A 144,179-nucleotide genomic window follows, 5' to 3' on the forward strand; every position below is an offset into this window, starting at 1 on the left:
TCAATCAATCATTATGCCCCTAGTCAAAATGTCCCAGAAATTGTCTTTTGTTAACCCTAAAAGAAAGAGCTTATGTAACCATGAATGATTATGGAAAACAAATTTTTAACTACTGCCTCACCACTGTTAGCCTAGACACATCCCAATACAACTTTGTTTGGTAACTAGCTAAGTTTTTTCTGAAACTATACAAAATGCACTGCTTATGTAATCAAACCCTATATAAACTGCTACCTGACGTCGGTGTCCCTATCAAGAGGCCAAGATAGTTGGCTCCAGTATACTGGATTACAACTCCTACTGCCTTCGCATTATCAAGTTCATGTCTCTTTCTATCTTGCTGCTTGGAAACCGATAGTTTCGGGCTTAATAGTTAAAATATTCCAGAATGCTCACAACCAAGAACTTACAATGAACATATCAACTGAGGGCAGGAGAAAGCACACCAGGCTGGGGTGGATTGTCAGCCAGCTGAAAGCCCAGGAGGGTCTTTCCTGGTACCCAATGTCCACCAGTACTATGAACAGAGAGCAGGCTGCAGCCCTCTTGGCACTGTCAGATGTGGCCCCAAATCCCACCTCATCTGCTCCCCTTGTAGTGAGATAGACCCGGAAATAGGAGCTCAAATGGTGTATCATGTGGTTTAAGGTGGGGTACATGGAATCTCAAGGACATCTGGACAGAGGGGCAGAGTCCCTGACCATCGTCAAGTTTGAAGCAAAAAGGGAGCTGGAGTGATAGCACAGCAGGTAGTGTTTGCCTTACAAGTGGCCAATCCGGGTTCAATTCCCAGTATCCCATATGGTCACCGAGCACCAACAGGACTAATTTGTGAATACAGAGTCAAGAGTAACCCCTGTGCATCGCTGGGTCTAATCAAAAAATCAAAAAGAAGCAAAAAAAAAAAAAAAGAGAACAGACAGGAGTGATATTCACAAAGCCCAAAAAGATGTTCAAAGAATGCTCCATTGTCATGACAAATTCTGGAGTGAGACTTATTTCTGCGGGGGCCTTTGCGCCACACCTGGCTGTGTTCATTGGACCCTATGAAATGATGGGGATTGAAATCAGACAAACTACGTGCAAGGCAAGCGCCCTACTAGGTGTACCCGCACCTTGTCTGGGAGAGATGGTCAATGGGTAGGGCTCTGCTAAGAAACTTGGCAGATAAAAAAATATTTTTTTCTGTAGAAAAATTAAATAGGGTAAGCAGAGACAGTACATAGGATGCTTTTCTTTCTAGCTGCTAAAACACATTCAGTTCTCCAAAGCAGTTAGGGTACCCAAGCAGTGCCAGCAACAATGTTGAGCTCAGATGCTAAACTTAGCACAGAGCACTGAGTGTTGTGAGTCAAAATTGACAATTCAAAAAGACAATAATAAATCAAATTTTTTCTGTGCAATGGGGCTGGAGACATAGTACAGCGGGAGAAGTGCTTGTCTTGCAAGCAGAAAAAACAGATTTGACTACTGGCATCCCATATCCCTGAGCACCATCATGTGTAACCAAGTATAGCAAGGTGTATCCCCCACTAAAAAAATAAATAAAACAACTAAAACGGAATTAACTGAAATAAATCGATCAAGTTGAGGGAGCCAATGGTTCAGTCTAAGGAATGAAAGGTGGCCAGCAACAAGCTATTCTGGAGATAATCCCCCAAAAATCCCCTGCCTCCACCTCTAAGCAGCCAAAATGGGAAAATCCTGCACTGTGTGCACTGTGACTGAAAACAGGGGTCGGGGGTGGGGGGGCATCTTATACTATGTCTATAAATAGTAACCAGGTCTTTGAGAAGCTAAGTTGGAACATTCTAGCTAAAATTTTCTTATGCCCATTGAAGTCATTGACATTAATAGCCCAGTATTTTCATCATTAAAAGAATGATTTACAGTGCGTATTCACTAACTCTCATTTAACACACGGTCGAGAATTCAAATTTGAGCCCACTATTTCCTTAATTCCTTCTTGCTAAGAAATAACAATGATTTTAAAAGAAATTACTTTCTCGTTTGTTCCATTGTTTCAGGAACTTTCCCAGCACACCTTTCCTCTTCAAGCTCATTTTCTTCCCTAACTCCATGCTTTTCTGACCACTCGGGGTTTCCTTTTCAGGTTCTGCGGTGATCACATCTGGCCGTGCTCCCGGTATCCTATGTGGTCATGACGTTCGAACCAAGGTTGGCTACATGCAAGTCCACTGTCCTCCTTACACAAAAAAAAAGCTAACTTCAGAAAAATCTCCTCTGATCAATAGCACAGCGGGTAGGACATTTGACTTGTATGCAGCCAACCCAGGTTCGATTCCTACACCATGCTTAGTGAACCCAGTAAGCTACTAAGAGTATCTCACCTGAAAATCAAAGCCCGGCAAGTTACCAGTGACATATTTCATATGCCAAACACAGTAACAAGTGTCACAATGGAGATGTTACTGGGCCCGCTCAAGCAAATCAATAACAATGGGAGGACAGTGACAGTGACAGTTTCCTAAAAATCAATTTATAAGTAAGATACAGCTTTCGTCAGGAGCACTCGGTGTGTCCCGGGTGAGGGGCCGCCATTCCTGTACATTATCATCGAGTGACCCCACCACTCACAATGCAGAGACCACAGCGGTTTAGGGCAGTCAGAGCGACCACAGGGTGGCTGGTGAAACAAAAGGGACGTTTCCCATGCATGCAACAGACTCAGCATACTTCTTTCTCTGCTGTCAGATATTTCGTGTGTGTGTGTTTGTGTGTGTGTGTGTCTGAGCCAAAACCAACAGTGTCAGGAGAACTCCTAGCTCTGCATTCAGGGATCTGTCCTGGAATATTTAAGGTTTACTGGGATGCTGCTGGTCAAATCTCTGTTAGCTGAATGCAAGGCAATCACCCTACTTGCTGTATGATACCTCTGGCCCTTTCAACGTAAATTTCTTCCCAGCAAGCCAGGAGTGACCCCTGAGCAAAGCTCCTCCCCCCCCCCCGCCGTCACAATAAGAACATATTCCTTCAAAAAAAAAAAAAAGAAAAATTAAACCCTTGACCTGCTGTACTCACCCCAAGAGCCAGTATCCAGAAATCGCCCAGTCAGGGAGAGATGAAGCATAGAGGAATTTACGTAACTGAACATGAGTCTAAATTCCTCATCTGGAAAAAACATCAATGTTGGGATAAGACCGACAGTAAAGCAGATAAGATGCTTACCCTCCTCACCCAAATCAAGCCTAAGCATCCCAGATCCCAGAGCACCACCAGGAATGATTCCTGAGCACTGAGCCAGGCGTGAACATCGTAGGGTGGGTCCTCTCTAACATTCCCCCCAAAAACATAAAAAACTAAAACAAACCCCCAAATTAAAATTCCATTGGCCGAAACTGCCCACCTGCGTGAACCACACTTCCAAAAAGGCCCCGCCCCATCACAACCGCCAATGAATAGGACGGTCTGCAACAGAGTCTCTTGCCTTTAGGGGGCTGCAGCCCCGACCCTGAACATGAATCTGCAGATTCTATAGCATCTACGTCAAGGCTAAAGGCTTCAGGATTTGTACCGGCAAGTCCCATGTTGGGAGTGTTGGCCACTCAAGCCCCTAGCCCTTGGTGGGTTCCGCAACCCCAAGGCCTGTAGCCCCAGTGCTCAGCCCCATGCCAAAATGCCACAAGGACACACTCATTCCCACAAGCCCTGCACTGTGTACAGACCCCACTGCACCGCCCTAAGCTCCGCATCACTCTGAAGCCTCTACTGCACCCCAGGAACTGCCTGGATGTCAGGAACCCAGTGAGAGAGCAAGCACGAAAGCGCTTCCCAGGTCCGAATGGTCCCGCTACGAACAACGTGGAGACTGAGAGTTCTGGGATGCTAACGGGAGGATGCTTGTGTCCTGCCACAAAATTGGTCCTCAGAGTACCCCTTCTACGAGGGGCAGCCACTTTTTACTTTATCAACGAGACTAAAGGAGGCCTGAGCCACTGACCTTGTCCCTCGTAAATAATGCACTACAAAAGCCCCATATGTTCAGTGTTTTTTTTTTAACTCAAACAGACACATGTGGAAATAACTCCCTTTGCAGAAGGCGGTAGAGAGAGAGAGAGCACAGCGGTAGGGCGTTTGCCTTGCACGCAGCCAACATGGCCGACCTGAGTTCGATTCTTCCGCCCCTCTCGGAGAGCCCGGCAAGATCCCGAGAGTATCTCGCCCGCACGGCAAAGTCTGGCAAGCTCCCCATGATGTATTCGACATGCCACACACAATAACAACCAAGTCTCCAATGGGGGACCTTACTGGGCCCGCTCGAGCAAATCGATGAACCATGGGAGGACAGCGACAGTGACAGCAGAAAGCTGACACACCATACCAAGAAAAAATAAAATAGATTCCAGTCAGGGTTCAGTTCAAACTCAGCATGGAGCTCAGTGTTGAGCGCCTGATGCACGGAGTGAAGGCAACCCTGCATCCCTGGAGACACGACGAGCCACAGGGGCCATTGAAAACATCTCACCAAAATGGATGGCTCTCAGGATCAATCCGTTTTTTGGTCCTTTTATTTTGAAGTTTGTCTTCTTTAGAGACACACCAAGCAATCCTCAGGGATCACTCCTGGAGGGTCTGTAGGGGAGCAAATGGATGCAAACCTTTCTCCTTCTCACTGCGCTGACACTAGTGCCCTCAAACTGGTTTTCTTTTTCAGTTTTGGCTTTTTGGGTCACACCTGGTGAAGCACAGGGGTTACTGCTGTCTCTGCACTGAGGAATTACTCATGGTGGTCCCCAGGGGACCAAAACGGACGCCAGGAATAAAACCCGGGCCGGTCGCGTAAAAACCAAGTCTACACCAACTGATCTATGGCTCCCCCCCCAAACCCCAAACTAGTTGTTTTGAAGCAATTACCAGTTTCGATCAAATGGAAGAAATAGAAATAAACATTTTGTTCAAAGGAAAAAATAGAAATTTCTTTCGGTTTTGAGCAGTGATTTCACCACCCAGGGAAGCGAAGCAAGGGCCTCTACGCCAAGCATTAGGCTCTAGATTTCCTCTCTGCAGTGCCCTGTCATCCACCATCAAAATCACATCCTTGATCCCCTCCAGCATAATATCTGTCCCCAATGTGTAAATTTTACCAGCTGACTCACATCCAGTGACTCCACTCTCAAATCAAATTGCTGCAATGCCAAAACCTGAATCTGCAGTTTCAGTTATGCAATGAAACGCAACAGAAGACTAAGAATTTGTGGAAAGAAATGAAGGAGGCAGTGTGTTCTCAGGGCAGGACAACATCGCGATGGTTCTCACAATCCAAACAGGCCCAGAGCAAACAGAAGATCTGATTGGACCATGGGTGTGAGTACCATGGCAATGCACACAAGATGGTCAGGTTTTGCTTTCTGACCAGACTCGGTGACGTTTGGGACACGTGACTGAACCAGGTCGGCCGAGTGCACATTAAGAAAGTCCCCACCATACTAGTAGTCAGGCCCCAACTAGCTTTGTTGTAGGTTCACTCATTCACTACTTACTGAAAAAGGCAAAAGCAATTTTGCAGGCACCGCCATACCACAGGCAGTGCAGCCAGGCTGGTAACACAGGCGTCAGGGCCAAGGGTATTCCTGGGGGCCTGAGTGAACAGGCAGGAGGAGTAACCCATGAACTCTGCCAGCTGTACCTCCAAACTGCAGAATTCAATAAAATAAATAAAGGTGCGGTGGCCGATGGGGATCCTAGAATGCAGTATGAGGCCTTGGGACACAGCCTCCAAGTACCTCGGCTACTTCCTGCTAAGGCTGCACTTTTGTTTGAAGGACCCTCTCTGGCCCAGGCCTGATGCTCCCCCACCCCGCCTCCTGCCAGCCCTCAGCCCTGACTCCTCTGCAAACTCTACACACTGGGGTAGGAGAAATGGCACCAGAAGCATCCGACATGCGGGCACACAACCTGGATTTATTGCCCAGCATCTCATAAGATGGGTCTCATTCTCCTAACCCTGAAAGATCCTTTAATCAATTTTTAAAAACATCTCAGGGCTAGGACGAAGGGGCCTGCTCGAGGCAATCGACGAACCACAGGATGGTCGTGATCGTGATCCTGATCTCATAGGGTCCCCTGGACAGCACCCAGAGTGGTCAGAGTGCAGAGCCAGAAATAACCCCATGAGCATCACAGGGCGTGGACCTAAAAGCAAACAAAATACAAAGGGGAAAAAAGAAATGAAAAGAAAAAGCCCTTCGAGCCTCATGACTGAACCAGCAACAAGTGACAAGCAAACGCTGGGCCCAATGTTCTTGAGCCCCAAGCCCAGGAGAAATGCACCCAGCGCCTTCGTCCCCCCACCAGGCAGCGGGGTGCTGCTGCTGCGCCTTCACGCTGCTCACCAGGGTACGGGGTACACCGAACACTGCCAGGGCCGATTCCTGAGGGAAGGTTCAGGAGACCCCCCTGAACACGCCAGGTGAGGCCCCAGCCCTCTCCCACAAAAGGCCAAAGAATGAGCCCCCGGGTCCCCTTGCCGAGGGAAACCCCTTATCTCTGACTCCTTTTCAACCCACCTAGACACGAAAGTCGGCCTGGAAGGTGGGGGATGTGGGTAGGCAGCCGGGGGCCATTCTCGAGAAGTCCCCACGCCCCACCCCTGGTGAAGCCCCCAGGCTTTGAGGGTCCCTGTCGCAGAGCCAAAGCTGTGGTGGTCCCGCAAGGGCCATGAGACTTGCGGGCAAGCTGGGGCTCCCTGGGGCTCTGGCACGTTCCTCTCCGGTTGGGGGCCGGAGCGATGGGTTGGGGGGGAGGGCGAGGGTCTCGTGCCCCCGACCCCATGGGGCCGCCCAGGCCAGGGCGACCAGGACGCACAATGAAAAACAAACCTGAGAAGGAAACTCTTGCTCTTCTGGTCGTCCTGATTTCCGTTGTTCCTGACACTTTCCGAATGACTTTCGCTCTCGAACCTTCCACCTTACTTGGCAGCCCACCTGCCCGGGACCGACGCCCCCTCCTCCCTCCCCTCGATGCGATGCGCTAAAATAGAAATGAGTAGACAGACAAACCTTTCGAAAGGGCGGGCGCTGGGGGCGTCCAGCGGTGGGGAGATGGTGGAGGCTCCGGGCTGCTCCCAGATCGACCACTCTCTCTCAGTCTGAGGCCAGGGAGGAAAGTGGCCCTATCCGACGCCCCTGCGCCCTGGCCGCCCCCTTCCCGCCCCACCCCCGCTCCTCACCAGGCAACAAACAGGGTGGAGATTGCTCCGCCCACAAAGACCCCAGGGAAAGGCGGGGCTCTGTGACCTCACCTACACTTCAGGTCAGAGTGTTAAAGGGCCAGACACCACATAGGGTCAGGAAAGTTCATTGTTTCCCCATTTCTGATAATGTTGCCAGGAATCCCTCACAGGGAGCCAGATCTGCTACAACAGCATTATTTTAGAAAGTTCCTGCAGGTTCTGGTCGGGTTCGAGACAGGTTCTGGACTTGCATGCAGCCATTCCAGGGATAAATCCAATGAGCACGGCACAGGGTAACACCTGAGCAGGAACCCATCAGGACCACAAAAAGCAACACTGGGTTGGAACAAAACACCAGACGCCCCCTCTCCCCCAATGCCATATCCCACATTCCCTGTTCCATGTTCTACGGATGAGATGGAGACAAACAATGTCAGCGAGTGACTGACTCAGAGCTATGTGAGGGCATAAAGTGCCTGTAGTTCCTGTATTGAAGCCGCGCCAAATTATCTCTGGGCAGGAAAAGTGACCCCAATGACACTGACGGCCCCAGGCATCCTTGAGCAGTGAGCTGGGGGTACTCATGGAGCACCCTCTGGGCATGGCGCCAAAGACAGAACAGAACAAACAGACACAAACGTGGCCTCAAACAGGAGAGTGTTGGGCACCCCTGTCAGCAGCCACATTGAGGGCTCCCTTCTGAAAATGTGCTCCTGGCACTACAGTATGTCATCGTGTCATTCTCCCACACCTGCAGACGGTGCGTCACCATGTCTCCAGCATCTGTTAGCAGGAGGCTCAGGACAAAGACCTGGGGGAAAGGTCAAAGCCGTCAGCACCAAAGTGGGTCCCAGCCCCCAGGATTCTGACTGCAAATCCCTGCACTGGAGCTGGATACACACCTACCAGACCCCACCTGGGGAAAACACTGCCCGATGCTCCTTCCTCTCCTACTTAGGAAAAGCAGCTCGGGATCCGGGATGCCTGTGGAGAGAGGAGCCCTGGGCTCAGTGTCTGACTCAGCCCTGGGACTCCTCGCTAGGCCCCATAGGAAGGTCGCCACAGCCTCATCCAGGAGCTGACTCTGAGCCCAGTTGCACAAAGCATCAGCACCCCCTGTAGGCCGACATCAAGCTGACCAAACGCCTGAAAGTGGCTTTGCCATGGGAGTAGCCACAGGCTCTCAGCATGGACAAAACTTCATTCTCTCCCCCGCATAGCAGGACAGGGACATGCGACTGGGTGCTCTCTCCTGAGGACCAGGGTCATTCCTGGACCCTACCCAGCTAAATTCAAGGCTCCAGCACATCCCGCAGGACCCTTGTTTGTCTGGTGCTGAAATCCAGCTACCCTGAATCAGCACACTGGCATGAACCTCATCCAGCTCCTGCTGTGCAGCAATATACTTGAAAACCACACACACAGCATGTTTTACAGCAAAATCATCTTACTATGCAGGCCGTTGACTAAAGACCGTGATGTGTGTCTACCTTTGAACTATAATAAATATCCTACCTTGGAGGACTGGGTGATGACACAGCAGGTATGGATGATCAGCTTGCAATGGGCTGACCAATTCCTCTACTCAGGCACCCGACTGTCGAGGGACCCCAACAGCTGTGATCCCTGAGGTCAGAGCAGAAGAAAGGCCTGAGTGCTGTAGGGTGTGCCCCCAAAGTACAGCAACGACAAACAGTAAACTCTATCCAAACAGAGGGAAAAAATCCACGTATGATGACAAATTGTAGCACAAAATATTTCAAGAGTCAAACAGTGGGTCCTTAAAACCTTGGTTCCCAGCTTTGTGTGCTGCAGGAGCACACTTCTTTCTCTGCTTTCAGATATTTCCTGTGTGTGTGTGTGTGTGTGTGTGTGTCTGTGTGTGTGTGCCTGTCTGAGCCAGAACCAACAGTGTCAGGAGTACTCCTAGCTCTGCATCCAGTGATCTGTCCTGGAATGTTTGTGGTTTATTGGGATGCTGCTGATCAAATCTGTGTTAGCTGCATGCAAGGCAAGCACCCTACTTGCTGTACCATACCTCTGGCCCTCTCGAAGTAAATTTCTTCCCAGCAAGCCAGGAGTGACCCCTGAGCAAAGCTCCCTCTCCTCACCATAAGAGCGTCTTCCTTCAAGAAAGAGAAAAATTAAACACTTGACCTGCTGTACTCACCCCAAGAGCCAGTATCCAGGGATCGCCCAGTCAGGGAGAGATGAAGCATAGAGGATTTTTCGTAACTGAAGATGAATCTAAATTCCACATCTGGAAAAAAACATCAATGTTGGGATCAGACAGACAGTAAAGCAGGTAAGATGCTTGCCCTCCTCACCCCAATCAAGCCTCAGCATCCCAGATCCCAGAGCACCACCAGGAATGATTCCTGAGCACAGAGCCAGGAGTGAGCATCTTAGGGTGTGTCCTCTCTCACATTCCCCCCCAAAACATAAAAACAACTAAAACAAACCCCAAAATTAAAATTTCATGGGCCTAAACCGCCCACCTGCGTGAACCATGCTTCCAAAAAGGCCCCGTCCCATCACAACCGCCAATGAATAGGATGGTCTGGAACAGAGTCTCTTGCCCTTAGGGTGCTGCAGCCCTGAGCCTGATCATGAATCTGCAGATTCTACAGCATCTGTGTCAAGGCTAAAGGCTTCAGGATTTGTACCAGCAAGTCCCCAGGGAAAGGCAGGGCTCTGTGACCTCACCTACACTTCAGGTCAGAGTTTTAAAGGGCAAGACACCACATAGTTCTCACCAGGTACTTTCAGGTCGGGAAAGTTAATTGTTTCCCCATTTCTGCTAATGATCCCAGGAATCCCTCCCAGGGAGCCAGATCTGCTACAACAACATTATTCTAGAAAGTTCCTGCAGGTTCTGGACAGGTTCGAGACAGGTTCTGGACTTGCATGTAGACATTCCAGGGATAAATCCAATGAGCAATGCAGAGGGTAACTCCTGAGCAGAAACCCGACAGGACCACACAAAGCAACACTGGGTTGGAACCAAACACTAGACGCCCCCTCTCCCACAAGGCCGTATCCCACATTCCCTGTTTCATGTTCCAGGGATGAGACGGAGACAAACAATGTCAGCGAGTGACTCCAAGCTATGTGAGGGCATAAGTGCCTGTAGTTCCAGTATTGAAGCCTCCCCAAATTACCTCTGGGCAGGAAAAGTGACCCCAATGGCACTGACGGCCCCAGGCATCCTTTTCTCCCACGGACAGACACATGCTCTGAACCACACACACTGCAGTAACTGAACATGAAACTGTGTTACTGAGCAGGCAACACTCTTCAGAGCGGGAAGGACAAAACAGGAGAAACACATGTCCTGGGGACAGAGTCACAGAGACATATGCCAGGGCCCATACAGAGTCTACATACCCTGGGTCCTGATGACCGTCAGGGGTGAATCTAGAGAACAGAGCCAAGAGGAAGCCATGAGCATCTACACTGTGGCAGAGAAACAAAAATGAAAAATAACAAAGTAGCAGGATGGAGTAACAGTACCGTGGGTCCAGGAAACCGGGTAGGGCTGGCGATCCCTGCTGTCCATATGGTGCACCAAGAACTCTGAGGTGCAATGTTGGAGTGCAGAGCCAGGAATAATCCCAAGAATCATGGGGTGTGGCTACCTATCAGCTCCTAAAACAAAACAAAACAAAACAAAACCCAAGAGGTTATTCTTGAATCACCAGCATCGCATGCAATCTCCGAGATCCCCAAGTCGATCCCCAAGGTCAAACCGGTGTGACCCTGAGCACTGAGTTGGGAGTACTTCTTGAGCACCATCCAACGTAAATAGAACAAAAGAAACAGGGACGGAAGTGGCCTGAAACAGGATTCAGTTACCCCTGCCAGGAACCCTATCGCAGGACTCCCTCCTAACATAGCTGGGAACAGATGGACCTGGAAGCCTGTCTGTTCCTGTCACTGCATCATGCCATCCTGTCACTCTCCTCTGACATGGGGACAGTGAGTCAGACAGCGTGTCACTATCTTCCCCTGTCTCTAATTCCTGAGCATCTGAAATAAGCTCCATGCAAAACCTAAAGAAGTCAGAGCCGTGACCACCAGTGAGGAGCACAATCTCCCAACCTTGACCAGAAGTTTCAACACTGGAGCAGAAAATGCTCTGATCGGTGGAAATTATCCAGCACCAGAACCCTGACCCATCTGGGAAAGACACTGCCAGAAGATCCTTCCTCTCCTGCAGATGCAAAATGAGTTGGGATCTGGGCTGTCTGACCAGACTGGAGTAATGGGCTCGGGCTACAGGAGAGGAAACTGAGCCCTGGAACACTTCCCAACAGGAAGTTTCCTACAAGGCTGGCCAGGGACTGACCCTGAGCCCATGCGTGTAGGAGTATTAGTGCCCCCTGCAGGCCTCAACCAGGGCTGCCCCCACCACACCCAGTGAACAAACCCCTGTAAGTGGCTATGCCATGGGGGCAGAAAAAGGAACTCATCATGGACAAACCTTCAGCCACCCTCTCGCAGGGTGGATAGGGACACGAGCATGAGAGATATCTCCTGGAGACCAGGGTCACTTCTGGGTCAAGGGAAGCACAAGGCAGAGCCTCAGGTCTGTCGACCTAGCCCCCGACTCTTCTGCGTGCTCTTTTACTCAAATCCCCAGTCAGCACATCTGTATGAGCTTCATCCAGCACTCGATCTTGTCTTGCGTGTTGTATAGTATAATAATCCTATACCCACGCTGTTTACAGGACCACGATATGAACTGTTTCTATTTTTCAACTATAAATATTCTATTTGGGGGGACAGAGTGATAGTACAGCATGTTATCAGCTTACCCAAGGCATATCTTAATGTCCTCTGACCTTGGCAGCAGTGATTCCTGAATTCAGAGTCTGGAGTAAGGCCAGAGCACTGTAGGTTGTAGCCCAGGCAATCACAGGAAGTCCTGAAGAAACGTTTGCCTGATTTTGGATTTAAAATGATTCTCGGCAACTTTATGGTTTGTCTCTGCCATAATCCCCTTCAAAACAGGACCACTGGGCCAGGACAGAATCAGAGCAATGACTGTAACAATGGCGAAACTTGGCTGTCCAGAGGAATGGGTGGTTTTGTATGTATGCATTTAATTTAACAAAGAGAAAAATCCCCAACTGCTAATAAAATTCTAGGATTAAAATTGATGAGACGACAAACTTGCAATATCAATAGATGTAGATAATTTGAGTGATCATTGTTATATTTGATTGCAGGATTTTTAAAACTCTAAGAAATTTTGAAGCTTTTTGTTGCTTCAAGAACTTTTAACCTATTTATGTTTATTTATTTATTTATTTTTTTAAGTCACCTTCCTCCTGACTTCCATCACCAAGACCCATTATTTACAAGTTAACGTACAGGTGAAGTTCAAATGCTGAGACACTGCTAAAGCCTAAGCCCAGGTTATAAACAGGAAGTAATTTCCCTTATAGTACTGATGTCACTGGAAGCTTGTCCCATGCTACGTGGATTGCTTCCTTCTTGTCTGCACTTCTGCGGCCCCCAAAACTACTGGTGCAAAAAAAAAAAACACCTTGTTTTCCCGAGGGGCACTCCTCTGAACGTGGGGATACTTTGTAGGGATCAACTCATCTAGTGTGCATTTTAGGATGTCTAAAAGGCTTGAGAGGTATGCAAAGGCCTTGCCACATTTACAAACATAAGATTCTCTCAAGTATGCATTTTCATATGGCTAATAAGGGTTATGGATTGAGTGAATGTCTTGCACACTATTTACATATATAAGATTTTTCTCCACTTTGACTTTTCAAATGCATAATAAGGCTACAGGGTAGAGTGAAGACCTTCCCGCATGTCAGACATCTACGTGGTATCTTTAGGGTATGATTTTTTTCTGTGGTTTGTAAAACACCAAGCTTGAGTGAAGGCCTTCCTACAGATCTTATATATGTAGTCTGTCTCTAAGATCAATGTTCCTGGGATTCTAAGGCTTGAGGCCATAATGTAGGGCTTCCTTCATTGCACACATATATGTTTTCCTTCCATTATGAATATTACTATGTGTAATAAGGAGGAGTAAGTGAACGCGTCCCCGCAGTCCTTACATGTATAAGGGACAGCCCAAATTCATCTCAAGGATGGTAAAAGTGATTCGATCCTAAGGTTCTCTTCTCCAACTCCCTGGAACAGGCTCATGCCCACAACTGGTCACACATCTTGTGAACATGTGACTATGTGACTGAGAAGGTGAGGCTCTCAGAGTGGGAAGGACAAAAAAAAGAAACACAGGTCCTGGGGCCTGAGATATTTGTAGCCATCAGGGTACATACATAACCAGCACACCTGGGTTCCCCTGAAGTCTATCAGGGGTGAATCTGGAGCACAGAGCCAAGAGGAAGCCCAAGGCAACTCTGCTGTGGCACAAAAATAAACGTGAAAGAAAACAAAGCAGCAGGGTGGAGTAAGAGGACAGCGGGTCCGTACACAGCAGGTAGGTCTGGTGATCCCGCCGTCCATTATGGTTCCCCAAGCACCGCCAGATGCGTCCAGAGCCAGAAATAACCTGAGAATCACTGGGTATGTGCCCTCCCCTTCCACACCTTCAAAAAAATTCTAATCAGCATTGGACCCCTGGCATCCCATATGGTCCCCCAGTCCCGAGAGCAGTGATACTTCAATACCACTAATATGGCCCATTCAAATCAACAAACAAAACAGTGGCCTCAAACATAGAGTCATTTAATCAGCCCAGGAGTCACATCCCCTTCTCCTTCCTGAAACAATCAGAAACTATCTGCCTGGGAAGCTTGTGCTTCCTGTCACTGCACTTGAGTCATTTTTCACTCTCCTGCCTGAGGATGGTGTGTGGCAGAGGTCATGTCACTATCTCCTGCTTTTGTTTTTCTTGAAGATCTGCAGGCGGCTCCATGCAAAGGCCTGAGCCATGAGCACTGGAGAGGAGTACAACCAGCCCTAACCCCACCTCGCCAGAAGTCCCTGTATTAGAGGGACTTCTAATACAATCCCAGCTGTGACCCACTGGACCTGGACACATCCTGGTCATGATTTACTGTAACCCAAAATCAGCACAAGAGTCTCATCCAGTACAGTACACTACAGTACAGTACAGTACAGTACAGTCAGAACAGTAGTTCCTGACTGCAAAGCCACGAGTAACTCCTGTGCATTGTGAGGTGTGACCCGAAAAGCCAAAAAACAAGAACAACAACACATGTAAACAATGTTGTATCACAAAATTATCCAAATATCCAGGGTGTTTACTATGAACCATATAATGTGTGTCTGACATCTGGAATTTCTAGAGTGAGTCTCCTTTTAAACCATGGATAATGAATAATATTGAGTTGGTAGGTCCCATGGTACATTGCGTTTGGTGCTCTGTCTCTCCAGAGAAACAAAGACATAGCGAACACAACAATTAATGGCCAATGGACAGTGAACTGTGGACCTTTAATTCAGAACTGATTAGCAAAATTATAGAACATCTGAGGGGGTTCGAGGTCCAGGGCTGAATGTATTCTGATTTATCATTTACAGAGGTCAAGCATTTCAACAGAGGCATTTCTTTTGGGGGAATTATCTCAAGGAGACGTACTGCCTGAGACTATACTGAGAAATTCTCTCAGGGCGAATTCGCACAAGCATCCATGTGGTTTGCTCTTTCCCTGCTTGCACATATAAACAAGAAAATTTACTTTTTATTAATATTTGCAGTTATTTCGACATACACAGTAAGAAATAATCATTCCAAAACTTAGTTCTCTGGGGTTCAGGAGCTAAGGTTAAAAGCTGGCTGGGATTTTATCAAAAATTCCACATGGAGTGCTCAGGCCAGTTTCGCTTCCCACACCCCACAGCGTCAGGTCATTTCGGTCCTGGTGGCTTGGAAAAAAGATGGTGCTTTATGACTTCTAGGCCGTCCCATCTTGAAACCAGGGTAGCTTTGCTTCTTGCCCCAGGTCCATCCAGAGATTCTCAATAGGATCCAGCTTTCTGGAGTTAGAAACTATGGCAACTGAAGCCTGAGTCAAATAATTATGATGAATGCCCAGCAGTAAATATATCTCAGAGTCAAATAACTCACAAAAATTAAGAGTTTACCATTAACTTTTTTGTTGTTTTGAACCAAATAACATTGCTCTATAATGATAGATTATAGATTATATAGGTTATAGGGGAAATAGAAATGCAAATAAATGACTACATAAAGTCCTGAATCACCAGAAGACTTGACTTTTTGAGTTAAATATAAACTCAGGGGATCGGAAGTGCTCATAAAACCACTTCTTGGGGCGGGGGTAGGGAGAGGAAAATTCGCAATTCATTGATCAAGCCTAAAACACTTAAGGTAAATATCCAACACTCATGTAAAGACATATTCTAGAGCGAAATATTTAACGAGGATCCTTAAGTCCCCTTTTCCTGTTTTTTTTCTTGTTTGTATGCAGCAGAAATCCGTGTTTTCTCCTGAATACAATGACTCTTTCATTGCCCTCACATCCTCTATGTGTGTTTATGTCCATGTGTGTGTGTCTGTGTGCATGTGTTTCAATTTTGGACCACAACTGTCAGTGCTCAGTGAATATTGCAGCTCTGGTATCAGGGTTCAGTCCTAGGGGGGCTCAGAGACAATATGGAATAGCAGACGTAGATCGAACCTGGGTTGTCCGCTTGCAAGGCAAGCACCCGACTTGCTCTAGTATTGATCTGACCCTTTCTAAGTCAATTATTTCCTCCACATCAGCAAAGCTTCCCCAACACCATCACCCATCCCGGAAACCAAGTATTCTCTTCAAAATAAAAACCCCAAAACTTTAGCCCCAGTACTCACCACAACAGCTGACGTTCGGCAAGTGAGGGTGGGATTCCATGTGTGGGGTGCTTTGCAGCTAGTCCTTAGGAAGCAGAAATACTTGATCTGGGAAAAAAACACAAAATTTGGGGCTAGAGACAGCAAAACAGGTAGGGAACTTTCCTTGCATGCAGCCAACCTATATCAATCCCCGGCATCCCATTTGGCCCCCGAGTACCACCAGCAGGAATCCCTGAGTGCAGGGCCAAAAGTAAACCCTGAGCATCTCCATACATGGTACACAGCCCAACCAAAACAATAATAATGAAAAAGTTTCATTTGTAAACCCCACCTACCCGCAGGTCCCAAGCCAATGGTGGACCCGCTCCATCAAAGGACAGAGGACAACTTGGTCTCCTCTGTAGGGAGGCTGGGAACTACCCTTCAAAGTGAATCTGAAGGTCTACATAAGTGATGCCAGGGCCAAAGGCTCCCGGGTAGTGTGTAGTGACGTCTTTGCTGACAAGTTCTGGAGGGCTAAGCCCCACCCTCGACAGGTCCTGCAGTGCTTCAGAAACCAGCCTCTGACACTTTCCGCCTCTGACCCTTTCCAGAGTTGGACGCGATCTTGGCCAAGGTAACTCACTCACACCTGTGACCCCAGCACCACCGCACAGCCCCCACTGCACCGCCCAAAGTCTCTGGGTCCCCCGATGGTCTTTGCTGCACCTCAGAAACGGCCTGGGTATGGGGAATGAGGAAAAAACTAGTGTGAAACCGACCGGAAAGATGGTGTGCCCCACTGCTCACAATGTGAATATATGGAGGTGCGAGGAGCTCCAGGGACGCAGCGCTTGTCATGTCACAAAATCAGCCTTCACAGCCCCTCTGTCATGCCGTCATGGAGGGGCTCCAATTCCTCCTCTAGGCACAAGACCAATGGCAACGGGCAACCACAACTAGAATAGAAAGGGTTTCTGAAGGGCCCATCTATGACATAACTTGTGCTTATGCCCGGAGACTTAAAGGGCCACGGTCTAGATGCGGAGAGACGCTTTTTGCCCACCCACGTGAATCCATGCTGCAAGGGGGATGGACTGATCAAGGACTAGAGAGGCAGCTGCTTGAGTGGTTGCTCAACAGTGGGGGGCTGGGGATAAAGAGAAGACCCCTGATCCTATACTGGTCAGTCAAACATTGAACCGATGCCCTCACACAGTTCATCAGGCAAAGCACATGTGGGTAAATTCAAGGTAAATCAGGCAGGTTGGTTCAGAGCACCTGACCTTACGATTCCCAGCGAATTAATCAAGATGGGGCAAAAGCAGTGACTCCAAAGCCAGCCCTGGAAATGCAGAGTGGAAATGTCCTAGCAGAAGCTCAGAGAGCTGGACAGACACTGGAAAAGAGAAAAGTCTGGTTAGAACATCAGAGAGCACTGTCCAATAATACTGTCCAACCAGCCGACACACTACCTCTTGAAAACGCACGACCAGTGTAAACTTGCCTACTAGGAAAACCACAGAAGGCAGTTTCAGAAACACAATTCCAAAGCCAGAGTATGGAACAAGAGCAGGTGGATGCTTGCCTTGCATATGGTATATCTGGGTTCAATCCTCAGAATTCCAAATATACCCCTGAGCACCAAAGAAGTGAAAATCCATGAGTAAGCCCTCAGAAGTGCAGGTGTGCACCAACAACAAAGATATATAGAGTATTTGTGTGTTATACATAATATATAATATATCATATAAATTACACATATATAAAATTTACTTACATTTATGTACATTTACTTATATTTATTATCTTATTCTTACTTTGGACAAACTGGAAGGCTACCATATGTAACCTGCCCACACGGAAGAGTACGGCAAACTCCCCGTGGTGTACCCAATATGCCAAATACCAGTAACAATGATGGGTCTCATTCTCCTAACACTGAAAGAGCCTTGAATGTGGCACTTTTTAAAAAAATTATCTGGGCTAAGACGAAGGAGACGTTACTGGGGCTAGCTCGAGGCAATCGATGAACAACAGGATGGTTGTGATCATGATGTACACGGACATACATATAAAAATCTAGAGTATATTCCAACACTAAGCATGGAGATTAATGGGCAACAAAGCATTCCGGTCACCATGAAGCATTTTTTGGCCTTCAAAAGACCTGAATCCTATTCATCATTCTAGTGAAAACTAGATTAATTGGACTTGGCTAATTCCAATTATAATACTTATTTTTTCCTCTGATATTATTGAACTGATGGGTGGGATGCATGACTGTGACCAAACTTGCAAGTAATCACAGGTAAACGGAGCAGCCTGCTGGAATGTGGGGAGCTTGAGGAACTAACCTATATTCCCAACACTGTCAGACCTTTGATACAAGGGGTCCATTCCATCCTTTCAAATGTCTTTCTACGCACAATAAATTTCATTTAAACTGTTTCCAATAGGTGTCAAAGAGATAGGACAGCAGGTAGGATATTTGTTTTCCACAAGGTTTAACAGGGCCTCAGAGCACCACCAGGAGTAATCTCTTAGCATGTCTTAGTGTGACCCAAAATGATGAAAAAAAGTTTAAAAATTAAAATAACTCTTCATTTCACGCCAATAAAGAAACTTGCCAGTGCGATTTTGCTAAGATGAGTCAAAAAATTACTTATTCTTTATACTTCCACAACGCTAATCAGTACTGAAACAAGGGAGGCAGAGATGACACAGGAGGGAAGGAGCTGGTCACACACGACAGACCTGGATTCTATAAGGTACCCCATAAGGATCCTGAGGTATAGATATCTAAACTCCTTAGAGCTAGGAGTGGGCTCAGCAGGTTGTGGTTCCCCAGACAGAACATGATTCAGGGTGAATTAAAAAAGATGGTATGTCTGTTTCTGTGCCATAATCCCCCAAAGCCCAGGGCCTCTAAGCCAAGCCACAGGGGCTGGAGAGATAGTCCAGCAAGGACGGTTTTTGCCTTGTACGAGGTCTGGTCTGGGTTCAATCCCACCTTCTCCTATGGTCCCCAATGTAGGAGTAATTCCTGAGGAGGTGAGAGTAACACCTAAGCATGTCTGGGTGTGACCGAAAAGAAAAAAAAAATGCTTGTTGCATATGTATTAGGACACCCACACACTGCCCAGGTAGACAGGTAGGATCCTCAGTCAAGTCCGAGTCAGAGCAAACAATGGTACAGTGGAGAGCCTTGACAGCCTTGAGCGAGCAGCATCTCTTTTGCCTTTTTATTTATACACATTCTTCCTGGCTTTCACCAGAAGATCCAGAAACTACAAGTTAACATACGCGTAAAATCCAAATATCTGGACACTCACATAGACTTTCCCTTACTGACGGACATCACATGAACTTGTCACACACTACCAGGATCATTTCCTTCCTGACAGTACATCTGAAGCACACCTAACACTCTGGTACAAACAAAACAGGCTTTAAGGGGGGCCTGTTTTGACACTGTAAAGTCTTATTAGGGAATCGAGTTATGTAGTATGAAAGTTATGATGTTTCCAAGGTTTATGACTTGGGATATAACTAAGGCTGCAACAGTGGGCAGGGGGCAGGTTGGAGGAGGGATCAGGGAGGAATCTGAGTGAAGAACAGGGGAGAATACAGGAGGAAGAATCAAGAGGAGGAGGCTGGAAGAGTGGGCGAGGGGAAAGAACCAAGGATAATGTTAGAAGGAGAATACAAGGGGAGAATAAGAGAGAATGGAGAAGAGTATCATGGAAAGTAGGGAAGAAAGAATCCAGGAGGAATCCAGGAGAATCAGGAGAGGAGTAAAAAGGAGAAAAGAGAGAGAAGAGTGGAAAATCAAAAGTGAATGGAGAGAGATTGGGATAAACTGTAACTGATACCAACCAGCCAGGCCCTTGTTTTCTCCTTTGTGAACCCATGGCCAGTGGCCATTCAGGGTGGAAAAAGCAGTGTGTGACCAGTGAACACAGGTGGCGAGAGGTTCCGTGGTATTCGTATTTATTTTTTGAATACATAATAAAGGTCCTCTACCCCCAAGAATTGGATTCTGGATTTCTTACTGGCCATGGCTAGCCTGCACCTTAAAAATAACATGCTGTTCCACTGAACTTCTTCATTGGAACAATACTATTGATTTCAGGGGGCTGGAGAGATAGCACAGCGGATAGGGCATTTGCCTTGCACGCGGCCAACCCGGGTTCGTTTCCCAGCATCCCATATGGTCCCCTGAGCACCAACAGGAGTAACTCCTGAGTGCAAAGCCAGGAGAAAACTCTGTGCATTGCCAGGCGTAAACCAAAAAGGAAAAAAAAATAATAATATTGATATCAAATTTGCAAATCTTACCAGCTCACTCATACTCAGTAACTGTGTCCCTAAAACAAATTGTTGAAAGGTCAAACCTTGAAGCCCTGTTGTGAGTTCTGAAACCAAACACAATACGTCCAATTGAACATCCTTGAATGAGGCAGTGCAGGTGGAGGACAACTCTACAGTTGTCATACCCCAAAGCATCCCAGAACAAAAGGAAATCCCTTGGGGGGATCACTGTGAGAAGCTTGGAAATCCTACAAAAGCTTTTTGGGTTTTGTTTTTTGAACAATCTCAGTGATGCTCAGGGACCAAGGAGGGTGAATGTCATGGACTGGCAAATGCCGAAAAATGTCAAACCAAGAAAGTAAAACACAGGATCATTCCAAGATGGAGAGTCCAGAGGAGTGAAGGGCAATGTGAGAGTTGCACAGACACCTAGATCCAGGAGCCCGAGGCCCCCACAGTCACCAGCGTGTTTCATATGTATTAGGACACCCACACACTATCCAGGTAGACAGGTAGGGTCCTCAGACATTCACCTGCTTCCACACCTTTAATCACTGGCCTCAGGGCTCCTCCTTCAAGCCAGGAGATCACTGGAGGCTTCAACTCAGAATGCCTTGAACCCTACAGAGACGGAGCATGGATTGGTCAGAAGGAAAAGGTGCCAAGTAAGCCCCACGTGTCCCTACAAAAACAGAGTAAATTAGTGGGAAGGCATGAACAGAATCTGCACTTCTGAAATGCCACATATTTGTGGTTATCGAAGAGCTAAGATCTAGCTTTTAGTTTAAGAGTGTAATATGCGGCATCAGAAAATACCAGCGATAGTATAGTTCTGATCTTGCACACAGCCAAGAGGAGTTTGATCGTATCACAATTTGTACTTTTGTTTCTGTCTGGTTTGGGATCCTCACCTGGGGATGGTCAAGGCTTCCTCCTGAATTTGTACTCAGGATTCACCTCTGCTGGTGCTCAGGGACCACATAGAATGCCAAGAATAGAACCCATGTCCACTGTTTGCAAGACAATCACCGTACCCACTGAACTGGCACTCTAGTCCCAGCACCACCTGGTATGTTATCAGCACACTTGAAGTGATGCCTGAGTGCAGTAAACCCAAAAGCATCACAAATCCAAAAATGGACAAAGTTGGCCAATGTCTGCAATTTGTTTATAAAAGTAAACAGAAAAGGATCCAGGCAGACAGCACAGCATGTGGGGCACTGGCCTTGCTCACACCCAACAGAGGTTTGATTCCAACATTCCATCGGTCTCTCAGCAGTCAGCTGTGATCCCTCACTACACAGACCAGAGGAAAACCCTGAGACTTGATGAACCAAGAACCATTGATCCCGTGCACTCAAACAGAACGGTGTCTGATGAAGTGAGACCCTAAGAAATAAATGAACAGTGGTAGGAGAGACATCACAGCGTTAGGACACAGACGGTGCACACACATACAGGTTCGATCCCCAGCAGCACACATGGTCCCAGACTACAGCATGAGTAACTTAATACACAACCAGGAATAATCTGAGAACCGGCAGGTGAAGCCCCAAAGCGAAATCAATGCCAAAGAAAGAATTTGAACTTGACGGACAAATGCAACAGTAGGAGGGGTAAGGCGGCAACCTTTTAAGCTGGCAAATGGGTCCAATACTCAGCACACCATAGGCCCCAGGCAATCCCAGGAGTGATCCTTCAGCACAATTAGTGCATTGCCGTTGTGCCCCCAAATAAAACCAAAATCAAAACCAAAACAAATACACAAAAGTAATATGTACCATAATAATTAAACTGAGAAGCGAACTCAGGAATGACACAAACTAATTAGCGGGACCTGAACGACAGTACAGCACAAAGGGAGCTTGCCATGCCTGGGGCCATCCTGGGTAGATCCCTAACGCTCCAGAGACTCCTGCAATCCCACAGAGAGTGATTCCTATGCACAAAACTGAGAGTAATCCCCAAACATCAAAGGTGAGCACCAAAAACAAAACCAGGGAAGGAACTAGAGGAACAGCTACTGCACAACTGTCCGACATCCTGGCCCATCACAGTCCCCGCTACTCTTGGATACACAGCCATAGCCTGGGACAGGGAGCCCACGTGGTTCTCTCCAGACACGGTCGGCCCCACACTGCTCTCACCAACGGTTGACAGGTCCTCGTAGGTCTACAGAATCATGTGCCTGTAGTCCTTCCATTGAGAGGCACATCCACTCCTGTGGGGTGAAGCTCACGGTCACATCGGGGAAGGTCACCAAGTCCTGAGCCAACACACAGGGCGGCAAGAGTCAGGGTCTATTTCTACTCTGTTCCCTGGGCTGCAAGGCTAGAACACAGAGCCCTTGAGGGGCTCAGATTCTGTTCCCTTGGAACAGTCTCCATGTACACTCCTGGTTGACAGAACCCAACATCTCTCTAAGACAGCTGCATCTGATAAAATCTGAGTATGCTCTACTACAAGGTTTCTAAAGGTGGCGGTCTTGCTCCTGACCGAGGGCTCCTACAAGCACTGCAGATTAACAACTGCATGGAACCAGTGGGAACCAAATGAGTGACTCTGCTTTCAGCCCAATACACTAAACATACACCCCCTGCACCTCACAGCCCATGTTCGAAAGAGAAGGGGACACGCAATGTCTAGTCACCGACTATGCATGCAGATATGTGCCTGTAGGACTCTCGTCATGGTTCAGGGCCATCCCAATTGGCTTTCGAAGTGGAAAAAGTGTCTAGAGACCAAGAGCTCTGCTGCCTTAGGGCACCCACACCCTGCCCATGGCCTGAGACAGGTAGGGTCATTAGACACTCCCCTGCATGCATGTCTTTGCTCACGGGTCTCAGGGCTCCTCCTTTCAGCTAGGAGATCACAGTAGGCTTTAACTCAGAATGCCCTGAACCCTAGAGAGACGGAGCATGGATTGGTCAGAAGGAAAAGGTGACAAGAAAACCTCGTGTGTCTATATAAAAGGTAAAGGCCCTCCCGTTGTTCATCGATTTGCTCGAGCAGGCCCAGTAACGTCTCCATTGGAGACGTTGTTGTTACTGTGTCTGGCATACTGAATACGTCACGGGGAGCTTGCCAGGCTCTACCGTGCTGGTGAGATACTCTCGGTAGCTTGCCGGTCTTTCCGAGAGGGATGGAGAAATAGTGGCCATGTGGGCCACTTCTAAGGCAAATGCCCTACCGCACAGAGTAAATTAGAGGGAAGGCATAAACAGAATCTGTACTTCTGAAAAGCCACAGATCTGTGGTTATACAAGAGCTAAGATCTAGCTTTTGGTTTAAGAGTGTAATATGGGTCCCAAGAAAATACAAGAGACAGTATAGCCTCGATCATGCACACAGCCTAGAGGAGTTTGATGGCATCACATTTTGTACTTTTGTTTTTGTCTGTTTTGGGATCCTCATTTGGGATGCTCACAGGCTTACTCCTGACTCTCTACTCAGGAATCACCTCTGCTGGTGCTCAGGGACCACACAGGATGCCAGGAATAGAACCCATGTCCACTGCTTCCAAGACAATCACCCTACCCACTCTACTGGCACACTAGACCCAGCAGCACATGGTATATCATCAGCACACTTGAAGTGATACCTGACTGCAGTAAATGCAAAAATGAACAAAAATGGCCAAAGCCCACAATTGTTTTTAAAAGTAAACAAAAAAGGATCCAGACAGACAGCATAGCATGTGGGGCACTGGGCTTGCTCACAACCAATAAAGGTTTGACTCTGACATTCCATAGGGTCCCTCAAGCCGTCAGCTGTGATCCCTCACAGTCCACAGGCAATCTCTGAGACTTGATAAACCAAGAACCATTGAAAGTGATCCCGTGGACTAAAACAGAGCAGTGCCGGATGGGGTGAGACCCGAAGAAATAAATCAACTCTGGTGGGAGAGACATTACAGCAAAAGGACACTGACTCTGCACACACATCCGGGTTTGATCCCCAGTAGCACACATGGTCCCAGAATATAGCATGAATAACTGAATACACAGCCAGGGATAATCTGAGTATTTGCAAGGGTTATTTCCAAAGCCAAATCTATGTAAAACAAAGAATTTGAACTTGAGGCCAGATGCAGCAGTCGGAGGAATAAAGCATCCCAATCACTGCTCCTATGAGCACTGCAGAGTAACAACTGTGAACGGAGCCACTGGAACCCAAATGGGTGACCCTACTTTCAGCCTAAAACACTATACGTACACCCCCTGCACCCCATAGCCCACGTTCTAGGGAGAAAGGGTCAATCAATGTCCAGACATCTACATATGCACATATACGCCTGCAGGACTCTCATCACAGTTCAGGGCCATTCCAAGTGGCTCTCGAAGCGGCAAAAGTGTCTTGAGCCCAACAGCTGTGCCCGACCCAGAGATCCATTTCTCTGGCTCTCCTAGACCAGCACATGCCCAGAACTGCAAACAGAGCAGCGAGTAAAAGCAGAATGTGTTCCAGAGCAGCGACTCTCTCCTGAGCGTGAAGGACAAAATAAGGAGTAATAAGCATGTCCTTGGACTTGAGTCACTGTAGCTGCCAGGGAGCAAATGACTCCAGCAGACCCCAGGGGGCCCGTGATACACACCAGGTAGGAATCCAGAGAACAGAGTCAAGAGGAAGTCCTATGCATCTCCCCTGTGAGACAAAAGTAACTCTAAAAAGAAATAAAGCAGCAGGATTGTGTAACAGGACAGCAGGTTGCAGACAGCGAGTAGGGCTGGTGATCCTCGCCAACCCATAGGGTTCCCTAAGCACTGCCAGTTACAATGCCGGAGTGCAGAGCCGAGAGTATAATCCCCAGAATCACAGAAAACAAAATACCCAGATACAAACCCAGGACTCCCAGCAACCCACGTGGTCCCTGAGATCTGTCAGGAGTGATCCTTGAGCACTGAGGTACAAGTACTCTTTGAGCTGGGTGTGATCCAAAAGCCAAATACAACAAAACTGACACAAACATCACCTCCAACAGCAGCGACTGGCACTCCCACCAGGAGGCACATCACAGGATCCTTCCTGAAATAACTCAGACATATTTGTCCCAGGAAGCCTGAGCACTCCTGTCACTGCAGCACCTCATATTGTTACTCCCCTCCTACCTGGGGTTGGTGTGACAGATGGCATGTCACCATCTTCTGCCGCCTCTGTTTCTTCCGAGGACCAGAAACCTGGAGAAGTCAGAGCTGAGAACATTGGAGAGCAGCACAACTCCCCATCTCTGACCAGCCACACCCTTGGGCACTGGCTCATGGAACCACCTTGGGAACAATGCCAGATGCTTCTGTTTCCCCAGGAGAAGAAAATGAGTGCTGACGTTCCCAACAGAAGGTCTGGGCTTGGCTATGAGAGAGAAAACTCAGCGCTGCCTTGGCCTGGGGTCTCCCCCATGGGTCCCATAGAAGGTGCTCACAGGCCCAGCCAGGAGCTGACTCCAAGGCCAGCTCACACGCATCAGCGCCACCTGCAGGCCGGCAGGAGGACTGCCCCCCGCAACCATAGCGCAGAATGTGGCTCTATAACTGGGGCCGACCCTCTCCTCTATAAAGAAAACCAAACTTTGAACACACATACACACACACACATGCACAGAACCTTTTCTCAGTGTGCTTACCTTGATAGACAGGGGTCTAGACAGAGCTCTGCAACTTGATATGAAAGCAGAAATTGCTGTACGGACAGACTGTAAACTGCTACGATGCTTGTCTTGCTGACACCAATCACTTCTCTACATTCCGGTCGCCGCCACAGCACTCCAGGAATAATACCCAAATCTAGAGCCAGATTAAACACTCGGGGTATCTCCAGGGATTTAGAGCCCCCATTCTCCACACCAAAAACTATCCGCAAAAGAAAACTAACATGAACAAACTCCAGCAGGATGCAGTCCTCAAGCACTGGCAGGTGTGGCCCCAAATCCCATCTCACCTGCTCCCCTAGTAGTGAATAGACCCCGGGAGAGTAGCTCAAAGGGTTGAGCACGTGCTTTAAGGTGGGGGACATGGACTCTCAGAGACACATAGACAGAGGGGCAGAGTCCCTGACCATCTCCAAGTTTGTAGCAAAAAGAAGCCAGAAAATAAAAGACAGACTTCCTCCTGCTCTAGGACTGCACCAGCCTCCAGAGTGAGGCATGTACGACTTAGTGTACCTGGTCCCTGGAAACCCCCTTTCCGAATGAAGTTCATTCCAACAGCAGGGCACACACCTGGTCTGGGAGAGAGGGTCAGTGGGTAGAGCGAGGCTGAAAACTTGACAGGTGAACCAAAAAATCTTTTTCTGTGGAAAACAATTACATAGGATTAGCAGAGATAGTACAGTCGATAGGGTGTGTTTCTTTCCAGCAGCTAAGCCAGATTCAATTCTCCACAGCAGTTAGGGCCCCCCTGAGCACTGCCAATCACGATACTGAGCTCAGATCCTCGACTAAGTCCTGAGCTCTGAATGCTTTGAACCAAAATCTACAATTCAAAAATAACAAATCAAAATTTTTCTGTGCAAAGAGGCTGCAGACATCGTACAGCTGCAGAGGTGCTCGTCTTACTGGAGAAAAACGATATTTCTCTACTGCCATCCCATATGGTTCCTTGAGCACCACTTGGAGCAACCCGAGTATAGTCAGGTCTGCCCCCCAAAAACCTACTAAAAGTTAATTAAAACAAACCGATAAAGGCAAGGGAGCCATGGTGATCATTTATCCTTCGTGAGAGCGCTCAGGGCATGCACTGAAAGAGCAGAGGTGACTTCCTGCTAACACTGCACACTCCATTGCAGGACCCCTGTGGCCCCAAACAGCCCTTAGGCACCACCTCCTCTGTCACCAGGCTCTGCATTCTCTCAAAGCTTCCTATGGGACCCCCAGAACCGACTGGAGTTGGGGGGATGTGAAAGTCAAAAGCTCTACCGCATACTATTGGACCCAAGCGAGTGAGGAATCGCCCCCCACCCCCACCCCACCGGGCAGGAGGCAGGTACATGGAGGGGACACTTGCCTTGTATGCTGCTGACCAGGATCGAGCCAGCATCCCCGTGGGTCCCCCAGCACCGCCAGGAGAGATCCCTGAGGGCAGAGCCAGGAGTCAGCCCTGAACAAAAATTGTTTCGAAAACAAGAACGAAACAAACGCCTCCCACGGCTTACCTGGGGGAGGAGGCTGCGTGGGAGGCCAGGGACCCCTGCAAGACTAGCCCCCAGGCGTCTTCCTCAACCACTTTTCTTCAGCGCCTCCCGGACCGCCCCTTCACAGCTGCCCAGGGAGACGCCTCCAGCCGAGCCCCCTGTTCCATAAAATCCAGAATAAACGGGACAAACCTCTGGGCGGGGGCTGGGCGTCCAGGGGAGGGGCCACCGCCCGCTCGGCACAGAGCGACCCCCGCTCACAAGGCGGAGACCGCGGAGGCTCAGGGTGCCCAGAGCGAGCCTGCGGAGGAGGAGGCTCTGAGGAGCGGCTCTCAGGAGGCTGAGGAGGAACTGGGCGGGACCCCCTAGTCCGCCTGGTCGCCCCTTCCCGCCCCTCCCCGACTGCTCACGCTCCGACGACTCCGGTGCCTGGCGGGAGATCCTGCCGCCCCAAAGACCCCAGGGAAAGGCGGGGCTCCGTGACGTCACCGACACTTCCGGTCAGAGTCTTAAAGGGCCAGGCTCCAAATACTCCTGACTCGTCCTTTCTTTTTTTTTATGTTAAATGTTCAGTTTATATTGACCATTTGATGCATTAAAGGAAAAATCTGAATAGAAAAGCATGGAATAGTTAATATATTAATCATTAATTTAGCACTCTGAAAATTCTTTCACTATCAAACCTGTTACCAAGAAACCATTATATCTTCCGACAGATCATTTGAGCTTCTCTGTAAATGAGAGCATGGGTTTAAATTTCATAAATGCATTGTACAAAAGAGTTATATATCAACTTAATACTGTAAAATAAAGATAAAGGATATCAAGCTAACAATTTGTTTATTTTATTTTTTAATCACTGAGTTGCCTAAACATAGCTTTCATTGAAAAATATCATTACTGCTCTTCTCAGTTCGTAAAATTAAGAATTTATATAGTGTCTCATAACAAGTCTCAAAATGGAGACGTTACTGGGCCCACTGGAGCAAATTGATGAACAATGGCAGGACAGTGTTACAGTGTTACAATAGTATCTCATAGACACAGGCACACACATTAATGGCATTATGTCATTGTCCAAGATACAGAATAATTTAGCATGCTTCAAACCAAAGCAAGTTACCCACACTGCTGAAGTGTTTGCTATGTTTTATGGAAAAGCCTCTCCATTGACCAGAAAGAGTAGAATTCTTTTTGCTGTCATTGAATGGAATATGTCACTCGTAATAACCAGGAGACAGAAGGCAAAGGAAAGGAAAGGGAGAGGAAAAGAGGCTGGGGGTGGGGAGAGAGAGAGAGAGAGAGATAGAGAGAGAGAGAAAGAGAGACTGAAGGAGAAGTCAGAAAAAGGGAAAGGGAAAGAAAGATTGATTCCTAATGAATGTATAAGTGTGCTCTGTAATTTATTTTTTCCTCCAGAAATATTTTCCCTTTGAGAAACATACTTCCAGTTGAATGTTACTGATAGTACCTTTATAAACATGATTTTACTAATAAGACTTCTGTGTTTTATTTCGCCTATTTTCTTCATTTGATAAACTCCCTTTCATCCCCAAAGAATCATCTTTTTATTGACGCCTACCTTTTCTAGTCTTTTCGGTCACATGAGGGCTCCTTTTCTTTATTGTTGAGGCTCTTTGCATCTCTCTCATCTCTTTGCATCTCCCCCACTTAAATAAATGGTACTAAGACAATATCAACATCTATATCAATCTATGTATACGTATATATATATATATGTATATATACACATATAATCAGTTCCAGATAGAGGAAGAAATTAAAAATGAAACATATAAACATACAATTTTTTTAAAAAATGAGAAGCATTAACATTTTACATATACATAGTCATCACTTCATAAAATGAATTGGGAGTGGCTCTTTTTTTATATTCAATGAATAATTCATGTAAGATTGGAATCATCTGTTTTTGAACATTTGGTAAAACTCACCTGAAAATCCTCTAGAGCCTATTATTATTTTTTGTATGAAAAATGTATGGGCACTAATTCAACTTTATATAGGATCATTTGGATATCCTCTTTCTCTTTTAAAAAATTACAATAAATGCATTCTCTAAAAATTTTCATGTTTTACGTAAATTTTCAAAAATATTTACATTTGTGCATTATATCCCTTAGTAGATTTTAATCTCTGTTGACCATTGACCATTTCAATATGTCTCATTTATATTCTTGTTTTATTTGTACCTTTGGGGGAACCGGTGGAGCTTTCTTTTTTCAAATTTTTTTTTAGTAGTTGGAAGAAATAGCTAAGAGGACGAAGAACCTCCGGCTCCGGGCACATCTCTTTGATTCCACTGTTCTTCCTGCATTAACATATGCCTCAGAGACCTGGGCCCTACGCAAACAAGATGAGAACGCCATTCAGGTCTCCCAAAGAATAATAGAAAGAATAGAAAGAGCTATGCTTGGAATATCACGTTCCACTCAAATGAGAGAACGAATCCGGAGTTCTGACATCCGTCGACGATCAAGGATCAGGGACGCTGTCTCATTTGCCAAGGTGTCGAAAATCAGATGGGCTGGTCACGTAATGAGATTTAAAGACGACCGTTGGACTAGAGCTGTTACTGATTGGATTCCACGGGATGTCAAGAGACCGCGTGGCCGCCCACCTACCAGATGGTCAGACTTCTTCCTGAAGATCATGAACGATCGGTTTGAGGCCCTTCATGTTCCCAGAGCGAACAGATGCCATTGGGCTACACTAGCACGCAACAGGGACAAATGGAGACGTTACTGGCGCCCGCTCGAGCAAATCGACGACTAACGGGAAGTTAAGTGATTAAGTGATTTTTTAGTAGTCGGAAATGTATTACTCATGTCAAACAATTTTTTTATTTGGTTTATCCCAATTATTTATTTGTTTTCTATATCATTAATTTATGCTTTTGCATTTATTATCACCTTTTGAAAAATTTTACTTTAGTTTATTTTACTTCTTTTCCTGATTACTTTCTTTAATTACATAAATTACTTGCTGAATTTTCAGACATTAGAAAAACAAATGTATGTACTCAAAATTATAGATTTCCCTCAAGCAGCTTATAAACTTTATCTTACCAATGTTGAAATTCAGTATTTTAAAAACTAACTTTCAGAGTCAGAGAGGTGTTTTAGGAAGTTAGGCCTTGCATGTGTTTCTAGTTTTCCCCCGGCATCAGATAGGCCCAATAACCTTCTTCCCAAATCCTAGCACACTAGAAGTGATTTCTGAGCATAAAGCCAGGAATAAGATCTGAGCATAGCTGGGTGTGGCCCAAACCACAATTCCTGGTAAAAGTGAATAAATAGAAACTAAGTACTCTCAAATTTCCATTTTAGTTTCTTTTACTCATGAGTAAATAGAAATTTATTTTTTACTTTCAGGAATTTGTGTTATCTCTATAACAATTATGTTCTATGTTTAATAAGGCTATATGATACCAGCTTTTATTTTAATTTGTTGGTACTAATATTAGTTCTGGCCAGTCATTGTAAGTATTCTCTGTGAGCTTGAGAGAATGTGCATTCTACACTGTTGGCGGACAGTGTATTGTATGTACAACTGAACTTATTTTACGAATCAAGGATATGTCTCAGTGATAAAGCATGTGTAAGGACTCAGATTTGATTCCTGGCGCTTCTAAAAATAAAATAAATAAACGAACAAGTTTATTGCTTTTTAAAATATTTTGTATCACAACTCATTTCGTTTGGGGGGTGAGTGTGGGCTTTCCAGTAGCAACCAGAAAAACTGCTAGACAAATTCTAAAAGAGCTGTAACACTTTTAACTAATTTCTTGATTTACCTATTAGTGATGATAGAATTGCCCACAAAGACGATGGTGTTAAGTTCTTCACATAAAAAAAGTGTCTGTCTGTGGCAGAGGCAGACTTGGGGTGGGGTTGGAAAGAGGAAAATTGAGGACATTGGTGTTGAGAAGTGTACACGGGTCAAAGGACAGGTGTTTGAGCATTGTAATACTGAAACTCAATCATGGACAACTTTGTTTTTCTCACGGTGATTTAATAAAAGAATTTTAAATACTTGAAATATTTTGAAACTACTTTATTAGGTGCATTTAAGTTGGAATTGTTAAATCTTTCTGGTAAGTCTGAATTTTAAATAATATATAGCAATCATACTAATTTCATTTTGTATTTATTATCTTCACAGGGCAAAGCCTGGCAAGCCACCAGTGAGGTATTCAATATGCAAAAAACAGTAACAACAAGTCTCACAATGGAGCTGTTACTGGTGACTGCTCGAACTATTTGTTGAACAGCGGAGGACAGTGCTACAGAGCTATTTATTATCTTAAATTCTGTTTTGTGTTGTATTAATAAACTTTCATTGACGTTCTTGTGGGCTGGAGCGATACCACAGTGTGTAGGGCGTTTGCCTTGCACACAGCCAACATGGACCCGAGTTGGATTCCTCCGCCCCTCTCAGAGAGCCCGGCAAACTACCGAGAGTATCTCTCCCACATGGTAAAGCCTGGTAAGCTACCCGTGACGTATTCAATATGCCAAACACAGTGACAAGTCTCACAGTGTTACTGGGCCCTCTTGAGCAAATCGATGAACAACGGGAGGACAGTGACAGTGACAGTGACCGTTCTTGTGGATATTACTATATATCTTTAGATTTATTGCTAACATTTCCCCCTTATTGTTTTATGTGTTTTTGTACTTAAAAAACACATGCAGCTTAAATTTGTATGTTTTTATCTGCTCTGACAATTTCACATTAAATTCAAGACATATCTATCATGATTCCTCATATATTTGAATTTATTTTGCCACCCAATTTTGCTATTTGTTTTTTCTTACTCTAATTTCTTTGTTTGGTTTTGGGGCCACACCTAGCAATGTTCAGGGGTTACTCCTGGCTTTTCACTTAGGAAGTACTCCTGGTGATACTTGGGGGACCACACGGGATGCCTGGGATTGAACTCTGGTTGGCTGTGTGCAAGGCAAGCACCTTACCCACTGTACTATCTCTCAGGTCCTCTCTAATTTTAAAATAAATTCTGGCATCTTCCCCACTCCTATTCTTTTAGACAGAGATTTTCCTCCCTCATATACATTTTTTCTCCATTGATTTAGAGACTATAAGACATTTTTAAACTTTTAGTCATTACCTAAAAGTTTCCTAGAGCTTAAATACCTTACGAATTATAATTCGGATCAGTAGTTTGGTATTTGTCCCAAATAAATATAAAATTTAGGATTTTTTAATTTTCAGTCAATTCCATCCCCCATCAATACACTAATGTTGACTCAAATATTGTTTATCATTGATTTTTGCTTCTTTAATCTCTTAGAAATTATTATAGCTTTTTATATGTATTGTTAACCTATTAAATGTTCGCACAATCTCTTCTTTTTTAAAAATTTTATTAAAACACCATGAATTACAAGGTTGTTTTTTTCTTTTTGGGTCATGCCTGGCGATGCTCTCAGGTTACTCCTAGCTCTGCACTCAGGAATCACTCCTGGCCGTGTTCAGGGGACCATATGGGATACTAGGAATTGAACCTCAGTTGGAGAGTGCAAGGCAAATGCCCTACCCACTGTGCTATCGCTCCAGCCCCTACAAAGTTATTCTTAGTTGAGTCTTAGACATACAATTTTGCAGCATGCATCCAACCACCAGTGTCAATCTCTCTCCACATATCCTCTTTGCTATCCAGACTTTCTTTTTTTTTTTTTTTGGTAGAGAAAGTTCAATTTTTGTTTCCGTTTCTGGTCTTGGATTTCTAGCAGGACATCTGCTTGGTTGCTAGCAGGACATTGGGGGCTCACCACGTACCAGATAGATTGAGAGGGAGGGGCTGAACACATAGCCTATGGAGGCAAAATGTTTACATTTTCACTAAGGGAATAAAATTCACAAGGATTTCCATGTAAACACCCACCAGTACAGTACTCCAACCCTGACCCCCAACCAAGACCACCAAAAAATAACGCTCAGAAATTACTGCGCGTTAATATTCAGATATCATGTTTTGTGTTTATTTATTTTTGGGGGGACATATTCTGTAATGTTCTAGACTTTTGCCTGACTGCTCAGGGGAACAGGGCTCGGGGAACCCTCTGGGGTTCTAACCATGGATCCTGGGGCAGCTACTCCCAGTTCGACTAATTTTTTTTATTTTATATTTTTTATTTTTTATGTTAAGTATTTTTATTTTTTAAATTTATTTATTTATTTATTTTGAATACCCATCTCTCCACCAGTGACCGGTTCCCACCACCGTGGATCCCAGTATGCCTCCCACCCCCCACCCCCCACCCCAGACTGATATTTTTTAATTGCACAAAACTTCCAATTGCTGGAGTAGCTCCAACTGTTCATGTATTCTGTTACAACAGTTGAGCATGAAACTAAGTCAATCAAAAGCCCAGAATGGGCCTTGGGGTAACCCAGAATGATGCTCAGGAATTGAGGAATGGAAAGCATTCTATGTGTAGTCAATATTCCTGTCTATGTGTTTGTATATCTTCATATCCAGTGGTGTTCTCAAGCTACTCTTAGCTCTGTGCTCATCAACTCTTCAAACAGTGCTCAAGTCGACAATGCACTGAATTCAACTGGGATCTAAAATAGATCAGCCACATGAATTGAAAGTCCCTTCTTCGCTCTGTAGCTGAGTGGTCATTGATTAGTTTAGTAGTGGATGAATTATGCAGCAAAAATTAAATTCTTTCAAAATTTGAACCAGTGCTCAAGAAGAATTATAGAGTGGGTGTGCAGGAGAAAGTCACTTTTTCAGTTGTGTTGACCTATTGTTCAGCTATGAGTTTTAGTTTATTAGAGGAAAATATGAATAAAATGTATAGTAAAATGGAGGGCTGGAGCAATAGCACAGTGGGTAGGGCATTTGCCTTGCACGCAGCCCACCCGGGTGTGATTCCTCCATCCCTCTCAGAGAGACTAGCAAGCTACCAAGAGTATCCCACCCACATGGCAGAGCCTGGCAAGCTCCCTGGGGCGCATTCGATATGCCAAACACAGCAACAACAAGTCTCACAATGGAGACGTTACTGGTGCCTGCTGGAGCAAATCAATGAACAGTGGGACAATGGGACGACAGTGCTAAAGTAGTACAGTGTTTAATAGTAAAACACAAAACTTAGTTATTTTAGAAGTTTACTTTTTAGTTTGAAGAGTTGATATCTGTATTTATAGACTTAATTTCTTGCAATCCCTCACAAGGGCACCTGCCAATCATGGAGTGAAATAGGAACAATGGCTTAGGGTGCACAAGAATGGTGTGGTTTATGATCAATACTTGATTGCTTTGTATAATCAGTTTTATTATTTTCTATGTCAAGGCTTGCTTCACTTTATGTCGACGTAAATTTACTGGGTGTTGAAAGATAGCCCCATGACAAGTGGGCCCTAGCAAAGCAAGTCCCAGCCCATATCCCCCCTGCAGCTGCGGCAGGTTGACAACACCAGGTACCCCCATCTCCTCCTTGCCCCTGGAATTCGCCAGGTAAGGCCACAAGGCTGGAAAAGGCCTAATGAGGCATCTCCTTGCCATGGAATCCGCCTAATAAGGCCACAAGTTCAGAGAAGGCCTAATGAGGTATTTTCTTGCCCTGGAATTCACCTAATAGGGCCATAAAACCCGAAAAGGCGTAATTGACTGCCCGGTGGGATGGCCTGGTGACAGGTACAGAAGAGAGTGGCTGGTGCTGATGGCTTGTTGCAAAATGACTGGCTGCCTGCGTGCAGTATCTAATGTGATAATTCAAATGTATTGGGTGATTTGTGCGTGGGCATTTCTGAAATGCGCGGGAAGATGGCCTATAAAAAGCACCCTTTGAAGAGGCTCGGGGCTCTCTGTCACTGATGGTTTGCGGTCATGCTGTGAGCCCAAGCATGCTCAAATAAACCTCTTGCTTTTGCATGGACTTGGTCTCTCAGAGTTCTCCTTGACAGGTGAGGCTGTCATGATCTCGGACCCTAACAGGTGTCAGGATATGGGACATATGAGTTAACTAATTTTGTGGGTGCTTATGAAAATGACACGTGTGTAGGATGTGTTTTTTCCTCGCCTGTGCTTGTGGTGGGAGGCTGATGCTCTTGCCTAGCAGGACTGCCCTCCAGATGCTGTGAATACACTCCTCCAAAATTTATTTGTTGACGTCTCCTTGTCTCCTTGGTTCATGACCTCAAAAACTTTGAGGCTCATGTGATATTTGATGTGGACTGAAGCACAACAGTACCTGTGGACAGCTGCAGAGATTTTTTGGCAAGTAAAACAGATTATATTTGGAGGGGCTTTTGAAGGTGTTGAGGGGAAGTGAGTGAGGAAGAGAAGAAAATCAGAGAGAGGGAGTAACGCGTTCAAGAAAGAACACAGGCCTCTCCGCCCTTGGGGAGAACCCCTACACACATCCCAGTATTAGACATGGAAGTATGAAAGTACACATCTCAAGAGGGCGACACATGTGCTGGGGCACTCCACGTGCTTGTGCCCCTGGGCATAAGGAGCACATAAGACCGGGCAGCATATAAGTCGCTACAGAGATTTTTTTCAAAGAACCACTTTGTATATGCTTTGTTCAAACCTTTACTCAGTTGCCCAGGGTGTCTGAAGAACTGATGTCCCCAAATCTCTCAGATTTGGGTATTAGGAGTCCTTTGTTCCTCCCAGGAAGTCACTAACGATCTTCTCTCTGGGCCTTTAAATCACTGTTCGGGACTTTGTGGAAGAATGGACGCAGTGCTAGTGACCCGAGCAGGCCTGCACACGACATGCCGAGATGGACCACAAGGGTCATGTGAAAGATCTCAGAACAAGCACATCATTTTCAGGATCAGTGAGTTTTTTATTGTTTTTGTTTTCTTCTTTGTATCAATTTGGGAAGGGGCACACGAAGAAGTGCTCTGCGATGATTCGTAGTGGGGCGCCAGGAACCACATGGGTGATGGGGATGGAACCCAGATTTCCACTTCATACAAAGCAAGTGCCCTTCCACTGCACTATCACTAGGGCCCACAAACCAGTTCTCTGACACCATTAAGACTTGTGCTAACTTTCTAGAGAAGGCACACTCACAGTATTCCACTATTATGAAAAATACTAGAATTTTTTAAGTTTTCATTTGACTCATTTCAGTGTCTAGGGAGATTAAGTTCCTGCATTCCCAGCATCAGGCTCTGCACTTCCTCCTAAGTTGTCGAGAGACCATAGATGTGGTGGTTGGGATGGAGCCTGGACCTCCACCGTTGAAGTCATACGCTTGCTCCACTGAGCTATCCCAACAGCCTAAAAATATGTCTATTCTATTATGAATCTTGCCAGCTACCTCATATTGATGACCTCATTCTCAATGAAACTGCAGCAATGCCAAATCCTGAAGCTGTGGTTTGAGTTCTGAAATTGATCACAGCAAGCCAGATAATAATTAATCCTATAGACCCTGGATGAATAGGCCAGCAGGCGGATCTCTGTGGTTCTCTCAGTAAAAACAGGCCCACAGAAAAGAGAAGATCCTCTGGGAGGAACACCGTGAGGAGCCTGACAGCCCTCATAGTAATTTGTGGGCTTTTGTATTTGTCTAGAACCAGTGATATCTGGGGGAGCATGGAGTGCTGGGGATCAAACCATGATCAGTCATGGGTAAGAACAACACCATCCCCTCTGTACTGTTGCTCCACCAAAACCAGCTTTGTCAATGGCTCAATAATTCACGTTTAAGGATTAAGGCTGAAGAAAATCTCTTAGTGAGTCAGAGTGAGAACAGCAGGTAGGCACACAGGGTGACAGGGAGAGATCGCTGAGCACCACCCAAAGGAACCCCTGATGACCATCAGGAAAAAACCCTCTGCAACACCAGGCCCCACAACAAAATAAAAGTACTTTTTCCAGTTTGCTCAAAAACCAAGCTAATGATCCGAGGCAAAGACAAGTGTAGGGACAGAGATTGGGAGGGGGAGGTGGTTCTGCTGCTCCTGAAAAGGGCACCCCGACGTTGCGGGCTGTGCAGCCAGGTTGGTAAGTGACAGAGGGAGATGGGACATGGAGGGTTCCGAGTCTCATGGGCACATGACAGATGAAGAAGAATGGAGCAAAGTGAAGAAACAAAGCAAGTTTTCAAGATGCACAGTTTCGGAGAAGGAAGGTCAGCGTAAGCCCGACACACTCACCTGGATCCAGGAGCCCAAGGCAGCCGGGGTCGGCAGCACAATTCACACAAGTTCAGGGCACCACACACTGCGCAGTATCCATGCCAGGGAGGGACCGGAGACACTCACCTGTGTTGGGATCGGAGATCACCCCTGAGGATTCAGACAAAGAGTCCGGCGGGAATGCAAACCACACATCGAGATTTTATTATCCAGCTAGCTGGGGCTGAAGCATCCTAACACATAGGTCAGAGCTCAACCCTGAGTGCTTATAGTCAAGGGTTTATATAGCCATCCTGGGCTCTCAGGCCCCAGAAGCAAGCTCAAAGAAAAGAAAAAAAAACTTCCAAAAGTAGATATAACTTCAAGCATTCCAAATACAAACATGGGAGAAAAAAAAATCAATGTCATACTTCAAGAAAACATATTGTCAGTCAGATCCAGGATACATGAGACTTGTATATCAAGAAAATATTCCCATAATAAAAAAAATAAATCTTGGGGCTGGAGCGATGGCACAGTGGGTAGGGCGTTTACTTTGCACTCAGCCAACATGGCCGACACAGGTTCGATTCCCAGCATCCCATATGGTCTTCCAAGCACCGCCAGGAGCAATTACTGAGTGTATGAGCCAGGAGTAACCTCTGAGCATCGCCAGGTGTGACCCAAAATGTAAAAAGACTATCAATGTCATACTTCAAGAAAACATATTTTCAGTCAGATCCAGAATACATGAGACTTAAATATCAAGGAAATATTCTCATACATCAAGACAGCAAGAATTCCTATAGGTCAAGGCATGTTATCAGTCAGACATAGGACACAAGATATAGGTGTGTTGACTCCTAACTCTCCAGTCCTGTGTCTGTGTAAACATCAGGGGCTATTTCACGCCAATTTGCTCCGTTAAGTCATATCCTCAGGGCCAGAGTTGCTTCCCACCAAATTGTACTTTCATCCAATTAACTCGTTTATGTCATATACCCTTCATGGCCGATCGACCAGGGTGAGAAATGTTTGGCTAGGTGCTCTTTACAACCAGGGTGACAAATGAGAAATGGTGGGCAAGCTGCTTCTCACAATTCATTGTACCTACGAGGACTGTCCTCCCATTGTTCATTGATTTGCTCAAGCAGGCCGAGTAATGTCTCAATCGTGAGACTTGTTACTGTGTTTGGCATATCAAATACATCACGGGTAGCTTGCCAGGCATTGCCGTGTGGGCGAGATACACTCGGCAGCTTGTGGGGCTCTCTGAGAGGGGCTGAGGAATCAAACTTAGATCGGCCTTGTGGGTCTCATGCAAGCCAAATGGCCCCCTCTGTGTTATGGCTCCAGTCCCTCTTTGATACATTTTACGGGTTCAAGCCACATGCAAGGCACTGGACTAATACCCATTGGATTATCGTTTTTTACTTTTCTCTTTATTGTGAGGATTTTCCTTTACTGAATCACCATGAGCTATTTACAAAGCTTTCATGGCTAAGTTTCAGTCATTCAATGATTGAACATCCAGCCCTCCACCAGTGTATTTTTCCACCACCGAAGTCCCCAGTATCCCTCTCGCACCCCCACCCAACCCCACATGCTGCCTGTATGGAAGGCACTTTCTTTTTCATTCTTTCTCTACTTTGGGGCATTATGGTTTTCAATACAAATACGAAGAGGTTATCATGTTTGGTTCTTTGTCTACTTTCAGCACACATCTCCCAACTCTTGGGCAGTGCTCAGTGCTCAGTGCTCAGGGATACCATCCCTAGCAATCCCTCCAACCATCATTGATCTAGTCACTGGACTCTTTCTTAAGCTCCTTATTTCTCACTTTTCTAGAAATAAATAACAGTTTGAATTCAAACAAGTTAAAGGCTTTGTTTACCAAATCAGTTGGGGGTGTGCAAAGCAGGAAAAAGTCAGTTCATTTGTACTTGAGAATTGTAACATAAAGAATGACTAGGAGTGTTCATTATTAAGAGATTAAAGTGTTAGATCTGCAGTATTTACAATAGGGTTCCCCAACCACCACTTGGAATAATTCTTGAGTGAGTAGACCAGAATAACCCCTCAGCCTCAAAGGGGTGGGATCCAGAAATGGAAAAAAATGGCCAAAGGGCAAGCTGTGAGGATCTCAGAGATGATGGAGGCATTGTTCATCCCAAAGGCTGCCGGAGATTGAATGAATCATTCAAGGTAAATTGAAATTCCGATTTTAGGGACTGGAGGGCATTTGCCTTGCACAGGATGACTGGGATACGATCCCAGCTTCCCCTCCCAAGTCCACCCGGAGTGATCCTGCCTTCAGAGCCACTGGGCATTTCTGGCTGTACCCTTACCCTCAACTCCCCAAAAAACAAGTCTGTTTTGTGAATTGAACAGAAAGGTCGATGTCAGGGTGAGCAGGTTTATGAATGACAGATGTGTCAATTCAATCTCTGTGATCAAGGCTTTCTATGCCTGTAGATGATTTTCTGAGCTCACCTCCAGTATCACATGGTTCCTTGCTACCACCGGCAGTAATCAGCTACCTGGGCAGCACTGGGTGCTTAGTATTTCCATCTTTGGAGTGGGTGCCAAAGCCAGCAGTACTCAGGGCTTATTCCTGCCTTTGCACTCCGGAATCAATCCTGCTGGGGCCAGGCTCAGAGGGCATACACGGCAGTGCTTTGGGGACCATATGGGGTTCTGGGTCTCCAACCCATGTCAGCTGTGTCAAAGCAAATGCCTTACTTATGCTACCATCTCTCTGGCCCCCACCATTTTTTTAGCTTTTTGGGTCGCATCCAGCGATGCTCAGGAGTTATTTCTGCCTCTGCATTCAGGAATCACTCCTGGCGATGCGTGGGAGATCATGGGATGCTGAGGTTCGAACCCAGGATTGACTGGGTGCAAAGCAAGTGCTTATCTGCTGTACTATCTCTACTACCCTGATTTAAAAGACTTTTCTCAAAGTAATTGTGTCATCTTTTTCCAATGTCCAGAAAAAAATCCCATGCTTACTAAATACAATGTTATTTCTGTGGTTTTGGAGAGTGGCTGGGCCACATCCAGCGGTGCTCAGGAATTGCTACAGAAGGTGCTCAGAGCACTGTATGTAGTTATGGGGATATGAACCAGTGCCCACCATATGCCAGGCAATATCCATACTAGCTCTTCATTTAAAAATGTGATTGCAAAGAAGCTGTGTAACAGTACTCCCGGGGCTGAATTATCTGCCCTTCTCCCCTTCAACACTTCCTATGTTGAAGTCCTAACATCCAGGACCTCCTAATGGTTTGGAAGGAATTTATGTAGGCAGGCAGACAGATAGGGAAGGTTCTCTACCAAGGTAATGCCAGTAAATTTCCCGGGAATAGCTGTAAGTTTGTGAAGGCCAACCCTGCAGAAAACGGAAACTAAGGCCTGATCAGACCCTCACTTATGGCCAGAGAAGCTCCTGCAGAAATAAAAGGCCAGGGAAAAAATTTCAAAGAAGACCATCACCTCTCCCAACGTCCCTAGGCAACCTCCTTACCAACAACGGACTTTTACCTAGCTTAAAACCCCACATGAGTGCAGGCTGGAGAAACCCTATAAAGGCCACCTTGAACAAAGGAATGGCGCGCAAATGCTGCCTGAGCCCATGTGCTGCTTGTACCCACATGGGTGAGCACATGTGTCGCCCACATATCCCCTCTAGAGATGTGGACATTCATGCTTTCCTGTCTGATACTGGGGTGTCTGTAGTGCTCTCTCTGCCCTTGGAGAAGCCCAGGATGCCTCCTGATTGTGTTACTCTCCACTCTCCAACTTTCTCTCCCTCCTTCCCTTCAAAACCTCCAATTAAAATCTGTTCAACTTCACTGCTTGTCTTCATTAAACAATGAATACGACTCCTGAAATTCTTTTTTGAGAGTCGAGACAAGACCCCAGTAATCTGTAGGTGAAAACGGATGTTGGAGCTATAGGTAATAGGCTGGATATTTCTTTTATTTATTTATTTATTTAAAGATTTTATTATTGAAACCCTGTGAGATAGACCCTTACAAAGATGTCCACGTTAAGATTTTCAGTCATACAGTGTTCCAACGCCCATCCCTCCACCAGTGTACATTTCCTAGCACCAGTGTGCCAGGTTACCTCCCGTCATCCCCCACCCAGCCTGCCTCTACAGAAGACACTTTTCTTCCCTCTCCCTCCCTTCTTTCCTCCCCACAGTCAGCAGATTTCTTGAAGTTTTGAGGAGACACATCCACTGGTGCTCAGGGCATCAGAACCCTCGCCTGTGTGTCCTGCACACTGACCACACACCCAGTCCATCTTTTTACTTCTCTGTCCAACAGTGCTCACTGACCACATTGAGGCATTTCTGTTCTGAAATGTAAGTAGTTCACTTGGATTTTATGGGGGTTTTGATGTCCCTTCGGAACATCTGAGTACATGTCCCCATATCTGGCCTAACCACAAGGTCATAACAGGGTGCAGGTGGGAGTTACATTATCTATTCTGAGCCAGCTTTTGCAACTCTAGCTTTTACAGCTTTTAGTGTTTTCTGGTTAACTCTTTCCTACCACTTAACTCTTTCATGACTATTAGCCTGGGTGGCCCTTACAGATCCTCTCAGAATGGGAGAAGCATGCTGAAAATAGACTATAGACCAAATATGATTGCTACTCAATGCCTCTTTTGCAAACCACAACACCCAAAAGGAGAGAGAGAAAACAAAATGGAATGCCCTGCCACAGAGGCAGGGTGGGATGGGGGGGATAGGGGGTGGGAGGGATACTGGGACCCATAGTGGTGCAAAATGGGCACTGGTGGAGGGATGGGTACTTGATCATTGTATAACTGAAACCCAAGCACAAAAATTTTGTATGTCTACAACTGTACCTCATGGTGTTAAACTAATAAAAATTTTAAAAAAAGAAAATTCAGGATTAGCTGGTAACAGGTGTAAAGGTATAAAGTGGTGGGAGTTGAGGATGAAGAGGAGATGGGAGGATTAAAGTCACAGGAATTGGGCCGGAGTGATAGTGCAGTGAGTTGGCGATTGGCCTTGCGTGTGGCTGTCCTGGATTGGAATCCCAGCATCCCAGATGGTCTCCCAAGCATTTCTGAATGCAGAGGCTGGAGTTACCCCTGAGTATCTTTGCGCGCGGTCTAAAAGCAAATCAAAAATATTGAAAAAATAATAAAATCACAAGAATTCCTGAAACATGGACTGGGCTCAAATCAGCTTTGCCCAAAAGGTGAGAGAGAGAGAGAGAGAGACAGAGACAGAGAAACAGAAATCGACAGAAACAGAGAAGAAAAGTGCCTGCCATAGATGGGGGTGGGCAATGGGAAACTAGGGAACCGGTGGTCGAAAATGTACACTGGGGAAAGAAAGATGGCGGCTGCACGGGAGCCTTGTGGACAGCAGTTTTGAGCCGGGGGTGGGAGCGACAGGGACCTCATGGGAAGGGGGGCGTAATGGGCCGTCCTTCACGCCTGACCGAGGTCGCCAGCTGCCCCCCACGAGCGGCTCTCCGGCACGGCCACGACTCCAGAGCACAGAAACCAATCTCTTAACTATCTAACTTTTAATAGAAATTCTTCCAGGGTTAATAAGTAAAATAGCAGAAATCAATAGCAGCCGCGCGACATCATTTTATTCTTAAACCAAGTTGTAGAAAGCAAATCATTTCACAACGCTGATTCAGGATGTCTGATTGGGGGAGGGGTCGTAAACTCTATACAATAACTGTGCATCTTCTATCAAAGCAATGTATCTAGTCAAAGTAGATAGAGTATTAACTAGAACTCATCTGCCTCACAGGAATTGGGAGGGGTGGGAGGTGGGGTTCTATTGGGGTTCGCGGTTAAAAATAAGTATTGGTAAAGGGAAATGTGTTTGATATTTACATGACTGAGACCTAAACCCGAAAGCTCTGTAACTTTTCCCACAGTGATTCAATAAAGAAAGAAATTATAAAAAAAAAAGAAAATGTACACTGGTGAAGGGGCAGGTGTTGGGACATTTTATGACCGAAATCCAATCATAAACAACTTTGTCACTGTATTTCACTGGGATTCAATTAAAACAAATTTTTAAAAATAATAACCATAAAAGGGGTTGGTCCAATTTTTTAACCCTTTCTTGTTCTCTGGTTGCACTCAGAGGCTACTTCCAGCCCTGTGCTCTAGGAGAGTCACTCCTGACAGTTAGTGGGGGACCAGGCATTGCAGGGATCCAACCTGGGTCTCTGGCATGCAGAGCACTCACTCGGCTCTTATCTAATTTCTTAACATGCAAACTGGTGGGCCTGCTCAGAGGGAAGCACGGGAGCATGTGGGTGCTGGAGGACTCTTCCGGCTGCTGGAATATCTCCAGGATTGGGGTGGTGGAGCCCCGCAGCCGCTTCCCATAGAGAGTAAACAATCTCTCAGAAACAAAGAGTGGCAAATGCACGTTCACATTTGCATGGAGGAATCTAGGAAAGAGACCCAACGTGATGAACACTAGCAGAAGCACAGAACAAGGGAGAACAAAGGACAGGAGACTACCCCAGTCTGTGTTGTCCCACTTCTACAGAGGAGGAACTTTCTGGTGAGGTCTGTACCTTAGGGAGTCCCGTTACCTCCACAGTGGACGCGTTCCTGATTCTGTAGGATTTTGACAAATGAATGAACCACTTCCACACAAAATTCTAAGGCTTAAGAAGTGAGTTTACTGTACATTCAAGTCAGTCAAGGAAAACAAAACTGTACATCGCCCACCCCAAAGTCCAAGCATCTCCTCCTGCCCATTTATGACGTCACTCGTCCTGTCCCACGATGGCGAGTCCTGAGTACGATGGCCTGGTCCTGTCCCTCGCCGTCTGCTCACCTCCAGTGTACGATGGTCTGGTCCTGTCCCTCGCCGTCTCCTCGCCTCCAGTGCATGATGACCTTGTCTTGTCTCTGCACCGTTCACTCTCCTGGGTCTGGAACCTGTGCTGGCCTGGAAGCTGTCACCTATTTCCTCCCTGTTGGACCCTGCTGCTTATCTTATTGGGCTTGTCTGGGACTGTCCCCGACAAGCTCCTGAGCTTTCCTCATCTTTATTAACAGTCGCGTGCACATGGGCATGGAACTTTGCTACCCTGTTCTCTCTGTGGCCAGGGGTGAGGAGCAAATAGAGTGTTGCCCAGCTCGAGAGATCGGGGGTGTTCCTGTTATTTGCTGCTTTGCCCCCTCCCCTCCCAGCTCTCCATGACCTGTTGTGACAGGAAGCAAGACTGAGAAGAACCCATTAAAGCAATCAGTTGTCCTGGTCTCTTCAAACTTCTCCCACGGCAGCATTCCTTCCACACACACACACACACACACACACACACACACACACACACACTCCCCACCCCTGTCAGCTGGTACCCACAATTCCCTTCAGGATCAAGAGCAAAGTTCTATCTTCTGTATGGACTTCCTGCTGAAAAAGGGGGCTGCTGAGTTTTCCTGGGGCCCCTGCGTTCTCTGACTAGGGCAGGACTAAGAAGTTGACCCTCAGAAGCTGAGCAAGTTTATCTGGCAGCCAATCAGATGCTCTCTGGAGTTGCAGAACTCAGGGCGACAGGCATGAAGAGGAAATCTGAGGTCACGGTCACGGTCACGATCCTCCCGTTGTTCATCGATTTGCTCGAGCGGGCCCAGTAACGTCTCCATCATGAGACTCGTTACTGTGTTTGACATATCGAATACGTCATGGGTAGCTTGTCAGGCTCTGCCGTGCGGGTGAGATACTCTCGGTAGCTTGCCGGGCTCTCCGAGAGGGGCGGAGGAATCGAACTCTGGTCGGCCATTGTTAGCCATTTGTAAGGCAAATGCCCTACCGCTGTGCTATCGCTCCATAATTTATGACTGGCAGGAGCACACTGGGAAACCGGAAACTAGTGTGTGGGGGAACGTAGCCAAGTTCCAGGGGTCTGGAGCAAGTGTTTCTGGACCTCTAATGAGCCAGGAGCCGGGGTGTCCTGGGGTTTTTTCGAGAGCACAGGTTTCTCAACTCTGACATGCACCCCCAACCTTAGTTCCTGGGGCCACAGTGACAGTACAGTGGATAAGGCAGTTGCCTGGCACACAGCCAACCTGAGTTGGATTCCACTCGAGCACTAAGAGAATAAGGGAAGCACTGGACATTTAAAACTTACATCTTATTAGAGAAGAACCCAAAAAGCCAATGCTTTTTGTTCAGGCACAGATCTGACACTTCGTGCTTTTCTTAAGAGAAAAAAAAAAACCGTTAGCACTGGATCAGAAAAGTAAGCACTCTATCTCCTAGGGCAGAGACCCATATTAAAGTTTCCTGTGTATAGATGTAGGCAACATTCAGGATTAAAGTTTCCTGTGTATAGACGTAGGCAATATTCAGGGTTTTCTTTGAAAAAGCAAAGCCATAAGTTACTATCTTATGTATTCCTCAGTTAACGGAAAGGTAAGAATCTAAGACATTCATGAAAACAGCAAAACCCACATCAACCACTTTTTCTGTTAGAACCGAGACCCAAAGGACCACCTTTGCACTCATGCAGGAATACTGTCACTCCTTTTGAAAAGGTTAGAAACAAAGTAGCCAGTGTTCTTGTCAGAGAGATAAAACAGAAGTAACCATCTTTAAAACCTCATCTCCCATTCCTTCAACTTCTTGTTCGTGAGGTCTAGAGCTCCTCACATGTTTCAAATATTTTCTAGATACATCCCCTCAGGCCCACAGCTTGGTTGTCAATACTCCCTTCCTTGAACAAGGCCCCTTTTCACATCCTGAATCCAGTGCAGTTCTTCCCCACTCCAAGGATTTCATGAAGCCACAGAGAGATGCTAAGGCACTTGCCTGGAACATTGCTGACCCGGGTTCCATCCCCAGCACCCATAGAGGACCCTGAGCCAGCCAGGAGTGATCCCTAAGTGCAGACCCAAGTCAGCCTTGAGCATCACTGGCTGTATAGTGCAGAAACCAAACCTTGAAAAACCACAGAACTAAACAGAAAAAATCGTGATCCTTGTCCCAGTGAACTTTCCCCCATGATCCTGCAGTGGTCACTGAAGTGGGTTATTTCCCATGAGGACATTCATTCTGAGTTGTGGGTAAGAAAGATCCGATGACTCATTTTCCCATCTGTCTAGAGAGCTCAACTTTGTGTTGTTACATCGTTCAAGGTTTGACACTGGGCCTTCTGATGTGGGAACGAGATCTGAGATGGGGCTGAGGCTGGGATCAGGGCACCTGACTGAAGAGGAGAAGGTCACACCCGGCGATGCTCAGGGGTTACTCCTGGCTCATACAATCAGGAATTGGTCCTGGCAGTGCTCGGGGGGCCATATGGGATGCTGGGAATCGAACCTGTGTTGGCCATGTTTGCTGCATGCAAAGCAAACGCCCTACACACTGAGCTATCTCTCCAGCCCCGAGATTGATTTTTTTTATTATGGGAATAATTTCTTGATATACAAGTCTCATGTATCCTGGATCTGACGGACAATATATTTTCTTGAAGTATGACGTTGATTATTTTTTTTTCTCCCATGTTTGCATTTTGAATGCTTGAAGTTATATCTACTTTTGGAAGTTTTTTTTTCTTTTCTCTGAGCTTGCTTCTGGGGCCTGAGAGCCCAGGATGGCTATATAAACCCTTGACTATAAGCACTCAGTGTTGAGCTCTGACCTATGTGTTATGATGCTTCAGCCCCAGCTAGGTGGATAATAAAATCTCGATCTGTGGTTTGCATTTCCGCTGGACTCATTGTCTCTCTGAATCTTCAGGGGTGATCCCGGATCCCAACAAAGGTGAGTGTCTGCAGTCCCTCACTGGCAGGGATACTGCGCAGTGTGTGGTGCCCTGAACTTGTGTGAATTGTGCTGCCGACACCGTCTGCCTTGGGCTCCTGGATCCAGTTCAGTGTGTCAGGCTCACGCTGACTGTCATTGTCCTAAACTGTCCATCGTGAAAACTTGCTTTGTTTCTTCATTTTGCTCCATTCTTCTTCATCTGTCATGTGTCCATGAGACTCAGAACCCTCCATGTTCCATCTCCCTCTGTCGCTGGCTGCACAGCCGGCAACGTCAGGGTGCCCTTTTCAGGAGCAGCAGAACCACCTCCCACCCCACCATCTCTGTCCTACACTTGTCTTTGCCTCGGATCATTAGCTTGGTTTTTGAGCAAACTGAAAAAAAGTACTTTTATTTTGTTGTGGGGCCTGGTGTTGCTGAGGTTTTTTCCTGACGGTCATCAGGGGTTCCTTTGTGCGGTGCTCAGTGATCACTCCCTGTCACCCTGTGTACCTACCTGCTGTTCTCACCCTGACTCACTAAGAGATTTACTTCAGCCTTCATACTTAAACATGAATGAGTGAGCCATTGTCAAAGCTGGTTTGGGTGGACCAACAGTACAGCGGCGATGGTGTTGATCTTACCCATGACCGACCATGGTTTGATCCCCAGCACTCCATGCTCCCCCAGATATCACTGGTTCTAGACAAATACAAAGGCCCAAAAATTACTTTGAGGACTCTCAGGTTCCTCATGGTGTTCCTTCAAGAGGATCTTCCCCTTTCTGTGGGCCTGTTTTTACTGTGAGAACCACAGAGATCCACCTGCTGGCCTATTCATCCAGGGTCTATAGGATTAATTCTTATCTGGCTTGCTGTGTTCAATTTCAGAACTCAAACCACAGCTTCAGGAGTTGTCATTGCTGCAATTTCATTTGAGAATGAAGTCATGAAATATGTGTTAGCTGGCAAGATTCAGAATAGAAAAGGCATATTTTTAGGCTCAGTGTAGCAAGCATATGACTTCAACGGTGGAGATCCAGGCTCCATCCCAATCACCACATCTATGTCTCTCGACAACTCAGGAGGAAATCCAGAGCCTGATGCTGGAAGTGGAGGAAATTAGTCTCCCTGGGCACTGAAATGAGTCCATTTGAAACTTAAAAAAATTCTAGTATTGTTGATACTAGTGGAATACTGTGAGTTTGCCCTCTCTAGAATGATAGTACAAGCCTTCATGGTGTCAAAGTACTGGTTTTTGGGCCCTAGTGATAGTGCAGTGGAAAGTACATTTGTTTTGTATGAAGTGTTCACCTGAACTCCATCCCCATCACCCATATGGTCCCTGGTGCCCCACTACGACTCATCGCAGAACACTTCTTCGTGTGCCCCTTCCCAAATTGATACACACAAGAAAACAAAAAGAAGAAAAAACTCACTGATCCTGAAAATAATGTGCTTGTTCTGAAACGTTTCACATTGTCCTTGTGGTCCATCTCGGCATGTCGTGTCCGGGCCTGCTCAGGACACATGCACTGCATCCTTTCTTCCACAGAGTCCCGGACAGTGATTTACAGGCACAGAGAGAAGATTGTTAGCAACTTCCTGAGAGGAACAAAGGATTCCTGATACTCAAATCTGAGAGATTTGGGGACATCGGTTTTGCAGACACCCTGGGCAACTGAGTAAAGGTTTGAACAAAGAATATGCAAAGTGGTTCTTTGAAAAAAATCTCTGCAGCGATGTATATGCTGCCTGATCCCACTTGCTCCTTATCCCCAGGGGGCCAAGCACATGGAGTGCCCCAGCACATGTGTCGCCCTCTTGAGATGTGTACTTTCATACTTCCATGTCTAATACTGGGATGTGTGTAGGGGCTCTCCCCAAGGGCGGAGAGGCCTGTGTTCTTTCTTGAACGCGTTACTCCCTCTCTCTGATTTTCTTCTCTTCCTCACTCACTTCCCCTCCACACCTTCAAAAAGCTCTCCAAGTATAATCTGTTTTACTTCCAAAAAAAATATCTGCAGCTCTCCACAGGTACTGTTGTGCTTCAGTCCACATCAAATACCACATGAGCCTCAAAGGTTTTGAGGTCATGACCAAAGGAGACAAGGAGACGTCAACAAATAAATTTTGGAGGAGTGTATTCACAGCATCTGGAAGGCAGTCCTGCTAGGCAAGAGCATCAGCCTCCCACCACAAGCACAGGTGAGGAGAAAACACATCCTACACACATGTCATTTTCATAAGCACCCACAAAATTAGTTAACTCATATGTCCCATATCCTGACACCTGTTAGGGTCCGAGATCAGGACAGCTTCACCTGTCAAGGAAAATTCTGAGAGACCAAGTCCATGCAAAAGCAAGAGGTTTATTTGAGCATGCTTGGGCTCACAGCATGACCGCAAACCATCAGTGACAGAGAGCCCCGAGCCTCTTCAAAGGGGGCATATCCTTGATTCGTAAAATAAATTCAGTTGTACATACAATACATATCCTTGATTCGTAAAATAAATTTAGTTGTACATACAATACACTGTCCTCCAACAGTGTAGAATGCACATTCTCTCAAGCTCACAGAGAATACTTACAATGACTGGCCAGAACTAATATTAATACCAACAAATTACAATAAAAGCTGGTATCATATAGCCTGATTAAACATAGAACGTAATTGTTATAGAGACAACACAAATTCCTGAAAGTTAAATAATAAATTTCTATTTACTCATGAGTAAAAGAAACTAAAATGGAAATTTGAGAGTACTTAGTTTCTATTTATTCACTTTTACCAGGAATTGTGGTTTGGGCCACACACAGCTATGCTCAGATCTTATTCCTGGCTTTATGCTCAGAAATCACTTCTAGTGTGCTAGGATTTGGGAAGAAGGTTATTGGGCTTATCTGATGCCGGGGGAAAACTAGAAACACATGCAAGGCCTAACTTCCTAAAACACCTCTCTGACTCTGAAAGTTAGTTTTTTAAAATACTGCATTTCAACATTAGTAAGATAAAGTTTATAAGCTACTTGAGGGAAATCTATAATTTTGAGTACATACATTTGTTTTTCTAATGTCTGAAAATTCAGCAAGTAAATTTATGTAATTAAAGAAAGTGATCAGGAAAAGAAGTAAAATAAAGTAAAGTAAAATTTTTCAAAAGGTGATAATAAATGCAAAAGCATAAATTCATGATATAGAAAACAAATAAATAATTGGGATAAACCAAATAAAAAATTGTTTAACATGAGTAATACATTTTCAACTACTAAAAAAATTTGAACAAAGAAAGCTCCACCGGTCCCCCCAAAGGTACAAATAAAACAAGAATATAAATGAGACATGTTGGAATGGTCAATGGTCAACAGAGATTAAAATCTACTAAGGGATATAATGCACAAATGTAAATATATTTGAAAATTTAGGTAAAACATGTAAATTCTTAGAGAATGCATTTATTGTAATTTTTTAAAAGAGAAAGAGGATATCCAAATGATCCTATATAAAATTGAATTAGTGCCCATACATTTTTCATAAAAAAAATAATAATAAGCTCTAGAGGATTTTCAGGTGAGTTTTACCAAATGTTCAAAAACAGATGATTCCAATCTTACATGAATTATTCATTGAATATTAAGAAAGAGCCACTCCCAATTCATTTTATGAAGTGATGACTATGTATATGTAAAATGTTAATGCTTCTCATTTTTTAAAAAAATTATGTTTATATCTTTCATTTTTAATTTCTTCCTCTATCTGGAACTGATTATATGTGTACATATACATATATACGTATACATAGATTGATATAGATGTTGATATTGTCTTAGTACCATTTATTTAAGTGGGGGAGATGCAAAGAGATGAGAGAGATGCAAAGAGCCTCAACAATAAAGAAAAGGATCCCTCATGTGCCCGAAAAGACTAGAAAAGGTAGGCTTCAATAAAAAGATGATTCTTTGGGGATGAAAGGGAGTTTATCAAATGAAGAAAGTAGGAGAAATAAAACACAGAAGTCGTATTTGTAAAATCATTTTTATAAAGGTATTATCAGTAAAATTCAACTGGAAGTATGTTTCTCAAAGGGAAAATATTGCTGGAGGAAAAAATAAATGACAGAGCACATTTATGCATTCATTAGGAATCAATCTTTCTTTCCTTTTCCCTTTCTCTGTCTTCTCCTTCAGTCTCTCTCTCTCTCTCTCTCTTTCTCTCTCTCTCTATCTCTCTACCCACCCCCAGCCTCTTTTCCTCTCCCTTTCCTTTCCTTTGCCTTCTGTCTCCTGGTTATTACGAGTGACATATTCCATTCAATGACAGCAAAATGAACTCTACTCTTTCTGGTCAATGGAGAGGCTTTTCCATAAAACATAGCAAATACTTCAGTAGTGTGGGTAACCTGCTTTGGTTTGAAGCATGCTAAATTATTCTGTATCTTAGACAATGACATAATGCCATTAATGTGTGTGCCTGTGTCTACGAGATATTATTGTAACACCGTAACACTGTCCTGCCATTGTTCATCAATTTGCTCCAGTGGGCCCAGTAACGTCTCCATTTTGAGACTTGTTATGAGACACTATATAAATTCTTAATTTTACGAACTGAGAAGAGCAGTAATGATATTTTTCAATGAAAGCTATGTTTAGGCAACTCAGTGATTAAAAAATAAAATAAACAAATTGTTAGCTTGATATCCTTTATCTTTATTTTACAGTATTAAGTTGATATATAACTCTTTTGTACAATGCATTTATGAAATTTAAACCCATGCTCTCATTTACAGAGAAGCTCAAATGATCTGTCGGAAGATATAATGGTTTCTTGGTAACAGGTTTGATAGTGAAAGAATTTTCAGAGTGCTAAATTAATGATTAATATATTAACTATTCCAAGCTTTTCTATTCAGATTTTTCCTTTAATGCATCAAATGGTCAATATAAACTGAACATTTAACATAAAAAAAAAAAGAAAGGACGAGTCAGGAGTATTTGGAGCCTGGCCCTTTAAGACTCTGACCGGAAGTGTTGGTGACGTCACGGAGCCCCGCCTTTCCCTGGGGTCTTTGGGGCGGCAGGATCTCCCGCCAGGCACCGGAGTCGTCGGAGCGTGAGCAGTCGGGGAGGGGCGGGAAGGGGCGACCAGGCGGACTAGGGGGTCCCGCCCAGTTCCTCCTCAGCCGCCTGAGAGAGCCGCTCCTCAGAGCCTCCTCCTCCGCAGGCTCGCTCTGGGCACCCTGAGCCTCCGCGGTCTCCGCCTTGTGAGCGGGGTCGCTCTGTGCCAGGCGGGCGGCGGCCCCTCCCCCGGACGCCCAGCCCCCGCCCAGAGGTTTGTCCCGTTTATTCTGGATTTTATGGAACAGGGGGCTGGGCTGGAGGCGTCTCCCTGGGCAGCTGTGAAGGGGCGGTCCGGGAGGCGCTGAAGAAAAGTGGTTGAGGAAGACGCCTGGGGGCTAGTCTTGCAGGGGTCACTGGCCTCCCACGCAGCCTCCTCCCCCAGGTAAGCCGTGGGAGGCGTTTGTTTCGTTCTTGTTTTCGAAACAATTTTCGTTCAGGGCTGACTCCTGGCTCTGCCCTCAGGGATCTCTCCTGGCGGTGCTGGGGGACCCACAGGGATGCTGGCTCGATCCTGGTCAGCAGCATACAAGGCAAGTGTCCCCTCCATGTCCGTGCCTCCTGCCCGGTGGGGTGGGGGTGGGGGGGCGATTCCTCACTCGCTTGGGTCCAATAGTATGCGGTAGAGCTTTTGACTTTCACATCCCCCCAACTCCAGTCGGTTCTGGGGTCCCACAGGAAGCTGTGAGAGAATGCAGAGCCTGGTGACAGAGGAGGTGGTGCATAAGGGATGTTTGGGGCCACAGGGGTCCTGCAATGGAGTGTGCAGTGTTAGCATGAAGTCACCTCTGCTCTTTCAGTGCATGCCCTGAGCGCTCTCACGAAGGATAAATGATCACCATGGCTCCCTTGCCTTTATCGGTTTGTTTTAATTAACTTTTAGTAGGTTTTTGGGCGAATTAGCTCAAGAGTTTTCGAAGATAGGCGACTTTTTGTGGCTATCTCTCTCTTGGCGTTCCTGGCACATTCATGGAGGTGCTGAACCAGTCGATCGTATTCCTCGTCAATGTTGTCAACAATGGCATCTTCCCATGTTGCTGCAATAGTACCAAAGAGTTCCCAGTTGGTGGTCGTTCTGGGAGTTCTCTTTTTGAACTTTGCAGCCCTTTCTCCCCGCTCTGTGAAGTAGAATTTTGCACGAAGGAGACGGTGGTCTGATCCCGTTCGAAATTTTGGGACAACAGCGACATCAGTCAGGCAAAACCGTCGATTGAATATGATGTGGTCTATTTCGTTGTGCAATCGTCCACCGGGAGACTCCCATGTCCATCGTTTAGATTCTGCCTTCTGGAACTGTGAGTTACCATGAATGGTCTTGGTCGACATGATGAACTCAGACAGTCTCTCACCCTGTTCGTTCCATTCTAGGCCATGGGTTCCGATGTGAAGTTCTTCAGCTGATCTTCTCGGTCCTATCTTGGCATTAAAATCACCCACAATGATCTTGTAGAAGGTGTGGTCTTCTTTATAGAACTTCTCTAGCTCCATGTAGAACTTCTCGATTTCTCTTTCATCATAATGAGATGTTGGTGCGTAGAGCTAATTCGCCAGCGTGGTTTGGCACATGCCTCAGGCAACTGCAAGCTAACGTCTGAGCTCGCAAAGCAGTGCAGAGATGCGATCAAGGAAGACCTCAAAGAGAGAAGAGCAGAAGTACTGGTAGATGCGGCAGAAGCCGGGAAAAGTATTCGTAAGGCCCGCCTGTCCTTCGCCAACTATAAGACCAAGATGACTGCCCTCCGACGTCCTGATGGATCCATCACATCCTCCAGAACGGCAATGGAGAAGATTATCCATGACTTCTACTCAAATCTCTTCGATAGCCATGTCCACTTGCCGACATACCAAATTCCACAGGATGGGTATGTCGTTCCCAACGTTCTCCCTTCCGAAATCCGACACGCCATTTCGTCAGTAAAGAAGCAAACAGCACCCGGCCCAGACAAGGTCAGACCTGAACACCTGAAGAACCTGCCGTCAGTACTCATCAATACACTGGCTCGGCTCTTCACTCGCTACCTGTCTGAATGCAAGGTTCCATCTCAATGGAAAACCAGCAGGACCGTACTACTGTTCAAGAAGGGAGACATCCATGACATTGGCAACTATCGCCCGATCTGCCTATTGTCTGTCATCTACAAGTTGTTCACTCGAGTCATCCTGAATAGGATTGGCAGAACACTAGATGAAGGACAACCATGTGAGCAAGCAGGGTCCCGCAAAGGATTCAGCACCATCGACCATATCCACACGATAACCAAGCTCATTGAGGTTTCTCGGGAGTTCAAGATGCCGCTCTGCTTAACGTTCATTGATTTAAAGAAGGCCTTTGATTCTGTTGAGATGGAAGCGGTCATTGAAGCCCTAGCCAATCAGGGCATTCACGCCCAATACATCAGGATCCTCCGTGAGCTGTATTGCGGATTCACTACCAGGATCTCACCATTCTACAAAGAAGTGATCGTTGATGTCAAGAGAGGGGTGCGGCAGGGTGATACCATTTCACCAAAACTCTTCAGTGCCACCCTCGAGAACGTCATGCGACGACTGGAATGGGAAGGAATGGGAGTGAAGATAGATGGTCGGCAACTACACCACCTCCGCTTTGCTGATGACATTGTTTTAATAACACCAAACATCAGCCAAGCGGCACAAATGCTGGCCGACTTTGACCGTGAGTGTGGAAAGGTAGGACTACAGCTGAATCTTACGAAGACAATGTTTATGAGAAACAGCCTTGTTCCTGACGCCCCATTCGCTCTCAATGGAACGACCATCTCCGAATGCAACAGCTATGTGTACCTAGGTCGAGAGGTCAACATGACAAATGACCTGGCACCCGAGCTGCGCAGGAGGAAGAGAGCGGCTTGGAACGCCTTCAAGAACGTCGAAGAAATAGCTAAGAGGACGAAGAACCTCCGGCTCCGGGCACATCTCTTTGATTCTACTGTTCTTCCTGCATTAACATATGCCTCAGAGACTGGGCCCTACGCAAACAAGATGAGAACGCCATTCAGGTCTCCCAAAGAAGAATAGAAAGAGCTATGCTTGGAATATCACGTTTCACTCAAATGAGAGAACGAATCCGGAGTTCTGACATCCGTCAACAATCAAGGATCAGGGAAGCTGTCTCGTTTGCCAAGGTGTCGAAAATCAGATGGGCTGGTCACATAATGAGATTTAAAGACGACCGTTGGACTAGAGCTGTTACTGATTGGATTCCACGGGATGTCAAAAGACCACGTGGCCACCCACCTACCAGATGGTCAGACTTCTTGGTGAAGATCATGAACGATCGGTTTGAGGCCCTTCATGTTCCCGGAGCAAACAGATGCCATTGGGCTACACTAGCACGCGACAGGGACAAATGGAGACGTTACTGGCGCCCGCTCGAGCAAATCGACGACTAACGGGAAGTTAAGTGATTTTTTTTAAGGTTTTTGGGGGGCAGACCTGACTATACTCGGGTTGCTCCAAGTGGTGCTCAAGGAACCACATGGGATGGCAGTAGTGAAATATCGTTTTTCTCCAGTAAGACGAGCACCTCTGCAGCTGTACTATGTCTGCAGCCTCTTTGCACAGAAAAATTTTGATTTGTTATTTTTGAATTGTAGATTTTGGTTCAAAGCATTCAGAGCTCAGGACTTAGTCGAGGATCTGAGCTCAGTATCGTGATTGGCAGTGCTCAGGGGGGCCCTATCTGCTGTGCAGAATTGAATCTGGCTTAGCTGCTGGAAAGAAACACACCCTATCGACTGTACTATCTCTGCTAATCCTATGTAATTGTTTTCCACAGAAAAAGATTTTTTGGTTCACCTGTCAAGTTTTCAGCCTCGCTCTACCCACTGACCCTCTCTCCCAGACCAGGTGTGTGCCCTGCTGTTGGAATGAACTTCATTCGGAAAGGGGGTTTCCAGGGACCAGGTACACTAGGTCATACATGCCTCACTCTGGAGGCTGGTGCAGTCCAAGAGCAGGAGGAAGTCTGCCTTTTATTTTCTGGCTTCTTTTTGCTACAAACTTGGAGATGGTCAGGGACTCTGCCCCTCTGTCTATGTGTCTCTGAGAGTCCATGTCCCCCACCTTAAAGCATGTGCTCAGCCCTTTGAGCTACTCTCCCGGGGTCTATTCACTACTAGGGGAGCAGGTGAGATGGGATTTGGGGCCACACCTGCCAGTGAAATCAATAGTATTGTTCCAATGAAGAAGTTCAGTGGAACAGCATGTTATTTTTAAGGTGCAGGCTGGCCATGGCCAGTAAGAAATCCAGAATCCAATTCTTGGGGGTAGAGGACCTTTATTATGTATTCAAAAAATAAATACGAATACCACGGAACCTCTCGCCACCTGTGTTCACTGGTCACACACTGCTTTTTCCACCCTGAATGGCCACTGGCCATGGGTTCATAAAGGAGAAAACAAGGGCCTGGCTGGTTGGTATCAGTTACAGTTTATCCCAATCCCTCTCCATTCACTTTTGATTTTCCACTCTTCTCTCTCTTTTCTCCTTTTTACTCCTCTCCTGATTCTCCTGGATTCCTCCTGGATTCTTTCTTCCCTACTTTCCATGATACTCTTCTCCATTCTCTCTTATTCTCCCCTTGTATTCTCCTTCTAACATTCTCCTTGGTTCTTTCCCCTCGCCCACTCTTCCAGCCTCCTCCTCTTGATTCTTCCTCCTGTATTCTCCCCTGTTCTTTGCTCGGATTCCTCCCTGATCCCTCCTCCAACCTGCCCCCTGCCCACTGTTGCAGCCTTAGTTATATCCCAAGTCATAAACCTTGGAGACATCATAACATTCATACTACATAACTCGATTCCCTAATAAGACTTTACAGTGTCAAAACAGGCCCCCCTTAAAGCCTGTTTTGTTTGTACCAGAGTGTTAGGTGTGCTTCAGAAGTACAGTCAGGAAGGAAATGATCCTGGTAGTGTGTGACAAGTTCATGTGATGTCAGTCAGTAAGGGAAAGTCTATGTGAGTGTCCAGATATTTGGATTTTACGCGTATGTTAACTTGTAGTTTCTGGATCTTCTGGTGAAAGCCAGGAAGAATGTGTATAAATAAAAAGGCAAAAGAGATGCTGCTCGCTCAGGGCTGTCAAGGCTCTCCACTGTCCCATTGTTTGCTCTGACTCGGACTTGACTGAGGATCCTACCTGTCTACCTGGGCAGTGTGTGGGTGTCCTAATACATATGAAACAATCATTTTTTTTTTCGGTCACACCCAGACATGCTTAGGTGTTACTCTCACCTCCTCAGGAATTACTCCTACCTTGGGGACCATAGGAGAAGGTGGGATTGAACCCAGACCAGACCTCGTACAAGGCAAAAACCGTCCCTGCTGGACTATCTCTCCAGCCCCTGTGGCTTGGCTTAGAGGCCCTGGGCTTTGGGGGATTATGGCACAGAAACAGACATACCATCTTTTTTAATTCATCCTGAACCATGTTCTGTCTGGGGAACCACAACCAGCTGAGCCCATTCCTAGCTCTAAGGAGTTTAGATATCTGTACCTCAGGATCCTTATGGGGTACCTTATAGAATCCAGGTCTGTTGTGTGTGGCCAGCTCCTTCCCTCCTGTGTCATCTCTGCCTCCCTTGTTTCCGTACTGATTAGTGTTGTGGAAGTATAAAGGATAAGTAATTTTTTGACTCATCTTAGCAAAATGGCACTGGCAAGGTTCTTTATTGGTGTGAAATGAAGAGTTATTTTAATTTTTAAACTTTTTTTTCATCATTTTGGGTCACACTAAGACATGCTAAGAGATTACTCCTGGTGGTGCTCTGAGGCCCTGTTAAACCTTGTGGAAGACAAATATCCTACCTGCTGTCCTATCTCTTTGGCACCGATTGGAAACAGTTTAAATGAAATTTATTGTGTGTAGAAAGACATTTGAATGGATGGAATGGACCCCTTGTATCAAAGGTCTGACAGTGTTGGGAATATAGGTTAGTTCCTCAAGCTCCCCACATTCCAGCAGGCTGCTCTGTTTACCTGTGATTACTTGCAAGTTTGGTCACAGTCATGCATCCCACCCATCAGTTCAATAATATCAGAGGAAAAAAATAAGTATTATAATTGGAATTAGCCAAGTCCAATTAATCTAGTTTTCACTAGAATGATGAATAGGATTCAGGTCTTTTGAAGGCCAAAAAATGCTTCATGGTGACCGGAATGCTTTGTTGCCCATTAATCTCCATGCTTAGTATTGGAATATACTCTAGATTTTTATATGTATGTCCGTGTACATCATGATCACAGTCATCCTGTTGTTCATCGATTGCCTCGAGCTAACCCCAGTAACGTCTCCTTCGTCTTAGCCCAGATAATTTTTTTTAAAAAGTGCCATATTCAAGGCTCTTTCAGTGTTAGGAGAATGAGACCCATCATTGTTACTGGTATTTGGCATATTGGGTACACCACGGGGAGTTTGCCGTACTCTTCCGTGTGGGCAGGTTACCTTCCAGGTAACCTTCCAGTTTGTCCAAAGTAAGAATAAGATAATAAATATAAGTAAATGTACATAAATATAAGTAAATTTTATATATGTGTAATTTATATGATATATTATATATTATGTATAACACACAAATACTCTATATATCTTTGTTGTTGGTGCACACCCGCACTGCTGTGGGCTTACTCATGGATTTTCACGTCTTTGGTGCTCAGGGGTATATTTGGAATTCTGAGGATTGAACCCAGATATACCATATGCAAGGCAAGCGTCCACCTGCTCTTGTTCCATACTCTGGCTTTGGAATTGTGTTTCTGAAACTGCCTTCTGTGGTTTTCCTAGTAGGCAAGTTTACACTGGTCGTGCGTTTTCAGGAGGTAGTGTGTTGGCTGGTTGGACAGTATTATTGGACCGTGCTCTCTGATGTTCTAACCAGTCTTTTCTCTTTTCCAGTGTCTGTCCAGCTCTCTGAGCTTCGGCTAGGACATTTCCACTCTGCATTTCCAGGGCTGGCTTTGGAGTCACTGCTTTTGCCCCATCTTGATTAATTTGCCGGGAATCGTAAGGTCAGGTGCTCTGAACCAACCTGCCTGATTTACCTTGAATATACCCACATGTGCTTTGCCTGATGAAGTGTGTGAGTGCATCGGTTCAATGTTTGACTGACCAGTACAGGATCAGGGGTCTTCTCTTTATCCCCAGCCCCCCACTGTTGAGCAACCACTCCAGCAGCTGCCTCTCCAGTCCTTGATCAGTCCATCCCCCTTGCAGCATGGATTCACGTGGGTGGGCAAAAAGCGTCTCTCCGCATCTAGACCGTGGCCCTTTAAGGCTCCGGGCATAAGCACAAGTTATGTCATAGATGGGCCCTTCAGAAACCCTTTCTATTCTAGTTGTGGTTGCCCGTTGCCATTGGTCTTGTGCCTAGAGGAGGAATTGGAGCCCCTCCATGACGGCATGACAGAGGGGCTGTGAAGGCTGATTTTGTGACATGACAAGAGCTGCGTCCCTGGAGCTCCTCGCACCTCCGTATATTCACATTGTGAGCAGTGGGGCCACACCATCTTTCTGGTCGGTTTCACACTAGTTTTTTCCTCATTCCCCATACCCAGGCCGTTTCTGAGGTGCAGCAAAGACCATCGGGGGACCCAGAGACTTTGGGCGGTGCAGTGGGGGCTGTGCGGTGGTGCTGGGGTCACAGGTGTGAGTGAGTTACCTTGGCCAAGATCGCGTCCAACTCTGGAAAGGGTCAGAGGCGGAAAGGGTCAGAGGCTGGTTTCTGAAGCACTGCAGGACCTGCCGAGGGTGGGGCTTAGCCCTCCAGAACTTGTCAGCAAAGACTTCACTACACCCTACCCGGGAGCCTTTGGCCCTGGCATCACTTATGTAGACCTTCAGATTCACTTCGAAGGGTAGTTCCCAGACTCCCTACAGAGGAGACCAAGTTGTCCTCTGTCCTTTGATGGAGCGGGTCCACCATTGGCTTGGGACCTGCGGGTAGGTGGGGTTTACAAATGAAACTTTTTCATTATTATTGTTTTGGTTGGGCTGTGTACCATGTATGGAGATGCTCAGGGTTTACTTTTGGCCCTGCACTCAGGGATTCCTGCTGGTGGTACTCGGGGGCCAAATGGGATGCCGGGGATTGATATAGGTTGGCTGCATGCAAGGAAAGTTCCCTACCTGTTTTGCTGTCTCTAGCCCCAAATTTTGTGTTTTTTTCCCAGATCAAGTATTTCTGCTTCCTAAGGACTAGCTGCAAAGCACCCCACACATGGAATCCCACCCTCACTTGCCGAACGTCAGCTGTTGTGGTGAGTACTGGGGTTAAAGTTTTGGGGTTTTTATTTTGAAGAGAATAGTTGGTTTCCGGGATGGGTGATGGTGTTGGGCAAGCTTTGCTGATGTGGAGGAAATAATTGACTTAGAAAGGGTCAGATCAATACTAGAGCAAGTCGGGTGCTTGCCTTGCAAGCGGACAACCCAGGTTCGATCTACGTCTGCTATTCCATATTGTCTCTGAGCCCACCTAGGACTGAACCCTGATACCAGAGCTGCAATATTCACTGAGCACTGACAGTTGTGGTCCAAAATTGAAACACATACACACAGACACACACACATGGACATAAACACACATAGCGGATGTGAGGGCAATGAAAGAGTCATTGTATTCAGGAGAAAACACGGATTTCTGCAGCATACAAACAAGAAAAAAACAGGAAAAGGGGACTTAAGGATCCTCGTTAAATATTTGGCTCTAGAATATGTCTTTACATGAGTGTTGGATATTTACCTTAAGTGTTTTAGGCTTGATCAATGAATTGCCAATTTTCCTCCCCCCCTCCCGCCCCAAGAAGTGGTTTTATGAGCACTTCCGATCCCTTGAGTTTATATTTAACTCAAAAAGTCAAGTCTTCTGGTGATTCAGGACTTTATGTAGTCATTTATTTGCATTTCTATTTCCCCTATAAACTATATAATCTATAATCTATCATTATAGAGCAATGTTCTTTGGTTCAAAACAACAAAAAAGTTAATGGTAAACTCTTAATTTTTGTGAGTTATTTGACTCTGAAATATATTTACTGCTGGGCATTCATCATAATTACTTGACTCAGGCTTCAGTTGCCATAGTTTCTAACTCCAGAAAGCTGGATCCTATTGAGAATCTCTGGATGGACCTGGGGCAAGGAGCAAAGCTACCCTGGTTTCAAGATGGGACGGCCTAAAAGTCATAAAGCACCATCTTTTTTCCAAGCCACCAGGACCGAAATGACCTGACGCTGTGGGGTGTGGGAAGCGAAACTGGCCTGAGCACTCCATGTGGAATTTTTGATAAAATCCCAGCCAGCTTTTAACCTTAGCTCCTGAACCCCAAAGAAGTAAGTTTTGGAATGTTTATTTCTTACTGTGTATGTCGAAATAACTGCAAATATTAATAAAAAGTAAATTTTCTTGTTTATATGTGCAAGCAGGGAAAGAGCAAACCACAAGGATGCTTGTGCGAATTCGCCCTGAGAGAATTTCTCAGTATAGTCTCAGGCAGTACGTCTCCTTGAGATAATTCCCCCAAAAGAAATGCCTCTGTTGAAATGCTTGACCTCTGTAAATGATAAATCAGAATACATTCAGTCCTGGACCTCGAATCCCCTCAGATGTTCTATAATTTTGCTAATCAGTTCTGAATTAAAGGTCCACAGTTCACTGTCCATTGGCCATTAATTGTTGTGTTCGCTATGTCTTTGTTTCTCTGGAGAGACAGAGCACCAAACACAATGTACCATGGGACCTACCAACTCAATATTATTCATTATCCATGGTTTAAAAGGAGACTCACTCTAGAAATTCCAGATGTCAGACACACATTATATGGTTCATAGTAAACACCCTGGATATTTGGATAATTTTGTGCTACAACATTGTTTACATGTGTTGTTGTTCTTGTTTTTTGGCTTTTCGGGTCACACCTCACAATGCACGGGAGTTACTCGTGGTTTTGCAGTCAGGAACTACTGTTGGCATTGCTCAGGGTACCATATGGGATGCCGGAGGATCGAACCTGGTCAGCCACATGCAAGGCACATGCCTTAGCCGCTGTGCTATTGCTCCAGCCCTTTCGATGGTTTTCAGAGCTATTCCTGCACAACAGGAAAGAGTGCTGGATGAGACTCATGTGCTGATTTGGGGTTACAGTAAATCATGACCAGGATGTGTCCAGGTCCAGTGGGTCACAGCTGGGATTGTATTAGAAGTCCCTCTAATACAGGGACTTCTGGCGAGGTGGGGTTAGGGCTGGTTGTACTCCTCTCCAGTGCTCATGGCTCAGGCCTTTGCATGGAGCCGCCTGCAGATCTTCAAGAAAAAAAAAAGCAGGAGATAGTGATATGACCTCTGCCACACACCATCCTCAGGCAGGAGAGTGAAAAATGACGCAAGTGCAGTGACAGGAAGCACAAGCTTCCCAGGCAGATAGTTTCTGATTGTTTCAGGAAGGAGAAGGGGATGTGACTCCTGGCCTGATTAAATGACTCTCTGTTTGAGGCCACTGTTTTGTTTATTTTGTTGATTTGAATGGGCCATATTAGTGGTATTGAAGTATCACTGCTCTCGGGACTGGGGGACCATATGGGGTGCCAGGGGTCCAATGCTGATTAGAATTTTTTGAAGGTGTGGAAGGGGAGGGCACATACCCAGTGATTCTCAGGTTATTTCTGGCTCTGGACGCATCTGGCGGTGCTTGGGGAACCATAATGGACGGCGGGATCACCAGACCTACCTGCTGTGTACGGACCCGCTGTCCTCTTACTCCACCCTGCTGCTTTGTTTTCTTTCACGTTTATTTTTGTGCCACAGCAGAGTTGCCTTGGGCTTCCTCTTGGCTCTGTGCTCCAGATTCACCCCTGATAGACTTCAGGGGAACCCAGGTGTGCTGGTTATGTATGTACCCTGATGGCTACAAATATCTCAGGCCCCAGGACCTGTGTTTCTTTTTTTTGTCCTTCCCACTCTGAGAGCCTCACCTTCTCAGTCACATAGTCACATGTTCACAAGATGTGTGACCAGTTGTGGGCATGAGCCTGTTCCAGGGAGTTGGAGAAGAGAACCTTAGGATCGAATCACTTTTACCATCCTTGAGATGAATTTGGGCTGTCCCTTATACATGTAAGGACTGCGGGGACGCGTTCACTTACTCCTCCTTATTACACATAGTAATATTCATAATGGAAGGAAAACATATATGTGTGCAATGAAGGAAGCCCTACATTATGGCCTCAAGCCTTAGAATCCCAGGAACATTGATCTTAGAGACAGACTACATATATAAGGTCTGTAGGAAGGCCTTCACTCAAGCTTGGTGTTTTACAAACCACAGAAAAAAATCATACCCTAAAGATACCACGTAGATGTCTGACATGCGGGAAGGTCTTCACTCTACCCTGTAGCCTTATTATGCATTTGAAAAGTCAAAGTGGAGAAAAATCTTATATATGTAAATAGTGTGCAAGACATTCACTCAATCCATAACACTTATTAGCCATATGAAAATGCATACTTGAGAGAATCTTATGTTTGTAAATGTGGCAGGGCCTTTGCATACCTCTCAAGACTTTTAGACATCCTAAAATGCACACTAGATGAGTTGATCCCTACAAAGTATCCCCACGTTCAGAGGAGTGCCCCTCGGGAAAACAAGGTGTTTTTTTTTTTGCACCAGTAGTTTTGGGGGCCGCAGAAGTGCAGCCAAGAAGGAAGCAATCCACGTAGCATGGGACAAGCTTCCAGTGACATCAGTACTATAAGGGAAAGTACTTCCTGTTTATAACCTGGGCTTAGGCTTTAGCAGTGTCTCAGCATTTGAACTTCACCTGTACGTTAACTTGTAAATAACGGGTCTTGGTGATGGAAGTCAGGAGGTAGGTGACTAAAAAATAAATAAATAAATAAACATAAATAGGTTAAAAGTTCTTGAAGCAACAAAAAGCTTCAAAATTTCTTAGAGTTTTAAAAATCCTACAATCAAATATAACAATGTTCCCTCAAATTATCTACATCTATTGATATTGCAAGTTTGTCGTCTCATCAATTTTAATCCTAGAATTTTATTAGCAGTTGGGGATTTTTCTCTTCGTTAAATTAAATGCATACATACAAAACCACCCATTCCTCTGGACAGCCAAGTTTCGCCATTGTTACAGTCATTGCTCTGATTCTGTCTTGGTCCAGTGGCCCTGTTTTGAAGGGGTTTATGGCAGAGACAAACCATAAAGTTGCCGAGAATCATTTTAAATTCAAAATCAGGCAAACGTTTCTTCAGGACTTCCTGTGATTGCCTGGGCTACAACCTACAGTGCTCTGGCCTTACTCCAGACTCTGAATTCAGGAATCACTGCTGCCAAGGTCAGAGGACATTAAGATATGCCTCGGGTAAGCTGATAACATCCTGTACTATCACTCTGTCCCCCCCAAATAGAATATTTATAGTTGAAAAATAGAAACAGTTCATATCGTGGTCCTGTAAACAGCGTGGGTATAGGATTATTATACTATACAACACGCAAGACAAGATCGAGTGCTGGATGAAGCTCATACAGATGTGCTGACTGGGGATTTGAGTAAAAGAGCACGCAGAAGAGTCGGGGGCTAGGTCGACAGACCTGAGGCTCTGCCTTGTGCTTCCCTTGACCCAGAAGTGACCCTGGTCTCCAGGAGATATCTCTCATGCTCGTGTCCCTATCCACCCTGCGAGAGGGTGGCTGAAGGTTTGTCCATGATGAGTTCCTTTTTCTGCCCCCATGGCATAGCCACTTACAGGGGTTTGTTCACTGGGTGTGGTGGGGGCAGCCCTGGTTGAGGCCTGCAGGGGGCACTAATACTCCTACACGCATGGGCTCAGGGTCAGTCCCTGGCCAGCCTTGTAGGAAACTTCCTGTTGGGAAGTGTTCCAGGGCTCAGTTTCCTCTCCTGTAGCCCGAGCCCATTACTCCAGTCTGGTCAGACAGCCCAGATCCCAACTCATTTTGCGTCTGCAGGAGAGGAAGGATCTTCTGGCAGTGTCTTTCCCAGATGGGTCAGGGTTCTGGTGCTGGATAATTTCCACCGATCAGAGCATTTTCCGCTCCAGTGTTGAAACTTCTGGTCAAGGTTGGGAGATTGTGCTCCTCACTGGTGGTCACGGCTCTGACTTCTTTAGGTTTTGCATGGAGCTTATTTCAGATGCTCAGGAATTAGAGACAGGGGAAGATAGTGACACGCTGTCTGACTCACTGTCCCCATGTCAGAGGAGAGTGACAGGATGGCATGATGCAGTGACAGGAACAGACAGGCTTCCAGGTCCATCTGTTCCCAGCTATGTTAGGAGGGAGTCCTGCGATAGGGTTCCTGGCAGGGGTAACTGAATCCTGTTTCAGGCCACTTCCGTCCCTGTTTCTTTTGTTCTATTTACGTTGGATGGTGCTCAAGAAGTACTCCCAACTCAGTGCTCAGGGTCACACCGGTTTGACCTTGGGGATCGACTTGGGGATCTCGGAGATTGCATGCGATGCTGGTGATTCAAGAATAACCTCTTGGGTTTTGTTTTGTTTTGTTTTAGGAGCTGATAGGTAGCCACACCCCATGATTCTTGGGATTATTCCTGGCTCTGCACTCCAACATTGCACCTCAGAGTTCTTGGTGCACCATATGGACAGCAGGGATCGCCAGCCCTACCCGGTTTCCTGGACCCACGGTACTGTTACTCCATCCTGCTACTTTGTTATTTTTCATTTTTGTTTCTCTGCCACAGTGTAGATGCTCATGGCTTCCTCTTGGCTCTGTTCTCTAGATTCACCCCTGACGGTCATCAGGACCCAGGGTATGTAGGCTCTGTATGGGCCCTGGCATATGTCTCTGTGACTCTGTCCCCAGGACATGTGTTTCTCCTGTTTTGTCCTTCCCGCTCTGAAGAGTGTTGCCTGCTCAGTAACACAGTTTCATGTTCAGTTACTGCAGTGTGTGTGGTTCAGAGCATGTGTCTGTCCGTGGGAGAAAAGGATGCCTGGGGCCGTCAGTGCCATTGGGGTCACTTTTCCTGCCCAGAGGTAATTTGGGGAGGCTTCAATACTGGAACTACAGGCACTTATGCCCTCACATAGCTTGGAGTCACTCACTGACATTGTTTGTCTCTGTCTCATCCCTGGAACATGAAACAGGGAATGTGGGATACGGCCTTGTGGGAGAGGGGGCGTCTAGTGTTTGGTTCCAACCCAGTGTTGCTTTGTGTGGTCCTGTCGGGTTTCTGCTCAGGTGTTACCCTGTGCAGTGTTCATTGTATTTATCCCTGGAAGGTCTACATGCAAGTCCAGAACCTGTCTCGAACCTGTCCAGAACCTGCAGGAACTTTCTAGAATAATGTTGTTGTAGCAGATCTGGCTCCCTGGGAGGGATTCCTGGGATCATTAGCAGAAATGGGGAAACAATTAACTTTCCCGACCTGAAAGTACCTGGTGAGAACTATGTGGTGTCTGGCCCTTTAAAACTCTGACCTGAAGTGTAGGTGAGGTCACAGAGCCCTGCCTTTCCCTGGGGACTTGCTGGTACAAATCCTGAAGCCTTTAGCCTTGACACAGATGCTGTAGAATCTGCAGATTCATGATCAGGCTCAGGGCTGCAGCACCCTAAGGGCAAGAGACTCTGTTCCAGACCATCCTATTCATTGGCGGTTGTGATGGGACGGGGCCTTTTTGGAAGCATGGTTCACGCAGGTGGGCGGTTTAGGCCCATGAAATTTTAATTTTGGGGTTTGTTTTAGTTGTTTTTATGTTTTGCGGGGGAATGTGAGAGAGGACACACCCTAAGATGCTCACTCCTGGCTCTGTGCTCACAAATCATTCCTGGTGGTGCTCTGGGATTTGGGATGCTGAGGCTTGATTGGGGTGAGGATGGCAAGCATCTTACCTGCTTTACTGTCTGTCTGATCCCAACATTGATGTTTTTTTTCCAGATGAGGAATTTAGACTCATCTTCAGTTACGAAAAATCCTCTATGCTTCATCTCTCCCTGACTGGGCGATCCCTGGATACTGGCTCTTGGGGTGAGTACAGCAGGTCAAGGGTTTAATTTTTCTCTTTCTTGAAGGAAGATGCTCTTTTTGTGGGGAGAGGGAGCTTTGCTCAGGGGTCACTCCTGGCTTGCTGGGAAGAAATTTACTTCGAGAGGGCCAGAGGTATGGTACAGAAGTAGGGTGCTTGCCTTGCATGCAGCTAACACAGATTTGATCAGCAGCATCCCAATAAACCACAAACATTCCAGGACAGATCCCTGGATGCAGAGCTAGGAGTACTCCTGACACTGTTGGTTCTGGCTCAGACAGACACACACACACAGACACACACACACACACACACAGGAAATATCTGAAAGCAGAGAAAGAAGTGTGCTCCTGCAGCACACAAAGCTGGGAACCAAGGTTTTAAGGACCCACTGTTTGACTCTTGAAATATTTTGTGCTACAATTTGTCATCATACGTGGATTTTTTCCCTCTGTTTGGATAGAGTTTACTGTTTGTCGTTGCTGTACTTTGGGGGCACACCCTACAGCACTCAGGCCTTTCTTCTGCTCTGACCTCAGGGATCACAGCTGTTGGGGTCCCTCGACAGTCGGGTGCCTGAGTAGAGGACTTGGTCAGCCCATTGCAAGCTGATCATCCATACCTGCTGTGTCATCACCCAGTCCTCCAAGGTAGGATATTTATTATAGTTCAAAGGTAGACACACATCACGGTCTTTAGTCAACGGCCTGCATAGTAAGATGATTTTGCTGTAAAACATGCTGTGTGTGTGGTTTTCAAGTATATTGCTGCACAGCAGGAGCGAGTGCTGGATGAGGTTCATGCCAGTGTGCTGATTCAGGGTAGCTGTATTTCAGCACCAGACGAACAAGGGTCCTGCGGGATGTGCTGGAGCCTTGAATTTAGCTGCCCAGGGTCCAGGAATGACCCTGGTCCTCAGGAGAGAGCACCCAGTCGCATGGCCCTGTCCTGCCCTGCGGGGGAGAGAATGAAGTTTTGTCCATGCAGAGAGCCTGTGGCTACTCCCATGGCAAAGCCACTTTCAGGCGTTTGGTCAGCTTGATGTCGGCCTACAGGTGGTGCTGATGCCCTGCGCAACTGGGCTCAGAGTCAGCTCCTGGATGAGGCTGTGGCGACCTTCCTATGGGGCCTAGCAAAGAGTCCCAGGGCTGAGTCAGACACTGAGCCCAGGGCTCCTCTCTCCACAGGCATCCCGGATCCCGAGCTGCTTTTCCTAAGTAGTAGAGGAAGGAGCATCGGGCAGTGTTTTCCCCAGGTGGGGGCTGGTAGGTGTGTATCCAGCTCCAGTGCAGGGATTTGCAGTCAGAACCCTGGGGGCTGGGACCCGCTTTGGTGCTGACGGCTTTGACCTTTCCCCCAGGTCTTTGTCCTGAGCCTCCTGCTAACAGATGCTGGAGACATGGTGACGCACCGTCTGCAGGTATGGGAGAATGACACGATGACATACTGTAGTGACAGGAGCACATTTTCAGAAGGGAGCCCTCAATGTGGCTGCTGACAGGGGTGCCCAACACTCTCCTGTTTGAGGCCACGTTTGTGTCTGTTTGTTCTGTTCTGTCTTTGGCGCCATGCCCAGAGGGTGCTCCATGATTACCCCCAGCTCACTGCTCAAGGATGCCTGGGGCCGTCAGTGTCATTGGGGTCACTTTTCCTGCCCAGAGATAATTGGGGGCGGCTTCAATACAGGAACTACAGGCACTTTATGCCCTCACATAGCTCTGAGTCAGTCACTTGCTGACATTGTCTGTCTCCGTCTCATCCGTAGAACATGGAACGGGGAATGTGGGATATGGCATTGGGGGAGAGGGGGCGTCTGGAGTTTTGTTCCAACCCAGTGTTGCTTTTTGTGGTCCTGTTGGGTTCCTGCTCAGGTGTTACCCTGTGCCGTGCTCATTGGATTTATCCCTGGAATGGCTGCATGCAAGTCGAGAACCTGTCTCGAACCCGACCAGAACCTGCAGGAACTTTCTAGAATAATGCTGTTGTAGCAGATCTGGCTCCCTGTGAGGGACTCCTGGGATCATTATCAGAAATGGGGAAACAATGAACTTTCCCGACCCTATGTGGTGTCTGGCCCTTTAAGACTCTGACCAGAAGTGTTGGTGAGGTCACAGAGCCCCGCCTTTCCCTGGGGTCTTTGTGGGCGGAGCAATCTCCACCCTGTTTGTTGCCTGGTGAGGAGCGGGGGTGGGGCGGGAAGGGGGCGGCCAGGGCGCAGGGGCTTCGGATAGGGCCAGTTTCCTCGCTGGCCTTGGACTGAGAGTGAGTGGTCGATCTGGGAGCAGCCCTGAGCCTCCGCCGTCTCCCCACCGCGGGACGCCCCCAGCGCCCGCCTTTTGGAGAGGTTTGTCTGTCTACTCATTTCTATTGTAGCGCATCGCATAGAGGGTAGGGAGTTTTTTATTTCGGAGGCGCGTGAGGAGGGGGCGTAGGTCCCAGGCAGTTGGGCTGCCAAGTAAGGTGGAAGGTTGGAGAGAGAAAGTCGTTCGGTCGGAAAGTGTCAGGAACAACGGAAATCAGGACCACCAGAAGAGCAAGAGTTTCCTTCTCAGGTTTGTTTCACATTGTGCGTCCTGGTGGCCCTGGCCAGGGCGGCCCCATGGGGTCGGGGGCACGAGACCCTCGCCCTCCCCCCCAAGCCATCGCTCTGGCCCCCAACCGGAGAGGAACGTGCTGGAGCCCGAGGGAGCCCCAGCTTGCCCGCAAGTCTCATGGCCCTTGCGGGACCACCACAGCTTTGGCTCTGCGCCAGGGACCCTCGAAGCCCGGGGGCCTCACCAGGGGTGGGGCGTGGGGACATCTCGAGAATGGCCCCCAGCTGCCTACCCACATCCCCCACGTTCCAGGCCGACTTTCGTGTCTAGGCGGGTTGAAAAGGAGTCAGAGATAAGGGGTTTCCCTCGGCAAGGGAACCCGGGGGGCTCATTCTTTGGCCTTTGGTGCGAGAGGGCTGGGGCCTCACCTGGCGTGTTCAGGGGGGTCTCCTGAACCTTCCCTCAGGAATCGGCCCTGGCAGTGTTCGGTGTACCTCGTACCCTGGTGAGCAGCGTGAAGGCGCAGCAGCAGCACCCCGCTGCCTGGTGTGGGGAGGAAGGCGCTGGGTGCATTTCTTCTGTGCTTGGGGCTCAAGAACATTGGGCCCAGCGTTTGCTTGTCACTTGTTGCTGGTTCAGCCATGAGGCTCGGAGGGCTTTTTCTTTTCATTTCTTTTTTCCCCTTTGTATTTTGTTTGCTTTTAGGTCCACGCCCTGTGATGCTCATGGGGTTATTTCTGGCTCTGCACTCTGACCTCTCTGGGTCCTGTCCAGGGGACCCTATGAGATCAGGATCACGATCACGACCATCCTGTAGTTCGTCGATTGCCTCGAGCAGGCCCCTTCGTCCTAGCCCTGAGATGTTCTTAAAAATTGATTAAAGGATCTTTCAGGGTTAGGAGAATGAGACCCATCTTATGAGATGCTGGGGAATAAATCCAGGTTGTCCGCCTGCAAGTCGGACGCATCTGGCGCCATTTCTCCTACCCCAGTGTGCTGAGTTTGAAGAGGAGTCAGGGCTGAGGGCTGGCAGGAGGGGGGATGGGGGAGCATCAGGGCTGGGCCAGAGAGCGTCCTTCAAACAAAAGTGCAGTCTTAGCAGGAAGTAGCCGAGGCACTTCGAGGCTGTGTCCCAAGGCCTCATGCTGCATTCTAGGATCACCACTGGCCACCGCACCTTTATTTGTTTTATTGAATTATGTAGTTTGTGGGTACAGCTGGCAGTGTTGATGAGTTACTCCTCCTGCCTCTTCACTCAGGCCCCCAGGAAAACTCCTGGCCCTGACGCCTGTGTTTCCAGCCTGGCTGCACAACCTGTGGTATGGCGGTGCCTGCAAAATAGCTTTTGCCTTTTACAGTAAGTAGTGAATGAGTGAACCTACAACAAAGCTAGTTGGGGCCTGACTGCTAGTACGGTGGGGACTTTCTTAATGTGCACTCGGCCGACCTGGTTCAGTCACGTGTCCCAAACGTCACCGAGTCTGGTCAGAAAGCAAAACCTGACCATCTTGTGTGCATTGCCATGGAACTCACACCCATGGTCAAATCAGATCTTCTGTTTGCTCTGGGCCTGTTTGGATTGTGAGAACCATCGCGATGTTGTCCTGCCCTGAGAACACACTGCCTCATTCATTTCTTTCCACAAATTCTTAGTCTTCTGTTGCGTTTCATTGCATAACTGAAACTGCAGATTCAGGTTTTGACATTGCAGCAATTTGATTTGAGAGTGGAGTCACTGGGTATGAGTCAGCTGGTAAAATTTACACATTGGGGACAGATATTATGCTGGAGGGGATCAGGGATGTGATTTTGATGGTGGATGACAGGGCACTGCAGAGAAGAAATCTAGAGCCTAATGCTTGGCGTAGAGGCCCTTGCTTCGCTTCCCTGGGTGGTGAAATCACTGCTCAAAACAGAAAGAAATTTCTACTTTTTCCTTTGAACAAAATGTTTATTTCTATTTCTTCCATTTGATCGAAACTGGTAATCGCTTCAAAACAACTAGTTTGGGGTTTGGGGAGGGTGGAGCGATAGTTCACTTGGTGTAGACTTGGTTTTTACGCGACCGGCCCGGGTTTTATTCCTGGCGTCCCTTTTGGTCCCCTGAGGACCACCATGAGTAATTCCTAAGTGCAGAGACAGGAGTAACCCCTGTGCTTCACCAGGTGTGACCCAAAAAGCCAAAACTGAAAAAGAAAACCAGTTTGAGGGCACTAGTGTCAGCGCACTGAGAAGGAGAAAGGTTTGCATCCATTTGCTCCCCTACAGACCCTCCAGGAGTGATCCCTGAGCACTGCTTGGTGTGTCTCTAAAGAAGACAAACTTCAAAATAAAAGGACCAAAAAAAGGATCGATCCTGAGAGCCATCCATTTTGGTGAGATGTTTTCAATGGCCCCCGTGGCTCGTCGTGTCTGCAGGGGTGCAGGGTTGCCTTCACTCCATGCATCAGGCGCTCCACACTGAGCTCCACGCTGAGCTTGAACTGAACCCTGACTGGAATCTATTTTATTTTCTCTTGGAATGCTGTGTCAGCTTTCTGCTGTCACTGTCGCTGTCCTCCCATGGTTCATCGATTTGCTCGAGCGGGCCCAGTAAGGTCCCCCGTTGGAGACTTGGTTGTTATTGTGTGTGGCATGTGGAATACATCACGGGGAGCTTGCCAGGCTTTGCCGTGCGGGCGAGATACTCTCGGGAGCTTGCCGGGCTCTCCGAGAGTGGCGGAAGAATCGAACTCAGGTCGGCCATGTTGGCTGCGTGCAAGGCAAACGCCCTACCGCTGTGCTCTCTCTCTCTCTACCGCCTTCTGCAAAGGGAGTTATTTCCACGTGTGTCTGTTTGAGTTAAAAAAAACACTGAACATATGGGGCTTTTGTAGTGCATTATTAACGAGGGACAAGGTCAGTGGCTCAGGCCTCCGTTAGTCTCGTGGATAAAGTAAAAAGTGGCGGCCCCTCGTAGAAGTGGTACTCTGAGGGCCAATTTTGTGGCAGGACACAAGCATCCTCCCGTTAGCATCCCAGAACTCTCAGTCTCCACCTTGTTAGTAGCGGGACCATTCGAACCTGGGAGGTGCTTTCGTGCTTGCTCTCTCACTGGGTTCCTGACATCCAGGCAGTTCCTGGGGTGCAGTAGAGGCTTCAGAGTGATGCGGAGCTTAGGGCGGTGCAGTGGGGTCTGTACACAGTACAGGGGTTGTGGGATTGAGTGTGTCCTTGTTGCATTTTGGCATGGGGCTGAGCACTGGGGCTACAGGCCTTGGGGTTGCGGAACCCACCAAGGGCTAGGGGCTTGAGTGGCCAACACTCTCAACATGGGACTTGCCGGTACAAATCCTGAAGCCTTTAGCCTTGACGTAGATGCTATAGAATCTGCAGATTCATGTTCAGGTTTGGGGCTGCAGCCCCATAAAGGCAAGAGACTCTGTTGCAGACCGTCCTATTCATTGGCGGTTGTGATGGGGCGGGGCCTTTTTGGAAGTGTGGTTCACGCAGGTGGGCAGTTTCGGCCAATGGAATTTTAATTTGGGGGTTTGTTTTAGTTTTTTATGTTTTTGGGGGGAATGTTAGAGAGGACCCACCCTATGATGTTCACGCCTGGCTCAGTGCTCAGGAATCATTCCTGGTGGTGCTCTGGGATCTGGGATGCTTAGGCTTGATTTGGGTGAGGAGGGTAAGCATCTTATCTGCTTTACTGTCGGTCTTATCCCAACATTGATGTTTTTTTCCAGATGAGGAATTTAGACTCATGTTCAGTTACGAAAAATCCTCTATGCTTCATCTCTCCCTGACTGGGCGATATCAGGATACTGGCTCTTGGGGTGAGTACAGCAGGTCAAGGGTTTAATTTTTCTTTTTTTTTTTGAAGGAATATGTTCTTATTGTGACGGCGGTGGGGGGGGGGGGCGGAGGAGCTTTGCTCAGGGGTCACTCCTGGCTTGCTGGGAAGAAATTTACGTTGAAAGGTCCAGAGGTATCATACAGCAAGTAGGTTGATTGCCTTGCATGCAGCTAACAGAGATTTGACCAGCAGCATCCCAGTAAACCTTAAATATTCCAGGATAGATCCCTGAATGCAGAACTAGGAGTTCTCCTGACACTGTTGGTTTTGGCTCAGACACACACACACAAACACACACACGAAATATCTGACAGCAGAGAAAGAAGTATGCTGAGTCTGTTGCATGCATGGGAAATGTCTCTTTTGTTTCACCAGCCACCCTGTGGTCGCTCTGACTGCCCTAAACCGCTGTGGTCTCTGCATTGTGAGTGGTGGGGTCACTCGATGATAGTGTACAGGAATGGCGGCCCCTCACCCGGGACACACCGAGTGCTCCTGACGAAAGCTGTGTCTTACTTATTAATTGATTTTTAGGAAACAGTCACTGTCACTGTCCTCCCATTGTTATTGATTTGCTTGAGCGGGCCCAGTAACATCTCCATTGTGACACTTGTTACTGTGTTTGGCATATGAAATATGTCACTGGTAACTTGCCGGGCTTTGATTTTCAGGTGAGATACTCTTAGTAGCTTACTGGGTTCTCTAAGCATGGTGTAGGAATCGAACCTGGGTTGGCTGCATACAAGTCAAATGTCCTACCCGCTGTGCTATAGATCAGAGGAGATTTTTCTGAAGATAGCTTTTTTTTTGTGTAAGGAGGACAGTGGCCTTGCATGTAGCCAACCTTGGTTCGAACGTCATGACCACATAGGATACTGGGAGCACGGCCAGATGTGATCACCGCAGAACTTGAAAAGGAAACCCCAAGTGGTCAGAAAAGCATGGAGTTAGGGAAGAAAATGAGCTTGAAGAGGAAAGGTGTGCTGAGAAAGTTTCTGAAACAATGGAACAAACGAGAAAGTAATTTCTTTTAAAATTATTGTTATTTCTTAGCAAGAAGGAATTAAGGAAATAGTGAGCTCAAATTTGAATTCTCGACCGTGTGTTAAATGAGAGTTAGTGAATACGCTCTGTAAATTATTCTTTTAATGATGAAAATACTGGGCTATTAATGTCAGTGACTTCAATGGGCATAAGAAAATTTTAGCTAGAATGTTCCAACTTAGCTTCTCAAAGACCTGGTTACTATTTATAGACATAGTATAAGATGCCCCCCCCCACCCCGACCCCTGTTTTCAGTCACAGTGCACACAGTGCAGGATTTTCCCATTTTGGCTGCTTAGAGGTGGAGGCAGGGGATCTTTTGGGGATTATCTCCAGAATAGCTTGTTGCTGGCCACCTTTCATTCCTTAGACTGAACCATTGGCTCCCTCAACTTGATCGATTTATTTCAGTTAATTCCGTTTTAGTTGTTTTATTTATTTTTTTAGTGGGGGATACACCTTGCTATACTTGGTTACACGTGATGGTGCTCAGGGAACCATATGGGATGCCAGTAGTCAAATCTGTTTTTTCTGCTTGCAAGACAAGCACTTCTCCCGCTGTACTATGTCTCCATCCCCATTGCACAGAAAAATTTTGATTTATTATTGTCTTTTTATATTGTCAATTTTGACTCACAGCACTCAGTGCTCTGTGCTAAGTTTAGCATCTGAGCTCAACATTGTTGCTGGCACTGCTTGGGTACCCTAACTGCTTTGGAGAACTGAATGTGTTTTAGCAGCTAGAAAGAAAACCATCTTATGTACTGTCTCTGCTTACCCTATTTAATTTTTCTACAGAAAAAAATATTTTTTTATCTGCCAAGTTTCTTAGCAGAGCCCTACCCATTGACCATCTCTCCCAGACAAGGTGCGGGTACACCTAGTAGGGCGCTTGCCTTGCACGTAGTTTGCCTGATTTCAATCCCCATCATTTCATAGGGTCCAATGAACACAGCCAGGTGTGGCACAAAGCCCCCCACAGAAAAAAGTCTCACTCCAGAATTTGTCATGACAGTGGCGCATTCTTTGAACATCTTTTTGGGCTTTGTGAATATCACTCCTGTCTGTTCTCTTTTTGTTTTTTGCTTCTTTTTGATTTTTTTGATTAGACCCAGCGATGCACAGGGGTTACTCCTGACTCTGTACTCACAAATTAGTCCTGTTGGTGCTCGGTGACCATATGGGATACTGGGAATTGAACCCGGATTGTCCACTTGTAAGGCAAACACTACCTGCTGTGCTATCACTCCAGCTCCCTTTTGGCTACAAACTTGACGATGGTCAGGGACTCTGCCCCTCTGTCCAGATGTCCTTGAGATTCCATGTACCCCACCTTAAACCACATGATACACCATTTGAGCTCCTCTTTCTGGGTCTATCTCACCATAAGTGGAGCAGATGAGGTGGGATTTGGGGCCACATCTGACAGTGCCAAGAGGGCTGCAGCCTGCTCTCTGTTCATAGTACTGGTGGACATTGGGTACCAGGAAAGGCCCCCCTGGGCTTTCAGCTGGCTGACAATCCACCCCAGCCTGGTGTGCTTTCTCCTGCCCTCAGTTGATATGTTCATTGTAAGTTCTTGGTTGTGAACATTCTGGAATATTTTAACTATTAAGCCCGAAGCTATCGGTTTCCAAGCAGCAAGATAGAAAGAGACATGAACTTGATAATGCGAAGGCAGTAGGAGTTGTAATCCAGTATACTGGAGCCAACTATCTTGGCCTCTTGATAGGGACACCGACGTCAGGTAGCAGTTTATATAGGGTTTGATTACATAAGCAGTGCATTTTGTATAGTTTCAGAAAAAACTTAGCTAGTCAGTTGTATTGGGATGTGTCTAGGCTAACAGTGGTGAGGCAGTAGTTAAAAATTTGTTTTCCATAATCATTCATGGATACATAAGCTCTTTCTTTTAGGGTTAATAAAAGACAATTTCTGGGACATTTTGACTAGGGCCATAATGATTGATTGAGCCCACTGGCAGGGCACAGGAACTTTCCCAGGTGGGTTCACGTTGGCTAGTTGCACATTGTTCCATTTCTGGGAAGCCGAGACTGTTTCAATTCCAGGAACTTGGGGCCTCACTGATTTTGCTGAGTTCTGCCGCCATAACAGGTGTCAGTTTTCCCCTTCCACAGCAAAACACTGACTGCAGGGAAGTAGTTGGAGGTTCTGAGAAAAATTACAGACTTTTCACCATTGAGATTTCTTTTAGGCCAAGTGTAATATTTCTTCTCCTTTTCTTTACACAAAATCACATACCAAGGGCGTAAAATCATATAGTCTGTTAAAGCCTTGCTTGTGAGCTCTGAGTCCTGCCTGGTGTGGCCCCCAAGCAAAGACAAAGTAAAGAACTGACTCTCGAGAATATACTGCTGGATTCCTAACCTTTGCTGTAGCCACGTAACTGCCTCTTTGCTTTTATTTGTGTGTAGGAAGGGTAGGGGATTTGGGATTTCTGCCAGACCCAGCGGTGTACCTGCCCCTTGGTTCTGTGATGCAGAATAGGTTATGTGGATTGTGCTGCATTTATATTTTGTTTTTATTTTTTCTTGGTTTTGGGTCTCTGCCTGGCCTTACTTGTACTGTTGCTCTGGCCTCCTTTTAGGTGGTTCTTTTTTTCCTTTGTGTTTTGTTTTTCGGGCGCCACCTCTGGTGGTGCTTAGGGCTGACATCCTGACTCTGTCTGTGCTCAGAGTCTCTCCTTTGGGAACCAAGGGTAGTGTTGGGAGTCAAGTTCAGGTCAGCTGGGTGGGTGCAAGCAGCACTTTCCCCACTGCCCAGTCCTGCCCGTGGAGTGGGGGTGCTGTTGGTGAAGGAGGGAGTGGGCATGGGAAAGCCATTGTGAGGGCAGCTCAGCCCAAGTGTCTCCGTCACGGGTGTTTCCACATTCAGGGCTCATGCTGGCATCCGGGTGTCACTTGGAGGCTGGTTTTTTATTGCAGTAAGAAGAAATGGGAACTGCCCCCTGGAAAAAAATGCCTGTTGTCAATAAGAGCTACCTGTGGGTTTTGGCATCTTTGGATTTGGGAGATTTCTTGGGGCTCAGAACCTTAAAAATTGATAGACCTGGGCTGACTTCTCTGAGAATTGTTGGACCGTCTGGTCGGTACACAGAGCAGCCCAGGCCTGTGGTGTTACTAGAACTAAGGTGTGTTTTCCTGGTACCCAGACAATCATTTAGACAGATGGACACGTTTCCAGATTCACTCTGGTAATGAAAATCCAGTCCTATGTACAAGAGTACAGGATGTTTGGAGGCCCTGTGATAATTTGCATTACATTTGTCCCCATTTTTTAGCATTTTTTCACAGATCCCCCAACACATCAAGTGGTTCTCTGCAGGAGGTGGGAGGTGGCTATTCCCAGTGCCCAAGCCTTGCAGCTTGAAACTGGCCCCAGATGTGCCAGGGGCTACCGTGGTTCCCCCTTCGTTGCTCAGGCATCCGTGCAGTGATGGTGTTGAGGGTCATACTCAGGCCTTCCGCGTGTTCAGCAACTGCTCTATCACTTAAGGTACCTCGTCGGCCCCTGTTAGCATCTTTTTCAACATATTATTTTGAAAACACGACAGATTTTCAGGAAAGTTGCAAGGATTTGAGGGGGAAATATTCTCTTCCCCCCCCCCCCCCTCCTTTTGGTCTTGGGGCCACACCGGATAGTGCTCAGAGTCCTCACTCTGGGCTCAAGAGTGACCCCTGGTGGTCCTCGGAGGACCATATTCAGTCAGGTGATTGATTGATTTTGCTCTTTGGGTCACACCTGATGATGCACAGGGGGTACTCCTCGCTCTGCACTCAGAAATGACTCCTGGCGGTGCTCAGGGGACCACCTGGGATGCTGGGTATCGAACTCGGGTGGGCCACGTGCAAGGCAAACGCCCTACCCGCTTTGCTGTCGCCCCAGCCCCTGCGGTCAGGTGATTTCAGTCGGGCTGGGATGGATGCAGGTTAACTCCTCCACTGCCTCTCCAGTCCCCTTTGCTTTCTCTCATCCCACACTTGCTTGATCATGGTCAGTCTGTGAGTATTTTTTGCTTTCTCCTTCAGTTATTTCAGAGCCGATGTGGTGAGTCAGGTCCTTTTAGACCGGAGTGTTTCAGATCAGATCAGATCAGAGTGTTTCCTGAGAGTAAGGATTCCGGTTCGTATTCATGGTACAGCTTCTTACGTTGTTGCAGTAGTTGAATCTGCAATTCATCTTCAAGGTTGCTTGCGGTCTTGGTAATTCTCTTTCTGTTTCTCTTGTGGGTTTGGAGTAAGGATGCATACAGTGCTTCTTGAGTCCTGCAGTGCTGGGCATTCCCTGGGGTACCCTGATAGTGGGGTCGAAGGGGCCTTTTTGGCTGCCCCTGTTGTGTGGGGGTCATGCAGTTGCAGGGATTGAGCTGAGTTGACCATAAGCAAGGCAGACTCTTTGACCCCATTAACATCTTTTCTCTGGCCATGAGTGCTGTCTCTGGCCTCAGAATAAAAAAGTACGTCTAGGGGTCCTCCCTTGCAGTGTTTTTGCTGTTGGTTTTGGTTCGTATTTTTCCTTTTTAGGCCCCACCATGGCTTGGGGGGGGGGAATCCAATGGGGTGCCAGGGGTTGAATTGGGGTCAGCACGTGCAAGGCAAGTGTTGTACCGCTGGCCTGGTGCCTTCCTCTTGTGGGGCTTTAGTTAGTGCCTAGGGCTCTGACGGTTTGATGCTCAGGTTGGTGGGATGGTTCTCCTTGGTCCAGCAGTTCCGGGGCCTTCCGTCCTCGATTGCATTCTACCCTCTCGGCTCTCTCTGGGACTAACTGTGTTTAGTCCTGTTGAAGGATCTTTCCTGACAAATGGGCAATTCTCTTGCAAACTTTCAGTTGGTAAAAGGCAGAATCCTTTCTCAGTGTCCTCACAGGCATTTCACAGACTGTTCAGGAGAACACAGGCCAGTTATTCACAGGAGCCTGTGGATCACGGCCTCTCGGGGTTCTTTGTGACTCGTGCACAGCAGATGGACAAATCAAGAGCCCCTCAACTGTGGCTGGGAGTATCCTCTCTGGGGGAAAGGGGGGTGCACGGGGAGTACCACCTGCTCTGCTGCGGGTGTGGCGTGTTCTACAAATGTGCATCGGGGAGTGTGGTTGAGGGCTGCTCTAGCCTTCCCATTTCCTCCTGCGTGGGCACTTGTCTCAACTGTTGTAAGAGCAGGTCAGGCAGATTGGAATCTTCTGCAGTTGTGGTTTTGTCTGTGTTTTGAAGCTCACGCCACTTTTTTCTTCACACCTCTGTGGTCCTTGCCTGTGGCCAGAGCAGTGGGCAGAAAAGCCTTTTGGTGACAGAGGTGAACTCTGGTGCCTCCTGTGCTCTCCTGCAGTCCCCACTGTTCTCTCTTCCTGTTCTCTCTGTCAGTGTTTTGGGGTCACACCCACCTCAGTACTTCTGGTCATTCCTGGCAGTGCTGGAGGACCATGAGATGCCTGAGATCATGAGAGCATTGGCGTGTCGTGGCGAATATGTAATGGCAAGGCAGATGCCTCACAGGCAGGGCATGGCCAAGGCTATGTGGGACAGGAGCAGCCCGGGGCTCCATCTCCTCCTGTCTGTCCCCAGACCTCCAAGTGCCCAAGTCTGTCGCCGGGAGGCAGGGACAGATTCTGCCTTCGGAGGCACAGGCTGTGTGTGTGTGTGTGTGAGAGAGAGAGAGAGAGAGAGAGAGAGAGAGAGAGAGAGAGAGAGAGAGAGACTGGGGGGATGAGGGGCGGGGCGTTCCTAGCAAGGAAGGTGAAGTCCCTTGGGAAGGGAAACGATTTGCTCCCTGGCTCCCTGCCTGTCCAGACCAGTTGGGAATAGCCTGCTGAGGCTGGAGAAAGGGGTTCTGTCCGGGGAATCACCCCACAGCACTCCCACGGGGCCTGCGTGCCCAGACCTTCCAACTGGTGGTCACAGATCATCTGGGGACAGGACTTGGGGGTGTATCCTGAGACTCTCCCGCTTGTCTCGGAGCTTCTGGGATCCTGGGATTCCATGACCACACACTGCAGCGATGGGGTGCGGGTCTTCAGCTCCCTTGAGCCCTCTCCCTTCCCATCTCTCTTCTTCTGCTGCATCTCCGAAGTGTTCGGGGCCCCATTTCTCCCCACCCTGTCACATGAGGGCTGGACAGCCACATCTGGGTCTACAGGAGCCTGCCCTGTGGCCTACTGCCAGCCCTGCTGTCCCCCGTACCCTGGCTCCTCTTGGGGTTCAGTCCGTGTCCATGCTGCTTGGCTGCTAGCTCTGTTCCCCGAGTCCCTCTGTCGCTACTCCGGGCTTTGCAAGAACCAGAGCCACATCCAGAGGTGCTCAGGGACCCAGGTGGCAGGGACCAAACTCGGGGCCTCTCACGTGTTACGTCCAGGCTCAGCCCACTTGGGGCTGCTTCTGTGACTCCTCAACACCCCACATTAAGTGCCGGGATTGCTGCGCACAGGCTGCCACACCACCTGGTCACGGGGTCTGTGTCAGAAGCACGACTTTCCCACAGTTCACAGGAGGCTCCCTGGCCTCCGCTCTCCTCCCAGGTGACCCAAAACGCTTGGGGATGGGGTCATCAGCTGTCAAGGTGGGATGGAGCTCTGATTCTGCCCATGTCTGCCCCTGACCACTTTTCCCCTAGGAAGAGCCTCAGACGTTAAGGAAAAGATTTATTTTAAATATCCCAGTTAAAACTCAAAAGACTTGAACATAAAACCAAAATTATCTTTATTGAAGAAACGAGACATAAACAAGAATAAGCATCACAAAACGAAAGCAACAGCATGTGAGCTGGCGATGTCAATTTAGGATGCCTTAAATATAAACTATGAGAACTATTTCTATGGCAAAGATTGTGAGACCGCCATTAACCAGCGGTCAGCACACAGGGCTCAGTGTCCCCCAGCAGGTCTAGCCAGACCCAACTGTTCCTGCCCCTCGCAGCCCCTTTTCTTCAAGCTGGGGCTAAGGTTCTCACCTTCCAGGACAGTGGACTCAAGCATTTGATCTGAAATTGGGGAAACTTTCCAGATCATGGAACATAAAAGAAAGTGGATTTTTTTGTTGCCTTTTGCCAGACTCCTGAAGTGCGCCCAAGTCTTAACATAATATTCTAGGATATTCTGGATTTTTCTAGATTGTCCACATAGGAGGCTGAAATTGGGCAGAGTCCGGACTTTTTCCTCCTTGGTACCTTGTAGCAGGTGGTCTGAAGGGGTTGGGGGACAGGTGTGTGGGTCTTCACCTGTAACCCAAGTGCCTGTACGCTGCTTCTAGGTGAATTCCTCTCTCACTTGGGCCAGTTTTCTGGTGTGTTGGGCATCCAATGACAGTCCTGGTGGCGATGCTCTGGGCACGAGCAGGCCCTGGACGGATGGAAAGGATCATTGACAGTCTGAGGGCATGTGGAACTTCCCTCACCCTGAACCCAGCTCCCATCTCTGCTCCTAAAGCGTCTTGGCCTTGACCCGAGGGTGATCCCAGTGCCAGGAACAGGACCTCTGGGGGTCCGGCTGGAAACCCCCTCCAACTCTCCATCACCCCAGGGAAGCAGACGTGAGTGTGCTGGGGGCCAGCACTGGGCTCTGGTGGCTAAGGCAGGAGATGAGGTCTAGGCAGAGCACTCCCTTGGGCTTCCCTGACAGATTGGCTGTGGTCTGCACCCCAGGGCCCCACTTACCCCCTCATTCCGTGCCCCGCCTCCTGGCCCGGATCTACAGCAGATTGGCGCGGTCTCGGCCCCACACCCACAGCTCAGGGTCGTAGGCCTGGATCTGCGAAGACAGATGGGGCCCATGTTGCTGACTCGCTCGGCCTCTCCAGCCTGCGGACAGCCCCCTCCATGCCCCCCAGCAGCCCTACCTGTTCGCACTCCTCCCGGGTCACCCAGGCTCTCCAGCTCATGGAGCGCAGCAGTTGGAGACGGAGCCGGTAGAACAGGGGCCGCTGCAGGCGGCTGTGGCCATACAGGAAGGCGAAGATGTTCTGCTTGGGTGCCTGGTAGTCCTCCTCCATATCGTTGGCCAGGTAGCTGTGGACAGCACACCGCCTGTGTTCACACCTACCTCCTTCCTTCAGGGAACTGCGGCGGAGGGCCCCCAGGGATTGATGGAGGCTGTGTTGGGGCTCCCTGGGATCAGTACTCACAGTGCCAGAAAGAAGTGAATGCGTCGGATCTGCCAGCTGAAGAGGCCAGAGCGGCTGAAGTAGGCGATGACCATGGCCAGCAGGTACTGGGGAGACACGGGGATAGGTCACCAGGGCTGGGCGGAGGGGAAGGAGATCCAAGAACTCGGGAAGCAGGACGAAGGGGAGGACTTTGTGGGTGTTTGCTGAATCAAGAGGAGAGGGACCCCACAGACACGACCCAGAGAGACTGGGGTGCCTGTGCCCCAGGAGTGGGCAGCGAAGAGCTGCATCAGTGACCGCACCGCCCCTATCCAGTGGCCCCCAAGTTTTACACTCACCCCCCCCGAAAGAGCAAAAAGAGCAAAGGTACCCAGGCAGGTTGAGCTTGGTGGGTCCCCGGGACAGTCGCTTAGTGACCCCCAGCAGGTACCTTATCAGAGACCAACAGGTGCCGGTCCCAGGCCAGGAATCTTTTGATCACAGGGTCCTCTGTGGGAAGGCGGGGTTGTGAACCTCAAAGTCACAGCCCGCCCCCAATATTCCCCACCGTTGGGCCGGCCACACTGGGCCCCGCACAGCCCCAGGTGGGAATAGGGGTGCGGGAGCCCCTTCCTTGGGTGACTCAGCCCAGGCAGCCCGGCACTGCAGCCCCTGTTCGGGCAGGGGCCACCTCTTCCCCACCATGGGACACTGCATCCCTAATGACCGCCTGTGTCTGGGTGGGAGACTCGGGCCCGAGGCTCCTACCCAGCAGCTTGCGGAAGACTTGGTGGTGCTCGGGGAGCACGGGGCTCTCCTGTCGCTGCCGCTTCCTGTGCAGCCCACATGGCTGCTCCTCGTCCTCCTGCTGTTCCTCGTCCTCCGACTCATCCCTCTTCCTCCGTACAGCACCCTGAGGCCGGGGGCTGACGTGAAGCCCACTGTGCTGAGCCTGGGAGGCTGCGTCCCCCTTTTCTTCCTCTTCCTCCTCCACCTTCTCCAGCGCCTCTGGATCCTCCGACTCCTGCTCCTCCTTTACCTCTGGCGATGACCACATCCTCCTTTTCCGGCCTCGGGAAGGCACACCTGCAGCATGGCTCATCATCTCCAGTACTCCAGGGGTCTCCTCTTCCTCCTCCTCCTCCTCCTCTTCCTCCTCCTCCTCCTCTTCCAACTCCTCTTCATAGAGCAGTTGCTCCCTCTTCCTCTTGCGGCAACCAACAATGGCCCAGGGGCCTCCGTAGGACTCTGACGGAGAGGACAGACCCAGTCCCAGCAAGTCCTCTGTGGGAAGACGGGGTTGTGAACCTCAAAATCACAGCCCGCCCCCAATATTCCCCACCGTCGGGATGGCAACACTGGGCCCCTCACAGCCCCAGGTGGGAGTAGGGGTGCAGGAGCCCCTTCCTTGGGTGGCTCAGCCAAGGCAGCCCGGCAGTGCAGCCCCTGTCTGGGCAGGGGCCACCTCTTCCCCACCACGGGACACTGCATCCCTAACGACCTCCTGTGTCCAGGTGGGAGACTCGGGCCCGGGGCTCCTACCCAGCAGCTTGCGGAAGACTTGGTGGTGCTCGGGAAGCACGGGGCTCTCCTGTCGCTGCCGCTTCCTGTGCAGCCCACATGGCTGCTCCTCGTCCTCCTGCTGTTCCTCGTCCTCCGACTCATCCCTCTTCCTCAGAACAGCACTCTGAGGCCGCGGGCTGGCCTGAAGCCCATTGTGCTGAGCCTGGGAGGCTGCGTCCCCCTTTTCTTCCTCTTCCTCCTCCACCTTCTCCAGCGACTCTGGATCCTCCGGCTCCTGCTCCGACTCTGACGGAGAGGCCAGACTGAGTCCCAGCAATTCCTCACCTGCCCATGGACTCCCAGGCCCCCAAGCTTCTCTTTCTCCATCTCCTCCCACACATCTTATCATGGTTCACACCCCTGTGACCTTCAGTCTCTTCCTCAGGGTAGAATTTCTCCCTGGGGACACAGAGGGGCACCTCCATTTCCCTATTTCCCCCATCCCGGCTCCCCTTCCTTGTCCTGGCTGTCAGTCCATACCCCAAGAGCCTGTTCTGTGCCGCTCCTTCCGACCTCTCAGTGTCTCCCCAACACTCCTGTCTGCGCAGCTCCCAGTCCCGCTGGCCCCAACACCTACCTGAAGGTCCCGGCATCATTTCCTCCGGCGCCACCTCCAGGGGGTATCCCGAGGTGCTGGACTCAGGGCTCTGGGGCTCAGACCCAGGACTCTGCCTACGGCTGGCCATCCCAGGTCCACTGTCTCCCCCGATAGCTCAGGTTCTCCCTCAATAACAGCAGTGCCTGCCGTCGAGGAGCTGAGCAGACGAGGCTTTGGGCTCTCAAGCCAAAGGCTACTGTTGCCTACTTGAGCTTCAGGTTCTGGAGGTCTGGGATCTTCCAATCAGCACAGCCGGAAGCTCTGATGTCATCAGAACACCCCTGCACCCCCACCAGCAACGAGTTTGAAAGAAAACCCTCAACTGCCAGGGGGCTTCTCCAGAAGTCAGGGGGCAGTACATAGGTGGCCCTGGCCCCGGGCCAGTCCCCAAACCAGTCTGCAGGATTACATCCCTGTTTTCCACACTGTGTGCCACACTTCTCTCCTGGGGACATTGATGAGAGGGGCCTGGGAGGAGGTTATAGGAGTTTGGAGTCAGTTGAACGACAGAAACCCCCAAGAACCCACCCGGGGAAGACAGGCTTGGCCCTGTTGGTGCTTTTAAAGGTGCGTGCTGCTGGGGTTGAGCCATAGGCTGACCTGGCTTGAGCCCCAGTATCCCATTTAGTACCCCTAGGACTAATTCCTGAGTGCAGAGCCAGAAATACATGTGTGTGTATGTGTGTGTGTGTGTGTGTGTGTGTGTCTTTATGCCTGTCTCAGGTCTGGGGTCTGTCCAGTCCCCGTCTCATGATACCATCTCATACAGAAGACCGTATTTTACTCCCAAAGAAATGTTTGTCTTGGAGCTGGAGCTGTGATACCGCTCATAGGGTGTTTGCCTTGCACACAATCAGGGTTTGATCACTGGCACCCCATAAGTCCTCTGAGCACTGCCAGAAGTGATTCCTAAGTAGAGAACCAGAAGTACACCCTGAAAAACGCTGGGTGTGATCCTTGTTTCTCGTCTTTTGGCCGTGCTGGGGATCAAACCCAGGAGTTTCACACGCGCTAAATATCTTGGCAGTGTACTAGCACAGTTACTTATAATACTAATTTTTTAATTTTATACACCTCTACAAAAAGGATTTTGAATTTTTTTTTCGTTTTTGTCACACTTAGTGGTGCTCAGGACTTATTCCTGACTGCACTCAGGGATGCTCCTGGCAGGGCTTGGGGTACCATATGGGATGCAGGGTTCTAGGGATCCAACCTGGGTCAGTTTTGTGCAAGGAAGGTATCCTACCCACTACTGTACTATTTATCTGACTCTTCAAATGATAGTTTCTGGGGCTGGAGAGGTAGTGCAGTGGGTAAGGTTCCTGCCATACTGGTGGCCAATCCGAGTTTGATCCCTGGCATCCTGTATGCTCCCCAGAACACCACCAGGTATAATTTCTAAATGAAGAGCCAGGAATAGCATTGCTAGTATGGCCCCCAAAGAAACAAACAACAACAAAACTGAATAAAAACAAATACAAACAAAGAGCAAAGGGCTGTGTACTGACTGAGCCTCCGCCTGTGGGTGCTGGGATGGTGCTGCACACGATTCCAAAGACAGCTGCCGACTCATGAGAATTGGCAGAATTTCACGATTAGTTCTCCACGATTCTCAAATCGGCCCTATGCTTGTGATTGGGGGCGAGGACATGGGACACTGCCTCCGTGTATGTGTGTGTGACACAGATAAGAGACGTCCACTCTAGGTGGCATTTCTGCAGTGGGCCTGGTGTGTGTATGTCCGGTTTTGAAATGTAGACTAGGATTCTGCCCAATTGTGTTCTGGACTAGAACCCACAGCCCTTGTACTGCAGCTCCCACCAAAACACTGGTGCAATGAATGTGTGTGTGTGTACGTGTGTACCAGTGTACTGAGTTCTTCATGTGCATCCTAGACCCCTCTCCGCCCTGCCCTGCAGGATTGGGACAGCTGCCTGCCAGGCTCTCATTTCTCCTTCACATGTTAGGTGGCTTTTTTCGCCCGTCCATTCTTGTTTGGTGTTCAGGGCTTGCAACCCTTGGCTCTGCAAGCAAGGATCACTCCTGTGGCACTCAGGGGACGTTGTGGGGTGCCGGGGATGGAACCTGTGCCGAAGGCCAGCGCCTTCCCCTCGGTGCTCGTGCTCAGCCCCCTGGGTCAGGCTTTCCCGGTGCCTGCTGGGAAATGCAGTCCGGGCATGCGGCTCCCTGCACGGCCCCGTGAGCAGTTTCCGAGGCATGGGCTCACGCAAGAGCACTGCTGCCGCGCGACCCGCTTCTGTTCAGCGCCCGGTTGCCGTTGGCCCGCGCTGCGGCCTCTGGCTTCTCGTGCGCCCGACCAAGGCACTAGCGCGGCCATCGGGTGCGAGCTGGAGCAGGCGCGGAGGCCCAGACACCATCACCCGCCCGAGCTAGCCCGATGCCTGTGGGGTAGGTCACGGTTTGCAACCCCGAGGTCGCGCCCGGCATGGGGCAGTGCAGCGAGGCCTCCCCGTGGGCTGGTTTCACCGTCCCTCCGGCTCCGTGTCTCCGCAGAGGCGTGTCCAGCAGCACCTTTGTTCCGTGCCCCGGGACCCCGTGGCACGGAGTGTCCGGGCTCCGTGTCGGGAACGGAGGGGCAGTGGGTGCACCCGCTGGTCCGCGTCTGGGCCCCCCTGAGGTCCCTTCGCTGTATCGCTGGTTGCTGAGCCAGGACGTTTGTTCAGTGGACCCAGCCGGGTGCCTTAAGCCAAGTCATTTATAAATATATTTATATTTATTTAGATTTATAAGGCCTTCCCGTTGATCATCGATTTGCTCCAGCGGGCCCAGTAACGTCTCCATTGGAGACTTTGTTCTTACTGTGTCTGGCATATCAAATACGTCACGGGGAGATTGCCAGGCTCTGCCGTGCTGGCGAGATACTCTTGGTAGCTTTCCGGGCTCTCTGAGAGGGGCGGAGGAATCGAACTCGGGTGGCCATGTTGGCTGCGTGTAAGGCAAACGCCCTACCGCTGTGCTATTTGAAAACAGTCCAAAAATTTTGCTGTATAGAAAAATTATCCTAATGTACAGTGTGTTTACTATACATCAGGATATGAACTGTGTCTCAGAGTTGTAGCATCTGGAGTGATTCTACTTTTTAAAGATGAATATTATGCCTTGGGGTCCAGTTGTTGATTTAGTAGAAAAGGTGCTATCCTTGAACTTGGCTGTCCCGGGTTCAATATCTTAGCACCCCAAATCGGATCCTGACCCTTGCGAGAAATGATCCCTGAGCTCTAGGCCAGGAGTCAGCCATAAACATAGGAGGGCGTGTCCCCCAAATACAGCAACAACAAAAGACAACTAAGGAAGAAAACAAAACCAAAACTAAATTCATGTGCAAAGACATATTTTACAGTGAAAGAATTAAAGGATTGAAATCCTTTTTTAAGGCCCTTGAATCACATTTTGGGACTTACTTTATGCTGTAGAAGTCTGTAGGATAACACTGTTTAGTCCTTCCTCAGGTAGCTTAGGTTTATAGGGTCACACCCATCCCAGTGCTCCTGAGTCACCCCCATACTTTTGTTTATTTGTAACTACTACTCTATGCTCTCTTCCCCAAACAGTTAATCAGTTTATTCCCTAATATCAGTTTCTATTAATTTGTAAGAACAGATCTTTCTGGGACACGAAACTCTTTATTACTTTAAAACAATGCCCTTTTGTATTGACACAAGAAGACGATATTATGCTTTTTTAACTTGGGATTTAATTGGCTTCAAATAGTATTCATTCCCGGGCATCTGCTTTCTCAACTTATGCCTCAGTTGCCCTCAGTTCCTAGTGCCCCCAAAAGTACAGTCTCAACGAGGGACGGGATGGAACCAGGGCAAGTGGTAAGCTGTTTGCCACCCTGGCATTGAGATGGGCCTGGCCAAAATGCCACAAATGTTGTCATGATCCAAAAGTAAGGACGAGACTAGGACCCTGCTAGTGATAGGAAAGAGCAATCTGGCCTGAGCACTGTAGTCTGAGATCGAGATGACCCCAGGAGAGCAATTCTATAAGTTTAATGCATCTCTTACTGGGTCCATACAAAATGATTAATATTATGAATGCTTATATGTTTGTTGGTCAAGGAGAGCAGAAACACACCCATGGGATTCCACCCTTGGGTGGGTGGTCCTCCTGAAATAGAATCTGTCCTAGAAGCAGCATCCCCTGAGGGGAGGAACTTTAACCCTATTGATTGGGACCACCTATGTGTAAGCCCAGCCCCTCATGGTTTGGGGATTTAACTAGACTGTAAAAATGGGTGGGGGTGGGGGTTGGAAATGATCAGGATCAAAATCCAAGTCAGAGCCAGAAGGAGAAAGAGGTTCCAGATCGACTCGGGAGAGAAGGAGGGAGAAGAGAGAGGGGGAGAAAGAGAGAGAGAGAGAGCGATAGAGAGAGAGCAATAGAGCGAGAGAGAGAGAGAGAAGTGAACAGGGATGAGAATGGAATAAACGGCATCTAATCAGTAAACTGGCTTGGAACTCCGATTCCTCCGCCATCTGTCCAAGGGCCCAGGCCACCCCAACTGGGGTGGGGCGGCCCGAGACCCAGAACCTGGGTGGCCAGGGGAAGAGTTGTTAGGGTCATCCCCTGGCCACCCTCTAAGTTTGTTTTTTTTTTTAAAGAAGTCCATGATTTATCCTGAATATTTATTTTTTCTCTGCTTTCACATACGGTTTGTTTATGTGTATTTGTTTATATATGTGTGTTTGGTTTTGGGACAATAATCAACAGTGTTCAGGGATTATTCCTAGCTCTGGGATGAGAGATTAGTTCTGGTGGGGTTTTGGGAGCATATGAGATGCCAGACACACATAAAACCTGGGTTTTCTGCTTGCAAGGCAAGTACCCTACTTGCTGTTCTCTGGCCCTTTCTAAATAAATCAGTTCCAGCACACCAGGAGTGAGCCCTAGCTCCTATTTACCCCCAATCACCCTTACAAATCAAGTATATTCCTTCAAGCATCTTACTTTATTAGCACAACTCAAAACAACAGTGGGGCTAGCCTGCTAAGGGAGAGATTAAATGAGGAGGGTGCTTTACTCCTTGATTTTAAAAAACACGTATTCCTACATGTTATTTTTTTCCTTTTTGAGCCACACCTGGCAATGCTCTGGGTTTCCTCCTGGCTCTCCACTCAGAAATTACTCCTAAGGTTGCTCAGGTGACCATATGGGGTGCCAACAATTGAGCCTGGGTTGGCCATGTGCAAGAAAAATGCCTTACCTGCTGTACTATCACTATGGTCCCTGAAGGAGAGTCTTTTGACTTGGAAAAACGAAAAAAATAGAGCAAGAGATAGTAAAGCGGGTAGGAAGTTACTTACACACTGTGAACCCGGATCAAACCCTGGCATCCCTTAGGGTCCACTAAGTCAGCCCGCAGAAATTCCTGAGTGCACAGCTAGGAGGAACGCTGAACATTTTCAATGTGGTGCAGAAATGAAAATAAGATAATAAAATTGAGTTTCGCTTTGAAACCCCACCAACCTGCCAGGTGGCCAAACCCAAAATGACAACCAATGAAAGGACAGGCGACAACTAAATCTCATGTTTTAGCGGTGGGGCCCTGCCCATCAGAGCTTGGAGCCCTAACCTTGTGATGTCCAGGTCAAAGGAACAGGGACCAGCATGTCCTTGTTGGGAGGGTCAGGATCTCCAAACCTTCCATACTCGGCAGGACCTACAAACCCAAGGACTTAAATACTTCAAAAAGAAAGAAAGAAAGAAAGAAAACTACATTTACTCACAGCACTCACCCTAATAGCCTAGGACACCTAATCAGGGAGAGATGAGAAAGAGAAGTCTGGGGGACTTTGCAACTTGATGTGAGAGAGCAGAATTTCCTGATGTACAAAAACACCAACACTGGAATTGGACAGACACTAAATGGGTAGGGTGCTTGCCTTGCTTCCACAGATCCTTGGCATCCCTTATGGCGCCCTCAGAGCAACACCAGGAATAACACCAGAGCCAGAGCCAGGAATAAGCCCTGATTATCTAAAGGCACAGATGCCCTCCTAATCCCCTCCCCCACCACGAAAACACAAAAAAATAGCCCCCAAAGAAAATTTTCATTTGCAAACCAAACAGCCTGTGACGACCACTCACAGAGTGAATTAGTGGGAAGGCATCAGCAGAATCTGAACTTCTGAAATGCCACAGATCTGTGGTTATCCAAGAGTTATGATCTAGCTTTTAGTTTAAGAGTGTAATATGCGGCCCCAGAAATTACCAGGGATAGTATAGCCCTGATCTTGCACAGAGCCAAGAGGAAGACCTGTGCATCTCCCTTGTGGCACAGAAATAAATATGAAAAGAAACAAAGCAGCAGAATTGTGTAACAGGACAACAGGTTGGAGATAGCGAGTAGGGCTGGTGATACCCGCCAACCCTAGGGTCCCCTAAGCACTGCGTGGTACAATGCTGGAGTGCAGAGTTAAGAGTATAATCACCAGAATCACTGGGTTTAGCACTCCAAAGGAAACAAAATACCCAGATACAGGCCCACGAACCCCAGCAACCCATATGGTCCCTGAGATCTGTCAGGAGTGATTCCTTGAGCACTGAGGTACAAGTGTTCTTTGAGCTGAGTGTGGTCCAAAAACCAAATACAACAAAACTGACACATCATCTCAAACAGCAGAGAGCCTGATACTACGACCTGGACGCACATCACAGGATCCTTCCTGAAACGACTCAGAGACTTTTGGCCCAGGATGCGTGAGCATTCCTGTCACTACATCACCTCATATTGTTACTCTCCTCCTACCTGGGGATGGTGTGTCATTTGGCATGTCACCATCTTCTCCCGCCTCTGTTTTTCCCGAGGTCCAGATACCTGAAGGACAAGTCAGAGCTATGAGCACTGGAGAGGAACAAAAGCCCCCAGCTCTGACCAGTCACACTCTTGGGCACTGGCTGATAGACCCGCCCTGGGGACAATGCCTGATGCTTCCGTCTCCCCAAGAGAAGCAAAATGGGTTGGCATCTGTGCTGCCGTTCCAAACAGAAGGTATGGGCTTGGCTAGAAGAGAGAAGTCAGCCCAGCCTTGGACTGGGGACTCCTCCCTGGGTCCCTGAGAAGGTTCACATAGGCCCAGCCATGGGGTGACTCCAAGGCCAGGAGCTCACAGGCATCAGCACCACCTGCAGGCTGGCAGGAGGGCTGCCCTCGGCAACCATAGCCCAGAATGTGGCTCTATCACTGGGGCAGGACACACAATGAAAAACAAACCTGAGAAGGAAACTCTTGCTCTTCTGGTCGTCCTGATTTCCGTTGTTCCTGACACTTTCCGAACGACCTTCGCTCTCAAACCTTCCACCTCACTTGTCAGCCCACCTGCCCGGGACCGACGCCCCCTCCTCACGCGCCTCCCAAATAAAAAACTCCCTCCCCTCCATGCGATCCGCTAAAATAGAAATGAGTAGACAGAAACCTCTCGAAAAGGCGGCAGAAGATGGTGACATGCCATCTGTCACACCAACCCCAGGTAGGAGGGGAGTAACAATATAAGGTGATGCAGTGACAGGAGTGCTCAGGCTTCCTGGGCCAAATATGTCTGAGTTATTTCAGGAAGGATCCTGTGATGTGCCTCCTGGTGGGAGTGCCCATCTCTGCTGTTGGAGGTGATGTTTGTGTCAGTTTTGTTGAATTTGGCTTTTGGACCACACCCATCTCAAAGAGTACTTGTACCTCAGTGCTCAAGGATCCCTCCTGAGAGATCTCAGGGACCACCTGGGTTGCTGGGAGTCGTGGGTTTGTATCTGGGTATTTTGTTTTCTGTGATTCTGGGGATTATACTCTCGGCTCTGCACTCCGGCATTGTACCTGGTAGTGCTTAGGGAACCCTATGGGTTGGCGAGGATCACCACCCCTACTCGCTGTCTGCAACCTGCTGTCCTGTTACACAATCCTGCTGCTTTATTTCTTTTTAGAGTTACTTTTGTCTCACAGGGGAGATGCATAGGACTTCCTCTTGACTCTGTTCTCTGGATTCCTACATGGTGTGTATCACGGGCCCCCTGGGGTCTGCTGGAGTAATTTGCTCCCTGGCAGCTACAGTGACTCAAGTCCAAGGACATGCTTATTACTCCTTATTTTGTCCTTCACGCTCAGAAGAGAGTCGCCTGCTCTGTCACACATTCTGCTTTCAGTCGCCACTCTGTTGGCAGTTGTGGGCATATGCTGGTCTAGGAGAGCCAGAGAAATGGATCTCTGGGTCGGGCACAGCTGTTGGGTTCAAGACACTTTTGCCGCTTCGAGAGCCACTTGGAATGGCCCTGAACTGTGATGAGAGTCCTTCAGGCGTATATGTGCATATGTAGATGTCTGGACATTGAGTGACCCTTTCTCCCTAGAACGTGGGATATGGGGTGCAGGGGGCGTACGTTTAGTGTTTTAGGCTGAAAGCAGGGTCACCCATTTGGGTTCCAGTGGCTCCGTTCACAGTTGTTACTCTGCAGTGCTCATAGGAGCAGTGATTGGGATGCTTTATTCCTCCGACTGCTGCATCTGGCCTCAAGTTCAAATTCTTTGTTTTACATAGATTTGGCTTTGGAAATAACCCTTGCAAATACTCAGATTATCCCTGGCTGTGTATTCGGTTATTCATGCTATAGTCTGGGACCATGTGTGCTACTGGGGATCAAACCCGGATGTGTGTGCAGAGTCAGTGTCCTTTTGCTGTAATGTCTCTCCCACCACAGTTCATTTATTTCTTTGGGTCTCACCCCATCCGGCACTGCTCTGTTTTAGTCCATGGGATCACTTCCAATGGTTCTTGGTTTATCAGATCTCAGAGATTGCCTGTGGACTGTGAGGGATCACAGCTGACGGCTTGAGGGACCCTATGGAATGTCAGAATCAAACCTTTATTGGTTGTGAGCAAGCCAAGTGCCCCACATGCTATGCTGTCTGTCTGGATCCTTTTTTGTTTACTTTTAAAAACAATTGTGGGCTTTGGCATTTTTGTTCATTTTTGCATTTACTGCAGTCAGGCATCACTTCAAGTGTGCTGATGATATACCATGTGCTGCTGGGTCTAGTGTGCCAGTAGAGTGCGTAGGGTAATTGTCTTGGAAGCAGTGGACATGGGTTCTATTCCTGGCATCCTGTGTGGTCCCTGAGCACCAGCAGAGGTGATTCCTGAGTAGAGAGTCAGGAATAAGCCTGTGAGCATCCCCAAATGAGGATCCCAAAACAGACAAAAACAAAAGTACAAAATGTGACACCATCAAACTCCTCTAGGCTGTGTGCATGATCGAGGCTATACTGTCTCTTGTATTTTCTTGGGACCCATATTACACTCTTAAACCAAAAGCTAGATCTTAGCTCTTGGATAACCACAGATCTGTGGCATTTCAGAAGTTCAGATTCTGTTTATGCCTTCCCTCTAATTTACTCTGTGCGGTAGGGCATTTGCCTTAAAAGTGGCCAACATGGCCGACCCGAGTTCTATTTCTCCACCCCTCTCGGAAAGCCCGGCAAGCTACCGAGAGTATCTCGCCAGCACGGCAGAGCCTGGCAAGCTCCCCGTGACATATTCGATATGCCAGACACAGTAACAACAAAGACTCTAATGGAGATGTTACTGGGCCTGCTCGCGCAAATCGATGAACAACGGGAGGGCCTTTACCTTTTATATAGACACACGAGGTTTTCTTGTCACCTTTTCCTTCTGACCAATCCATGCTCCGTCTCTCTAGGGTTCAGGGCATTCTGAGTTAAAGCCTACTGTGATCGCCTAGCTGGAAGGAGGAGCCCTGAGACCCGTGAGCAAAGGCATGCATGCAGGGGAGTGTCTAAGGACCCTACCTGTCTCAGGCCATGGGCAGGGTGTGGGTGCCCTAAGGCAGCAGAGCTCTTGGTCTCTAGACACTTTTTCCACTTCGAAAGCCAATTGGGATGGCCCTGAACCATGACGAGAGTCCTACAGGCACATATCTGCATGCATAGTCAGTGACTAGACATTGCGTGTCCCCTTCTCTTTCGAACATGGGCTTTGAGGTGCAGGGGGTGTATGTTTAGTGTATTGGGCTGAAAGCAGAGTCACTCATTTGGGTCCCACTGGTTCCATGCAGTTGTTACTCTGCAGTGCTTGTAGGAGCAGTGATTGGGATGCCCTGGGGTCAGGAGCAAGACCACCACCTTTAGAAACCTTGTAGTAGATCATACTCAGATTTTATCAGATGCAGCTGTCTTAGAGAGATGTTGGGTTCTGTCAACCAGGAGTGTACATGGAGACTGCTCCCAAGGGAACAGAATCTGAGCCCCTCTAGGGCTCTGTGTTCTATCCTTGCAGCCCAGGGAACAGAGTAGAAATAGACCCTGACTCTTGCTGCCCAGTGTGTTGGCTCAGGACTTGGTGACCTTCCCGGATGTGACCGTGAGCATCACCCCACAGGAGTGGATGTGCCTCTCAATGGAAGGGCTACAGGCACATGATTCTGTAGACCTACCAGGACCTGTCAACCGTTGGTGAGAGCAGTGTGGGGCCGACCGTGTCTGGAGAGAACCACGTGGGCTCCCTGTCCCAGGCTATGGCTGTGTATCCAACAGTAGCTGGGACTGTGATGGGCCAGGATGTTGGACAATTGTGCAGTAGCTGTTCCTCTAGTTCCTTCCCTGGTTTTGTTTTTGGTGCTCACCTTTGACGTTTGGGGATTACTCTCAGTTTTGTGCATAGGAATCACTCTCTGTGGGATTGCAGGAGTCTCTGGAGCGTTAGGGGTCTACCCAGGTTGGCCCCAGGCATGGCAAGCTCCCTTTGTGCTGTACTGTCGTTCAGGTCCCTCTAATTAGTTTGTGTCATTCCTGAGTTCGCTTCTCAGTTTAATTCTTATGCTACATATTACTTCTGTGTATTTGTTTTGGTTTTGATTTTGGGTTTATTTGGGGGCACAACGGCAATGCTCCTAATTGTGCTGATGGATCACTCCTGGGATTGCTCGGGGCCTATGGTGTGCTGAGTATTGGACCCATTTGCCAGCTTAAAAGGTTGCCGTCTTACCCCTCCTAATGTTGCATTTGTCCGTCAAGTTCAAATTCTTTGTTTTGCATTGATTTGGCTTTGGGGTTTCACCTTCCGGTTCTCAGATTATTCCTGGCTGTGTATTAAGTTACTCATGCTGTAATCTGGGACCATGTGTGCTGCTGGGGATCGAACCTGTATGTGTGTGCACCGTTTGTGTCCTAACGCTGTGATGTCTCTCCTACCACTGTTCATTTATTTCTTAGGGTCTCACCTCATCAGACACCGCTCTATTTGAGTGCACGGGATCAATGTTTCTTGGTTCATCAAATCTCAGGGTTTTCCTCTGGACTATGCAGTGATGGATCACAGCTGACTGCTGAGGGACCCAATGGAATATTGGAATCAAACCTCTGTTGGGTGTGAGCAAGGCCAGTGCCCCACATGCTGTGCTGTCTGTCTGGATCCTTTTCTGTTTACTTTTATAAACAATTGGAGGCTTTGGCCAACTTTGTCCATTTTTGGATTTGTTAAGCTTTTGGGTTTACTGCACTCAGGCATCACTTCAAGTGTGCTGATAACATACCAGGTGGTGCTGGGACTAGAGTGCCAGTTCAGTGGGTATGGTGATTGTCTTGCAAACAGTGGACATGGGTTCTATTCTTGGCATTCTATGTGGTCCTTGAGCACCAGCAGAGGTGAATCCTGAGTACACAGTCAGGAGGAAGCCTTGAACATCCCCAGGTGAGCATCCCAAACCAGACAAAAACAAAAGTACAAATTGTGATACGATCAAACTCCTCTTGGCTGTGTGCAAGATCAGAAATATACTATCGCTGGTATTTTCTGAGGCCCCATATTACACTCTTAAACTAAAAGCTAGATCTTAGCTCTTCGATAACCACAAATATGTGGCATTTCAGAAGTGCAGATTCTGTTCATGCCTTCCCACTAATTTACTCTGTTTTTTTGTAGAGACACGCGGGGCTTACTTGGCACCTTTTCCTTCTGACCAATCCATGCTCCGTCTCTGTAGGGTTCAAGGCATTCTGAGTTGAAGCCTCCAGTCATCTCCTGGCTTGAAGGAGGAGCCCTGAGGCCAGTGATTAAAGGCGTGGAAGCAGGTGAGTGTCTGAGGACCCTACCTGTCTACCTGGGTAGTGTGTGGGTGTCCTAATACATATGAAACACGCTGGTGACTGTGGGGGCCTCGGGCTCCTGGATCTAGGTGTCTTTGCAGCACTCACACTGCCCTTCACACCTCTGGACTCTCCATCTTGGAATGATCCTGTGTTTTACTTTCTTGGTTTGACATTATTTTTCTGCATTTGCCAGTCCATGACATTCACGCTCCTTGGTCCCCGAGCATCACTGAGATTGTTCAAAAAACAAAACCCAAAAAGCTTTTGTAGAATTTCCAAGCTTCTCACAGTGATCCCCCCAAGGGATTTCCTTTTGTTCTGGGATGCTTTGGGGTATGACAACTGTAGAGTTGTCCTCCACCTACACTGCCTCATTCAAGGATGTTCAATTGGACGTATTGTGTTTGGTTTCAGAACTCACAACAGGGCTTCAAGATTTGACCTTTCAGCAATTTGTTTTAGGGACACAGTTACTGAGTATGAGTGAGCTGGTAAGATTTGCAAATTTGAAATCAATATTATTATTTTTTTTCCTTTTTGGTTCACGCCTGGCAATGCACAGGGGTTTCTCCTGGATCTGCACTCGGGGGTTACTCCTGGCGGTGCTCAGGGGACAATATGGGATGCTGGGAATCGAACCCGGGTTGGCCGCGTGCAAGGCAAATGCCCTATCCGCTGTGCTATCTCTCCAGCCCCCTGAAATCAATAGTATTGTTCCAATGAAGAAGTTCAGTGGAACAGCATATTATTTTTAAGGTGCAGGCTGGCCATGGCCAGTAAGAAATCCAGATTCCAATTCTTTGGGCTAGAGGACCTTTAGTATGTATTCAAAAAATAAATACGAATTCCACGGCACCTCTCGCCACCTGTGTTCACTGGTCACACACTGCTTTCTCCACCCTGAATGGCCACTGGCCATGGGTTCACAAAGGAGAAAACAAGGGCCTGGCTGGTTGGTATCAGTTACAGTTTATCCCAATCCCTCTCCATTCACTTTTGATTTTCCACTCTTCTCTCTCTTTTCTCCTTTATACTCCTCTCCTGATTCTCCTGGATTCCTCCTGGATTCTTTGTTCCCTACTTTCCATGATACTCTTCTCCATTCTCTCTTATTCTCCCCTTGTATTCTCCTTCTAACATTATCCTTGGTTCTTTCCCCTCGCCCACTCTTCCAGCCTCCTCCTCTTGATTCTTCCTCCCGTATTCTCCCCTGTTCTTCGCTCGGATTCCTCCCTGATCCCTCCTCCAACCTGCCCCCTGTCCACTGTTGCAACCTTAGTTATATCCCAAGTCTTAAGCCTTGGAAACATCATAACATTCATACTACATAACTCGATTCCCTAATAAGACTTTACAATGTCAAAACAGGCCACCCTTAAAGCCTGTTTTGTTTGTACCAGAGTTTTAGGTGTGCTTCAGAAGTACAGTCAGGAAGGAAATGATCCTGGTAGTGTGTGACAAGTTCATGTGATGTCAGTCAGTAAGGGAAAGTCTATGTGAGTGTCCAGATATTTGAATTTTACGCGTATGTTAACTTGTAGTTTCTGGATCTTCTGGTGAAAGCCAGGAATAATGTGTATAAATAAAAAGGCAAAAGAGATGCTGCTCGCTCAGAGCTGTCAAGGCTGTCCACTGCCCCATTGTTTGCTGACTCGGACTTGACTTAGGATCATACCTGTCTACCTGGGCAGTGTGTGGGTGTCCTAATACATATGAAACAAGCATTTTTTTTCTTTTCGGTCACACCCAGACATGCTTAGGTGTTACTCCCACCTCCCCAGGAATTACTCCTACCTTGGGGACCATAGGAGAAGGTGGGTTTGAACCCAGGCCAGACCTCGTACAAGGCAAAAACCATCCCTGCTGGACTATCTCTGTGGCTTGGCTTAGAGGCCCTGGGCTTTGGTTGATTATGGCACAGAAACAGACATACCATCTTTTTTAATTCATCCTGAATCATGTTCTGTCTGGGGAACCACAACCAGCTGAGCCCACTCCTAGCTCTAAGGAGTTTTGATATCTGTACCTCAGGATCCTTATGGGGTACCTTATAGAATCCAGGTCTGTCGTGTGTGACCAGCTCCTTCCCTCCTGTGTCATCTCTCCCTCCCATGTTTCACGTACTGATTAGCGTTGTGGAAGTATAAAGGATAAGTAATTTTTTGACTCATCTTAGCAAAATGGCACTGGCAAGGTTCTTTATTGGCGTGAAATGAAGAGTTATTTTAATTTTTAAACTTTTTTTCATCATTTTGGGTCACACCAAGACATGCTAAGAGATAACTCCTAGTGGTGCTCTGAGGCCCTGTTAAACCTTGTGGAAGACAAATATCCTACCTGCTGTCCTATCTCTTTGGCACCTATTGGAAACAGTTTAAATGAAATTTATTGTGCGTAGATAGACATTTGAAAGGATGGAAGGGACCCCTTGTATCAAAGGTCTGACAGTGTTGTGAATATAGGTTAGTTCTCCAAGCTCCCCACATCCCAGCACTTCCCAAGCACCCCACATTCCAGAAGGCTGCTCTGTTTACCTGTGATTACTTGCATGTTTGGTCACAGTCATGCATCCCACCCATCAGTTCAATAATATCAGAGAAAAAAAATAAGTATTATAATTGGAGTTAGCCAAGTCCAATTAATCTAGTTTTCACTAGAATGATGAATAGGATTCAGGTCTTTTGAAGGCCAAAAAATGCTTCATGGTGACCGGAATGCTTTGTTGCCCATTAATCTCCATGCTTAGTGTTGGAATATACTCTAGATTTTTATATGTATGTCCGTGTACATCATGATCACAACCATCCTGTTGTTCATCGATTGCCTCGAGCTAGCCCGAGGAACGTCTCCTTCGTCTTAACCCAGAAAATTTTTTTAAAAAGTGCCACATTCAAGGCTCTTTCAGGGTTAGGAGAATGAGACCCATCATTGTTACTGGCATTTGGCGTATTGGGTACACCACGGGGAGTTTGCTATACTCTGCCTTGTGGGCAGGTTACATTTGGTAGCCTGCCAGTTTGTCCAAAGTAAGAATGAGATAATAAATATAAGTAAATGTACATAAATATAAGTAAATTTTATATATGTGTAATTTATATGATATATTATATATTATGTATAACACACAAATACTCTATATATCTTTGTTGTTGGTGCACACCCGCTCTGCTGAGGGCTTACTCATGGATTTTCACGTCTTTGGTGCTCAGGTGTATATTTGGAATTCTGAGGATTGAACCCAGATATACCATATGCAAGGCAAGCGTCCACCTGCTCTTGTTCCATACTCTGGCTTTGGAATTGTGTTTCTGAAACTGCCTTCTGTGGTTTTCCTAGTAGGCAAGTTTACACTGGTCGTGCGTTTTCAAGAGGTAGTGTGTTGGCTGGTTGGACAGTATTATTGGACCGTGCGCTCTGATGTTCTAACCAGTCTTTTCTCTTTTCCAGTGTCTGTCCAGCTCTCTGAGCTTCTGCTAGGGCATTTCCATTCTGCATTTCCAGGGCTGGCTTTGGAGTCACTGCTTTTGCCACATCTTGATTAATTCGCCGGGAATCGTAAGGTCAGGTGCTCTGAACCAACCTGCCTGATTTACCTTGAATTTACCCACATGTGCTTTTCCTGATGAACTGTGTGAGGGCATCGGTTCAATGTTTGACTGACCAGTACAGGATCAGGGGTCTTCTCTTTATCCCCAGCCTCCCAATGGTGAGCAACCACTCCAGCAGCTACCTCTCCAGTCCTTGATCAGTCCATCCCACTTGCAGCATGGATTCACGTGGGTGGGCAAAAAGCGTCTCTCTGCATCTAGACCGTGGCCCTTTAAGTCTCCGGGCATAAGCACAAGTTATGTCATAGATGGGCCCTTCAGAAACCCTTTCTATTCTAGTTGTGGTTGCCCGTTGCCATTGGTCTCGTGGCTAGAGGAGGAATTGGAGCCCCTCCATGACGGCATGACAGAGGGACTGTGAAGGCTGATTTTGTGACATGACAAGAGCTGCGTCCCTGGAGCTCCTCGCACCTCCGTATATTCACACTGTGAGCAGTGGGGCCACACCATCTTTCCGGTCGGTTTCACGCTAGTTTTTTCCTCATTCCCCATACCCAGGCCATTTCTGAGGTGCAGCAAAGACTTTCGGGGGACCCAGAGACTTTGGGCGGTGCAGTGGGTGCTGTGCGGTGGTGCTGGGGTCACAGGTGTGAGTGAGTTACCTTGGCCAAGATCGCGTCCAACTCTGGAAAGGGTCAGAGGTGGAAAGGGGCAGAGGCTGGTTTGTGAAGCACTGCAGGACTTGCCGAAGGTGGTGCTTAGCCCTCCAGAACTTGTCAGCAAAGACTTCACTACACCCTACCTGGGAGCCTTTGGCCCTGGCATCACTTATGTAGACCTTCAGATTCACTTCGAAGGGTAGTTCCCAGCCTCCCTACAGAGGAGACCTAGTTGTCCTCTGTCCTTTGATGGAGCGGGTCCACCGTTGGCTTGGGATCTGCGGGTAGGTGGGGTTTACAAATGAAACTTTTTCATTATTATTGTTTTGGTTGGGCTGTGTACCATGTATGGAGATGCTCAGGGTTTACTTTTGGCCCTGCACTCAGGGATTCCTGCTGGTGGTAATTGAGGGCCAAATGGCATGCCGGGGATTGATATGGGTTGGCTGCATGCAAGGAAAGTTCCGTACCTGTTTTGCTGTCTCTAGCCCCAAATTTTCTGTTTTTTCCTAGATCAAGTATTTCTGCTTCCTAAGGACTAGCTGCAAAGCACCCCACACATGAAATCCCACCCTCACTAGACGACCGTCAGCTGTTGTGGTGAGTACTGGGGCTAAAGTTTTGGGGGTTTTATTTTGAAGAGAATAATTGGTTTCCAGGATGGGTGATGGTGTTGGGGAAGCTTTGCTGATGTGGAGGAAATAATTGACTTAGAAAGGGTCAGATCAATACTAGATCAAGTCGGGTGCTTGCCTTGCAAGCGGACAACCCAGGTTTGATCTACGTCTGCTATTCCATATTGTCTCTGAGACCCCCTAGGACTGAACCCTGATACCAGAGCTGCAATATTCCCTGAGCACTGACAGTTGTGGTCCAAAAGTGAAACACATGCACACAGACACACACACATGGACATAAACACACATATAGGATGTGAGGGCAATGAAAGAGTCATTTTATTCAGGAGAAAACACGGATTTCTGCAGCATACAAACAAGAAAAAAACAGGAAAAGGGGACTTAAGGATCCTCGTTAAATATTTGGCTCTAGAATATGTCTTTACATGAGTGTTGGATATTTACCTTAAGTGTTTTAGGCTTGATCAATGAATTGCGAATTCCCCCCCCCCCGCCCCAAGAAGTGGTTTTATGAGCACTTCCGATCCCCTGAGTTTATATTTAACTCAAAAAGTCAAGTCTTCTGGTGATTCAGGACTTTATATAGTCATTTATTTGCATTTCTATTTCCCCTATAACCTATATAATCTATAATCTATCATTATAGAGCAATGTTCTTTAGTTCAAAATAACAAAAAAGTTAATGGTAAACTCTTAATTTTTGTGAGTTATTTGACTCTGAAATATATTTACTGCTGGGCATTCATCATAATTACTTGACTCAGGCTTCAGTTGCCATAGTTTCTAACTCCAGAAAGCTGGATCCTATCGAGAATCTCTGGATGGACCTGGGGCAAGAAGCAAAGCTACCCTGGTTTCAAGATGGGACGGCCTAGAAGTCATAAAGCACCATCTTTTTTCCAAGCCATCAGGACCAAATGACCTGACGCTGTGGGGTGAGGGAAGCGAAACTGGCCTGAGCACTCCATGTGGAATTTTTGATAAAATCCCAGCCAGCTTTTAACCTTAGCTCCTGAACCTGAGAGAAGTAAGTTTTGGAATGTTTATTTCTTACTGTGTATGTCGAAATAACTGCAAATATTACTAAAAAGTAAATTTTATTCTTTATATGTGCAAGCAGGGAAATAGCAAAGCACACGGATGCTTGTGCGAATTCACCTTGAGAGAATTTCTCAGTATAGTCTTGGGTAGTCGGTCTCCTTGAGATTATTTCCCCAAAAGAAATGCCTCTGTTGAAATGCTTGACCTCTGTAAATGATAAATCAGAATACATTCAGTCCTGGACCTCAAACCCCCTCAGATGTTCTATAATTTTGCTAATCAGTTCTGAATTAAAGGTCCACAGTTCACTGTCCATTGGCCATTAATTGTTGTGTTCGCTATGTCTTTGTTTCTCTGGAGAGACAGTGTACCAGACGCAATGTACCATGGGACCTACCAACTCAATATTATTCATTATCCATGGTTTAAAAGGAGACTCACTCTAGAAATTCCAGATGTCAGACACACATTATATGGTTCATAGTAAACACCCTGGATATTTGGATAATTTTGTGCTACAACATTGTTTACATGTGTTGTTGTTCTTGTTTTTTGGCTTTTTGGGTCACACCTCACAATGCACAGGAGTTACTCGTGGCTTTGCAGTCAGGAACTACTGTTGGCATTGCTCAGGGTACCATATGGGATGCCGGAGGATCGAACCTGGTCAGCCACATGCAAGGCACATGCCTTAGCCACTGTGCTATTGCTCCAGCCCTTTCCATGGTTTACAGAGCTATTCCTGCACAACAGGAAAGAGTGCTGGATGAGACTCATGTGCTGATTTGGGGTTACAGTAAATCATGACCAGGATGTATCCAGGTCCAGTGGGTCACAGCTGGGATTGTATTAGAAGTCCCTCTAATACAGGGACTTCTGACGAGGTGGGGTGAGGGCTGGTTGTACTCCTCTCCAGTGCTCATGGCTCAGGCCTTTGCATGGAGCCGCCTGCAGATCTTCAAGAAAAACAAAAGCAGGAGATAGTGACATGACCTCTGCCACACACCATCCTCAGGTAGGAGAGTGAAAAATGACTCAAGTGCAGTGACAGGAAGCACAAGCTTCCCAGGCAGATAGTTTCTGATTGTTTCAGGAAGGAGAAGGGAATGTGACTCCTGGCCTGATTAAATGACTCTCTGTTTGAGGCCACTGTTTTGTTTATTTTGTTGATTTGAATGGGCCATATTAGTGGTGTTGAAGTATCACTGCTCTCGGGACTGGGGGACCATATGAGGTGCCAGGGGTCCAATGCTGATTAGAATTTTTTTGAAGGTGTTGAAGGGGAGGGCCCATACCCAGTGATTCTCAGGTTATTTCTGGCTCTGGACGCATCTGGACTTGGTCAGCCCATTGCAAGCTGATCATACCTGCTGTGTCATCACCCAGTCCTCCAAGATAGGATATTTATTACAGTTCCACGGTAGACACACATCATGTACTTTAGTCAACGGCCTGCATAGTAAGATGATTTTGCTGTAAAACATGCTGAGTGTGTGGTTTTCAAATATATTCCTGCACATCAGGAGCGAGTGCTTGATGAGGTTCATGCCAGTGTGCTGATTCAGGGTAGCTGGATTTGAGCACCAGATGAACAAGGGTCCTGCGGGATGTGCCGGAGCCTTGATTTTAGCTGCGCAGGGTCCAGGAATGACCCTGGTCCTCAGGAGAGAGCACCCAGTCGCATGTCCCTGTCCTGCCCTGCGGGAGAGAGAATGAAGTTTTGTCCATGCTGAGAGCCTGTGGCTACTCCCATGGCAAGGCCACTTTCAGGCGTTTGGTCACCTTGATATCGGCCTACCCGGAGTGCTGATGCCCTGCAGAACTGGGCTCAGAGTCAGCTCCTGGATGAGGCTGTGGCGACCTTCCTATGGGGTCTAGTGAGGAGTCCTAGGGCTGAGTCAGACACTGAGCCCAGGGCTCCTCTCTCCACAGGCATCCCGGATCCCGAACTGCTTTTCCTAAGTAGGAGAGGAAGGAGCATCGGGCAGTGTTTTCCCCAGGTGGGGGCTGGTAGTTGTGTATCCAGGTCCAGTGCAGGGATTTGCAGTCAGAACCCTGGGGGCTGGGACCCTCTTTGGTGCTGACGGCTTTGACTTTTCCCCCAGGTCTTTGTAATGAGCCTCCTGCTAACAGATGCTGGAGACATGGTGACGCACCGTCTGCAGGTGTGGGAGAAGGACACGATGACATACTGTAGTGACAGGAGCACATTTTCAGAAGGGAGCCCTCAATGTGGCTGCTGACAGGGGTGCCCAACACTCTCCTGTTTGAGGCCACGTTTGTGTCTATTTGTTCTGTTCTGTCTTTGGCGCCATGCCCAGATGGTGCTCCATGAGTACCCCCAGCTCACTGCTCAAGGATGCCTGGGGCCGTCAGTGTCATTGGGGTCACTTTTCCTGCCAAGAGATAATTGGGTGCGGCTTCAATACAGGAACAACAGGCACTTATGCCCTCACATAGCTCTGAGTCAGTCACTTGATGACATTGTCTGTCTCCGTCTCATTCCTAGAACATGGAACAGGGAATGTGGGATATGGCATTGGGGGAGAGGGGGCGTCTGGTGTTTTGTTCCAACCCAGTGTTGCTTTTTGTGGTCCTGTTGTGTTTCTGCTCAGGTTTTCCCCTCTGTAGTGCTCATTGGATTTATCCCTGGAATGGCTACATGCAAGTCCAGAACCTGCCTCGAACCTGTCCAGAACCTGCTGGGACTTTCTAGAATAATGTTGTTGTAGCAGATCTGGCTCCCTGTGAGGGATTCCTGGGATCGTTAGGCCACAAGATGGTTGGAAGCTGGTTCCTCCAGACTGGAATGGGGAGAACGAGAGGCTCTGAGCTCCTCGAGGGTGACGAGTATCTCATCCTAACACCCCATAGTATGCTGTACGATGGCCTCGCTCCTGTCCCTTGTGTATGTTGGCTCAGGACACAGTGACCTTCCTTGAGGTGGCTTTGAGCTTCACCCGGAGGAATGGATAGAGGTCATACTGCTAAGTGCGTGCCGTGTACAGGCAAGTCCCAACCTGTTCGAGTATCTCTGGAGTCCCTGGCTTTATTTCTTATGAGTTCAACTCATTTTTTTTTTTGCTCTGATTGTTTCATTTTGTGGCCCAGCTTGTGATGGTCATGGGTGACTCAGGAATCACTTCTGATTCAGTCCCTGGCTTACAGTATGGTCCTCAGGCACAGCCAGGAGTGTTTCCTCAGCTCAGAGCTAATAAAAAATCCTATACATTGCTGTGTGTGACCCAAAACAAATCAAATAAATTTACTTCTCTTTGTACACTTGAGTGTTTTGCTTCTTCTCTTGGTATTGTTTCAAGGTTACACTCGGCATTTTCATTACCTTTTATTTGTAATTTTTAAATTTTGGGCCAGAGTGATAGCATAGAGTTTAGGGCGTTTGCCTTGCATGCAGCCGACCTGGGTTCGATTCCTCTGCCCATCTGGGAAAGCCCGGCAAGCCACCAAGAGTATACCACCCGCATGTAAACCCCTGGCAATCTACCAGTGATGTAGTCAGTATGCCAAAAACAGTAATAAGAAATCTTACAATGGAGATGTTACTAGTGCCCGGTCGAGAAAATCAATGAACAATGGGAGGACAGTGCTACAGTGCTTTTAAATTGTGTTCCTTCAGGTTTTTGGCTTTTGGGTCACACTCAGTGGTGTTCAGGGGTTACTCCTGGCTCTGCACGTAGGAATTACTTCTGGCAGTGCTCGAGGACCATATTGAATGCTGGGATTCAAACCCCATTGGTTTGCCTGCAAGGCAAATGTCGTGTCCACTGTGCTGTCATTCAAGTCTCTAAGATCATTTCTTTCTTAGAGTTTTACAGCTCAGCCGCTGTTGTGCTCAGTGCTTGGGTCACTGCAAGTGATCTTGGGAGGCCAGGTGGTGTCCAGCATCAGGTCAGAGGTTCTGCGTGCTACGCATGTTCCCCAATCCTGTGCATTATTGCCCAGCCTGCATTGGATTCTATAAAGTTATTTTTTTAATTTGTTTTGGGCCAAACCAGCAGTACTCAGGGTTTCTTCCTGGGCTCTGCACTCTGGAATCATGCCTGGCTGATGGGGGGCATATGGGGTTGTCAGAGATCGAACCTGGATTGACCATGGGCAGGAAGAGAGCCCCACCCTGTGTATGGCCTGCAACCCTCCATCTTCCCTTTTGTTTTTACCTCAATGTAAACTTGTGGGGCTTGACATCCTTGCCCTTGGTTGAGAGCTTGGGTTTACTCCAAACTCTGCACTCAGAGTGAACTCAGGATCTCTAGTTGCTGGTATCCTCGACAAGGGTTCCAGCAGTCATTGATCACATGGGTAAAGGACAAAGTAGGCTCTCTTGTGGAAAGCTCACTGTGAAGGCCAATTTTGTGAGGACATGAGGCCTCCCGTGAGCGCCCCACGCGTCCCCATCTCAGTACTGTAAGTGGTAGGGCCGCGCCAGCTTGAGGGCCACTTTTCTGCTTGTTTTTCACTTGTTCCCCAATATCCAGGCAGTTCCTGAGGAGCAGCGGAGGCTTTAGGAGGACCCGGACTTTGTGGAGTATGGTGGGTGTTGTTCTGGGGTGCATGGGTCCTGGGGGTCCGTGTGATCCTGGTGGGGGACTCTGCAGCCACAATCACCGCCAGGTCCGAAATGGGCCCCAGCCGGTGGGAGCAGAGCTGATCGAGGGGGCTGCTGGCCTTGGGGTGAGGGACATATATATCAAAGCACTTTGAGCCTTGTCTATCGACGTTGCAACCCAGATTCCATCCTGTGAGCACCACGAAGACTGATTCCTAAGTGCAGTGGCAGGAATAACCGATTCGCCTAAGCTGTGTGGCCTCCAACCAAAAAATAGAAGGCAGATTTATTTTGAGAGGCAGGGGGGCAGCTCCCCAAGGACAAGGGATCTTGTTGCTTTCGGTCCTGTATTTCTCAGTTACCATGATGTCCAGGGACATCCTGAGAGTGTGGTCATGAGAGGTGGTTTGGGTTTACAAATGAAAATTTACTTTCTGGGCTAGTTTTTGTTGTTTTTTATTTGGGGGGGGCGAGTAGCCCATCCGTGCATCTGGGTCATCAGGGTTTACTCATGGCTCTGGCTCAGGTATTATTCCTGGCGGTGCTCTTGGCTCCATCTGGATATCAAGGGTTGATCGTGGAAGCAAGGCAACACCCTACCCCTTTACTGTCTGTCAGATTCCAGTGTTGGGATTTTTGTACATCATGAAATTCTGTTCTCACATCAAGTTGCAAAGTCCCCCAGACTTCTCATCTCTCCCTGAGTAGGTGTCCCAGGATTTTACGGTGCGTTCTGTTGGTAAAGGTGTTTTTATTTATTTTTTTTTGAAGTATTTAAGGCCTTGGGTTTGTGGGTTCTGCTGAGGATGTTCGGATAGTCCAGCTCGGAAGTACCTGAGCCAGGTTCCTTGATTAGATCCCTGGAGGGTTCCCCTTGCCCACTGTGGATGATCCCTGAGCAGTCAGGCAAAAGTGCTGAGCACTACAGAATGTGCCCCCGAACAATGGATAAATCAACACCAAAAATTATGAGATCTGAATAGTAACGTCCAGTGATTTCTCAGCATTGTTTTTATTTTGGTGGTGAAGTTTAGGGATCAGGTGCGGGGCGCTTACTGGTGGGTGTTTGCCAGGAAATCTTTGTGACTTTCATTGCCCTAGTGAAAACAGAAAATCTTTGGCTCCATAGACCATGTGTTCACTCCATCCATCTGGTACCTGGTGACACCACCCCCCTCCACGTCCTACTATCTGATCCAAGACCTGAAATAGGGAAACAATTAGCCTTCCCTAGTTGAGAGCACCTGGTCAGGACTCTGTGGTGTCTGGCCCTTTAAAACTCTGACCGGAAGTGTAGGTGAGGTCACAGAGCCCCGCCTTTCCATGGGGTCTTTGTGGGCAGAGGAATCTCAACACTGTTTGTTGGCTTGTGAGGAACAGGGGTGGGGCTGGAAGGGGCCGCCCCGCCCAGGGCGCAGGGGCATTCCATAGGGACAGTTTTCTCCCGGGCCGGCCTAGAGTGGTCCATCTGGGAGCTCTGAGCCTCCGCCGGCTCCCCAGCCCGGGATGCCGCCAGCGCCCGCATTTTCGAGAGGTTTGTCTGTCTACACATTTCTATTTTAGTGCATGAGGGGAGTGGGGTTTTTTATTTTGGAGGCGCGTGGGGGGGGGAGCGGTGGTCCCGGGCAGGTGGGCTGATAAGTGTCGTGGAAGGTTTGAGTGCGAAAGTCTTTCGGAAAGGGTCAGGAAGAAAGGAAATAAGGACGAACAGAAGAGCAAGAGTTTCCTTCTCAGGTTTGCTTTTGATTGTGTGTCCTGGTCGCCCTGGCCCGGGAGGCCCCATGGGTTGGGGGCACGAGAACCTCGCCCTCCCCCACAACCCATCGCTCTGGCCCCCAACCGGAGAGGAACGTGTCGGAGCTCGAGGGAGCCCCAGCTTGCCCGCAAGTCTGAACACACTGCCTCATTCATTTCTTTCCACAAATTCTTAGTCATCTGTTGCGTTTCATTGCATAACTCAAACTGCAGATTCAGGTTTTGGCATTGCAGCCATTTGATTTGAGAGTGGAGTCACTGGGTGTGAGTCAGCTGGTAAAATTTACACGTTGGGGACAGATATTCTGCTGGCAGGCGATCAAGGATGTGATTTTGATGGTGGATGACAGGGCACTGCAGAGAGGAAATCTAGAGCCTAATGCTTGGCGTAGAGGCCCTTCCTGAGCTTCCCTGGGTGGTGAAATCACTGCTCAAAACCGAAAGAAATTTCTATTTTTTCCTTTGAACAAAATGTTTATTTCTATATCTTCCATTTGATCGAAACTGGTAATTGTTTGAAAACAACTAGTTTGGGCTTTGGGGGGGGAGCGATAGATCAGTGGGTGTAGACTTGGTTTTTACGCGACCGGCCCGGGTTTTATTCCTGGCGTCCCTTTTGGTCCCCTGAGGACCACCATGAGGAATTCCTCAGTGCAGAGACAGCAGTAACCCCTGTGCTTCACCAGGTGTGACCCAAAAAGCCAAAACTGAAAAAGAAAACCAGTTTGAGGGCACTAGTGTCAGTGCAGTGAGAAGGAGAAAGGTTTGCATCCATTTGCTCCCCTACAGACCCTCCAGGAGTGATCCCTGAGCACTGCCTGGTGTGTCTCTAAAGAAGACAAACTTCAAAATAAAAGGACCAAAAAAAGGATCGATCCTGAGAGCCATCCATTTTGGTGAGATGTTTTCAATGGCCCCCGTGGCTCGTCGTGTCTGCAGGGATACAGGGTTGCCTTCACTCCATGCATCAGGCGCTCCACACTGAGCTCCACACTGACCTTGAACTGAACCCTGACTGGAATCTATTTTCTTTTCTCTTGGAATGGTGTGTCAGCTTTCTGCTATCACTGTCGCTGTCCTCCCATGGTTCATCGATTTGCTCGAGCTGGCCTAGTAAGGTCCCCCGTTGGAGACTTGGTTGTTATTGTGTGTGGCATGTCGAATACATCACGGGGAGCTTGCCAGGCTTTGCCGTGCGGGCGAGATACTCTCCGTAGCTTGCCGGGCTCTCTGAGAGGGGTGGAGGAATCGAACTCAGGTCGGCCATGTTGGCTGCGTGCAAGGCAAACGCCCTACCTCGGTGCTCTCTCTCTAACACTTTCTGCAAAGGGAGATATTTCCACTCGTGTCTGTTTATTGAGTTTACAAAAAAATAAAACACCGAACATATGGGGCTTTCCTAGTGCATTATTTATGAGGGACAAGATCAGTAAAAAGTGGCGGCCCCTGGTAGAAGGGGTACTCTGAAGGCCAGTTTTGTGGCAGGACACAAGCATCCTCCCGTTAGCATCCCAGAACTCTCAGTCTCCACATTGTTAGTAGCGGGACCATTCGGACCTGGGAGGTGCTTTCGTGCTTTCTTTCTCAGTGAATTCCTGACATCCAGGTAGTTCCTGGGGTGCAGTAGAGGCTTCAGAGTGATGCGGAGCTTAGGTCGGTGCAGTGGGGTCTCTACACAGTACAGGGGTTGTGGGATTGAGTGTGCCCTTGTTGCATTTTGGCATGGGGCTGAGCACTGGAGCTACAGGCCTTGGGGTTGCGGAACCCACCCAAGGGCTAGGGGCTTGAGTGGCCAACACTCCCAACATGGGACTTGTCGGTACAAATCCTGAAGCCTTTAGCCTTGACGTAGATGCTATAGAATCTGCAGATTCATGTTCAGGGTCGGGGCTGCAGCCCCCTAAGGCAAGAGACTCTGTTGCAGACCGTCCTATTCATTGGCGGTTGTGATGGGGAGGGGCCTTTTTGGAAGCGTGGTTCACGCAGGTGGGAGGTTTAGGCCAATGAAATTTTAATTTGGGGGTTTGTTTTAGTTGTTTTTTTATGTTTTGTGGGGGGAGTGAGAGAGGACATACCCTAAGATGCTCACTCCTGGCTCAGTGCTCAGGAATCATTCCTGGCGGTGCTCTGGGATCTGGGATGCTGAAGCTTGATTGGGGCGAGGAGGGCAAGCATCTTGCCTGCTTTACTGTCTGTCTAATTCCAACGCTGATGTTTTTTCCAGATGAGGAATTTAGACTCATCTTCAGTTATGAAAAATCCTCTATGCTTCATCTCTTCCTGACTGGGCGATCCCTGGATACTGGCTCTTGGGGTGAGTATAGCAGGTCAAGGATTTAATTTTTCTTGCTCTTGCAGGAAGATGTTCTTATTGTCGCATTGGGGGGGGGGGAACTTTGCTCAGGGGTCACTCCTGGCTTGCTGGCAAGAAATTTACTTTGAAAGGGCCAGAGGTATGGTGCAGCAAGTAGGGTGCTTGCCTTGCATGCAGCTAACACAGATTTGATCAGCTGCATCCCAGCAAACCTCAGACATTCCAGGACAGATCCCTGAATGCAGAGCTAGGAGTACTCCTGACACTGTTGTTTCTGGCTCAGACACACACACAAGGTATATCTGAGAGCAGAGATAGAAGTGTGCTCCTGCAGCATACAAAGCTGGGAAACAGGGTTTTAAGGACCCACTGTTTGACTCTTGAACTATTTTATGCTACAATTTGTCAGGGTACGTGGATTTATTTCCCTCTATTTGGATAGAGTTTACTGTTTGTCATTGCTGTATTTTGGGGTCACACACTACAGTACTCAGGCCTTACTCCTGCTCTGACTTCAGGGATCACAGCTGTCGGGGTCCCTCGACAATCGGGTGCCTGGCTAGAGGACTTGGTCAGGCAATTGCAAGCTGCTCATACCTGCTGTGTCATCACACAGTCCTCCAAGATAGGATATTTATTATAGGTAAAAGGTAGGCACAGCCAGGAGTGTTTCCTCAGCCCAGAGGTAGTAAAAAGCCCTATAGGTTGCTGTGTGGGGACTATGTGGTGTCTGGCCCTTTAAAACCCTGACCGGAAGTGTAGGTGAGGTCACAGAGCCCCGCCTTTCCCTGGGGTCTTTGTGGGCGGAGCAATCTCCACCCTGTTTGTTGCCTGGTGAGGAGCGGGGGTGGGGCGGGAAGGGGGCGGCCAGGGCGTGGGGGCGTCCCATAGGGCCAGTTTCCTCGCTGGCCTGGCGGCTGAGTGGTCCATCTGGGAGCTCTGAGCCTCCGCCGCCTGCCCAGCCCGGGATGCCCCCAGCGCCCGCCTTTTCGAGAGGTTTGTCTCTCCCTTCCGTCTATCTTAGCGCATCGCATCCAGGGAGGTTTTTATTTAGGAGGCGCGTGGGGGGGGTGAGGGAATGGGGGGGTCGGTGGTGCCTGGCAGGTGGGCTGACAAGTGAAGTGGAAGGTTCGGGAGCAAAAGTCGTTCGGAAAGGGTCGGGAACAACGGAAATCAGGACGACCAGAAGAGAGAGAGTTTTCTTTTCAGGTTTGTTTTTCATTGTGCGTCCTGGTAGCCCTGGCCGGGGCGGCCCCATGGGGTCGGGGGCACGAGACCCTCGCCCTCCCCTCCAACCCATCGCTCTGGCCCCCAACCGGAGAGGAACGTGTCGGAGCCCGAGGGAGCCCCAGCTTGCCCGCAAGTCTGAACACACTGCCTCATTCATTTCTTTCCACAAATTCTTAGTCATCTGTTGCGTTTCATTGCATAACTCAAACTGCAGATTCAGGTTTTGGCATTGCAGCCATTTGATTTGAGAGTGGAGTCACTGGGTGTGAGTCGGCTGGTATAATTTGCACGTTGGGGACAGATATTCTGCTGGCAGGGGATCAAGGATGTGATTTTAATGGTGGATGACAAGGCACTGCAGAGAGGAAATCTAGAGCCTAATGCTTGGCGTAGAGGCCCTTCCTGAGCTTCACTGGGTGGTGAAATCACTGCTCAAAACCGAAAGAAATTTCTACTTTTTCCTTTGAATAAAATGTTTATTTCTATATCTTCCATTTGATCGAAGCTGGTAAATATTTGAAAACAACTAGTTTGGGCTTTTGGGGGGGAGCAATAGATCAGTGGGTGTAGACTTGGTTTTTACGCGACCGGCCCGGTTTTATTCCTGGCGTCCCTTTTGGTCCCCTGAGGACCACCCTGAGGAATTCCTCAGTGCAGAGACAGCAGTAACCCCTGTGCTTCACCAGGTGTGACCCAAAAAGCCAAAACTGAAAAAGAAAACCAGTTTGAGGGCACTAGTGTCAGCGCAGTGAGAAGGAGAAAGGTTTGCATCCATTTGCTCCCTTACAGACCCTCCAGGAGTGATCCCTGAGCACTGCCTGGTGTGTATCTATAGAAGACAAACTTCAAAATAAAAGGTCCAAAAAAAGGATCGATCCTGAGGGCCATCCATTTTTGGTGAGATGTTTTCAATGGCCCCCGTGGCTCGTCGTGTCTGCAGGGATGCAGGGTTGCCTTCACTCCATGCATCAGGCGCTCCACACTGAGCTCCACACTGAGCTTGAACTGAACCCTGACTGGAATCTATTTTCTTTTCTCTTGGAATGGTGTGTCAGCTTTCTGCTATCACTGTCGCTGTCCTCCCATGGTTCATCGATTTGCTCGAGCTGGCCTAGTAAGGTCCCCCGTTGGAGACTTGGTTGTTATTGTGTGTGGCATGTCGAATACATCACGGGGAGCTTGCCAGGCTTTGCCGTGCGGGCGAGATACTCTCCGTAGCTTGCCGGGCTCTCCGAGAGGGGTGGAGGAATCGAACTCAGGTCGGCCATGTTGGCTGCGTGCAAGGCAAACACCCTACCTCGGTGCTCTCTCTCTAACGCTTTCTGCAAAGGGAGATATTTCCACTCGTGTCTGTTTATTGAGTTTACAAAAAAATAAAACACCGAACATATGGGGCTTTCCTAGTGCATTATTTATGAGGGACAAGATCAGTAAAAAGTGGCGGCCCCTGGTAGAAGGGGTACTCTGAAGGCCAGTTTTGTGGCAGGACACAAGCATCCTCCCGTTAGCATCCCAGAACTCTCAGTCTCCACATTGTTAGTAGCGGGACCATTCGGACCTGGGAGGTGCTTTCGTGCTTTCTTTCTCACTGAATTCCTGACATCCAGGCAGTTCCTGGGGTGCAGTAGAGGCTTCAGAGTGATGCGGAGCTTAGGGCGGTGCAGTGGGGTCTGTACACAGTACAGGGGTTGTGGGATTGAGTGTGCCCTTGTTGCATTTTGGCATGGGGCTGAGCACTGGGGCTACAGGCCTTGGGGTTGCGGAACCCACCGAAGGGCTAGGGGCTTGAGTGGCCAACACTCCCAACATGGGACTTGTTGGTACAAATCCCGAAGCCTTTAGCCTTGACGTAGATGCTATAGAATCTGCAGATTCATGTTCAGGGTCGGGGCTGCAGCCCTGTAAAGGCAAGAGACTCTGTTGCAGACCGTCCTATTCATTGGCGGTTGTGATGGGGAGGGGCCTTTTTGGAAGCGTGGTTCACGCAGGTGGGAGGTTTAGGCCAATGAAATTTTAATTTGGGGGTTTGTTTTAGTTGTTTTTTTATGTTTTGTGGGGGGAGTGAGAGAGGACATACCCTAAGATGCTCACTCCTGGCTCAGTGCTCAGGAATCATTCCTGGCGGTGCTCTGGGATCTGGGATGCTGAAGCTTGATTGGGGCGAGGAGGGCAAGCATCTTGCCTGCTTTACTGTCTGTCTAATTCCAACGCTGATGTTTTTTCCAGATGAGGAATTTAGACTCATCTTCAGTTATGAAAAATCCTCTATGCTTCATCTCTTCCTGACTGGGCGATCCCTGGATACTGGCTCTAGGGGTGAGTATAGCAGGTCAAGGATTTAATTTTTCTTGCTCTTGCAGGAAGATGTTCTTATTGTCGCATTGGGGGGGGGGAACTTTGCTCAGGGGTCACTCCTGGCTTGCTGGCAAGAAATTTACTTTGAAAGGGCAAGAGGTATGGTGCAGCAAGTAGGGTGCTTGCCTTGCATGCAGCTAACACAGATTTGATCAGCTGCATCCCAGCAAACCTCAGACATTCCAGGACAGATCCCTGAATGCAGAGCTAGGAGTACTCCTGACACTGTTGGTTCTGGCTCAGACACACACACACGGCATATCTGACAGCAGAGATAGAAGTGTGCTCCTGCAGCATAGGTTTTAAGGACCCACTGTTTGACTCTTGAACTATTTTATGCTACAATTTGTCAGGGTACGTGGATTTATTTCCCTCTATTTGGATAGAGTTTACTGTTTGTCACTGCTGTATTTTGGGGTCACACACTACAGTACTCAGGCCTTACTCCTGCTCTGACCTCATGGATCACAGCTGTCGGGGTCCCTCGACAATCGGGTGCCTGGCTAGAGGACTTGGTCAGGCAATTGCAAGCTGCTCATACCTGCTGTGTCATCACACAGTCCTCCAAGATAGGATATTTATTATAGGTAAAAGGTAGGCACAGCCAGGAGTGTTTCCTCAGCCCAGAGGTAGTAAAAAGCCCTATAGGTTGCTGTGTGGGGACTATGTGGTGTCTGGCCCTTTAAAACCCTGACCGGAAGTGTAGGTGAGGTCACAGAGCCCCGCCTTTCCCTGGGGTCTTTGTGGGCGGAGCAATCTCCACCCTGTTTGTTGCCTGGTGAGGAGCGGGGGTGGGGCGGGAAGGGGGCGGCCAGGGCGTGGGGGCGTCCCATAGGGCCAGTTTCCTCGCTGGCCTGGCCGCTGAGTGGTCCATCTGGGAGCTCTGAGCCTCCGCCGCCTGGCCAGCCCGGGATGCCCCCAGCGCCCGCCTTTTCGAGAGGTTTGTCTCTCCCTTCCGTCTATCTTAGCGCATTGCATCCAGGGAGGTTTTTATTTAGGAGGCGCGTGGGGGGGGTGAGGGAATGGGGGGTCGGTGGTGCCTGGCAGGTGGGCTGACAAGTGAAGTGGAACGTTCGGGAGCAAAAGTCGTTCGGAAAGGGTCGGGAACAACGGAAATCAGGACGACCAGAAGAGAGAGAGTTTTCTTTTCAGGTTTGTTTTTCATTGTGCGTCCTGGTAGCCCTGGCCGGGGCGGCCCCATGGGGTCGGGGGCACGAGACCCTCGCCCTCCCCTCCAACCCATCGCTCTGGCCCCCAACCGGAGAGGAACGTGTCGGAGCCCGAGGGAGCCCCAGCTTGCCCGCAAGTCTGAACACACTGCCTCATTCATTTCTTTCCACAAATTCTTAGTCATCTGTTGCGTTTCATTGTATAACTCAAACTGCAGATTCAGGTTTTGGCATTGCAGCAATTTGATTTGAGAGTGGAGTCACTGAGTATAAGTCAGCTGGTAAAATTTCCACATTAGGGACAGATACTATGCTGGCAGGGGATCAAGTATGTGAGTTGGAAGGTGGGTGACAGGGCACTGCAGAGAGGAAATCTAGAGCCTAATACTTGGCGTAGAGGCCCTTCCTGAGCTTCACTGGGTGGGGAAATCACTGCTCGAAACCTTAAGAAATTCCTTTCTGTTTCTTTCATTTGAATGAAACTGGTAATTGTTTCAAAATAACTAGCTTGGGGGTGGAGCGATAGATCAGTGGGTATCACTTGGTTCTTAGACGACCGGCCCGGGTTTTATTCCTGGCGTCCGTTTTGGTGCCCTGGGGACCACCATGAGTCATTGCTCAGTGCCGAGACAGGAGTAACCCCTGTGCTTCACCAGGTGTGACCCAAAAAGCCAACAATGAAAAAGAAAACCAGTTTGAGGGCACTAGTGTCAGTGCGGTGAGGAGGAGAAAGGTTTGCGTCCATTTGCTCCCCTACAGACCCTCCAGGAGTGATCCCTGAGCACAGCGTGGTGTGTCTCTAAAGAATACAAACTTCAAAATAAAAGGACCAAAAAGAGTATTGATCCTGAGAGCCATCCATTTTGGTGAGATGTTTTCAATGGCCCCTGTGGCTCGTCGTGTCTGTAGGGATGCAGGGTTGCCTTCACTCCATGCATCAGGCGCTCCACACTGAGCTCCACACTGAGCTTGAACTGAACCCTGACTCGAATCTATTTTCTTTTCTCTTGAAATGGTGTGTCAGCTTTCTGCTACCACTGTCGCTGTCCTCATCATTGTTCATGGATTTGCTCGAGCGGGCCCAGTAACGTCTGCGTTGGAGACTTTGTTGTTACTGTGTATGGCGTATCGAATACATCCCGGGGAGCTTGCCAGGCTATGCCGTGCGGGCGAGATACTCTCGGGAGCTTGCCGGGCTCTCCGAGAGGGGTGGAGGAATCGAACTCAGGTCGGCCATGTTGGCTGCGTGCAAGGCAAACGCCCTACCGCTGTGCTCTCTCTCTCTACCGCCTTCTGCAAAGGGAGTTATTTCCACGTGTGTCTGTTTATTGAGTTTAAAAAAATAAAACACTGACCATGTGGGGCTTTCCTAGTGCATTATTTACGAGGGACAAGGTCAGTGGCTCAGGCCTCCGTTAGTCTCGCGGGTAAAGTAAAAAGTGGCGGCCCCTCTTAGAAGGGGTACTCTGAGGGCCAATTTTGTGGCAGGACACAAGCATCCTCCCGTTAGCATCCCAGAACTCTCAGTCTCCACGTTGTTAGTAGCGGGACCATTCGGACCTGGGAGGCGCTTTCTGCTTGCTCTCTCACTGGGTTCCTGACATCCAGGCAGTTCCTGGGGTGCAGTAGAGGCTTCAGAGTGATGCGGAGCTTAGGGCGGTGCAGTGGGGTCTGTACACAGTGCAGGGCTCGTGGGATTGAGTGTGTACTTGTGGCATTTTGGCATGGGGCTGAGCACTGGGGCTACTGTCCTTGGGGGTGCGGAACCCACCAAGGGCTAGGGGCTCGAGTGGCCAACACTCCCAACGTGGGACTTGCCGGTACAAATCCTGAAGCCTTTAGCCTTGACAGAGATGCTATAGAATCTGCAGATTCATGTTCCGGGTCAGGGCTGCAGCCCCCCAAGGGCAAGAGACTCTGTTGCAGACCGTCCTATTCATTGGCGGTTGTGATGGGGCGGGGCCTTTTTGGAAGCGTGGTTCACGCAGGTGGGCCGTTTAGGCCAATGAAATTTTAATTTCGGGGTTTGTTTTAGTTGTTTTTATGTTTTGGGGGGTAATGTGAGAGAGGACACACCCTAAGATGCTCACTCCTGGCTCTGTGCTCACGAATCATTCCTGGTGGTGCACTTGAATCTGGGATGCTGAGGCTTGATTGGGGTGAGGAGGGCACGCATCTTACCTGCTTTACTGTCTGTCTGATCCCAACATTGATGTTTTTCTCCAGATGAGGAATTTGGACTCATCTTCAGTTACGAAAAATCCTCTATGCTTCATCTCTCCCTGACTGGGCGATCCCTGGATACTGGCTCTGGGGGTGAGTACAGCAGGTCAAGGGTTTAATTTTTCTCTTTCTTGAAGGAAGATGCTCTTATTGTGGGGAGAGGGAGCTTTGCTCAGGGGTCACTCCTGGCTTGCTGGGAAGAAATTTACTTCGAAAGGGCCAGAGGTATGGTACAGCAAGTAGGGTGCTTGCCTTGCATGCAGCTAACACAGATTTGATCAGCAGCATCCCAGTAAACCTCAAACATTCCAGGACAGATCCCTGGATGCAGAGCTAGGAGTACTCCTGACACTGTTGGTTCTGGCTCAGACAGGCACACACACACATACACACAGACACACAGATACACAGACACACAGAGGAAATATCTGAGAGCAGAGAAAGAAGTGTGCTCCTGCAGCACACAAAGCTGGGAAACAGGGTTTTAAGGACCCACTGTTTGACACCTGAAATATTTTGTGCTACAATTTGTCATCGTACGTGGATTTTTTCCCTCTGTTTGGATAGAGTTTACTGTTTGTCGTTGCTGTATTTTGGGGGCACACCCTAGAGTACTCAGGCCTTTCTCCTGCTCTGACCTCAGGGATCACAGCTGTTGGGGTCCCTCGACAGTCGGGTGCCTGAGTAGAGGACTTGGTCAGCCCATTGCAAGCTGCTCATACCTGCTGTGTCATCACCCAGTCCTCCAAGACAGGATTTTTTTTATAGTTCAAAGGTAGACACACATCACGGTCTTTAGTCAACGGCCTGCATAGTTAGATGATTTTGCTGTAAAACATGCTGTGTGTGTGGTTTTCTAGTATATTGCTGCACAGCAGGAGCGAGTGCTGGATGAGGTTCATGCCAGTGTGCTGATTCAGGGTAGCTGGATTTCAGCACCAGACGAACAAGGGTCCTGCGGGATGTGCTGGAGCCTTGAATTTAGCTGCCCAGGGTCCAGGAATGACCCTGGTCCTCAGGAGAGAGCACCCGGTCGCATGTCCCTGTCCTGCCCTGCGGGAGAGAGAATGAAGTTTTGTCCATGCTGAGAGCCTGTGGCTACTCCCATGGCAAAGCCACTTTCAGGAGTTTGGTCAGCTTGATGTCGGCCTACAGGGGGTGCTGATGCCCTGCGCAACTGGGCTCAGAGGCAGCTCCTGGATGAGGCTGTGGCGACCTTCCTATGGAGCCTAGCGAGGAGTCCCAGGGCTGAGTCAGACACTGAGCCCAGGGCTCCTCTCTCCACAGGCATCCCGGATCCCGAGCTGCTTTTCCTAAGTAGGAGGGGAAGGAGCATCGGGCAGTGATTTCCCCAGGTGGGGGCTGGTAGTTGTGTATCCAGCTCCAGTGCAGGGATTTGCAGTCAGAACCCTGGGGGCTGTGACCCGCTTTGGTGCTGACGGCTTTGACCTTTCCCCCAGGTGTTTGTACTGAGCCTCCTGCTAACAGATGCTGGAGACATGGTGACGCACCGTCTGCAGGTGTGGGAGAAGGACACGATGACATACTGTAGTGCCAGGAGCACATTTTCAGAAGGGAGCCCTCAATGTGGCTGCTGACAGGGGTGCCCAACACTCTCCTGTTTGAGGCCACGTTTGTGTCTATTTGTTCTGTTCTGTCTTTGGCGCCATGCCCAGAGGGTGCTCCCTGAGTACCCCCAGCTCACTGCTCAAGGATGCCTGGGGCCGTCAGTGTCATTGGGGTCACTTTTCCTGCCAAGAGATAATTGGGGGCGGCTTCAATACAGGAACTACAGGCACTTCATGCCCTCACATAGCTCTGAGTCAGTCACTCACTGACATTGTCTGTCTCCGTCTCATCCCTAGAACATGGAACAGGGAATGTGGGATATGGCATTGGGGGTGAGGGGGCGTCTGGAGTTTTGTTCCAACCCAGTGTTGCTTTTTGTGGTCCTGTTGGGTTTCTGCTCAGGTGTAACCCTGTGCCGTGCTCATTGGATTTATCCCTTTAATGGCTGCATGCAAGTCGAGAACCTGTCTCGAACCCGACCAGAACCTGCAGGAACTTTCTAGAATAATGCTATTGTAGCAGATCTGGCTCCCTGTGAGGGATTCCTGGGATCATTAGCAGAAATGGGGAAACAATGAACTTTCCCGACCCTATGTGGTGTCCGGCCCTTTAAGACTCTGACCTGAAGTGTAGGTGAGGTCACAGAGCCCCGCCTTTCCCAGGGGTCTTTGTGGGCGGAGCCATCTCCACCCTGTTTGTTGCCTGGTGAGGAGCGGGGGTGGGGCGGGAAAGGGGGCGGCCAGGGCGCGGGGGCGTCGGATAGGGCCAGTTTCCTCGCTGGCCGCGGAGTGAGAGTGAGTGGTCGATCTGGGAGCAGCCCTGAGCCTCCGCCGTCTCCCCACCGCGGGACGCCCCCAGCACCCGCCCTTTCGAGAGGTTTGTCTGTCTGCTCATTTCTATTTTAGCGCATCGCATGGAGGGGAGGGAGTTTTTTTTATTTTGGAGGCGCGTGAGGAGGGGGCGTTGGTCCCGGGCAGGTGGGCTGCCAAGTAAGGTGGAAGGTTGGAGAGAGAAAGTCGTTCGTTCGGAAAGTGTCAGGAACAACGGAAATCAGGACCACCAGAAGAGGAAGAGTTTCTTTCTCAGGTTTGTTTCACATTGTGCGTCCTGGTGGCCCTGGCCAGGGCGGCCCCATGGGGTCGGGGGCACGAGACCCTCGCCCTCCCCCGCAACCCATCGCTCTGGCCCCCAACCGGAGAGGAACGTGCCGGAGCCCGAGGGAGCCCCAGCTTGCCCGCAAGTCTCATGGCACTTGCGGGACCACCACAGCTTTGGCTCTGCGCCAGGGCCCCTCGGAGCCCGGGGGCCTCACCAGGGGTGGGGCGTGGGGACATCTCGAGAATGACCCCCGGCTGCCTACCTACATCCCCCACGTTCCAGGCCGGCTTTCGTGTCTAGGCGGGTTGAAAAGGAGTCAGAGATAAGGGGATTCCCTCGGCAAGGGAACCCGGGGGGCTCATTCTTTGGCCTTTGGTGGGAGAGGGCTGGGGCCTCACCTGGCGTGTTCAGGGGGGTCTCCTGAACCTTCCCTCAGGAATCGGCCCTGGCAGTGTTGGGTGTACCCCGTACCCTGGTGAGCAGCACCCCGCTGCCTGGTGGGGGGAGGAGGGCGCTGGGTGCGTTTCTCCTGGGCTTGGGGCTCAAGAACATTGGGCCCAGCGTTTGCTTGTCACTTGTTGCTGGTTCAGCCATGAGGCTCGGAGGGCTTTTTCTTTTCCTTTCTTTTTTCCCCTTTGTTTTCTGTTTGCTTTTAGGTCCACGCCCTGTGATGCTCATGGGGTTCTTTCTGGCTCTGCACTCTGATCACTCTGGGTGCTGTTCAGGGGACCCTATGAGATCAGGATCACGATCACGACCATCCTGTGGTTCGTCGATTGCCTCGAGCAGTCCCCATTAACGTCTCCTTCGTCCTAGCCCTGAGATGTTTTTAACAATTGATTAAAGGATCTTTCAGGGTTAGGAGAATGAGACCCATCTTATGAGATGCTGGGAAATAAATCCAGGTTGTGTGCCTGCACGTCGGACGCTTCTGGTGCCATTTCTCCTACCCCAGTGTGTAGAGTTTGCAGAGGAGTCAGGGCTGAGGGCTGGCAGGAGGCGGGGTGGGGGAGCATCAGGGCTGGGCCAGAGAGGGTCCTTCAAACAAAAGTGCAGTCTTAGCAGGAAGTAGCCGAGGCACTTGGAGGCTGTGTCCCAAGGCCTCAGACTGCATTCTAGGATCCTCATCGGCCACCGCACCTTTATTTATTTTATTGAATTCTGTAGTTTGGAGGTACAGCTGGCAGTGTTCATGGGTTACTCCTCCTGCCTCTTCACTCAGGCCCCCAGGAAAACCCTTGGCCCTGACGCCTGTGTTACCAGCCTGGCTGCACAGCCTGTGGGATCGCGGTGCCTGCAAAACACCTTTTGCCTTTTTCAGTAAGTAGTGAATGAGTGAACCCACAACAAAGCTAGTTGGGGCCTGACTACTAGTACAGTGGGGACTTTCTTAATGTGCACTCGGCCGACCTGGTTCAGTAACCTGCATCACATATGTGTCCCAAACGTCACTGAGTCTGGTCAGAAAGCAAAACCTGACCATCTTGTGTCCATTGCCAAGGTACTCACGCCCATGGTCCAATCAGGTCTTTGGTTTGCCGTGGGCCTGTTTGGATTGTGAGAACCATAGCGATGTTCTCCACCCACACTGCCTCATTCATTTCTTTCCACAAATTCTTACATCATCTGTTGCGTTTCATTGCATAATTCAAACTGCAGATTCAGGTTTTGGCATCGCAGCAATTTGATTTGAGAGTGGAGTCACTGAGTATGAGTCAGCTGGTAAAATTTCCACATTAGGGACAGATACTATGCTGGCAGGGGATCAAGTATGTGAGTTGGAAGGTGGGTGACAGGGCACTGCAGAGAGGAAATCTAGAGCCTAATGCTTGGCGTAGAGGCCCTTCCTTAGCTTCACTGGGTGGGAAAATCACTGCTCGAAACCTTAAATTCCTTTCTGTTTCTTTCATTTGAATGAAACTGGTAATTGTTTCAAAATAACTAGCTTGGGGGTGGAGCGATAGATCAGTGGGTATCGACTTGGTTCTTAGACGACCGGCCCGGGTTTTATTCCTGGCGTCCGTTTTGGTGCCCTGGGGACCACCATGAGTCATTGCTCAGTGCCGAGACAGGAGTAACCCCTGTGCTTCACCAGGTGTGACCCAAAAAGCCAACAATGAAAAAGAAAACCAGTTTGAGGGCACTAGTGTCAGTGCGGAGAGGAGGAGAAAGGTTTGCGTCCATTTGCTCCCCTACAGACCCTCCAGGAGTGATCCCTGAGCACAGCGTGGTGTGTCTCTAAAGAAGACAAACTTCAAAATAAAAGGACCAAAAAGAGTATTGATCCTGAGAGCCATCCATTTTGGTGAGATGTTTTCAATGGCCCCTGTGGCTCGTCGTGTCTGTAGGGATGCAGGGTTGCCTTCACTCTATGCATCAGGCGCTCCACACTGAGCTCCACACTGAGCTTGAACTGAACCCTGACTGGAATCTATTTTCTTTTCTCTTGGAATGGTGTGTCAGCTTTCTGCTATCACTGTCGCTGTCCTCATCATTGTTCATGGATTTGCTCGAGCGGGCCCAGTAACGTCTGCGTTGGAGACTTTGTTGTTACTGTGTATGGCGTATCGAATACATCCCGGGGAGCTTGCCAGGCTATGCCGTGCGGGCGAGATACTCTCGGGAGCTTGCCGGGCTCTCCGAGAGGGGTGGAGGAATCGAACTCAGGTCGGCCATGTTGGCTGCGTGCAAGGCAAACGCCCTACCGCTGTGCTCTCTCTCTCTACCGCCTTCTGCAAAGGGAGTTATTTCCACGTGTGTCTGTTTATTGAGTTAAAAAAAATAAAACACTGACCATATGGGGCTTTCCTAGTGCATTATTTACGAGGGACAAGGTCAGTGGCTCAGGCCTCCGTTATTTATCGCGGGTAAAGTAAAAAGTGGCGGCCCCTCTTAGAAGGGGTACTCTGAGGGCCAATTTTGTGGCAGGACACAAGCATCCTCCCGTTAGCATCCCAGAACTCTCAGTCTCCACGTTGTTAGTAGCGGGACCATTCGGACCTGGGAGGCGCTTTCGTGCTTGCTCTCTCACTGGGTTCCTGACATCAAGGCAGTTCCTGGGGTGCAGTAGAGGCTTCAGAGTGATGCGGAGCTTAGGGCGGTGCAGTGGGGTCTGTACACAGTGCAGGGCTCGTGGGATTGAGTGTGTCCTTGTTGCATTTTGGCATGGGGCTGAGCACTGGGGCTACTGTCCTTGGGGGTGCAGAACCCACCAAGGGCTAGGGGCTCGAATGGCCAACACTCGCAACGTGGGACTTGCTGGTCCAAATCCTGAAGCCTTTTGCCTTGACACAGATTGTATAGAATCTGCAGATTCATGTTCAGGGTCAGGGCTGCAGCCCCCCAAGGGCAAGAGACTCTGTTGCAGACCGTCCTATTCATTGGCGGTTGTGATGGGGCGGGGCCTTTTTGGAAGCGTGGTTCACGCAGGTGGGCTGTTTAGGCCAATGAAATTTTAATTTCGGGGTTTGTTTTAGTTGTTTTTATGTTTTGGGGGGGAATGTGAGAGAGGACACACCCTAAGATGCTCACTCCTGGCTCTGTGCTCACGAATCATTCCTGGTGGTGCACTGGGATCTGGGATGCTGAGGCTTGATTGGGGTGAGGAGGGCAAGCATCTTACCTGCTTTACTGTCTGTCTGATCCCAACATTGATGTTTTTCTCCAGATGAGGAATTTGGACTCATCTTCAGTTACGAAAAATCCTCTATGCTTCATCTCTCCCTGACTGGGCGATCCCTGGATACTGGCTCTGGGGGTGAGTACAGCAGGTCAAGGGTTTAATTTTTCTCTTTCTTGAAGGAAGATGCTCTTATTGTGGGGAGAGGGAGCTTTGCTCAGGGGTCACTCCTGGCTTGCTGGGAAGAAATTTACTTCGAAAGGGCCAGAGGTATGGTACAGCAAGTAGGGTGCTTGCCTTGCATGCAGCTAACACAGATTTGATCAGCAGCATCCCAGTAAACCTCAAACATTCCAGGACAGATCCCTAGATGCAGAGCTAGGAGTACTCCTGACACTGTTGGTTCTGGCTCAGACAGGCACACACCCACAGACACACACACACACACACACACACACACACACACGAAATATCTGACAGCAGAGAAAGAAGTGTGCTGAGTCTGTTGCATGCATGGGAAACTCCCTGCCCACTGGTCTCTCTGTCTGGCCCCTGCTTGCAGTTCAAACCTTCTAATTTGCAGCCTGTGCGTCCAGCTCAGGGCCATATCGGAGTACCTAGTTGTCAGCAGCCCTGTGATGGCTTCTACCAGCTGAACCTCATCCCTGCCCCCTTCATTCCTGTCTGTGTCCTCACAAGGTTCAAAGAATTGATAAAGACTTAGAATTCCTGGGAGTGCATAGCCAGAAGTTAGATGTGATTATCAAAAAAAGCTAACCAAATAGTATAATTTTACCTGATTCTGCAGGTTTTGGGGGCAGTCTTTAAACATGTTTTCTGAGTTCTACAGGGATACATGTCCTCACATGGTTTTGCATCACTTGCTGTATATCAAGGCTCCTTTTCTCATCCTTAGAACAGGGGATGGGGTGTAGGAGCCCATGAGGGTAATGTGGTTAACCTGGATCAGCACCTACATGGCAGATGCTTTTCCTGCTGCTTTAGTGTACCTGGCCTGCAACTTCATTCATCATTATGGTTCTTGTTGTTGTTCAATTTTGACTTGATTCAGAGCCTACACCAATCAGTGTTCATGGATTACTCATGGCTGTGCATTCAGGAACTTCTCATGGCAGTGCTCCTGGCTTATATGGTTACCAGGGGTCAATCCCGTCTCTCTGAGTCACCAGGTGACTGCCCTGCTGTACTATCACTCTAAACACGTGTTCATTTCTTTTTTTAGGTCCTCACCCCATCAGGTGCTGTTGTATTTCCCATCAAGTGTTGTTGTATTTCGGTGCTTGAAGTCACTTCTAGGGCTTTTTTGGGGGACTTTAGAATGACTCAACTTCAGATGAAATGAATACCAGGGACTTGTGTGTCACTAATAACTACCAATTTGGGGCATATGAGAAGAGGTGTTTCTGTTCAAGACTTTTCAGGAATTTGCCTGATTTTTTTGGAGATACATGGGGCATCGTCTCCTGACCCCGTGCCTGGCTGGCCTCGCCGGGGCCCCTTGGAAGGGAGCGGGTTGAGTTTCCCTTCCGGCCCCGACCAGGACTCCGGCAGCCGAAGACCTCCAGAACCAGCCACCACATGCTGAGACCACTCTCCACACGCATGAAGGTACCAGAAGGAACAAATGCATGCGGGTCCTGGGGCTGAGATCTCCAAGTCTGCTCAGATCGGGGCTGAGCATCCTCCACGCAGATCCTCCAAATTCCAGTAGGCAGGGGTCACACCCACCAACTGGCCCCCTGGCGCCATGTAATCCCATCAACGGCCAAGACTCAGAGACTATAAAACCCAGCTCCCAGAAGCTCGCAGCCGCAGTTGCGGCCGCCCCACATCTTAATCTCTCATTCCTACTTTGGACAAACTGGCAGGCTACCGAATGTTATCTGCCCACACAGCAGAGTCTGGCAAACTCCCCATGGCGTACCAATATGCCAAATACCAGTAACAAAGATGGGTCACATCTTCCTAAATCTGAAGGAGCCTTGGATATGGCACTTTTTAAAAAATCTCAGGGCTAGGACGAAGGAGATGTTACTGTGGCCTGGTTGAGGCAATCGCCGAACAACATGGGGTTGGCCCGTGACATTTTTCTTGGCACTAATGAATACCCTGTTTTTGTGTGGACAGGGCTTTTCTGAGTGAAACCTGCTGTGATCTCATGGTTGGAAGGAGGAGCCCTGAGGCCGGGGAGGAGAGACGTGCATGCAGGTGAGTGTCGGAGGACCCTCCCTACCTTGGGCCCTGGGCAGTGTGTGGTTGCCCTGAGTGTGAATGAAATGCACTGCTGATCATGGGCCCATGATTTTTTTCCTGGCAGCTTTCAAAGGTTACTTTTGTTGGTACTCACTTGTATAAGATACTGTCAATTTCATGCAAGGAAAATGCCCTATCTGCTGTTCTCTGTAATACACTAAGAAATATCTTTTGGTTTTCTGTTTCAATAGTGATTGCATGAGTCTGTAACAATGCTGATTTGAGACAGAAAGATAGTACAGCAGAAAGGATAGTTGCCTTGCGTGTGGCAAACCCAAGTTGAATCCCTGGCATTCCTTATGGTCACGTTTCACTATGACCAGTTAAGAAACAACTCAGAAGCTATTTTGTGTATTCCCAGTCTGCTCCCAGCATTCCGCACAATGGACCTCATTCAGCTATGTTTCATTACCAATTTTTTCATTTTGTTTTGTTTCTGATTCCAGAAGATAAATTGCAGCTTCAGAGGTTTTCGGTCCAGTTTTTTGATTTGGGAATTGAGACACTGAATACAAGTGAGTTTTTAAAATACGCATGTTGTATATAAATCTAATATTGGCAGGATATTTCAAAGGAACAAGAATGCGATTTGAAAAATGGCATTTTGGCCAGTGCAGGGAGGGACTTTGGAGCCTATGCTGGGAGTAGAGGGTCTGTAGTCTCACAAGGTGCTATAATCAGTCATTTTCAAATCAAAGAATATAACTATTACTATTATGTTTATTAGTATATGTGCTGCCGAAGCGAGCGATAGCACAGCGGTAGGGCGTTCGCCTTACAAGCGGCCAACATGGCCGACCCGAGTTTGATTCCTCCGCCCCTCTCGGAGAGCCCGGCAAGCTACCGAGAGTATTCGATATGCCAGACACAGTAACAACAAAGTCTCCAATGGAGACGTTACTGGGCCCGCTCGAGCTAATCGACGATCAACGGGAGGGCCTTTACCTTTACCTTTACCATTATGTTTATTATTTCTTGCTTAATCATTCACACACAGTCATGCTGATAAGTTACTTCTGGCTTGGCACTCAGAAATTATTCCTGGTAGTCATTGTTCACGTGTGTAAATAATAAAGTAGGAACCCGTGTGGGGGAAGACTGTGAAGGCAGATTTTGTCTTGTTGCTGGACGGCTGGCCTCCCTTGAGCACCGGCGCCTCCCAGTCTCTGCCCTGTGAGATACGGTCCCCACCAGCTGGGGTGGGGTCCTTTTGTGCTTGATTTTCTTGTGTTCCCCAATATCCAGTTGATTCCTGGGTTATGATGGAGTCTTTTGGGGCTTTGGAGCTTTGGGGGGCATAGGGGGCTGTGGTGGTATGCAGGGGTCGCAGGTGTGTGTGTGTGATCCTGGAGGGCGCTTTGGCCGCTGTCCCTTTAACTGCATGTTGGGGCAGCCGCGATTGGGTGCAGGGCTGATTGCGGGGGCTGCGGGCTTTGAGGTGCGGGGTCCTGCTGAGGGCTCAGCCTTGGCCCTCTGGACCCTCCCATCTGACCAAGGTTGGGACCTGCCACAGTTTCCCTGCTGTAGAATCCCCAGATTCACTTCGAGGGGCAGAGCCTCAGGCCCCCTGATAGCCTAGAGACCCTGTTGCCGTCTGGCTTTTTCATTGGCTGCCCTCATGGTTCAGCCCAGGGTGGTGGATCTGCAGGTGGCTGGGGTTTGCCAATAATAGTTTCCTTCACCATTTTAGCTCTTTCATTTTGGAACTCAGTCACCACGTATGAGTGAGCTGTTAATATTTGCAAGTTTTGAATCAATATTGTTATGCCAATGAATAAGGTCAGTGGACCAGCACGTTATTTTTAAGATAGAGGGCTGGGCATGGCCAGGAGGAAATCCAGAATCTAATATTTGGAGTAGTCCTTACCTTCACTGAATGATGACATCACTGCTCAAAACCTGAAGAAATTTGTAATATGTTTCACATGAATGCCATGATTTTTTCATTTGATTGAAAGTATCTACAAATGGTAATAATTGAAAAGAGCTGATCTTTAAACTGTTCTATCCCCAGAGCTCCATATTGTTCCCAGAGACCCACCGGGAGTAATCCCTGGGTATTGCATGGTGTGCCCCTGCCCAGAAATGAAAACAAACTCAAAAACAGAAAAAGCCATTTATCCTGCACGGAATCCACCTGTGGTGAGATGTTTTCAATGGCCCCTGTGGTCAGTCTCAGCAGTGTGGAATGCATCGTTGCCTTCACAAATGCATCGCAGGCACCTCGCTGAGCTAGAACCGAAACCATGGTTTGCTGTCTTTTATTTTCTCTTGAAACTGGTGCATCAGTTTTCCACAGAGGGAGTTATTTGTTCATTGAGTTGAAAAAAAAATTTTAAATTAATGACCCCTCGTTCATCAATTTTGCATGTGCGTTTTACAGAAACATTAGTTTATTCCCTGGTAATGCCATTCACATTTCGAGAATTGCGTTGGTGTGGTGCAAATGTTAGGAACCAACCTGCAGTTCTGAATGTCTTTTTCATGGAGACTCTAAAGTCATAGGGCGATAATTGGAATCCTCTGCTCTTCGACAGGGAAGCAGCCAGCCTGAGTGGAATGTCTCTGATCCTGTGCACTGTGAAAATGTCTTGAGTGAGCATTTGTGCCCTCAGCCCCATGGGGATGCCAAAACACGCAGGATGGCCCCTGAGAGTGATCCTAATGGAGAGCGTGACCTCACTTTGAAGAAGCCCTTCCCTGGGAAAAGGTCCATACAGTCTGTTGTTCTCAGTCCAGAGACACAAACTCCAATACTGTAGCAGACCCTAGAATGTGGGAGAGGAGCACTGTTTGTAGTGAGTCCCTCACACCGGAAAGCCCATAAGCAAAGTCACCATGGACTGACCCTGTCTAAGAGAAAGCATGTGGGGGAGCTTCCTCATGTTCCCAGGACTGTGATGTTCCCTTAGAAATCCACAGTGGACAGAATCCCCAGGAGTGTCAGCAGCAAGGGCGTGGCTTGAGTCCAGTGTCATCCCAATGTGCTGACATGAACATCCACACAGGAAGGAAACCACATACATGTAAGGACTGTGCAAAGGCCTTCACACGACCCTCTGACCCCTTAAAACTTTGGAGAATTCATATGGGAGAGAAACCATATGTGTGTGCGCAATGTGGGAAGGTCTCTGCTTACTCCTCACACCTTTCAAGACACAGGAAAATTCACAGTGGAGAGAAACCTCATAAATATAAGGCATGTGAAAAGGCCTTCACTCGATCCTCGACCCCCACTGGGCATATGCAAACGCAAACTGAAGAGGAGCCTTATATGTGTAAGGAATGTGGGAATGCCTTTGGTATTCCTCCAGCCTTACTCGTCATGTGAGAATTCACACTGGAGAGAAACCTTACGTTTGTAAGGAATGTGGGAAGGCTTGCACTGTGTCCTCATGCCTTACTGATCATATGAGAATTCACTTTGGACAGAATCCTTATGTATGTAAGAAATGTGGGAAGGCCTTTGCTATTTCTTCAAACCTAACTGTTCATATGAGAATTCATATGAGAGTTCCCGGTGCCTCCACACTGTGAGCGGTGTGGGCTGTTCCAGTTTGGGGGCCCTTACATGCTTGTTTTTCTCTTTTTTCTGATATCAGCTGGTTCTTGAGGCAAGGTGAATGCTTTAGTGGAACCCAGAGGCTTTAGGGAGTGCAGGGTTCGAGTATGAGTGGGTGATCGTGTGGCTCCCCTTTGCCCACCATCGCCTCTTGCTCCACGATCTGTCAGCGGCGGGTGGGCGTGGGGCTGAGGGGTGGCCTGAGTGCGGAGCCTACGGGACTTGCATAGAGCACGGCCTGGCTATCCCGACCCTCCCTGCACGGGACATCGCTTTGCCCTGATCCGGAGCCTTTGGCACAGGCATCACATGTGTAAAACCTTCAGATTCACTTCAAGGGGCAGGGCCTAAGACCCCTGCACTAGCAGATCCAGTTGTAGTCTCTCTTTTGATTGATTGCCTTGATGTGGTGGGGCCACACGGTGGTTTGTTCCCTGCCGGAGAGTGGGGTTTTAAAAGAAACTTTTTCATTATTATTGTTTTGGTTTGCCTTGTGTACCACATTCGGAGATGCTTAGGGTTTACTTTTGGCTCTGAACCCAGGAATTCCTGATGGTGGTACTCAGTGACCATATGGGATGTGAGGAATGATCTGGCTTGGCTGCATGCAAGGCAATTTCCCTGCCTGCTTCACTGTCTCTGATCGCAACTTTTTTGGGTTTTTTCTACATCAAGAATTTTTGCTTCCTAAGGTCCAGTTGCAAAGCATGCCACACTTACGATTTCTCAAGTGTTTGTATTTATTGCCGAATTCATGCAGGAAAGAAGCCTCATATAAGTAAATAATGTGGAAACGTCTTTATTGAATCCTCAGGCCTTACTAGGCCTATGAGAATGAATAGTGGAGAGAAAATTTTATGTATGTAATGAATGTGAACAGGGCTTCATGGACCTTCAAGCTTTAGTGAAATTTGTAAAATTTATACTGGATGAGTTGATCCCCTATTAACGATCTATAAGGTCAGAATAGGCCCTTTCAGTTTAGCCAGATTCCGTTGGACAGGGGGGGTCACAGGTGGTACAAAACTGCAGCCAAGAAGGAAATCATCCTCGTTTCATATGATGAGCTACTTATGATGTCACTTCTGTAAGGAAAGTTTCTTGCTGAGTATCTCCCGCACCACAGCCATGCCAGTGCCCTGGAATTTTTCCATCACATGTATGTTTAACTTGTACATAGTGGGTCTTTGTGATGGAGGCCATGAGGAAGGTGACTAAATAAAAACAGGTACAAAAATAGGCCCTCTGTGGAAATGTCACAGCTCATCTCTATGTCATTGTCTACTCTCATTCCAACTTGGCCCAGAGGCCCTGGTTTTAGAGATTATGACAGAGATGAATCACAAAGTTGCAGTGAAAATTGCAAAGTGGAAGACCAGTAAATCCTTTATTTTTCCAGTCTTTCTGTGTTAGGTTTTGGGGTGCCACACCCCCTCGGTTCAGGCTTTACTGATGGTTCTTAGCTCAGGATTCCAGACTGGGGGTCACATATATCCTTATGGGGCTCAGAATCCAGGTCAGCCATGTGCAAGCAAGTACTTTGTCTTCGGTATCATTTCTACACTCCTTGTATTCATATTTTTTTTTAATTTTACATTGCACTAAAGATTAATGTTCACAAAAAGTTTTATCTTGTGAAAATATCCTGACAAGGATCTTTAAAGTGAGGATTGGAGACCACTGAAATGGACTTTGAAATTGTGGAAGGGGCCCCTTGACTCAAATGTTTTCCAGGTGGTAGGAACAAGGGAGAACCCCCTGCTTCCGCATCTCAACATATATTCAGCTTTGATGACTAATAAAGGGGGTCACATTCCAGGTTCCCACCCACCTCACTTCAGTAGTATTAGGACAAAACAAAACTTGGCTTTGGAAGCAGTTAAATCCCAACCATCACGTTTTCACCTGGCTGATAATAATGATTTCGATTGTCGGAGAGCCCGGCAAGCTACTGAGAGTATCTTGCGCACACGGCAAAACCTGGCAAGCTACCCATGATATAATCGATCTGCCAAACACAATAACAAGTCTCACGATGGAAACGTTACTGGGCCCATTCAGGAGATGAACAACAGGAGGACAGTGCTATAGATTTTCTGAAAGGCCTAGTAAGGCTACAAATTTAGCAGTATGCTTTGGTTACCTTTGCCTAAATATATGCCTCTATTCTTAGCAATGTTGGATATCATGAGATTTGTTTATTGAACTATACTTCTTGGGGTAGGGACGTACTTATCAGTTACTCCTGTTGCTCCTTGGGCCACCATTTGGTGTACAGGGATGGACTCGAAATGATCAATTTCAATGCAAGTATCAAGCTTCTGCACTCTCCCTCCTGCTTCATGCTCTGGGTTGAAATTGCGTTTCTCAAATGGCCTCCTTGGTTTTCCTTGCAGATGAGTGTTCACTGCTTGCCTGTTGTCAAGCATAGAGCATTGACTGAATTTGCTCTCTGATGTTCTTACCGGCCGTTGCTCCTGTTCCAGCGTCTCTTCAACTCCCTGGGCTTGCTGCTAGGCCAGTTTCTCTCTGCATCTCCAGGGCTGGTTTGAGAGTCACTGCTTTCACCCGACCTTGATTGATGAGTTCCCGGAGAAACTCATTGTTCCGTGCCACACCTGCTCCATATCCGCCTGTTTTACATTGAATGAACCCGCTGTTCATTTATTCTGATGGACTGTGTGTGAGAGCATTGGCTCATTGTTTGCCCAGTACAAAACCAGGGGACTTCTCCGTACTGCCTTCTAGTCCTGCACTGTGTGACCAGCCACTCCGAAAGCTGCCTCTCCACCCCTCTATGCAAGCCCATCCCCGTTGCACCAGAGATTCACCTGGGTGGTCATAGTGGTTCTCTGCACTTCTGGATCCGGGCTCTTTAAGTATGCTTGTGGGGATGGAAGTGACATCACAGTGGGGCCTTCCTAGTGCTTCTATTCCTGAACATTGGGTCAGAGTCATTGTTCATGTGGGTAAAGGACAGTTAGGGCCCCTGTGAGGAAGCGGGTCTCGGAAGGCCAATTTTGTGGCAGAACGGGGCTGATCTCCTGTGAGTGCCTGGCGATTCCAATCTCCATACTGAGCTGCGGGTCTCCACCAGCTTGGGGGGGGGGGGCTTTCATGCTTGTTTTTCACTTGTTCCCTGATATCCAGACAGTTACTGATGTGGGGCAGATATTTGAGGGGGTACATTGGGACTGTTCCAGAGTGCAGGGGAGGAGGGTGTGAATGACTGATCCTGGGAGGCTTCTGGTGCCACTATGCCTCCAGCTCTGCGATAGGACAGCGGTCGATAGTTGTGGGGCTGAACGCGGGGCTGTGGGCCTTTTGGAAGAGGGAACTGCCAAGTGCGGGTCTTGACTGTGCTGACCCCCAGCTGACCTATGTTGAAACCTTGGCCCTAGTCTTGCTGCTGTAAAGTCTCCAGCTACACTTTGAGGGGCAGAGCCGCAGCTCGCCCAATGCCAAGAGACACTGTTCCTGTCCATCTTTCTCATTGGCTTCCCTGGTGGGACGAGGCCTTACCGAGCAGTGGATCCATTGGTGATTGGTGTTTTAGTTTCCTTCGGAGGCTATATTTGGTGTGGGGAATGGGGGGCTCTGCTAGAACGAAGATAAAATGACAGCTTACTCTGGCTCCTGGCTCAGGGCTCAGATATTTTTCCTGGAGTACTCTGGGGGCCATAGGGATGCATGGGGATGCAGAGGATTGACTGGTATCAGCAAACAACGCATCCTACTAGCTTTACTGTCTGTCGGAACAGGAACTTCTGCTTCTTCACATCACGCTGCAAATACCTGTCTAGACCCCTGTTTATAGAGGTGAGTACTGGGGGTAAAGGGTGTGTGAGTTTGTTGATAAGTGCGTTCGTGTGTGCGTGTGTGTGTGTGTGTGTGTGTGTGTGTGTGTGTGTGTAGAAAGTGTTTTTTTTTTTTTAGAGGAAAGGGGTTGCCCCATTCTCGGCTGTGGTTGTGGGGGGCAGTGATTTTGCCAGCGCAGGAGGCGCTAATGCTCGGGATCTGGCCTCTGATTCAGTCGCTGGCTGTGGCTGTGAGAACCTTCTGTGGACCCAGGAAGGAGGCCCCAGGTCACGGTAGGGCAAAATTTTCTCCCTTGTAGCCAAGCCCAGAGCTTGTGTCATGAAAGACAGCACAGATGCCAACCCATTTTGCTTCTCTCGGGGAGACAGAAGTATCTGGTGTAATCCCCAAGAGGGTCTGTGAGCCGTTGCCCGAGACTCTGGCTTCTTAGGGATGGGGGTTGTGCTCCTCTCCAGTGCTCACCACTCTGACTTCTCCTCCAGGTCTCTGATCATCAGGAAAAACAGAGGCAGGAGAAGATAGTGACATGCCAGTAGAAACACCATCCCTAGGTAGGAGGAGAGTGACAAGATAAGGAGATGCAGTGACCTACTCACCAAGGAGCTCTCAGTCTTCTTGTGCCAAATGTCTCTGAGTTGTTTCAGGAAGGATCCTGCCTTGTGCCTCCTTGTTGGAGGGCCTGACACTTTCTATATGATGCCATGTTTGTTTCAGTTTAGTTGTGTTTCCTTTCGAACCATACCCAGCTTAAAGAGCACTCATACCTTAGTTCTCAAGGATCACTCCTGACCGATCTCAGGGAGCATATAGGGTGCTGGGGTCAAAGCTGGCATTTTGATACTTTGCTTTGTTTGGAGGACTACATCCAGTGATTCTTGGTATTACTCTTGGCCCTGCACTCTGGCATTGCAACTGGCAGTGGTTGGGGGACCATATGGGAAGTTTGGGTTCACCATCCCGCTATTCTCTTCTGTTACTCCATCCTGCTGCTTTGTTTTCTTTCATGTTTATTTTTGTGCCACAGTGGAGGTGCCCAGGCCTTCTTGGCTCTTTGTTCTGGATTCCCAGCTGATTCACATCACAGGTGCCCCGAGGGCGCTGGCCCCATTTTTGCCCTGGAAGCTATAGTGACTAAGGTCCCAGGACATGTGTTTTCCCTACTTTGTCCTTTCTGCTCTGGAGAGACTTGTCTGCTCTATCACACAGTTCCACATTCACTTGCTGCTCTATTTGAAGTTCTGGGCATCACCGTCTTTTTTGGGTCACACCCAGAAATACTCAGCGATTACTCCTGGTGTTGTTCTGGGACCCTGTTAAAGGTAATGCAAGAGAAATTTCCTACCTGCTGTCCTGTCTGTTTGGTCCCTTCTGTACATAGTTTAAATGAACTTTACTGTTCATAGAAAGACGTTTGAAAGGTTGGAAGGGGCCCCTTGAATCTAATATCTAACAAACGTTGGGAATATGGGTCAGTTCCCAAATCTTCCCACATCCCAGCACTCCCCAGGATCCCCACATCCCATCAGGCTGTTCCGTTTACCTAGGATTACTCAGAAGGTTATGCACGTTCCTGGATCCCACCCATCAGTTCAATAATATCAGAAAAAAAGGTAAGTATTGTATTTGGAATTAGCAATATCCCATCAACCTAGTAGTCATCAGAATGATAAAAAGTATTCTGATTTGATTAAAGACCAAAAAAGCCTCCAAGGTTTACTGCCCATTATCCTCCACTCTTAGTGTTGGAATATACTCTAGGTTTTTATATGTACATCACTATCACTATCATTCCATTGTTCATGGGTTTACTCGAGTGGACACCAGTAACATCTCCATTCCTCCCTGTCACGTGCTAGTGTAGGCTGGTGACACATTGGGGGATCTTTCACGGTCAGGGAATTGACGATCATCTTTGTTACTGTTTTTGGCATATTGAGTACATGGTAGTTTGCCAGGCTCTCCCGTACGGGCAGGATACTCTCGGTAGCTTCCCGGGCTCTCCAAGAGGGATAGAAGCTTTTGGGGAAACCTCTAATCACATTTATAGATGTTCCCAGTCAGGTATATATGTGGACAGGATACTCTCGATAGCCTGCCACCAGCTTCTCTGAGAGCCAGAACTAGACAATAAGAGGTTGCGTGGCCCCATGCTTCCGGGAGCTTAGTTTTATAGTCTCTGGATTTTGGCCGTTGATGGGCTTACATGGCAGTTGTTGGGTGTAACTGTCTAGCCACTGGAAGTTGGGGGATCTGGATAGAAGAGGCCCAGTCCCTAACCGAGCAATAGAGGTAAGAGTGGTGCCGACCTTTTGAAAACACACAGCTCACCACTGTCCCATTCTTTGCTCTGACTCTGGCCTCACTTATTTTTTCTTTTTGTTTCACACCCAGCAATGCTCAGGGCTTACTCCTGCTTCTACTGTAAGGAAATATTCCTGGGGGTGCTTGAGGAACATATGGGATGGCAGGGATTGAGCCAGGTTCAGCACCATGCAAGGAAATTACCCTCCCCTTTGGACTATTGCTCCAGCCCCTGTGGCTTGGCTTGGATAGCCCTGTGTTTTAGGGGATTATAAAAGAGAAACAGCCACAAAGCTACAACCAGTTGAGCCCTACTCCTGGCTCTCAGCTTAGGCATCCAAACCTGGGAGACTCAGGATCATTATGGGGTATTGTGTTTGGAATCCAGGTCTACCGTGTGTGACCAGCTCCTACCCCATGTGATTTATGGCACCCTTGTATTCAAGGGACTCTGCCTTAACTGTCTGCCCTGAATTCAGTGTTTGACCCCTCAAGCACTCCCCTCTCCTCTCCGTTATCCGAGCCCATCCCCCCTGCACCGATTCACCTGGGCTGGCATAGTGGTCTGTCTACACTTGAGACCTGGCACTTTAAGTCTCCTTGATAATGTGTGATGTCACAGACGGGAATCTTCCATGTGCACTTTTACTTCTTCATGATGTCAAGTGGGTCAGTCCTCCTACAGGCACATGTTTAAAAGACAAAAAGATACTTCACTGTGGAAGGGGGACACTGAAGGCCAATTAGTGGCAGGATGTGAGGACCTCTCCTCTCCAATTCCTGTACTGTGACTGATGGGGCTGCGCCAGCTTTGGGGGCACTATTGTGGTTGTTTTTCACTTCCCCCATCCATTTCCAGTCAGTTTCAGGGGCAGCCCCACAATGGCGAGAGACACTGTTGAAGTTCATTGTGTTCATTGGCAGCCTTCAGAAGGAATCCTGGGGGCCTGGTCGTAACGCGTGGCTGGGAGTTGTAAATGAATATTTACTTTTCTGACTATTTTAGTTTTTTTTTTTGGTGGGGTGGGCATACTTGTAGTTCCCCAGAGGTTATTCCAGGCTCTACCATCAGAAATTATTTCCATCAATGATCACTGTTTCATATGGGAGGCCGAGGTTTGATCGCTTTCACTGAGGGAAGCACCATGTTCTCTTTAGTGTCTCTCCAACCGCATTTTGTTGTCTTTTTTTTTTTTTTTGATAAAGAATTTCTGCAGCAGGTAGGGCATTTGTCTTACACACAGCTGATCCTAGTTTGATTCCTTTACCCCTCTCGGAGAACCCAGCAAGCTACCAAGATAATCTAGCCCTCAAGGCACAGCCTAACAGGCTTCCTGTGATGTATTTGATATGCCAAAAACAGTAACAAGAAGTCTCACAATTTGTTGTGAGACGTTACTGGTGCCTGCTCGAGGAAATCGATGAACAACGGGAGTACAGTGTAAGTTAGGTTGAAAAACATCTTTCAATTCTTCATCAGCTCCCTGACACTGACCATGCAACCCTGGCTGTTGGAGTGAATATTGTGTGTAAAGGTTTTTTTTAATTAAGGATTTATGTTTTATTTTTTCTATTTTATAAGGTAGTTCACTATATTTGATTACATTTCGTATTGAAGCACAAATCCCAGCTAATTGATTTTTTTGAGGAGGAAGAGATATTTGTTTAAGGATCACTCCTGCTGCATTAGAAAGAAATTCATTTAGAAAGAGCCAGAGTGGTAGTACAGCAGGTAGGGGGCTCTTACCATGCACAAGGCTAACCCAGGTTCAGTTTCTGGAATTCCAGCGATCCCCTAAGCCACACCAAGCATAATCCTTGAGTGCCAAGTTAATACAAGCCCTGAGTACTGCCTGTTTTGAACCAAAAATCAAAGCACACACACAGATACACACTCGTAATTTTGTGAGCAGAAAGAGGCTAAAGTTTGTTCATGCTTATTCCCTGTGGCTACTCCCTGGCAGAGCCACTTTGGGGGCTGTGACTGCTGTGGGCATCCCTGAAGCGCAGGGGTGCTTGATCAGAGGGGTTCCTGGCCTAGGAGACAGCCCTTGGCTGGACCCATAAGGACCTTCCTTGGGATCCAGGAAGGAGTCCCGAATCTCAGGGCTGCAATATCCTCCCCTGTACAGTGAGCCCATCACTCCTATCCTGACAGACAGCCCAAATCCCAACCTGCTCTGTATCCCCTGGAGAGTAAGTAGCATCTGACATTGTCTCCCAGCTTGCCCTGGTACCCCAGAGTCCCTGTCAGCAGGACATTTCCCGGTCCAAGGCAGGAGCTTTCCAGGTCAGGGCTAGAGGTTCATCCTCTCTCTGCTCACAGCTATGACTACTATCCCAGGTCTTTGTTTTGGAGTCTACTGCTGATCCTTGGGAATAACAGGCAGGATAAGATCATGCTGAGGCTTGCTACTGGAGGTTGTTTGCATGGAATCTGAGTGAATTTTATTGTTTTCATGAAAACAAAGACTTTTTGCTGCATGTGCCATCTGTTCAGTCCCTCGCTCTCCATTTGTCCTGGGCCTGGTGAACCCCAGATGTCCTGATCACCTGACTGAAGGCAAGAAACAGAAAATAAATTACAGTCGTAGCTCAGCAAGCCACCGAGAGTATCTCTCCCGCGCAGCAAAGCCTGGCAAGCTGCCTGCGGCGTGTTCAATATGCCAAACACAGTAACAACAAGTCTCACAATGGAGATGTTACTGGACCCGCTCGAGCAAATGGATGAAAAACAGGACAGTGTCAGTGACCAAAAAATATGTGGTCAGGAATGCTTGGAGCCTGGCTCTTTAAGGCTAGGACCAGAAATGCAGGTGGCTTCACAGAATGCAGGTCTTTCCATCCCTGCCCTCCACCCAAGGTGGCTTCACTCTCTGGGCAACAGTTACAATCAGCCACCATTGTTGCTGAGGATGAGGCGCGGGGAAGTAGCAGGTATTGGAGTGGCCAGGGAGACTGCGAGCGTCCCTAAGGTCCTTTTGTTTCGCCAGCCACCCTGTGGTCGCTCTGAGTGCCCTAAACCGCTGTGGTCTCTGCATTGTGAGTGGTGGGGTCACTCGATGATAGTGTACAGGAATGTCGGCCCCTCACCCAGGACACACTGAGTGCTCCTGACGAAAGCTGTATCTTACTTATTAATTGATTTTTAGGAACAGTCTGTCACTATCCTCCCATTGTTCATCGATTTGCTTGAGCGGGCCCAGTAACATCTCCTTTGTGACACTTGTTACTGTGTTTGGCATATCAAGTATGTCACGGGTAGCTTGTTGGGCTTTGCTTTGCAGGTGAGATACTCTTAGTTACTTGCAGGGTTCTCTGAGAATGGCGGAGGAATCTAACCTGGGTTGGCTGCGTGCAAATCAAATGTCCTACACACTGTGCTATTGATCAGGGGAGATTTTTCTGAAGATAGCTTTTTTTGTGTGTAAGGACAGTGGCCTTGCATGTAGCTAACCTGGGTTTGAACCTCATGACCACATATGGTACCCGGAGCACGGTCAGATGTGATCACCCCAGAACCTGAAAAGGAAACTCCGAGTGGTCAGAAAAACATGGAGTTAGGGAAGAAAATGAGCTTGGAGAGGAAAGGTGTGCTGGGAAAGTTTCTGAAACAAAATAACGTATCAAACGAGAAAGTAATTTCTTTTAAAATTATTGTTATTTCTTAGCAAGAAGGAATTAAGGAAATAGTGGGCTCAAATTTGAATTCTCGAGCGTGTGTTAAATGAGAATTAGTGAATACGCACTGTAAATCATTCTTTTAATGATGAAAACACTGGGCTATTAATGTCAGTGACTTCAATGGGCATAAGAAAATTTTAGCTCGAATGTTCCAACTTAGCTTCTCAAAGACCTGGTTCCTATTTATAGACATAGTATAAGATGCCCCCCCCCCACCCCCGACCCCTGTTTTCAGTCACAGTGCACACAGTGCAGGATTTTCCCATTTTGGCTGCTTAGAGGTGGAGGCTGGGGATTATTTGGGGATTATCTCCAGAATAGCTTGTTGCTGGCCACCTTTCATTCCTTAGACTGAACCATGGGCTCCCTCAACTTGATCGATTTATTTCAGTTAATTCCATTTTATTTGTTTTATTTATTTTTTTAGTGGGGGATACACCTTGCTATACTTGGTTACACGTGATGGTGCTCAGGGAACCATATGGGATGCCAGTAGTCAAATCTGGTTTTTCTGCTTGCAAGACAAGCACTTCTCCCGCTTTACTATGTCTCCAGACCCTTTACACAGAAAAATTTTGATTTATTATTGTCTTTTTGAATTGTCAATTTAGACTCACAGTACTCAGTGCTCTGTGCTAAGTTTAGCATCTGAGCTCAACATTGTTGCTGGCACTGCTTGGGGACCCTATCTGCTTTGGAGAACTGAATGTGTTTTAGCAGCTAGAAAGAAAAGCATCCTATGTACTGTCTCTGCTTACCCTATTTAATTTTTCTACAGAAAAAAGTATTTTTTTATCTGCCAAGTTTCTTAGCAGAGCCCTACCCATTGACCATCTCTCCCAGACAAGGTGCGGGTACACCTAGTAGGGCGCTTGCCTTGCACGTAGTTTGCCTGATTTCAATCCCCATCATTTCATAGGGTCCAATGAACACAGCCAGGTGTGGCGTAAAGCCCCCCCCCCCCCAGAAAAAGTCTCTCTCCAGAATTTATCATGACAATGGAGCATTCTTTGAACATCTTTTTGGGCTTTGTGAATATCTCTCCTGTCTGTTCTTTTTTTTTTTTTTTGCTTCTTTTTGTTTTTTTGATTAGACCCAGTGATGCACAGGGGTTACTCCTGACTCTGTACTCACAAATTAGTCCTGTTGGTGCTCGGTGACCATATGGGATACTGGGAATTGAACCCGGATTGGCCACTTGTAAGGCAAACACTACCTGCTGTGCTATCACTCCAGCTCCCTTTTTGCTACAAACTTGACGATGGTCAGGGACTCTGCCCCTCTGTCCAGGTGTCCTTGAGATTCCATGTACCCCACCTTAAACCACATAATACACCATTTGAGCTCCTCTTTCTGGGTCTATCTCACTACAAGGGGAGCAGATGAGGTGTGATTTGGGGCCACATCTGACAGTGCCAAGAGGGCTGCAGCCTGCTCTCTGTTCATAGTACTGGTGGACATTGGGTACCAGGAAAGGCCCCCCTGGGCTTTCAGCTGGCTGACAATCCACCCCAGCCTGGTGTGCTTTCTCCTGCCCTCAGTTGATATGTTCATTGTAAGTTCTTGGTTGTGAACATTCTGGAATATTTTAACTATTAAGCCCGAAACTATCGGTTTCCAAGCAGCAAGATAGAAAGAGACATGAACTTGATAATGCGAAGGCAGTAGGAGTTGTAATCCAGTATACTGGAGCCAACTATCTTGGCCTCTTGATAGGGACACCGACGTCAGGTAGCAGTTTATATAGGGTTTGATTACATAAGCAGTGCATTTTGTATAGTTTCAGAAAAAACTTAGCTAGTCAGTTGTATTGGGATGTGTCTAGGCTAACAGTGGTGAGGCAGTAGTTAAAAATTTGTTTTCCATGATCATTCACGGGTACATAAGCTCTTTCTTTTAGGGTTAACAAAAGAAAATTTCTGGGACATTTTGACTAGGAGCATAATGATTGATTGTGCCCACTGGCAGGGCCCAGGAACTTTCCCAGGTGGGTTCAGGTTGGCTAGTTGCACATTGTTCCATTTCTGGGAAGCCGAGACTCTTTCAATTCCAGGAACTTGGGGCCTCACTGATTGTGCTGATTTCTACCGCCATAACAGGTGTCAGTTTTCCCCTTCCACAGCAAAACACTGACTGTAGGGAAGTAGTTGGAGGTTCTGAGAAAAATTACAGACTTTTCACCATTGAGATTTCTTTTGGGCCAAGTGTAATATTTCTTCTCCCTTTCCTTACACAAAATCACATACCAAGGGCGTAAAATCATATAGTCTGTTAAAGCCTTGCCTGTAAGCTCTGAGTCCTGCCTGGTGTGGCCCCCAAGCAAAGACAAAGTAAAGAACTGACTCTCGAGAATATACTGCTGGATTCCAAACCTTTGCTGTTGTCACATAACTGCCTCTTTGCTTTTATTTGTGTGTAGGAAGGGTAGGGGATTTGGGATTTCTGCCAGACCCAGCGTTGTACCTGCCCCTTGGTTCCGTGATGCAGAATAGGTTATGTGGATTGTGCCGCATTTATATTTTGTTGTGTTTTTTTTTTTTGGTTTTGGGTCTCTGCCTGGCCTTACTTGTACTGTTGCTCTGGCCTCCTTTTAGGTGGTTCTTTTTTTCCTTTGTGTTTTGTTTTTCGGGCCCCACCTCTGGTGGTGCTTAGGGCTGACATCCTGACTCTGTGCTCAGAGTCTCTCCTTTGGGAACCAAGGGAAGTGTTGGGAGTCAAGTTCAGGTCAGCTGGATGGGTGCAAGCAGCGCTTTCCCCGCTGCCCTGTCCTGCCCGTGTAGTGGGGGTGCTGTTGGTGAAGGAGGGAGTGGGCATGGGAAAGCCAGTGTGAGGGCAGCTCAGCCCAAGTGTCTCCGTCACGGGTGTTTCCACATTCAGGGCTCATGCTGGCATCCGGGGAGTGACTTGGAGGCTGGTTTGTTATTGCAGTAAGAAGAAATGGGAACTGCCCCCTGGAAAAAATGCCTGTTGTCAATAAGAGCTACCTGTGGGTTTTGGCATCTTTGGATTTGGGGATTTCTTGGGGCTCAGAACCTTAAAAATTGCTAGACCTGGGCTGACTTCTCTGAGAACTGTTGGACCGTCTTGTCGGTACACAGAGCAGCCCAGGCCTGTGGTGTTACTAGAACTAAGGTGTGTTTTCCTGGTACCCAGGCAATCATTTAGACAGATGGACACGTTTCCAGATTCACTCTGGTAATGAAAATCCAGGCCTATGTACAAGAGTACAGGATGTTTGGAGGTCCTGTGATAATTTGCATTACATTTTTCACCATTTTTTAGCATTTTTTTACAGATCCCCCAGCACATCAAGTGGTTCTCTGCAGGAGGTGGGAGGTGGCTATTCCCAGTGCCCAAGACTTGCAGATTGAAACTGGCCCCAGATGTGCCAGGGGCTACCGTGCTTCCCCCTTCGGTGCTCAGGAATCTGTGCAGTGATGGTGTTGAGGGTCATACTCAGGCCTTCCGTGTGTTCAGCAACTGCTCTAT

General features: G+C 48.1%; 1 non-coding gene across 1 annotated transcript; it reads right to left on the minus strand.

The window, feature by feature from the left end:
• Positions 1 to 31,156: 31,156 nt before the first annotated feature.
• LOC130029034 (U7 small nuclear RNA) lies at positions 31,157 to 31,218 on the minus strand. The gene has a single exon (XR_008793251.1). It is a non-coding gene; the product is annotated as a U7 small nuclear RNA (small nuclear RNA).
• Between the last annotated feature and the right edge of the window lie 112,961 nt (positions 31,219 to 144,179).

The sequence above is a fragment of the Sorex fumeus genome, unplaced genomic scaffold, assembly GCF_029834395.1.
Source record: "Sorex fumeus unplaced genomic scaffold, SorFum_2.1 ptg000041l, whole genome shotgun sequence".
Classification (NCBI taxonomy): Eukaryota; Metazoa; Chordata; class Mammalia; order Eulipotyphla; family Soricidae; genus Sorex; species Sorex fumeus.